This window comes from Pseudophryne corroboree, chromosome 2 (genome assembly GCF_028390025.1).
Source record: "Pseudophryne corroboree isolate aPseCor3 chromosome 2, aPseCor3.hap2, whole genome shotgun sequence".
Lineage (NCBI taxonomy): Eukaryota > Metazoa > Chordata > Amphibia > Anura > Myobatrachidae > Pseudophryne > Pseudophryne corroboree.
Window position 1 is genome coordinate 954,491,676 of NC_086445.1, and position 144,179 is coordinate 954,635,854.

At 45.0% G+C, this 144,179-nt stretch overlaps 1 protein-coding gene across 3 annotated transcripts; it reads right to left on the reverse strand.

Moving 5' to 3' along the window:
- Positions 1-22,875: 22,875 nt before the first annotated feature.
- Positions 22,876-84,175, reverse strand: LOC135050133 (integumentary mucin C.1-like). Of its 3 annotated transcripts, XM_063956311.1 has the most exons (12): positions 83,904-84,175; positions 83,366-83,515; positions 66,529-66,672; positions 65,988-66,134; positions 62,605-62,748; positions 48,576-48,719; positions 46,403-46,555; positions 32,584-32,727; positions 30,128-30,280; positions 24,758-24,901; positions 23,729-23,872; positions 22,876-23,180 (listed from the first exon to the last, which is right to left on the reverse strand). In XM_063956311.1, the coding sequence occupies exons 1-11, from the start codon at positions 84,097-84,099 to the stop codon at positions 23,739-23,741; spliced, it is 1,653 nt and encodes a 550-aa protein (XP_063812381.1). In that variant the 5' UTR covers positions 84,100-84,175; the 3' UTR covers positions 22,876-23,180; positions 23,729-23,738. The 3 variants fall into 3 exon arrangements, with proteins under 3 accessions (XP_063812381.1, XP_063812382.1, XP_063812383.1); XM_063956312.1 differs by lacking the exon at positions 62,605-62,748; XM_063956313.1 differs by lacking the exon at positions 46,403-46,555.
- Between the last annotated feature and the right edge of the window lie 60,004 nt (positions 84,176-144,179).

Genomic DNA, 144,179 nt, shown 5'->3' on the forward strand with positions numbered 1-144,179 from the left:
CAGCACGAGGTGGAAGTGGATCTTGATCTTTCCCTAATTTTGGAACCTCAACATTTTTGTTCTCCATATTTTATTAGGCACAACTAAAAGGCACCTCAGGTAAACAATGGAGATGGATGGATACTAGTATACTTATGGATGGACGAGCGACTGCCGACACAGAGGTAGCTACAGCCGTGGACTACCGTACTGTGTCTGCTGCTAATATAGACTGGATGATAATGAGATGAAATTAATATATATATATATATATATATATATAATATCACTAGTACTGCAGCCGGACAGGTATATATATTTATTATGTAATGACTGATGACGGACCTGCTGGACACTGTCAGCTCAGCAGCACCGCAGACTGCTACAGTAAGCTACTATAGTAGTATGTATCAAGAAGAAGAAAAAAAAAAAAAACCACGGGTAGGTGGTATACAATTATGGATGGACGAGCGACTGCCGACACAGAGGTAGCTACAGCCGTGGACTACCGTACTGTGTCTGCTGCTAATATAGACTGGATGATAATGAGATGAAATTAAAATATATATATATATATATATATATATATATATATATAATATCACTAGTACTGCAGCCGGACAGGTATATATATTTATTATGTAATGACTGATGACGGACCAGCTGGACACTGTCAGCTCAGCAGCACCGCAGACTGCTACAGTAAGCTACTATAGTAGTATGTATCAAGAAGAAAGAAAAGAAAAAAACCACGGGTAGGTGGTATACAATTATGGATGGACGAGCGACTGCCGACACAGAGGTAGCTACAGCCGTGGACTACCGTACTGTGTCTGCTGCTAATATAGACTGGATGATAATGAGATGAAATTAATATATATATATATATAATATCACTAGTACTGCAGCCGGACAGGTATATATATTTATTATGTAATGACTGATGACGGACCTGCTGGACACTGTCAGCTCAGCAGCACCGCAGACTGCTACAGTAAGCTACTATAGTAGTATGTATCAAGAAGAAAGAAAGAAAAAAAAAAAAACACGGGTAGGTGGTATACAATTATGGATGGACGAGCGATTGCAGACACAGAGGTAGCTACAGCCGTGGACTACCGTACTGTGTCTGCTGCTAATATAGACTGGATGATAATGAGATGAAATTAATATATATATATATATATATATATATATATATAATATCACTAGTACTGCAGCCGGACAGGTATATATATTTATTATGTAATGACTGATGACGGACCTGCTGGACACTGTCAGCTCAGCAGCACCGCAGACTGCTACAGTAAGCTACTATAGTAGTATGTATCAAGAAGAAAGAAAAAAAAAAAAACACGGGTAGGTGGTATACAATTATATATATATTATATATATATATATATATATATATATATATATATTAAACTGGTGGTGATTAATTAAACTGGTGGTCAGGTCACTGGTCACACTATCAGCAACTTGCAAGTAGTACTCCTAAGCAGACAATCACAATATATACTGGTGGTCAGTGTGGTCACAATGGCAGTGTGGCACTCTGGCAGCAAAAGTGTGCACTGTACGTTAAAATATGTACTCCTGCTCTCAGACTCTAACTGCTCCCCACTGTCTCCCCCACAAGTCAGATATACAGTCACACTATCACTTCAGCAAGTAGTAGTACTCCTTCTAATGCTCCCCAAAATTACTAAAGTAAATACTGTGTCTCTCTCTACTCTAGTCTCACTCTCTTCTCTATAAACGGAGAGGACGCCAGCCACGTCCTCTCCCTATCAATCTCAATGCACGTGTGAAAATGGCGGCGACGCGCGGCTCCTTATATAGAATCCGAGTCTCGCGATAGAATCCGAGCCTCGCGAGAATCCGACAGCGGGATGATGACGTTCGGGCGCGCTCGGGTTAACCGAGCATGGCGGGAAGATCCGAGTCGCTCGGACCCGTGTCAAAAAACCTGAAGTTCGGGCGGGTTCGGATTCCGAGGAACCGAACCCGCTCATCTCTAGTGTTTTATACATGTGTATGCATGCTTAACGGAATTTTGCACAGGTGATGCATACACAATTGGCAAAATTTATTTGATTGATTTTCCATATTTAAGGCGGCTCTAGGCATCTGTATATTGTGGGTGTTGATGTTGGAGAGAGTGTGTGTGCTGTTAGTGTTGAAGGTAAGTGTGTTTTTATATGTTTTCAAATTAAACATGTACTAGAAGTACTCATATTTCCTTTGACTAATATGTGCTATGTAATGTTTTATGTAGAGTGTTGGTGTTTCAAATTGCAGCTGTGTTTGCGCCGGTAAGCATGTGGTGTGGTAATGGTTGTTTGTGTTCGCACAGCATGTCTGTGCAACACATGTCTGTTTGTATGTGTGTTGTGAAAGGTTTTTTGGGTATTGTGCAAAGCAGTGCGTTTTTTTCATCTTCTATAACTTTTTTTGTTATGCATTTTTTTGTAGATGGTGGTTTGCGGTCGCACAGCGTGTTTAACAAATAATGTATGTTTCTTTGTTTGCTCTTAAAGGGTGCATTTGCTGTTTATAAAGATCATTTGTTGTGTTGACACCACATTTTTTAGTTACACTGGCAAGTGTGTTTTGTAGTGCTGTGTTGGTTTGTACATTTTTACCTAAGTGTGTTTCATTATATTTTTCCTGTGTTTGTGTGTACTTCTCAAGGATGCGTGTTATTTATTTTATTGATTTTGCCGAAGTAGGCTATTTATTTTTGCAAGCCTTTTGCTGTTTGCTACATTAGTTGTCTTCCGCTGATAAGAATATGCATGTTTTGCATGTTGGTTTGCTGTGTGCAGGCCAGGGAACAGGGGAAGACATAGGGGACACCCATATGGTGCCCTGAAGTTCGAGAGGCCCCGTGGATCAGGGACAATAAAAGGGGTCCGCAACATCTATTAATTTTTATACTGCTCACTATACTGCCAACTATCTAAATTAATTAACACGCAGACCACTCCAACCACCGCTCGCCCTCCCCCCTTAACTTACCCTGTCACTTGGTTTGGTCCCGGTCATGATGCTGATGCTGCGCTGTACGCCGGCCCCTTCCCTTTCTCCTTACTCCACCACTGCTGAGCTGAGGAGCAGCAGCCCTGAGCCAGCCCAACATGTCTGCCCACAGCCTCCCTCTAGCATGTGTCACAAGTCTGTGACAGGCTTTGTCTGAGGGGGCCTTTAGAAACAGCAGCAGCAGCCGACCACAGCCCCACCACTGTCACTCCAGAAACACCCTGGATGTGGATCCTGACACACTTCCCACTGTGATTGTCTGTTTAGACATTTTTTTTGTCGGATTCGGGTGTGTTTTGGATTCAAAAACAGCTTAAATCATAGAATTTGGGGGTAATTTTGATCCTATAGTATTATTAACCTCAATAACCACAATTTCCACTCATTTCCAGTCTATTCTGAACACCTCACACCTCACAATACTATTTTTAGTCCTAAAATTTGCACCAAGGTCGCTGGATGACTAAGCAAAGCGACCCAAGAGGGCGGCACAAACACCTGGCCCATCTAGGAGTGGCACTGCAGTGTCAGACAGGATGGCACTTCAAAAAATTGGCCCCAAACAGCACATGATGCAAAGAAAAGACAAAAAGAGGTGCACTGTGGTCGCTGGACGGCTAAGGTAAGCGACACAAACACCTCAATATCACAGGAATTATTAGTTCCAATCAATGGTATTATTGGTATTACATCACTGGAAGAAAATGACAAAATCACTGGAATTATTCATTCTAATCAGTGGTATTATTGGTCCAAATCACTGGAAGAAAATGTCAAAATCACTGGAATTATTCGTTCTAATCAATGATATTATTGGTCCAAATCACTGGCAGAAAAGGACAAAATCACTGGAATTATTCGTTCTAATCAATGGTATTATTGGTCCAAATCACTGGAAGAAAATGACAAAATCACTGGAATTATTCGTTCTAATCAATGGTATTATTGGTCCAAATCACTGGAAGAAAGTGACAAAATCACTGGAATTATTCGTTCTAATCAATGGTGTTATTGGTCCAAATCACTGGAAGAAAATGACAAAATCACTGGAATTATTCGTTCTAATCAATGGTGTTATTGGTCCAAATCACTGGAAGAAAATGACAAAATCACTGGAATTATTCGTTCTAATCAATGGTATTATTGGTCCAAATCACTGGAAGAAAATGACAAAATCACTGGAATTATTCGTTCTAATCAATGGTATTATTGGTCCAAATCACTGGAAGAAAAGGACAAAATCACTGGAATTATTCGTTCTAATCAATGGTATTATTGGTCCAAATCACTGGAAGAAGACTGACGTTTTTGGGATTATGGAGACAATGTTTTTGAATATAAATCCTAAAGCAGGTGGTGTATTAGAGCAAAAGAGTGCAAGAGACCAGCCATGCAGTTTCTGAAATATTATGACAAAATGTTACTGTATTTCATAAGCACTCATTCCTAACTCTGCTAAGTACTGTTTAGTATACTGTATCTGGCTTCCATGAGGTAGTTGTCCATTATTTCAGCTTCCATTGACCTTTTTGAAAGCGGTAGAAGTTATTGATTCTTTTTTTTATTTTCCCCTATTTTTAATTTTCTCCTGCATAGCCCAGTAAAATGTTGCAATGTTAAGTATTGACTTGTGCCTTCTGGGGGTCCACTTCTTCACCAAACCCAGCCAAATCTCATCCTGATTCCTAACCCTCTGTTTCACGTTCTCTATGTACCCCATCTGTGTCACCCATGTTAGTCTACCCCTCCCCTTTAGATTGTAAGCTCTCACGAGCAGGGCCCTCTTCCCTCATGTGCTTATATACTGTTGGTCACCAAAATGCTGCACTGTAATACTATATATACTGCTCACAAAAATGCCGCACAGATATGGAATGGATACTTGCAGTGACACAGAGCTGCAAGATACAGCAATGGCCTACTGTACAACTATATACTGTTAGTCACCAAAATGCTGCACTGTAATATTATATATACTGCTCACAAAAATGCTGCACAGATATGGAATGGATACTTGCAATGACACAGAGCTGCAAGATACAGCAATGGCCTACTGTACAACTATATAGTACTGTTAGTCACCAAAATGCTGCACTGTAATACTATATATACTGCTCACAAAAATGGCGCACAGATATGGAATGGATACTTGCAATGACACAGAGCTGCAAGATACAGCAATGGCCTACTGTACAACTATATACTGTTAGTCACCAAAATGCTGCACTGTAATACTATATATCAGGGGTGGCCAACCCACGGCTCTCGAGCCGCATGCGGCTCTTTCATCCGCATGCGGCTCTTTCATCCGCCGCATGCGGCTCAGCCGGGTCCTGGCCACCGCTGCCCTAGACCCCCCATCCCCCGTGCTCACTGCACTGCTGCTGTCACTCTGTGAGGGGAGGAGAGCGCAGCGTGCGCCTTTCCTGCCCCTCACTCTCCGGTGGCGGTCCGTGAGCCAATCAGAGCTCGCGGACCAGCAGGGACCGCGAGCTTTGATTGGCTCACGGACCGGCGCCTAATTGAAGAGACACTGCCGCCGGAGAGTGAGGGGCAGGAGATGCGCACGCTGCGCTCTCCTCCCCTCACAGACAGCAGCAGCGCGGTGAGCAGCACGGGGGAAGGGGGAACGGACGGTCATGTATATCTGACACTGGGGGCATTGCTGGTACTGTGGGGTCATGGATACCTGGCACTAGGGTCATAGTTAGCACTGGGGAGACATGTATATCTGGCACTATGGGGTCACTGGCATTGGGGGCATAGCTGGCACTGTGGGGACATATATATCTGGCTCTTGGGGGACATGTATATCTGGCACTGTGGGGAAATATATATCTGGCTCTTGGGGGACATGTATATCTGGCACTGGGGGGCATATCTGGCACTGTGTGGACATATATATCTGGCACTGGGGGCATAGCTGGCACTGGGGGGAAATGTATATCTGGCACTGGGGGCAGAGCTGGCACTGTGTGGGGACATATATATCTGGCACTGGGGGCAGAGCTGGCACTGGGTGGGGACATGTATATCTGGCACTGGGGGCAAAGCTGGCACTGTGCGGGGACATGTATATCTGGCACTGGGGGCAGAGTTGTGTGGGGACATGTATATCTGGCACTGGGGGCAGAGCTGGCACTGTGTGGGGACATGTCTATCTGGCACTGGGGGCAGAGCTGGCACTGTGTGGGGACATGTATATCTGGCATTGGGGGCAGAGCTGGCACTGGGGGAAAATGTATATCTGGCACTGGGGGGACATGTATATCTGGCACTGTGAGGCATATATGTATCTGGCACTGTGGGGACATATGTTTCTGGCAGTGTGGAGGCACCCGTTTTTTGACACTTTTATATATATGTGGCACTGTACTGGGACATTATATGTATTTGGCACTGTACAACATGACTAAAAACGGAGTTATACAAGGTCATACTCCTACAAATGTCATAACAAAAGGTGTGCGCACAAAATGGGGTGTGGCTTTGTGAAAACGAGGCCACACCCCCATGTTTGTGCGCGCGCCGAAGGCCTGTATGGTCCGGGCATTACCTGTTGAATGAACAGGTGTGGACTAATGAAGTACCACTATAGGTATAAATATCCTGTCTTAGCACAAGATAGATCACCTTTGAAAAAGCTGCAGGACCTGCAGCGAAACGCGTCAGTTGCTACCCCTATCACCGACTACGTGCTACATTACTAATGCCCGGACCATACTGGACTTCTACAACAAACTATCTGGTGAATAGACTCTATTCCAGGTTGATTTGAGATCTATCCCGCAAGAAAGGCTCCGCATTCTGGTGAGGACCTAGGACTACGGTACCAACCCTTAATTGAAGGATTTTCCAAAGGGACCTTTTTTCCTCCAGCGGCGCAAAAAGCGGTAAAGTAACTGGGACTGTGCTATCAGCTCCTAAAACCATCTATGTCCACACCAACTGTTGTCCAGTTATTATCAAAAGGAACGGACATTATAGATTGAAAAGCCCTGTCGGTGATTGTGTTGATTTTTATTACTATTTTTATCAGAGTATTTTTATTAAATGTTGCAAATCCCTTCATCCAATCCATCTTTGTTGTTAGTGTATACATTTTAGCGCTGCTACTTTCTTATGTTTTTATGTTCTATGGTTCACAGGACTGACTAATCCTGTGTTTAGCAGCAGCATTAGAACGGCGACCCGGTCTGCGCCCAAGCACCTACCTTGGTTATTTTTTTCTTGCAAGATACAGCAATGGTCTACTGTACAACTATATAGTACTGTTAGTCACCAAAATTCTGCACTGTAATACTATATATACTGCTCACAAAAATGCTGCACAGATATGGAATGGATACTTGCAGTGACATAGAGCTGCAAGATACAGCAATGGCCTACTGTACTGTACTACTATAATTATTATATACCGGTAGTCCCCAGTCCCCACAATGCAGTACACTGATCAGATATTTGCAGCACACTGAGCACAGATATGGAGCATTTTCAGGCAGAGAACGTAGATATTTTCAGTACACTGAGCACAGATCTTTGCAGCACATTGAGCACAGATTACGGAGCTTTTCAGGGAGAGAACGCTGCCACGTCCTCTCCGTTCAATCTCCAATGCACGATTGAAAATGGCGGCGACGCGCGACTCCTTATATAGAATACGAAATTCGCGAGAATCCGACAGCGGGATGATGACTTCCAGGCGCGTTCTGGTTAACTGAGCAGGGCGGGAAGATCCGAGGCTGCCTCGGAACCATGTAAAATAGGTGAAGTTCGGGGGGGTTCGGATCCCGAGGAAGCAGACCCGCTCATCTCTAATATATATATATATATATATATATATATATATATATATATATATATATATAAGCCGTCCCACCAGCTCAATACATGTAGAAATAGTAGAGATGAGTGGCTGGCACTTTTCGTGTTTTGGTTCTAATTTCACTTTCCTGTTTTGGTTTTGGCTTGGTTTTGCCAAAACCACCCTTTCGTGTTTTGGTTTTGGATCTGGATGATTTTTGAAAAAAACATAAAACAGCTAAAATCACAGAATTTGGGGGTAATTTTGTTCCTACGGTATTATTAACCTCAGTAACAATCATTTCCACTCATTTCCAGTCTATTCTGAACACCTCACAATATTGTTTTTAGGCCTAAAAGTTGTACCGAGGTGGCTGTATGACTAAGCTAAGCGACACAAGTGTGCAGCACAAACATCTGGCCCATCTAGGAGTGGCACAGCAGTTGCAGACAAGATGGTACTATTCAAAAACTAGTCCCCAAACAGCACATGATGCAAAGAAGAAAAAGGAGGTGCAATAAGGTAGTTGTATGACTAAGCCAAACGACACAAACAATTTGCCCATCTAGGCGTTGCACTGCAGTGGCAGACAGAACGGCAGATATAAAAAAGGCCCCAAACAGCACATGATGCAAAGAAGAAAAAGAATTGCGATGAGGTAGTTGTATGACTAAGCCTAGCGACACAAACAATTGGCCCATCTAGGCGTGGCACTGCAGTGGCAGACAGAAGGGCAGATATAAAAAAAGGCCCCAAAAGGCACATCATGCAAAGAAGAAAAAGAATTGTAATGAGGTAGTTGTATGACTAAACCAAGTGACACAAACAATTGGCCCATCTGGGCATGGCACTGCAGTGGCAGACAGGAGGGCAGATATAAAAAAGGCCCCAAACAGCACATGATGCAAAGAAGAAAAAAAGGTGCATCGAGGTTGCTGTATGACTAAACCAAGCGACACAAACAATTGGCCCATCTAGGCAAGGCACTGCAGTGGCAGACAGAAGGGCAGATATAAAAAAAAGGCCCCAAAAGGCACATCATGCAAAGAAGAAAAAGAATTGTAATGTAATGAGGAGGGCAGATATAAAAAAAGGCCCCTAACAGCACATGATGCAAAGAAGATAGAAAGGTGCACAAGGTTGCTGTATGACTAAGCTAAGCGACACAACCACCCGGCCCATCTAGTAGTGTCACGCAGTGGCTGAATGTTGAGAGTGGGCCGCAATTGTTCAGTCCACTGACAGCATCTCCAACATGCTCCAGTCACTTTTAAAAAAATCTGCAATTGGTGGATTTATACGGCAGTACCCCAGGACTAATACAGCAGTACCCCTGGATTCATACGGTAGTATCACACAGGATGGCACTTTTCAAAAACTAGGCCCCAAACAGCACCTCATGCAAAGATGTCAAAGAGGTGCAATGATGTAGCTGTATCACTAAGCCACTGGAATTATACATTCAAATCACTGGAATTAATTGGCAAGATCACTGGAATTATACGTCCAAATCACTGGAATTAATTGTCAAAATCACTGTAATTATACATCCAACTCACTAGAATTATTTGGCAAGATCACTGTAATTAATAATTATATGTACAAATCAATGGAAATAATTGGCACAATAACTGTAATTATACGTCCAAATCACTGGAATTAATCGGCAAAATCTCGGTATCGCCTGCCTAGTGAAGATGAATCTAGATGGGATTTGTTACCGTGGACACAATACCTCCATTAATTGTCTAAATCCCACTGCACTAATGGCGGATACCGGACGCACGTCTAACACCAACATTAGTGTCAAGGCCTCAGTTATTAGGACTTCGATCATTTTGTGAAGCTGAACCACTAGTCATGAACATAGGCCAGGGCCTCAGCCATTCCTTGCCACTCCGTGTCGTAAATGGCATATTAGCAATTTTACGTTTCTCCTAAGACCATTTCAATTTCTTTTTTCGGGGTCATTTTACTGAACTTTGGCTTTTTGGAATTTACATGCCCTCTATTATCACAATGGGCATCGGCCTTGGCAGACGATGTCGATGGCATTTCATCGTTTATGTCATGGCTAGTGTCAGCAGCTTCAGCACTAGGAGGAAGTGGTTCTTGATCTTTTCCTATTTTATCCTCCAAATGTTTGTTCTCCATTATTTTTGGGGAGTTATATAACACAATATGCGGCACAAGAGAGCGTACCCCTACACCTCACAGGGCAAACCCTGTAAAAAAAATTTGGATTAAATATTAATAACCCCTTTATTTGGAGTAAATAATATACCTCACAGGACAGCACCACTGAATTTATATGGCAGCACCACTGGACTGGATTTATACGGAATTACATGGATTTATATGGAATTATAAAGCAGGATAACTGGAATTATACGGCAGTATCATGGGAATTATACGGCAATATCACAGGAATTATACGCCAATATCACGGGAATTATACGCCTGTATTCCGAGAATTATACGGCAGTGTCACAGGAGTTATACGCCAGTATTCCTAGAATTATACGCCAATGTCACAGGAATTATATGCCAGTATTCCGAGAATTATACGGCAATGTCACAGGAATTATACGGCATTATCATAGGAATTATACGCCAGTATTCCGAAAATTATACGGCATTGTCACAGGAATTATACGGCAATATCATAGGAATTATACGCCAGTATTCCGAAAATTATACGGCATTGTCACAGGAATTATACGGCAATATCATAGGAATTATACGCCAGTATTCCGAAAATTATACGGCAATGTCACAGGAATTATACGGCAATATCATAGGAATTATACGCCAGTATTCCGAGAATTATACGGCAATGTCATAGGAATTATACGGCAATATCATAGGAATTATACGCCAGTATTCTGAGAATTATACGGCAATGTCATAGGAATTATACGCCAGTATTCTGCGAATTATACGGCAGTGTCACAGGAGTTATACGCCAGTATTCCTAGAATTATACGCCAATGTCACAGGAATTATACGCCAGTATCACGGGAATTATATGGCAGTAACACTGGATATATGGCAGCAGAGGACACTACCACTGTAACTGGTCACTGGACTGATGCTGCACAAGACACTACCCCTGGTCTGATGCAAGACAACACAGCAAAACTGCAAGGGACTTATACAGCAGCCAGCAGCACTGGGGACATATAGCAACAGAGGACACCAACACTGTGACTGGCTGGACTAATGCAGCACAATACACTGGAGTGGGCTGAGCAGCACAACACAGCACAAGACTTGCCACCCCACTTTCCCGCCTCCACACAGACACTGAGGATGGAGACACGTCCTCTCACTACACTCTCCGAGACTGTAGTGAAAATGGGCGCGACGTGCGGCTCCTTATATGAAATCCAAATCCTGCGAGAATCCGACAGCGGGATGATGTCGTTTTGCCTCGTTCAGGTTTCCGAGTCAGGCGGGAAAAAACCTAAGCCTGACTCGGAACCTGGCTCAGAGCATGCAGTTCGGTAGGGTTTGGTTCTCTGAGAACTGAACCCGCTCATCTCTAAGAAAAAGCACAAATGGATGGCGCACATGTGAGTATAATTAAAAGCTTTTATTGCATAAAAGTATTCAACTCACATACATCATAGTTTAAGATAACCGGCTTCACTCATAATCCTCCACATCAGAACTTCCAGACCGCGCATAACAGCATGACCGCAGTGTGCATGCGCGACATTGCCCGGCAACAGCGGTTGCTGGGTTACGTCGCGGCTTAAGAAGAAAGAGGTCGCAGGACGGACCGCAAAGAAGATTGACAGGAAGAGGGCGGTGAGGGCGGATCCGGACGGTTTGGAGCCATTTTCGGGGAGTGGTGAGTAAAATGCAGACGTGCCCAGGAGAACGGTGGGCGGAGGAGTGACATCAAAGCCGAGCCCATCATTGCAGGATCCAACGCACAGGGTAAGTAGGTATAGGCCTAGTCTTGTTTTGTGTAAATTTTTTTTTTAGCTTAGCAGGGCTGCACAAGCGATCGCAGCCCTGCTAAGCTAAAATACACTCCCCCATAGGCATGGGCTAGTTGATCGCAGCAGCAGCAAAAAGTTGCTGGCTGCGATCAACTCGGAATGACCACCAATGTTTGGCAAATATCACATACACAGTGTGTGTGTTGGGAGATTATTTATCATGTGCCTTTCTGGCCGTGCAAGGCATGCCTGGAGTTGTAGTCTCCCCACAGCACTGCTGTGATGTCATGGTGATGCGCACCCTCAGCAGTCAATCCCCATGCACTGGGAGGTCCCACCATGGTGCTCCCTGGGAGATGTCATCCGCGGCTTCCGCTCCTTATCACACTCCCCGGGAAGAAAAAAAGGTGTCAGTATTTACAACTCCCAGACTCCCCACAGCCTCTTGGCTGAGAGCTGTGCGTCGGCTGATGTGTGTTAACATGACGACCGGAAGCCAGCCAACAGCTGCGACTGAGACTGGGATGCGAGTGGCGGAGAAACGCCAGGGGGACCGTAGCGGAGTGTGCATGGAGGGCGGCCATTGTCCTCCATGCCTCCAGCAGTGGCACACGGCCTGACAGCTGATGAAGAGCGCAGCGTGGGTGTCTGGGCATCCGCCCGACCGGTGACATTTTTCCCCCTCCCTCTTCCTCTCCGATCCCGGATTGACAGAAGTTCCTCCGCTGGGCAGTGGCGGTGCTCAGTGATACAGTGTATCGTCCCGGGGTCACTGCTAATTGCCCCATTACCCCTGGAGTGGGTCTGTCATCAGGACACTGGCTGCTGCTAGGTGTAGCTCTTATAATTGGTCAGCGTGCGTTTTACCTAGACTGTCCTATCCAGATCTGTGACTCTATGACTCAGAGCTCCTAGCTACACCCAGCGTTAGCAAATGAGTCATAGAGTCACAGATCTGGACAAATATATAGCAGATATTATATGTATATTTGTATGTGGAGGGTGCTTAGGGGACGGGGCCCTACAGATACCATTGTACTGGACCCCAAGATTTCTGTTGCCGGCCCTGGCTGTGTGTGGTGTATATGTGTTTTTTCTTAGTGTGTTTGGCTATTAAGGTTTGTATTTTGGGGGTAATTCCAAGTTGATCGCAGCAGGAATTCTGTTAGCAACTGGGCAAAACCATGTGCACTGCAGGGGAGGCAGATATAACATGTGCAGAGAGAGTTAGATTTGGGTGTGGTTTGTTCAATCTGCAATCTAATTTGCAGTGTAAAAATAAAGCAGCCAGTATTACCCTGCACAGAAATAAAATAACCCACCCAAATCTAACTCTCTCTGCAAATGTTATATCTGCCACACCTGCAGTGCACATGGTTTTGCCCAACTGCTAAAAAATTTCCTGCTGCGATCAACTTGGAATTACCCCCTTTGTTTGTGTTTACTTCTCAAGGTTGCGTGTTATTTCTTTTGTTGATTTTGCTGTAGTAGGCTATTTAGTTTTGTAAGCCTTTTGATGTATGCTACATTAGTTGTCTTCCACTGGTAAGTATGTGCATGTTTTTTATGTTGGTTTGCGGTGTGTGGTGTTTACAGTATTTGTCTTTTCTTAGTGTATTTGGTTATTAATAATTATTATGGTTTTTATTTTGTTTGTGTTTTATTCTCAGTGGTGCGTGTTTTTTTGTTTTGCATTTTGGTGTCCGGATATGGCATGTTGTGTTAGTTTGTGCTGTAGTCTACATTTTCATTCTTTGCTGGTTAGTATATGAAGGTTGTTGTTTTTTTAATAAACATGTAATAAAAAATTTAACATACAGATGGGTCTTCTATTTTCTTGGCTTGCTGAGGCGTTAGTCGGGATCGGGCATAGGCAGCGTGCCTGGGCACAAGGAGGCACGCCTAGTCGTAGGGAGGCGCACAGATCGTTTGGCGTTACCTTTGAGTGTAATACCAGCGATCATCCACCAGATGTCGCTTTTTAAAATCACCAATGTGCATGCGTGTGATCTCCATTAAAATACAATACTGAAGTACAGTGTAAGAACTACTTTACTGGTGCGTCTCATTACGCTACATTATGCTACAGTATGTCATACAGTATATAACAGTATATACAGTACAGATGCAAATAGTACAGCATATACAGATGCAAACGAACATGTTACAGGTACGGTATGGTCTATTGATGTTAGGGATATGTGAGTATCCAAATCCCGTAGTATTAAGTATAATGGGGAGAGATAAAAGCTCCTCCCTAAGTTCCTGGATGCCAAAATCACTGTGCTTAGCGTCTCTGTACAGTATTTTCTATTTGAGTACTAAATAGCATGAACAGCTTGTAACATACTCTACTGTAATGGTCCTCAGTAAGGGGTATATTTACTAAGATTTGTATTTTTGCCGATTTCAGCCGGGATTAATCTCGGCTGACATCAGCAGTGTCAGAATGCAACTTTTTGAAACAAAACACGGTAATTTACTAAAGTACCATGTTTTGTAAATTCGAGTTCACCAATGTCGAAGTAATGCATATTGCCGGCAGTGTTTTACAGGAGAGAACAGTAAAACACTGCCAGACTTAACACAATGAAGACCGGCTGGGTCAGTGTGATCCATGCAGGGCTTCATTGTGTACAGTGTAGAAATAGTTAAAAATGGAAAAAAAATTGCGTGCGGTCCCTCCTCCTAAGCATAACCGGCCTCGGGCTCTTTGAGCCAGTCCTGCTTGTAAAATACAGGGGAAAAAATGCTTAGGGTTCCCCGTATTTATACAACCAGCACCGGGCTCCTGGGCCGGCCCTGGTTCCAAAAATATGGGGGAGAAAAGATGTAGGGGTCACCCGTATTTTTAAAACCAGCACCGGGCTCCACTAGCCAGAGAGATAATGCCACAGCCGGGGGACACTTTTATACTGGTCCCTGCGGCCGTGACATTACCCCCCTTCCCCCAACTAGTCACCCCTGGCTGGGGTACCCCGGATGAGTGGGGACCCCTTATATCAAGGGGTCCCACACTCCAGGCACCCAAGGGCCAGGAGTGAAGCCTGAGGCTGTCCCCCCCCCCCCCCATCCCTGGGCGGTAGATGGGGGGGCTTATAGCCTTTTTGTGTAAAAGAAAGAATATTGGAGGTAATTCAGAGTTGATCGCAGCAGCAAATTTGTTAGCAGTTGGCCAAAACCAAGGCCCTCATTCCGAGTTGTTTGCTTGTTGCCGAGTTTCGCTATATTGCGATTAGTCGCTTACTGCGCAAGGTTCGCAGAGCGCATGCGCTTAGTTATTTTACACAGTAGTTAGGTATTTTACTCACGGCATAACGCGGATTTTTCATCGTTCTGGTGATCGGAGTGTGATTGACAGGAAGTGGGTGTTTCTGGGCGGAAACTGGCCGTTTTATTGGTGTGTGCGGAAAAACGCTGCCGTTTCTGGGAAAAACGCGGGAGTGGCTGGAGAAACGGGGGAGTGTCTGGGCGAACGCTGGGTGTGTTTGTGACGTCAAACCAGGAACGAAACTGACTGAACTGCTCGCAGTGGCAGAGTAAATCCCGAGCTACTCAGAAACTGCAAAGAAATTTCTATTTGCAATTATGCAAAGCTTTCGTTCGCAATTCTGCAAAGCTAAGATTCACTCCCAGTAGGCGGCGGCTTAGCGTGTGCAAAGCTGCTAAAAGCAGCTAGCGAGCGAACAACTCGGAATGAGGGCCCATGTGCATTGCAGGTGTGGCAGATACAACATTTGCAGAGAGAGTTAGATGTGTGTGGGTTAATTGTTTCTGTGCAGGGTAAATACTGTCTGCTTTATTTTTACACTGCAATTTAGATTTCAGTTTGAACACGCCCCACCCAAATCTAACTCTCTCTGCAAATGTTATATCTGGCCCCCCTGCAGTGCACATGGTTTTGCCCAACTGCTAACAAATTTGCTTCTGCGATCAACTCTGAATTAGGCCCATTGTCTTTTGTTTTACAACTACAAGTCCCAGCAAGCCTCCTCTGCTTGCTGGTACTTGGAGAACCACAAGTACCAGCATGCAGGGAAATAACGGGCCTGCTGAAACCTGTAGTTCTACAACAAAAGCAATACCCAAATGAAAACGAGACACACACACCATGACAGTACAAATTTATTAAAACATACTTACCTACATCCCACACCGCCCAATCACGTTCTCTGCTGTAATGGCTACAGCAACAAGTGTTATCTTTCTAAGTATAATGAGGAGAGATAAAAGCACCTCCCTAAGTTCCTGGATGCCAAATCACCATCCTTAGTATTTATTATTACCAGTTATTTATATAGCACACACATATTCCACAGCGCTGTACATAGAACATTTGCCCATTTACATCAGTCCCTGCCACAGTGGAGCTTACAATCTATATTCCCTATCACATGTACACACAGACACATTCACGCTAGGGTTAATTTTTGTTGGGAGCCAACCAAACCTACCAGTATATTTTTTGGATTGTGGGAGGAAACCAGAGTACCCGGAGAAAACCCACGCAAGTACGGGGAGAATATACAAACTCCACACAGTTAGGGCCATGGTGGGAATCAAACACATGACCTCAGGGTTGTGAAACAGCAATGCTAACCATTACACCATCCGTACTGCCCTTAGTATCTCTGTACAGAATTTTTTATTTGAGTACTAAATAGCACAAACAGCTTGCAACATACTCTGCTGTAATGACTACAGAGGCAAGTGTTATCTTTATCAGTATAATGGGGACAGATAAAAGCTCATCCCTAAGTTCCTGGATGCCAAACCACAGTGCTTAACATTTCTGTACAGTATTTTCTATCTAGCCAGAAACCCTGCATCCCGTGCAAGCTGGGCAGACAACTGGAGGGGACCTGACATATGGTTGCTTGCCGTTTCCCTTTGCGGTATCACATAAACTAGTGGTTGGTCTGCTCCGAAAGCCAAGAGTCTCCTCTTTTGTATGGTACCAGTTCCGAGACTCCAGCACACCCAGAACCAGAGATATTAGGACGCAAAGTGGACCCATTTTCCATAGACTATAAAGGGCCCCGTAGCTAATCGTCTTCTCTTCCATACCAATCCGATTCTGAACCGATTGGGCCCTCAGAACTGGAGATATTAAGCTTTAATCCCATTTTAATTGAATTTAATTTAATAGCTCACATTAAACCGAACATCAATGGACCATTGCTTTAACACATTCGTTTGTGTATGTACACACAATTTTTATTTATTGATTGATTTATTGGGGTGTTTTTGGGTCTCGACAGACAATATTTTTTTTACAGCATTTCTGAACTCTGCTGGTAATCCCCACCTCACCCCTCCCCCTTTATGCTGTTAAGGGACTTGGACGCTCACATTCAAAACACAGTATTAAACCACCACCTCCCCCTAACCCCATTCCACTTCCCCCTTCCCCACTTGGAGCCTGTACAGTTCATACAGTAGACAGGGAGGGACAACAGGTTAGAATAAAATGTACAACACAATACTTTACTGTGTATGAAAATCAGATAGAGAACTGCAGTTGCTTTGACAGATGTACAAATGATACAGTAGCAGTGATCCCTTCTCATAAAGTACACCACAGATTCTCTAATGCCGACGATCTACAGTACTGTGTTGCTAGAACAGTTAGTTGCATCAGAATACACTAATTTATATGTATTGGTATGTCTACGGGTGCTCATTACCGCTGTGTATTTTAGAAAGTGGAATGAGTCACTCCTGCAGATTTCCCCTGATTTATGTCAAACCTGTGTTCTTCCTTCAATTGAATGTATTACAATGGAGTACAACGAAAAATAATAATAAAATTAATGTCAGGGAAAAAAAATAGATTGGCACTTTGAGATTCTCAGCATGGGAGCCAGAAGCATTCACCGCTAGCCCACATTGCTGCATGGAATATACACAAGTTCATGTGTAAAAGTAATGCAAGCAGCAATTCCTTCCCATCTGTGTTCATTTATGCCGTTAGGAGACTCCGACGCTCATATTTCAAAACACGGAATTTTTCACTGCTTCCCTCCTGCCAGCCTACACAGTTTATACAGTAGACAGGGAGGGAGGTCTCGTTACCATAAATGTGCCACACAATACTACAGTATTCTGTATATGAAAATCACAGAGAACTGCAGGTGCGTTGAAACTGTAGGTGTGTCAAAGGTACAGTAGCAGTGATCCCTTCTAATAAAGTACAACACAGATTCTCTATCACTGATGATCTACAGTACTGTGTTGCTCAAACAGTTAGTTGCATGAGAATACACTAATTTATATTTACAGGTGCTCATTACAGTTGTGTATTTTAGATAGCGGAATGAGTCGCTCCTGCAGATTTACCCTAATTTATGTGAAACCTGTGTGCACCCTTCCATTGAATGTATTACAATGGAATAGAAAGAAGAAAAAAAATTAGTCAATTTCAGGGGAAAAAAAAATAAAAAATAGATTGGCACCTTGGGACTAGAACCCAGGACTCTCAGCGTGGGACTTCACCGCTAGCCCATGTCACTGCATGTAAAATAAACAAGTTCATGTGTAAGAGTAATGCAAGCAGCAATTCCTTCCCATCAGTATTTGTTTATGACGTTAGGGGACTCGAACGATCATTTAGTGCACTGTACATACTTTAAAGTCGATGAGCTACATTATTCTTTTCACACATTAGTTGCATCTGCATACACAAGTGTTTTAACACATTTATTTGCGTCTGTATAAACTATTTTTTTTTTTAACTATCTCCGACTGGCCATTGGTCACCATCTGTGTGTACCGGATGCAGTATTGGACTGTATATTAACATTACAGTCATCACTGACCATTTGCCAGAGCTTGTACTGTAGATCAATCCCCCGCTATTCAAACTATAAAAGTACTGGATTAGTTGAGCATTAACCACCTAGTGGTGGAGATGTGTATTGCATGCTCAGTATCTAGTCGTGCCTCAATGTGCCTGTCCGTGATCTAACGCAGCAACCTACGCTATCACCTAGGTGTGACTAAACCTCCATCTAGGCATAGAAACAGCCATTCCATCTAGGCATAGAAACAGCCAAGATAACAGAGGACCCATCTGTATTAACTTTTTAATGGTCCTTCGCTCCTGTTGTGGAATATTTAGTGATGGAAATCAGCACACATGTAAATTGATTGTAGTGATTCAATTAGCTTATCAATATTTTTCAAACTTCAATTGTTTTAAAATGAACACTCTGAAAAATATTTGCAGTTGGCTACGGCAGTATACCTCTATGTTTTATATGGTCTACCCCAACATGCACCTCATCCTCGAAGGCAAAGGAAGTGTGCAAGGCCTAGGATCTTACAATCCCATGTCACCCTTTTTGGAATGCCAGATGAGGTGGTGCAGCGCTATAGGCTGTTCCTCATGTTATCCTAGAAACTCTCAATAATAGAGAGTGATCTGAGAGTAAAAATTGCAATCCTACCACTGACAATACATTGCTGCCTTACACTTTGCACCTCAGGGTCCCTCCAGCATATTGGAGTCCTGGAAGGCACCTCCTAGGGGTCACCTTCAAGGAACCTGAGGCACGTAATTGATGCGTTCCTTAAAAGAACTAAGCAGTTCATATAACTGCCAATGGATGTGGAGTCCCTAGGTGTGGTGAAGCAGCACTTGCTAGCCTCACACACATTATTGGGTTAGTGGATAATACACACATTCAACTTGTGGCTCCATCTCATAAAAAAAATAATATCTTTGGGAATAGAAAAATGTTCAAATTATTTGAAAGTGATGGTGGTTTGTGGCCCATCCCTCCAGATCCTTTTCTTACATACCCAGGAAGTGCCCATGATTCTCATGTGATTCGGCTATCAAAGATCTGGCACAAAATTATCCATGTTAGAAGTCAGTAGCAGATCTTGCCACGGGCAAGCAGGACTTTTGCCCGGGGTCCCGCACCATGGCAAGAGCCGCTATTGTGTCTCCCGCTGTGAAGGGAACTGACGCTATTCATCTAGTTTCCCGTCATGGAGAGGACCTTTGCTGTGCGCGATGATGTCATCACGCACTGCACTGCATTGTGGGACTGGCACAGACACTAGGGGTCATGATTGACCTCTAGTGTCTATGCTGTGCTATGGAGAGACATCATAACATCTCTCCCATAGATCCGAGGAGAGTAGCGGCGGCGGCCTGCAACAGCCGGGACTCAGGAGCGGGGATTGTAAGTATTCAATGTTTTTTTTATTACTAGGAGCACAAATGGGGGCACAACTCTACAGGGAGTGTAACTGACCACGCCCTTGTATGAAGGCAAGCCCCATTTTCCGCCCAACGCGCCACAAGGGCTAGAACCGGCCCTGTTGGAAATCTAAGACACAAGGATCTTCTGCGAGTTTGTGAGCCTTCATGTGTTAAAGGTAAAGTGTTTTTGTGTGTTAATTCGGTCATCACATAAAATTCTCATTTTGATTTATCAAGAGATAGTGGCTATCCTCTCATGACTCCTTACAGCACACCAACAGTAGGACCACAATCTGTCTTCAATCTGTGTCCCTCCAGCTGCCGTGGAACTACACATCCCAGCATTCCCTGCCACAATTTGCTATTAAGGCAGGATATCACTGAGGCAGGGCATGCTTGGATGTGTAGTTTAACAGCTGGAGGGACACCGGTTGAATACACATGTACTGCAACAGATTACATTAAAACATTTGATTGTTAGAAAACTGGGTCATAAACAGACAGGTAGGGAGGCCCTGCTCCCAAAATTTCAAAAATTATGGTACTGTATTCTGAATTAAAAACCATTGCTAGGAACTAATTCTAGCACTATCATAGAGGTCCAGAAACATTGCAAAGACATTGATGTCATTGTAATGAAATCTTAAGGATTTTGAAAGTCATGTGTGGTGTGGGATTTATAAGCCTGGTCTGAATAGCTTAATTTACATAGTATGAAGGCAAAGATGAAGCCTACAGGAGAGTCTTATGATGTGTGGGAGGCCATTACATAGGATGGTTAGTGGGCCAACAAACTCCTGCAATTGTGTTTGTAAACAACTGAGCTGTGAAGATGACAGATGCATAGTGTAGATGGGAGTTGGGTGTTTTTACTAGATAAGGGGAGAGCTCTATAGTAATGAAATATGTATGCTAATAGTTTGTAGGGGAGTACAATATCGGTTAAAAATCAGTAGCATATATGTGAAGACCAACAAGAAGAGATGATACGCACACAATGACATTGTGTTTGAGAACAGCTTTGCAGTGGCATTCTTTAGATTCTAGTGCTGAAGTTTTTCTGAATATGTAATTTTTATTTTTCAAATTCTTCCCCACTTATTACACAGACCCCAAGATAGAAGATTGAAACCAGGCCATCCAAATGCAACTTCTGGCCATACAGGCACACATTCTGTCCCCGCTGGACAATGTCCAGAATTTATTAGTTTAGATTTTGTTAAAATTCATTAGGTTGGTATTTTTTGTTGTTTCAAACAGTAAGCTCTCAAAATATAGCTATTGTGTGCTGTTTAGTAAACATTCTACATTTTATCTGTCTTTTTCTATGTCAATTTGCAGTGTCTGATCACTTAAATTGTTCAAAACCATTTCCAATCCTTAAGGCGATTGGTTCAATAAACTTCTTAAAACAAATACATTATGCGATTGTTTGCAAACTAGCAAATGTATGACAAGCTCCATGATGCAGGCAGATCAATTCGGAACTATGCGAATGCATCACTCATGTACGATGTTAAATAGTAAACCCCTCTTTTGTGCACTGCTGCACATTTTGTAAAAAGATGTTTTTTCCCCTCTCTTTTCACACACTTGCATACAAATGCATAGAACGATTATCAGATCTGAATTAGGCCCTTATTATCCTATTCACTTAACTGTTATAGGATCACACGTGCTCAATGAAGTGTTTGCAACTAAAAGGCCTTGTGGCACCTGAGTCAATATACCAGCAATTCTTTCATTGTGCAATGGTTTGTCTCATTTGTCAGCAGTTTAAGTTTTAGTATGCATTTTAATAAGGTCAGAGTTTTGCAAAACTCCGATGCATTTATGGCAGTGGTTCCCAAACTGAGTCACGGCACCCTAGAGTATTAGCATTTTTTTGCAGCACCCTTTAGGATAAATTTTTGTTTATTGCTAAAGGAAAAATAAAATATATAATGATTTTTATTATATATATATATATATATATAATATATATACACATACACACACACACACATTTATTGTTGTGAAGATAAGCGAGCTTGCTTTGGCGAGTGCTGAACTTTGTATATTTTTAAGTAGGTGGCAATAGGATACATGCACCACACCCTATGAGTGCAGACACTGCACCCTGCTTCTGGGGTGGCAAGTGCTGTGGTTTTATATTTGTTAGTATATTGAAGGGTTAATCTTTGGTTAACTCATTAACTGTGGCCACAAGCTTTGTTTATACACCCCTATGCAAACCCAATCATCTTAAACCTGAGTCAGCTGTTCTTTAGTAATTTATCAGCCAGTGTCAGGTGACTAGTGTACCTTATAAAGCCATGGAGTATTTGGCAGGTACACATTAAACCAAGTAGGCATATTTGCAGTTATATTGTGTGATACAGTTGCCAGGTTTTAATTTGAGACTCTGATAGTGTAGGACCTGCATGAAGGTGGGGTACCTTGGCGAGCGGTATGCAGGCTTCTGTGCATTGGCCAATTCACTAACTAAAACCCCCCATCATTTATTTATTGATGTTGTGAAGATAAGTGAGCTTGCTTTGGCGAGTGCTGTGCTGAACTGTATGTATGTATGTATGTATGTATGTATGTATGTATGTATGTATGTATGTATGTATTATTTTTTTTACAGTAAAGTAAATAGTGCCCGTCATCCCTAGCTGCAGTTGTGGTGGTGTACAGAGTTGCTCTTCTGATTGCCCACATGTTTTATGATTGGCAGCTACTAGCACTGGTTTTGCCTCATGTTGACCATACATAATTTAATTTGGTTCTAAACCACCAACTTGAGGCACCCCAGCAAGAGCCGCGGGGCACCCCAGAGTGCCTAGGCACACAGTTTGGGAACCACTGGTTTATGGTATGGAATAAATCACACAGAGCCAGAAGAGTGCATTAAGGACTTGTTTATATATTTGATTATACAAATGGGATTTGTGGGATGAAGTATGTTGGGAATCAATGTATTGATACAGGAAATCCACATATAGGACAACAAAACATTGATATTACAGTACATAATGCTGTAACTTCTAGAAACCACCACAATTTTATTCTAAATCTCAATAAGTAATAAGGACAGCTCTCTAGTTTATTAAAATCACATTTACAGATCAGAAAAAAACAAAAACACAGAATCAGGATGCTGTGTGTACGGAGACTCCGGTGATTGTTACGAGCCAGTTGTACTGAGAATCTGTAAGTAAAACACATCACAATATAGAGGCAGGTTTTACCCTCAGAAATTACACTGTCTAAGATGTTTGCAACTACAGGGCTACAGTAAACTCACACTGGGCTAAGCACTGGAGGAGGGGGGGGGGGGGGGCAATTCCAGGAAGTATGGCATTGACATGTTGTAAATATATAAGAAACATGTCTGTATAATGTTATACATACAGTACAGTCAGGTAAATGTAGACCCCTTTTTGCAAGGCATTTTCTAAATTGTATGAAAAATTTAGGTGATAATTCAATTCAGCACAAAGTTTGGCTGTTGCTAACTTTCAAACACACCTCAATGGTGTATAAAGGAAGATGAATGTTACAGCCAAATAGAGCCTTCACATGACTGTTGCACTTTGCGTTCTTGATTAGGCTAAATGGTGGAGTCAATCATGTGAATTAATTATATAATAATGTACAATTCTATTTTTAATAAAACTCAAATACACAAGAACTCGAACTCTATTCGCTTAAACAGATTGTGATTTTCTCCAATGGGTGACACATTATGTGCATTACCGTTCGTATTTTATCTATATCCGTAGAAGCACCAGATGGTCCCCGGAACACTGGAGTCGAAACAGCAGCCTCTGGATAGACAGTCCATGGAGCTAATGTTGGGATAGCCGCAGTCTTTCCTCAGCTCGTGGCTCACAGAGCATCCTGCACACAACAGGAAACACAGCAATGTCATCAGAGGGTACAGCACTACACACAGATGATCACAGTGTAAGAACCCTCCCTACCCAATAACACTGACCCCCCCGTGCTGTACCACTTCCAGCCAAAGGACCAACAGTCTTCTGACAATTTGTTACCCTGTGTCTCAGGTGCTGAACAAGTACTGTAAGTTCCACTGAGTAGAGCAAGAATTCAACAAAGGTTCAGGGTACAGGTGTATATGTTACTGTGAGAGTGAGTGGAGGTGTGCGAGTAGGAGTGTATGTGTGGGTGAGCATGAGTGCATGTGTGATTAAGTGTGATCTTGCCTGTGCACATAAGTAATGTATTAAACTGATAACATTCACATACCCACCATGAACAATTACAAGAACAGCTTTATGAAATGTCTGCAATGTATTTTCAATTTTATTGTCAGCAAGTCAGAGTTTGAACAAAACTTCTCTACACACTTATCAGCTGATTCTGAGTAATAAGCAATTCAGGCTGCATTGTGTCTGACTACAGAAGGAGATCTGCATCTACTGTATTTTCAGAGTCGCCCGCATCTATGTGACAGCACCGGCCCCTATACATCCACGTGTGACAGTAGCACCATCACTATTACCAGCCCTACTCTTGGTGCAAGTTATCAGTGTGAAGTCACCTGGATCTCCGTGTATGCTTAGCCTTGGATAGGTCACAATTCCGTCTCCCCATCCACAGCACACGTATCCCATGTGTGAGGGCTCCTGTACCCACCCAGTGTCACTCATTTAGGAGATCTGGCTCAGTCATGAATGACTCAGAAGCAGTAGTGTGTTTGCTCATTAGACATATATGGGCAGTACAAAATACAGCTGTCGCTGCTTGTACTATATACTCTACCTGTGTTTTTGGGGTAAAAACACCATTTAGCACCAGGAACACTTGAATCAAAGCAGCATCTTCTGGAATAGCATTCTTGAGTGCTTATCCCAGGAAATCCACAATCTTCACGCTCTTTGATGTCCACACTACATTGCTGTTTATCTGGATGGAGCAGAGCACACATCAGGACAATAGGAAATCTTACAATGCATGACAAGAAAGTTGGGAGATCTACTGCAGGTACTCTAACCCTTGACGGTGCCAAATACATCATTGCCAACACTGCAAACATGTCCCATATACACAGAACACACTGTTACCAGAGATCACCCTCTGGAAATCATCAGTTTACAAGTATGATTGAGTGGGCAGGGATTACTCTCCATGTCCACCCATTTGTGTGACATCAAAAGAAAGAGCATAACAGTTTAAATGGGCATACACTGTATAATTATCTGGCAGACAATCTGTCCAGTCTGGTTGGAATGAAAATCTGGTAATGTATCAACTATTTTTCTTGAACACTGGAAAAAAGGAGAAAAATTGTCAGACAAGATGGTTAAACCAAATATTTAACAAATTTGTTTTGTCCATTATCCAGTGTCTGGAATAAATATCTAATAATGTATAAGAGCAAATTCCAATCAACCATTTACTCCAAACCAGCCAGATTAGACAGATGGTCTGCCAGATAATTGTATAGTGTATACCTAGCTTTACTGATGGATCTATGTACCTGGAATGCTACTATCTTTAATACTAGTGCACATCATGACCGAAAGCTCCCATCACTTATTTACTGTATGTTACTACTTAGATGTGAGAGCGTCATGTATTATTAGGAGACAAAATAATGTCCATCACATACTGTACTATGTAATGCTTGTGGTTCCCAGTAAACAGATACAAAGCATTCTTAAAAAAAAATTTGGGATGTGCGATTTCAAATTTACTCGGTTCTTAACACCAAAATTAAGAGTTCAGTTTTATCCCAATTTTACTTAATGGCTATCCTAAACCCGTGACATCCGAGAACCAATAAGATACCATTTTTAGAGCCAGGAAAATTCAGGTAAATCCAAACCTGCACATCTCTTCTAAAAATAGTGATCAACATCCACTCCCAGTCTATTATTTTTATTGTGATTGTAGTTTACCACTATATGCTAGCTTAACTACCAATAATAACACGGACACAACTGCATTGGATTTAAAGGTCATTAATATTTATAAATTGGAATGTCCCTATTCATAAAGGGATGGCAAGGAAGGCACTACCTTAACCAGCTCCAGTCAATTAGAACTTATAACATGGCAGAGACTGAAATGCCCCATCTGTAAATATGCATAACCTGCACTGAGAGGTTCTCACCACCCTTTGCGGTGGCACAGTGCAGATGCTCTTGCAGTGAAGTGCCCATAGTCCTTCCCCCCCCCCCCACACACACACACAAGGGCAGGACACACCTGCCATCCTTCAAAAGGGTAAGTGCCCTGCAATGACCACTTAGGCCACACGTAACTGCTGGCCAGAAGCGCCTTTCCACCACCGCCAGGTTGTAAGAACCACCACATCCCATTGTAAGAAATGCAGCCTGCCACCCTGAATGAAAAGCAAGGATCCAACCTCGTAAAACTAATCCAAACAGGAAAAAAAGACTCCCTTAAGAAAAACTAAGCACTAACAATGGATGCCTAACCGAACCACTACCTATGGACAATACAAATTATGATACAGTAAAATGTATCTTCATCCTGGCCTTGTTTATGGCAGTAAAATCACCGAACCCCTCCAGACAAACCTAGGTATAATGTCTGACCACACCAGAAAAACCTCAGGCCAATGAAGATGTATTTTCCCCAAATCCACCTTGATCTTCAGTATAAGGAGAATGCCCTTAACTTGGCCAACATCATTACCACCAAGGTATACGATCAACACATCAGAATGCTGCTATTGCTGAAAAAGTAAATCTAATAAAGCCTGACCACTAACACCTAACCCCTAACCATCTAAAGTAAACCCCCCCCCCCTGACCACTAAACAACTCAGACTCTTCTAGCAAGGGGGTGATGCTCAGCCCATAAGACATTATGGTACACCACCCAAATCTGTTCAGAAGAATCGCTAGGGGCTGTAAAAAAGCACAACATAGCTGCAAGACACCACACCCACAAGTTTGTATACCAAACTTAAAAAAACAGAACTGTTAGTGAAGGAGAAAACTTAACCACCTGTGGACCTTAAGGTTGAGCCAATTTTAATAAGTCCCCACTCAGGAAAAATGAAACCTAACTTGAAATGCTTCCCATTCCTGCCATGCTGCTAAATGTCTGAAGGGTTGCAGGTGCCAAATCCACTGTGCCTGATCGATAATCTGGCAGACAATGCTAACAAGTCAATCTCAGGGTCTCCGTCCCGGAGCCAACTCGCGAAATCTCAACGTTAAAACGCAACAAGGCAGCCACAATGCTGTTGTCAACCCTGGGCATGTGCCTAGCAGTAAAATTAAAGCGCAGTCATTTCAAAACTAGGAACCTCAGCAGATACAAAGCATGTGGGGAAGAGGAGCACCGGTTAACCACCTGACCTACTCCCAAATTGTCACAACAGAAAACGATTGAGTGGTTAAACAAATTAGCAGCGCAACTCCACTGCTATAATTATTGGAAACAACTCCAACAAAAGCAAATGCGCTGTAAACCCCCAAGAGACCAGGCCACAACACACTACTCACCCTGAAAGTAAGCTCCATAACCCGTAGAACCTGCAGCATTGGTGAATAGCTGCAGGCAGGGCCGTAACTACGTGTGTGCCAAGTGGGCTTGGCACACAGCGCAGTTGCCCTGAGGGCGCACGGCCAGCGGCATGTAATGAGTCAAATTGACTCATTACATGCCGCCTCTGCTGTGTGCACCGTGCTGTGGAGGGAGAAGAGGACCAGCGCCGGGCAGCGGAGAAGGAGGAGGAGGGAGGGGGAGCAGGGAGCCGCAGCAGCGCTATGTCATTGGTAGTAAGCGCCACTGCAGTATCCCCCTCTCCTTCTGTATTGGCTGCCCGGCGCTGCTGTGGATGCGGTTCCTCTATCCCAGCATCCACAGTAGCACCGAGCAGCCAATACGGAAGGAGAGGGGGATGCTGCAGCGGCGCTTACTACCAATGACATAGCGCTGCTGCGGCTCCCTGCTCCCCCTCCCTCCTCCTCCTTCTCACCTCACTGCCTGCACCGAGGGAGCTGCACGAGGAGCCCGACTGCCAGCAGGGAGATGGTAAGTATCTCTCTCTCAGGGGGTCACCGTCTGCCGCAATGTGTAAAAAGGGGGATGGCTGCCGCAATGTGTAAAAAGGGGGGACTGGCTGTAAAAAGGGGGCCTGGCTGCCGCAATGTGTAAAAAGGGGGACGCGCTGCCGCAATGTGTAAAAAGGGGGACGCGCTGCCGCAATGTGTAAAAAGGGGGACGCGCTGCCGCAATGTGTAAAAAGGGGGACGCTGTCTGCTGTAATGTATAAAAGGGGCTCTACCTGGTGTAGTGGCGCTACTGTGCAGCGTAATTTGAATAATGTAGACTACTGTGCACCGTAGTATGAATTGCTATTTTGTGGCCACGCCCCTTCCCCGTGAAGCCACGCCCCTATATATTTTTCACGCGCCGTAGGCGCGCACTGCCCCTATCTTACATGAGGGGGGGCGCCACTGTCATTTCTTGCACACAGCGCTAAAATGCCTAGTTACGGCACTGGCTGCAGGTAGGAGCTAGAGACAGGCCTGAAGGGCCATAACAATTCCAAATTAAAATCCTCCAAGGAGGAAGACCAAAGTTCTCCGGTCATCCTTAATCTCCTGTGACAAGCGAATGGTGTGATGTGGCCCAGCAACTCCCACCGTGGCCCTCTTCAGTTTGAGGCAAAAACCCCTCCCCATTGGGACTGACATGCACAGTTCAAGGAGCCCAAGCAGCCCGACTGCCTTTACTCAAACACTCATCTATTTGACCCAAAAAGCTTACCAACCTCATCTGCGGGAATGCAGCAGCAACCCGCTGCTGTCTCCACCTCAATTCCTAGATAAGATACAATATGTAGGGCCCTTTGTCTTATCATGGGCAACTGGAATGCCTAAAGCCTGAAACAGTGCGCCTGTTGAGGACAGTAAATCCTGGCAAACCTTACTATCTCTTGAACCTATGAAAAGAAAATTGTCCAAATAGTGGACGATGCCTGCATGTCTGGAGCCCGCAAGGATACACCAATGTAAGAAAGTGCTAAACATCTCAAAATAGGCACAAGAGATAGAACAGCCCATGGGCAAACATTTGTCAATGTAGAAATACCCACCTAACTAAAAAATCATAACTGTAAAAGAATCAGAGTGATTTGGGAGGAGGCATAAAGCAGACTCACCATCTAACTTTGCCAAAAGAGCCCCCTAAACAAAACACTATCAACTCTAAGGCCTCAAACAACTGGTAATGGACCCTACAAAATTCCTCATGGATTGAGTCATTAACAGACCCACGTGTGGTTTAGACAGATGCTGGATTAAAAGGAATTTGCCTGGGACCTTCTTAGGCACCACCCCAAAAGGAGATCTGCACAAGCAAGGCAATTGTTTTCCATGTAAAAGGGCTGCTTGTGCGACCCAATTTTACTTTTCACCTCCACCTTCTGCCTATCCACATGAGGCAATTCCCTCACAGACCTTAAAATCCTGCGTGAAACAACTCGAACCGTGTCAGGAATGGGCAAATGGAAGCCAAAACCATCTTACAAAAATTTGGCATCCACCTGATTGGGATAACAGTGCAACCATTTTTTCCCTGTTGGTCACTTCCAGCCAAACCTCGACATCCTTGAAACACAAAAGGTAATATTGTATTACCATCTTGATTTCACCAAAATGTATCAATCTCTACAAACTTCATTTTTCAAGAACATCTTGTTAATCAAAAATATATATTTCATGACATTCTTATGCTCGTCTGGTCTGATCTCCAAATAACAAGCAGAAGAAACTAAAACATCTTAACCAATGGTGAAATCTCCAAAAGGCATTTTCACCTACCTCCCCTGCCTTCTCTAACCCCTTTCTCATTTCATCCGTAATGGCCAACATCAATGTATTTTCCTTACCTAATTTTTTCCTTCATCCTCTTCCTCAAACCCCTGGTTACCGCTGTGTTGGTACAATTAACCATCTCCAAAAATGGTGACTCAATGGGAACCGCTGCCTTTTTTTGGCTCCTTGACCCCACCAACCTTCTTTGCAACCCCACACGCAACTAACTTTGCTAACTTGTGCAGGTGCTTGGGGGAATCTGATCCATCGCTATTAACAGAGGAATCAGATAAGGAGCTAACCGAAGATGCAGCAGAAACTTCATGCTCACCAGATCCTGAAGGGCCGGCAGTTACAAACGTGTCAGTCAACTGTGCAGTTGCAGGAATGAAATCCACCCTTTCCACCGGAATAGTCTCCATGTCTTGTATCGAACCTTCGCTTGCTGGAGTAGGAGGCACCGGAGACGAGTCACTGGAACTAACTACAGAAACAAACAGGTATTAAATTACCAACCACTCCAGCAAGACCGCTAGAGAAAAAACAGGAGTAGGCTACAATGTTGCTCCAACTGAAACTGCCCCATGTGAAGTTGGAACCGGACTAAGTGATACTAAATGACCTCACACCATGCTGACCGGAGGGAGGCAAGAGGGTATAGGCCCACCCTGACTGAAGGTTGGAAACCACGGCTCCGGCGGTACATATCCGCCTTGCCAAGGGTACCCATAGGGCCCAGTCTACTGTGCTAGGGAATAAAACTGCTGCCAATATGGTATCTGGCTGAAATGAGATGCTCGCAAAGTATTTAGCATGAGCCCACCATCCCCAAGACAATAGGAGTGGCAAAAATTCTGAGCAAGCTGAGGACTAGACGGATTGCACTACTTGTGGGGTAGAAACTATAGAAGGCAACCCCTGGGTGACAACTCGAGCTAACAGCATCTGTAAATATTGGTGGCCCTTGCTGCTGCAAAAGCCTGCAAGCCTAGCGACCCCAGTGCTAAACTCCCACTTGACATAGCCCTAAGAGATGCAAAGACTGCTGGCTGCCCTGGCAGAGAAACATTAGCCAACATGGCATCCTGAGCAAGAATTGGCTGCAATGTATTGATATATGCAGCAGGTGGCTCCATAATCACATCTAATATAGAAGCAGCAGTCTGCTGTGCACCATGTGCTGGCATGCTGTCCCCTAACATGGCAGGTGCAGGGTCACCAGAAGTTAACCCTGTTATGGGGCCTGATATTGCCATCTCTCTGCTGCCCTGGGTTGACTCCTGGCTGCGAAGTCCTAATCCCTCCATGTCCTGAAATGCACCCTCGCCTCTGTATGCTCCAGGCGTGGGGCCTGTGACCTCTGCAAAAAGGACTGGGAGCTCAGCGCCTGCACCCCCACACTGCCGGTGCTAAATGCAGTTGGCAATGCCCAGTTCCCAGCATGTGCATCGCTGCTGCTGCCGCCGCCCCCGCCCCCCCCCCCCCAGCACTTGCGGCCTCCATGGTCCTCCTGCTGACTGCAGAACACACACAGCCATGCAGCGTGCTTGATGTAGCTGGAGTGGGAGGTGCTGATGGAGCAGGCTGGTCCTCAGTGGGCAGGCTGCCTCAGCAAGATACCGTGGGGCTGGAGCTTGTCTGCGAGGATGGGGCATAATGGAGGAAGGGCAACAATGCAGTAAGAAATGGGAAAAAGGGGAAAAAAAACCCAGTCTGAAAAATAGAGGGGGAGGGGGGAGGAGGAGAAAATGAATGGAAGGTGAAGAAGAAAGAATAGATGGAATAAATAAGGTATAGAGCAGAAAATAGGGAAGCTAGAAGAAAGTGTATGTGAGCAAGAGCTATGCAAGGTAAATGAGGAGAGATACAGATACTGTAGTACTCAGCCTTCCAAAATGAAGAGGAATATTAATATTTAAATTCCCTTTATATACCCTATCACTACCACCCTATACTCCCTTATAGGCTAAAACTAGCTCACCACAAAAAAACAGAACTTCACCTGCCTAGCAACCAACTGACCTAAACTTAACCCATCACAAAAATGTAAGACTCAGTTTCACGCCTGTGCAGCCCTCCCCTAATCTACTTGCATGTAATTAGAATTGCCTGTTTTGGAGAGCTGTCAATGAAGTATAGTTCATGGAGCGTACATAGCCAAGTGCTTATTTATCACAAGGCAATTTAGCTCCTTTGGACAAGTGATCATTTGGGTTCAGCCGTGTTAAAAATCACAAAGTATATATATTTTTTTTTTTTTTTAGGAACAGTTAATAGAACAGTTAAACTTTGAACAACCGATTGGAAATTTCCAATTAAACAATGGCATTTTCTTAAATACTGTCTGACCATGGCTAAGAATAAGGGATATGAGTAACTCAAAAGGGCCCCATACACTACAACGATATGTCTGAGGCTGAATTCAGAGGAGATTTCCCTTGAACTCTCCCGGGACTGGTTCCATATGATATGGTACATTTTGCATGCGATATATCATATGCGATCCCAGCCATGCCTGCGGGAATAGACATAGGAGTGCAGCACTAACAATCTAGGGGAGCCAATCCAACCCTCACAGGAACGCGCATCGGATCGGAAACACATCCAAAATGCCTGATTTTACACGATATATCGGCCCAAATGCCCTAAATTGGCTGAAATCGGGCATTATCGTTCTAGTGTATGGGGCCCTTTAGAGCTATGGGCCTAATTCATGTTTGTGCACCATCAAATCTATAATCAATAGCACTACATGGTCCAACTCTAGCACTGCATTCTATACTCTACCTGTGATTTTGGGGTAAAAACACCATTTGGCCCCAGGAACACTCGAATCAAAGCAGCAGCCTCTGGAATAGCATTCCTCAGTGCTTATACCAGGAAATCCGCAATCTTCACGCTCTTCGATATCCATACTACATTGCAGTTTATCTGGATGGAGCAGAGCACAAATCAGTACAACAGGAAATCTTACAATGCATGACAAGAAAGTTGGGAGCGCTACTGCAGGTACTCTAACCCTTGACAGTGCCAAATACATAATTGCCAACACTGCAAACATGTCCCATATACATAGAACACACCATTACCAGAGATCACCCTCTGGAAATTATCAGTTTGCAACTATGCATGAGTTGGCAGGGATTACTCTCTATGGGGTATATTCAATTAGAGTCGGAAACTGCCATCTTGTCGGAAAGACGGCAGTTTGACTAGAATAGGTCAATAGGGGTTCCGACCTATTCAATCCAGCCTAAATTTTTCCGACAAGTTGGGAAACCCAATTTATCGGAAAGCACGTGTATTGGCGGAATAGCATGCTTCTGACGGAAAGGGGACCAAATCCAACAGGTTTTAGCCCAGTCTCCGACAATGACACTGATTGGATCAGATTGGCACTGTCATGACCGTGCCAAACCTGTCAGATTTGGCCCAGCGTCCATGCAGCTGCTGTGTGTCAGGGCAGTTATTGATTTTTTTTTTTTCCTAAAGAGAGTCTTAAATAAGCCCTAACCTCACACCATCCGGCTTCCTTCCCCCTTGCCACCCTGTGTGATACATCCTGTGCAGCAGGATCCTGTGGGTCATGATACCCCCAGTGTCCATGTCAGCAGTCCCCGGGCAGCTCTCAGCAAGGCAGCTTCTGCTGCACAGGATGTATCACACAGGGCAGCAGGGGCGAAGGAAGCCGGATGGTGTGAGATATGTTAGGGCTTATTTAAGTCTTTCTAAAATCAATAACAGCCCTGACACAGCAGCTGCATGGACACCGGGCCACTTCTGACAGTCTGATTTGGCCACTCTGAAAAGGGCTCGTCAGATCCATTCTGACAAATGCATGTCAGAATGGATCAGACTTTAATTAAATATACCCCAGCACTGCAAGTATGGCGGTTCGGTGTACCATAAGAAATTACCAGCTGGCTTCACTCTGAGGGGAGGAGAGCGCAGCACCTCTCCTGCCCCTCAATTCTCTGATGCCCAGTCTCTCCAATGGTGGTTTGCTAACCAATAAGCTCATGGACCGGCAGCCACGGCTCCTGATTGGCTTCCGGTCCGCGAGCTCCGATTGGCTAACGAACTGGTGCCTCATTTCATATTGACCCCGCTGGTGTGTGAGAACGGGCATCAGAGAATTGAGGGACAGGAAAGGCACTGCGCTCTCCTTCCCTCACACAGAGGGAACAGCCAGCGGTAAGGGGTGGGGGTGAAATGAGCGCACAGTGTATCTGGCACTTTTGGGGTCATATGTCTATCTGGCCCCCCATATGTGCATCACACCCCTATTTTGATTGGCCATGCCCCATGTGGCATTTGACCATGGTAGATGCTAGAATCAAGTGGGCTAAGGGACCTTTTCCGTAAGGGGGTTAGAGTTACGACACAAGGGGGAGGAGCTATGCCAGCAGGATAGTTCCTCTAGTATCCACGCCACCAACTATTACATTTAGTAATCAGGTGGCGAGCGAAGCGAGCCACCGAGGGTACTTTTCGGGTACCCTGTTCACCCGTAGCTCCTCCCCCTGGTGAAGTGTCTCCTCCCCTAGATACGTCAGAAGGTCCCTTCTCCCACTCCAATATAGAACCAACCATTTGACCATGCCCATTTTATGGCACAGTACCTATAAGACATTTTTCTACTTGCACTACTGATATACCCCTATATGTCCAACCATTTGTGACATCATAAAATAAAGATCATAACTGACAGTTAAGATGGGCATACACTAAACAATTATCTGACAGACCATTTGTCCAGTCTGGATGGAATGAAAATCTGGTAATCAACTATTTTTCCTAAACACTGGAAAAATTGTCAGACAAGATGGTTAGACCAAATATTCAACTAATTTGTTTGAACTATTTGTGTCCATTTTCCAGTGTTTGAGTAAATAGTTGATTGTAATTTGCCGTAACAGATTATCAGATATTCGTTCCAGATTATACAGATGGTCTGCCAGATAGTTGAATAGTGTATACATTGGCGTTTCTATCATGAGTGCAATGTGTGCAGTGCACATGGGGCCCTGGATCCAGAGGGGCCCACACCACACACATAGCCCCCATATTTTAGTACTCGCCTCCCTGGAATCCAGCGTCTGGTGCTGCAGCTGCATCCATTGCACGAAAAAAAAAAGAGCACCAAAATGGCCGCCATGCATGCAGTTTGAATTGTGTCTGGAACATGGCAGGCACCATGTTTCTGGAGACCTGCGCTGTAGGCTCTGGCACAATGTCGGAGCCTACTGTACTGTGGAGAGGGGGCCCACCTGGAGTCTGCACACAAGCCCCCTTCTTGCTTAAGATGCCCCCCTGAGAGTATACCTAGCTTTACTGATGGATCTATGTACCTGGGATGCCTTACTACTAGTGCATCTCATGACTGAAGGCTCCCATCAGTTATTTATTGTAGGTTACTACTTAGGTGTGAGTAGTCATGTAGTATTATGAGATGCAATAATGTGTATCACATACTGTAGTGTGTAATGCTTGTGGTTCCCAGTAAACCGATACAAAGCATTCTTAAAAAATTAGAGATGCGCGGGTTTGAATTTACTCATTTCTTATTGCCAAAATTAATGAGTTCAGATTTCTCGATTTTTCTTAATGGCTATCCTAAACACATGACATTTGAGAGCCAATAAGATGCCATTTTTAGAGATGGGTAAATCCAAACCTGCACATCTACTAAATCAAAATCCACTCCCAATCTGTATTTACCCTGATGCATAATCATCTGTATGTAAAAGTTAGTGATTTTATTAAGGGGACTATTGCGATTGTACTTTACCACTATAAGATAGCTCATCAACTAATAATTACACGGACACAACTGCATTGGATTTAAAGGTTATTTATTAATTAGAATGACCCTATTCATAAAGGGATGGCAAGGAAGGTGCTACCTTAACCAGCTCCAGTCAATTAGATCTTCTAAAAAGGTGGCAACTGAAACTCCCCATCTATAAATAAGCATTTATAGATGGGGCTGTGCTGAGAGAGTCTCACCACCCTTTACTATGGCACAGTGTGGATGTTCTTGCAGTGAAGTGCCCATTGTCCCCCTGCAAAGGTCAGGACACATCTGCTGTCCTTCAAATGGGTAAGTGCCCCACAATGACCACCTATGCCACACGCAACTGCTGGCCAGTAGTGCCTTTCTGCCACTGCCAGGATCTAAGAACCACCACATCCCGTCCTAAGAAATGCAGCCTGCCACCCTGAATGAAAAGTAAGGATATAACTGCATAAAACTAATCCAAACAGGAATAGACTCCCTTAAGAAAAACACCAACCCCTAACAGTGAAAGGTAAACACCATTATTCCTGAAATAATGAGGTCTCTGTAGCACTAACAACGGATGCCTAACTGAAACTCCACCTACGGACAATACAGCAAAATGTATTTCTTCCTATCCTTGTCGATGGCAGTAAAATCACGTGAACCCTCCAGACAAACCTAGGTATGTCAGACCACACCAGAAGAATCTCAGGCCAATGAACATGTACTCCCAAATCTGCCTTGGATCTTTATAAGATCAGTGCCATTAACTTGGCCAACATCATTACCACCAAGGTGTACGATCCACACATCAAGACACACCCAATGTTGCTCTCGCTGAAGAAGTAAATCTAATAAATCCTGACCACTTAAGGCCACTAACCCCTAACCATATAACCCGCCCGGCCACCAAACAACTCAAATGCTCTTCTAGCAAGGGGGTGACAATCATCTCAAACACACATAAAAATGGCCCACCACCCAAATCTATTCAGAATAATCGGTTGGCGCTGTAAAGGAAAGCATAACCTAGTTGTCAGACACCACACCCACAAATTTGTAAACCAAAGTTAATAGAAAACAGAACTGTTAGTAACAACCCAAGTAAAGGAGAAAACTAAAACACCTCTCATGGACCTTCAGGTGCAGCCAAATGTCATTAGACCACCTCAGAGGAAAAATTAATCCCTTCACACCCCCAATTCTGGAATACTAGCCATTCAAAAATTGTCAAGTAAATTTTTTTTGGGTTGGCGCAAACAGAGCAACATTTAATTATCTAACTTTATACAGGACCTAAAGGACTTCCAATAATACCCCTTTTACACTCGCAGAAAAATTCCAGGATATTGCACATGAACGCGCATCATTCCGGGATTTGTGAGTGTGAATGGGTACAGGGACAATTTCCCAGGACGAGCATCCCGGGATTTCAACCCAGGTCTCGACCTGGGTTGAATTCGGGACCGTCCCGGGAAGCTGTGCAGTGTGACCGGGTATACCGGGTCAAGGCGACCCGGCACCTGTTCTCTGCATAAGAGGAGGCGGTGCTTGGAGAAGATCATCTCCAAGCACCGACTCCGCTAGAGTTAGCGGTGACGTCACCGACCCGGCAATATGCCGGGTCGGCCCGCTAATGTGAAAGGGTCATTCCCGGGAATGTGTCCCAGCAAATATACCGGGACATATTGCCAGGAATGACCTTTCACTGCAAATGTAAAAGGGGTATAACCCATTTCTTGAATGGCTGAAGTTGGAAGACAACTAGCCGCAAGTAGCTGCCCCAAAGCAGAAAGAGTGCATCCCATACTCCTCCTGGAGCCCTAATTTACTTAAACCATGCTTAAGCACTGCAGTGAACTGAAACCTAGTAAGAGGCAAGGAATCGCCGTGTAGCAGGAATTGGGCACCACCTAAAGGCCTTAAGGGTGTATAGATGTTGCCAGCCTAACCAGGCACAACTCAGCCTCTGCCTGAGCTTTTAAGAAAACCCAATGTCTGCGGCACAACTGACCGCTCTTGTACCAGGGTACAGTATCTTGCACATCCTTAACTGCTGTTTAAAAACAATGTCTTTTAACAGCAGACCCATATCCTCGGCCATTTATTGACCGCCAACAACTCTAAAAGTGCCAAAAAAAAAATGCAAAAAAAGGAAAAAGCTAATTCGAACAGGGATGCCTTAAATTTAGTATCAGTCACTGCAGCGAGAATTGCTAACAAATCATGCAATGGGCCTACACGAGTTAGCTGGGGTGATCTTTTTCTTAGCTCAGCCCCTAAGGGCTTTGGACAAAAAAAAAAAAAAACCCACACTTGGAGGGGCCATACTCATGCAACAACCGCTTGTGGAATGAAATACCCAAAGCCACTCATGGCCGCCTTGGATCTGCCCTTCTTGTAATGGCCCCAAATGACAGCCATCAAACAACTCTCCAACTTACCCATGCCTCCATTCCTAGCTCGAATTGCTTCCCATTCCTGCCATGCTGCTGAATATGTCTGAAGGGTTGCAGGCATAGGTTCCTATTTATATTTTTTCTAGCTGGTTCTCAGCGGGAGGCAGCAGTGACTAACGCTCATTATGCCACACACTAATGCCCATTACACAATATGCCACACTAATGCCCATTACGTGATACACCACACACTAATGCCAATTACATATGATACACAGTTATGACCCCGACCCCATTTTATGACCACACACACTGCCACTTACATTGCTAGAGGTCTCCTGGGCATTGCCTGAGGTTTCCTTTGTTGCCAGGGATCTCATGGCCACTGCCTTAGTAAAGTTAGGGAGGGTGGGTGTGGGCATCAGTTGTTACTGCTAGCCTATGGTTGTAGATGCCAAAGATTTCCATGACAAATCCACTATGCCTTATCGATAATCTGCCAGACAATCCCAGGATCCCCACCCCTGGAGCCAACTCGCAAAATCTCTCAAAATTGAAACATGAAAGTGCATCCACAATGCCATTGTCTACTCTGGGAACATGCCTAGCAGTGAAATATTAAAACAGGCATTTCAAAACCAGGAACCTCAGCAGATGCAAAGCTTGCCAAGTGCTGGTTTACTGCCTGAAACACTCCCAGATTGTCGCATCAGAAAATAAGTGGTTTGACACATTAGCAGCACACAACTCCACTGCTACAATTATCAAAAACTCCAACAACAAATTCACTGTAAACCCCCGAGAGACCCAAGACAGAGGCCAGGTCACAACACACCACTCGCCCTAAAAGAAAGCTCTAAAACCCATAGACCCTGCTGCATCGGTGAATAGCTGCAGGTGGAAGCTAGAGACAGGCCTGAAGGGCCATAACAATACCAACTTAAAACCCTCCAAGGAGGAAGACCAAGTTCTCAGGTCATCCTTAATCTCCCATGACAAGGGAATGCTGTGATGTGGCCCGGCCACTCCAGCCGTGGATCTCTCCAGTTTGCGGCCAACACATCTCCCCATCAGGTTGCCCCAACACGCAAAGTTCAAGGATCCCAAGAGGGATTGGCCCTGACGCATCCCAACTCTCCCTTTACTCAAACATTCATCTACTTAACCTAAAAGCTTCTGAACCTTGTCTGCGGAAATGCAGCAGCATACTGCTGCCATATCCACTTCAATCCCTGGGTAAGAAAGGCAACACGTAGGGCCCTCCATCTTATGTGCAACTGCTACACCTGAAACCGTGCACCCACTGAGGACAATACATCCTGGCAAAGGTTACCATCTTAGACCTATAAAAAAAAATAAAAAAAAATAAAAATATTCCAAATAGTGGGCGATGCCTGCGTGTACTGTGCAGGCATTGATACACTAATGTAAAAATAGGATTTTGGTACTTACCAGATAAATCCTTTTCTTTGAATCCATAGGGGGCACTGGAGTACTCTTGGGATATGGATGGTACCACTGGAACTAGGCAATGAACCGTTAAACTTTGACTATACCTCCCCTTCATATCCCAGAGTACCTCAGTGTTTTTTACTGAGCCGAACTGGAGCTATAGAGGTTGACAATGGAGAAATACATATAACAAAACTGGACAACAATAAAGTTGACACCAACAAAAAAATGACAACTAACAGTTGACACCAACCCGACAGAATTTCTAATTTGAAACAGTCGGTAAGAGTGTTACCATAATATTCCCTGCACTTACCACAACCAGGTAATAACTGCTCTGGGTGGGCGTCCAGTGCCCCCTATGGATTCAAAGAAAAGGATTTATCTGGTAAGTACCAAAATCATATTTTCTTTTTCATCCACTAGGGGTCACTGGAGTACTCTTGGGACGTACCAAAGTTTCCCCCCGTGGGCGGGAGAGCTATTTGGCACTTGTAACACTAAACGGCCAAAGCAAGATGCTGATGCCGCAAAAGTATCAAACTTATAAAAGCACACAAACGTGTGCACTGATGACCATGTAGCCGCCCGGCAAAGCTGTGTCGTAGAGGCTCCACGACCAGCTGCCCATGAAGTTCCAACAGAACGTGTGGAATGAGCTGTTACCGATGTAGGCGGCTGTAATCTAGCCTGAAGATAAGTCCGACGTATGGTCAGTTTTATCCATCTGGATAGGGTCTGCTTAGAGGCTGGCCAACCCCTCTTGGCAGCATCATAGAGAACAAACAACGTATCCGTCTTACGAAGTGTAGACGTTCGAGACAAACGCGTAAAACGCGTACCACATCCAGAGTTTCAGAATGTCCTAATAACACAGGAACTACTATTGGTTGGTTGATGTGAAAAGATGACACTACTTTTGGTAAGAAAGCGGGATTCGTCCGAAGTTCCTCTCTATCATCATGAAACACCAAATATGGTGGCTTGCATGACAAGGCACCCAAATCTGAAACTCGCCTTGCCGAAGCCAAGGCTAGAAGAAAAATTGTATTCCAAGTGAGAAATTTAATATCCACCTGTTGTAAGGGTTCAAAATGAAAAGACTGAAAGAAATCTAAAACCAGATTCAAGTCCCATGGCGCTGTAGGTGGAATGAATGGAGGCTGTACTCTGAGGACACCTTGCATAAAGGTGTGTACTGATGGCAAAAGAGCCAATCGTCTTTGAAAGTAAATTGACAAAGCAGATATCGGCACTTTTAGTGTGGATAAACGTAGACCTCCATCTAATCCCATCTGTAGAAATAACAAAAGACGGGATAACTTGAAAGATGAAGTTGGAAACTTCCTGGCTTCACACCAACCTATATAGGCACGCCAAATTCTATAATAATGAGCTGCCGTAACCGGCTTCCTAGCTCGTAACATGGTTGGAATGCCCTCTCTTTTTAAGAGGGCGGTCTCAACAGCCACCCCGTCAAACGCAGCCGTGCTAAATCAGGGTAAAGAAACGGACCCTGTTGTAACAGGTCCGGACGCAGTGGGAGCGGCCAATGATCGTCTGCGAGTAATCCGCGAAGATCCGAAAACCAAGCTCTCCGTGGCCAATGAGGCGCCACTAGTATGACTGTGACAAACTCTCTTTTGATCCGTTTTAGCAATAGAGGGAGCAGCGGAAACTGTGGAAACAGATATACTAGACTGTATGGCCACCTGACTGAGAGCATCCACCGCCACTGCCTCTGGATCTCTCGTTCTGGATACATACTGGGGCGTTTGATGATTGTGGCGAGATGCCATCAAGTCCACCTGTGGGTAACCCCTCCTCTGGACCAGCATGAGAAATAAGTCTGGATTTAATGCCCATTCTCCTGGATGAAAATCCCGACGACTGAGATAGTCCGCCTCCCAGTTGTCCACTCCCGGAATGAATACTGCCGACAATATGACCTGGTGGTATTCTGCCCAATTGAGGATTCGAGCTACTTCCCGCATTGCCATGCGGCTTCTCGTTCCGCCTGGTTTGTTGATGTATGCGACCGCCGTCGCATTGTCTGATTGCACCTGGACTGCCTGAGCCTGCAGCATGTGCACTGCCTGTCGTAACGCATTGTAAATTGCCCGGAGTTCCAGGACATTTATAGACAGCAATCTTTCGTGATCCGCCCAGAGCCCCTGGAGCTGAAGATTCTGAACTACAGCTCCAACCTCTGAGACTTGCGTCTGCCGTGAGTATTATCCAATTCCAGGTGCTGCACTGTTTTCCTGCGGTTAGATTCTGTACCCTGAGCCACCAGAGTAGAGACACTCCGGTCCTTGGAGACAACCTTACCCTGTGGTGAATCTGTAAGTGCGGGCCCGACCACTGTGCGAGCACATCCAGTTGAAAAGGACGCGAGTGAAACCTTCCGAACTGAAGTGCTTCGAAAGCCGCCACCATTGTGCCTAAGAGGCGAATGCACAAATGAACCGAGACTGTGCGTGGCTTGAGCACTAATTGTACCAGATGACGAATGACCTGTACTTTCTGTTCGGGTAGGTAGATCCTTTGGTCTACCGTATCGAGAATTATACCTAGGAATTGAAGTCATTGGGACGGAACTAGATGTGATTTCTTGAAGTTGACAATCCAACCGTGGTGAACCAGTACATTCATTGTATGTCAGCAATGCCTGTTGGAGGATTTGTTGAGACGGAGCTTTGATGAGAAGATCATCCAAGTATGGAACTATTATCACTCCTAGAGATCTGAGTTGAGCTATCATCACAGACATCACCTTGGTGAATACCCGAGGCGCTGACGAAAGGCCAAACGGTAGAGCCCGAAACTGGTAATGGTTCTGTCGTATTGCAAACCGCAAAAACCTTTGATGAGGAGGCCAAATCGGAATGTGTAAGTACGCATCCTTGAGATCCAGCGCAATCAAACTCCTGTGGCTCTAGACCTGCAATTACTGATCGTAGAGATTCCATTTTGAATCTGTAGTAAGTGACGTACTGGTTGGAATAATAACCCTGACCCTGTTGGTGCACAGGGACCGGAACCAAAACTGCTGCGTCCAGCAGAGACTGAATGGCAGTCTGCAGAATCGCCCTCTTGTCGTCCGACAGAGGCAGTCCTGTCCTGAAAAACCGCATTGGCGGGAGACAGTCGAACTCTATTTTGTAACCTGTTAAAACTAAATTGCGGATCCACCCTTCTGTGGACGTCTGAAGCCATGCCAACTGGAATGACTGAAGACGTGCTCCTAAAATAGGAGAACAGAGATGGGCTGGGTGACTTTAGTATCCTGACGAGTGGTATTGGCTCGTTGGAAACTACGTCCCCGACCTAGTCTATCTGGTGTGGCCATTCCCCTGCCATGCCCGCGAAAGGACTGAGGTGTAAAAGATTTGAACGCCGGTCCAGAATATCTTTTTCTAGGCACTGTTGGAGGAAATGGTAAGAAAACCGACTTCCCTCCCGTGGCCTCAGAAATCCATTTGTCCAATTCAGGACCGAATAACTTCTCGCCCTCACAATGTAATGCTTCTATTCCTTTTTTTGACCTCCGTCTCCGCTCGCCAAGAACGTAGCCAGAGCGCACGTCGTGCGGTGACTAGTGATGATAAAAGGCGAGAAGTGAGCTGACAGACGTCAGTAGAAGCTGTACATAAATAGTCAGCCGCTTCTCAGATTTGATCAGCGAGAAGTATAAGATGATCATCAGTTAAGGCAGATCTGAGTTCTGTTATCTATACCATTAGAGCTTTAGTTACCCAAATGCCACTCAACCCAGGTCTAAGCAGCACTCCTGCCGCTGTATACATGGACTTCAGCATAACCTCTATTTTACGGTCCGAAGGGTCCTTGAGTGTAGTTGAAGCTGGTACTGGTATGGTTAATTTCTTTGTAAGTTTAGACACAGATGAATCCACCAACGGCGGATTCTCCCATGTAGCGATCATAGAATCTGGAAACGGATAGCTAGACCTAAATCTGAGGTACAGAAAACCGTTTATCTGGATTCTTCCTTGTTTCTAGTAACATTTTATTAAGAGATTCTGACACAGGAAAACAAATTGGAATTCTCTGTCGTTTAGTAAAAATGACATCATTTGTCAGAGGCTCCTCAGTTTCTGTAAAATTCAGAGACTGACGCACTGCTCTGATGAGATCATCAATACCCGGCCTGTCAAAATCGTCACCATCTGACTGCTGGTCTACTTCGCCCTCCTCACCCACATCTTGTACAGTGAGGTCTGGTGAAGAATCATCAGACAGTAACATAGCAGAAACCGGTAGTTTATAAGAAAAATGAAACTTATCCCCTTTAGTCAAAGAGGATCTGGACCTTTGGTAAGGCTGAGACCCCTCAGGAAGTTCTAGCGGTCTTACCCTAGATTCAGATCTTGCCGCCTCTCGCTCCTGTCGAGAGGTGGCCAACTCTGATTGCACACCAGCTAAAACATCTGCTAATATAGCCCATGGCGGGTCCGGGGTAGAAACTGGATTTGGAACCGGAGCAGGAGTTGTATTTGTTTCGGAATTTACCACACATACTTTACATGTGGTAAATCAGTCAGGTAATACACCCTTACATACATTGCAGAAAAACGGCTTCTTAGACTTTGCTGGTGTCTTACTCATTATGTAAATAAAAAAAAAAAAAACACAATATAAATACAAAGACAAGAGAGAGAAAACCTGTGCGACTCAGTAAATAGTACTAAGGTGTCTATATATCTGGCCAAGTGTGCCAGTAATATGCCCGATCCCAAAATCCCCCTAACACCCCTGCGCCTTCAATGGTGGAGAGATGTATTACAGGAAAATCTGGAGAGAAACAGGAAAAACAGGAAGCATGGTTTAGTATGTCCCCATGCTCACAGAAAATCACAAAGTGCAAACATTTAACTTATGCAGCAGATTATACTTAAATGTATATATGCCATCCTGTTACTTGTCTATACAGCGCTGCTGGCTCTGTGTTAGACCATACACCCTGGATAAAGAAGTGTGCCTCCCTCTCTCCCCCGTGCTCCGTGTACCGCTACTCTGTATCCGGAGACAGCTCCAGAAGTGCCAGACGATATGCCGCATGGAGCCGTGGAGCGGCTATGCACCAGCGTGGCTGAGCGCGGTGGGAGAGGTGTTCACAGCGGCGCTGAAAGCGGCGGCGGGCAGCGCACGGCATAAAACACAGACACAGTAATCCCACACAGCGGGGCGGCAGCATGAGCTGACCGCCCCAAACACATACCTGGACCCTGTGGTGAGGGCAATGACGGGGCTTCTCTGCAAGCACTGTCAGCCTTCTACTGCAGGTGTCCTGCACGTGGAAATGAGGGAGCTCTTCTAGAGAGGTCCGACACCCACAGCTGCATCAGCAGCTTTCACTATCCCAAACCCTCGCCTTCTTGGAAGGGGGAAAGGGATGTTTTCAAAAATAATCAAAGAGAAAAATCAATAAATGTGGATCCACTTCCACAAGCCTAGTTGCTCTGTGAGCACCGAAAAAACACTAAGGTACTCTGGGATATGGAGGGGAGGTATAGTCAAAGTTTAACTGTTCAGTGCCTAGTTCCAGTGGAGCAGTCCATATCCCAAGAGTACTCCAGTGACCCCTAGAGGATGAAAAAGAAAAAAAAAAAAAAAGTATTAAACTTCTCAAAATAGAACAGCCCATGGGCAAACAAATGTCAATGTAGAAACAACTGTCTAACTGAAAACCCATGAACTTAAAAAGAATCAGGGTGAAGTGGGAGTAGGCAGAAAGCTGACTCAACATAACTTTGCCAAATGATCTCCCACACCAAAACCCTGTATCAACTCCAGGGCCTCAAACAACTGGTAACAGACCCTACAAAATTCCTCATGGTTGAGTCGTTAATGGAGCCCCCATGTGGGTAAGAGATGCTGGATTAAATGGAATTTGCCATGGACCTTATGCACCACCGCAAAAGGAGACATGCACAAGCCAGGCAATGGTTTACATGTAAAAGGACTGCTCATGCAACCCAATTTTACAGCCACCTTCTGCCTAACCACATGGGGTAATTCCCTTGCAGACCTTAAAATCCTGCACGAAACACCTTGAACTGTCAGGAATTGGCAAATGGAAGCTGAAACCATCTAACAAAAATTTGGCATCCACCCAATTAGGATACCGGTGCAACCATTTAGCCAATTACAACACAACTATGGGTGAAGGCACTTTACTTGGCACCTCTGCTATGCTCTGTCCCCCGGTTGCAGATTTGCAGCCCTTGGCAGGGTGACTGGCTCCGCAGATTCTACAGGAAAGTCGAAAACCATTCACATACCTGCTGCATTTAGAATCGTTAAAAGCAAAACACTTCCCTTTTACTGTGGACCCAGTATTTCTTTTCCCACCTGGAAAAGTCTTCTTGCCCTGACCATTAGATGGTTTTTTCCCTGGTTGGTCACTTCCAGCCAAACCTAGACGTCCTTGAAACCCAAAAGGTAGCAGATTACCATTTTGATTTCACCAAAATGTATCACTCTTCAAACACAACCTTTGTTTTTCAAAATAAAAAAAATAAATATTTCACAAAATTCATAAACTTGTCTGGCCTGGTTTCCAAATAGCAAGCTTTAGAAACCTTTCAACCAATGGTGAGAACTCCGAAAAGCATTTTCACCTACCTCCCCTGCATTCTTATCCATCTACAACCCCTTTCTCATTTCATACATATTGGCAAACACATCAACTTATTTTCCTTTCCTAATTTTTTTCCTTCGTCCTCTTCCCAACCCCCTAGTTACTGCTGTGTTAGTGCAGTGAACCATTTTAAAAAACAGTGGCTCAATAGGAACTGCTGCCTTTTTTATGGCTCCTTAACCCCGCCAACCCAATTCACAACCTCACACGCAAACTAAAATCACTAACTTTCGCAAGCACTTGGGGGAAACTGACCCATCGCTGCTAGCAGATGAAAATCAGATGATGCAGCAGAAACTTCATGCTCACCAGATCCTGAAGGGCTGGCAGTTCCGAACATGTCCGTCAACTGTGCAGTTGTCGAAATGGAATCCACCCCTCCTACCGGAATAGTCTCCATGTATGGTCTCGAACCTTCGCTTGCCACAGGCGGAAGCACCGTAGATGAGTCACTGGCACTAGCTTCAGAAACAAACAAGTATTAAATTACCAGCCACTCCAGCAAGCCCCTAGAAGAAACAAGAGTAGGCCACAGTGTTGCTCCAACTGAAACCGCCCCAGGTGAGGTTGGAAACTGGCCAAGTGATGGTAAATGACCTCGTAATGCACTGACCAGAGTGGGGTAACAGGGCATAGGCCCACCCTGACTGAAGGTCGGAAACCACGGCAGCCCGTACCTGCCCTGCCAAGAGTACCCATAGGGCCCCATCTGCTGTGCTAGGGAATGAAACTGCTGCCAATGTGGCATTTGGCCAAATTTAGACACATGCAAAGTAATTGGCGTGAGCCCATCATCCCCAAGACACTAGGTGTGGCAAAAATCCTGAGCAATCCCAGAGAACTAGATGGATTGCACTATGTTCGGGGATAGAAACTATGGAAGGCAACCCCTGGATGATAACTGGAGCTAACAGCATCTGTAAATATTGGTGGCCTATGCTGCTTGCTGTTGTGAAAGCCTGCAAGCCTAGCGACCCTGATGCTAAACTCCCACTCGACATGGCCCTAAAAGATGCAAAGGCTTATGGCTGCCCTGGCAGAGAAACTAACATGGCATCCTGAGCAGGAATTGCTGCAATGTATTGATATATGCCAAGCAGGTGGCACCATAATCCCATCTAACAGAACCAGCAGCCTGCTGTGCACCAGGTGTGGGCGTGCTGTCCCCTAACATGGCAGGTGCAGGGTCACCAGAAGTAAACCTTGTTATGGGGTCCGATATTGCAGTCCCACTGCAACCCTGGGTGCACTCCCCAGCCATGGGAGTCCTGGCTGTCCCCTTCGCAGCCTGGAATGTACCCTCACATCTGTATGCCCCAGGCATGGGTCCTGTGACCTCGGCACAGAGGCCTGGGAGCCCATTGCCTGCACCCACCACACTGGCAGTGCTAAAACGCAGCTGTGATGCCTTGTCACCAGCACGCGTCACTATCCCCCAGTGCTCATGACCTCTGTGGTGCTACTACTGACTGCAGGACTCCGCTATGCTTGATACAGCCAGAGCATGAGGCTCTGACGGAGCAGGCTGGTCCACCATGCCTCCCACCAGCACATTCCCCCAGCCAACCCTGTATCAACAGCAAACCGCTGAGGTCAGCTGGTTGACCACCTCAGCATGACGCCGCAGGGCTGGAGCTAGTCTGCGGGCATGATGGAGGGAGCATGAAAATGTGGTAAGTGAAAGAATGGGAAAGGGGGAGGGGGGTTAGAAGTAAGAAAAATAAAAGGGGGTGAATGAATGGAAGGTGAAGAAAGAATAGATGGAATAAATGAGGTTTAGAGCAGAAAAGAGGACAGCTAGAAGAAAGTGTATGTGAGCAAGAGCTATGCAAGGTAAATCAGGAGAGAAAGATAATTAGTACTCTACCTTCCAAAACAAGAGGATTAAATATTCAAATTCATTATATAAACGCCAACAAAAAAAAAAAAAAAACACACCCCTATACTCCCTGATAAGCTAAGTTTAGCCTACCACAAAAACAAACAACAATCTGCCTAGCAACCAACTGACCTAAAGAGTCATATTTTTGTGATGGGGTAAAGTTTAGTAATTTTGTGCCTATGCAGCCCTCCTCTAATCTACTTGCATGTAATTAGAATTGCCTATTTTGAAGAGCTTTGTCAGTAAAGTATAGTTCATGGAGCATACATGGCCTAGTGCTCACTTATCACAAGGCAATTTAGAGCCTTTGGTCAACTGATCATTTGGGTTCAGCTGTGTTAAAAATCAAAGTATATATATTTATTTATTTTTTTAGGAACAGTTAATCGAACAGTTCAACAAACTTTGAACAGCTGGTTACAGGAAATTTCATCTTAAACCGTGGCATTTTCTTGTATACTGTGTAACCATGGCTAAGAGTAAGAGATTCACAAGATAAACTCTTAGAGCTGTGGGCCTAATTCATGTTGGTGCACCATCAAATCTGTAACCCTTAGCACTACATGCTCCCACACTCCATAACTCCACTCTATACTCTACCTGTACTTTTGGGGTAAAAACACCATATAACCCCAGGAACATTTGCATTAAAGCAGCAGCCTCTGGAATAGCATTCCTTAGCACTTATCCCGGGAAAACCGCAATCTTCACGCTCTTGGATGTCCACGCTACATTGCAGTATATCTGGATAGAGCAGAGCACACAACATCAGGACAATAGGAAATAATACAGTGCATGGCTAGAAAGCTGTAGCTCTACTGCAATGACTAACCCTACACAGTGCCAAATACATAGGGCCCAACTAAGAACAGATTACAGCAGCAAATTTGTTAGCTAATGGGTAAAAGCATATGCACTGAAGGTGGGGCAGATATAACATGTGCAGAGAGAGTTAGATTTGGGTGGGGTGTGTTCAAACTGATTTCTAAATTGCAGTGTAAAAATAAAGCAGCCAGTATTTACCCTGCACAGAAATATAACCCACCCAAAGCCAACATTGCACATGTTAAATCTGCCCCCCTTCCTGCAGTTTTGCCTATTAGCTAACAAATTTGCTGCTGCAATCAGATATGAATTACCCCCATAATTGTTAACCTTGCAAACATGTCCAAGATACATAGAAAACACAGTTTGATGAATCTAACTTAAAGGATATATTTTCACATAGAAATAATTTTCCATATACCTTACCACAGAAAATAAGAAAAACACTAAGAATTGCACTCAATACTCAGATAAAGAGGAATTGTTGTGGAGTTGGGATGCAGTGAAGATGCCAGCTGTTTGGGATTCTGACAGCTGGCAATCCGTTTGTAGGTATAGCAGATAGTTTAGGCTTAGGTGTCACCCGTGGGGTTAGGCACCACTGTGGGAGGTTAGGTTTTAAGCACTGTGGGGGGGGAATGGTTAGGTATAGGCTGCATGGAAGGTGACATTTTAGGCACGACCAATGGGATGCTAGTGTCAGGCACTAAGTGGAAGGTTACGGTTAGGCTGTGGAAAAGGATGGTTAGTGTTAGGGTGTACAGGAGAGAGGGAACAGTCAGGATTTACATTATCAGGATGCCAGCAATGGTATTCTGACTAATAGCATTCCATCACCTGGGATATACTGAATACATGGAGTTAGTCAATTTAAATACATAAAATATAGGGACCATGGAAGGAAGAAAATTTCCAGAGACTTTACACCATACCAGTGCCCCCTGGAACTTCATATAAGTTAGGAACTATGCATGAGTGGGCAGTGCTTGCTCTCTACCTGCCCACCCATTTGTGCGACATCATACAAGAAAGAGAATAACGGACAGTTATCCTGGGCATACACTAAACAATTATCTGGCAGGCTATCTATCCAGTCTGGATGGTGGGAATGATAATCTGGTAATGTATAGGAGCAAATGTCAATTAACCATTTGCTCCCAAACACTGGAAAATGGAAAAAAATTATAGAATCAAACTGGATAAACCCAAATTTAAACAAATTTGTTAAACTTCCATTTGAGTGTTTTGGAGTAAGTGGTTGATTGGCCTCTACAGTATGAGAGTAAATGACAGATTTCCATTCCAACCAGCCAGTGTTGGACAGATGGTCTCCCAGATAATTATATAGTGCCTACCCAGCTTTACTGATGAAAGGCTTTATCACCTATGTACCTCATGACTGAAGTTTCCAAAAAAATGTTTGTTACTATTGAAGTTGGATACACTAATATTTTCTGTCCAATCTAGCTGTTTGGAACAAAAATCTGCTAATATCTGGGAGCAAATGACCCCAAATTACCCAGGAAATGCTTGAGTCAAAGCACAATTCCTTACATTCTGCAGCACTTATTGTGGGGTACCCACAATCCCTTCAGCTGTACAGTTCCACGTTATTGTTTGTCACTTGTGGTTGATGCAGTAAGGAAACCGCCAGAAGTTATAGCAGCTTATTGTTTCTTTAAAAAAAAAAAAAAATTATATAATATATATATATATATATATATATATATATATATATAGCAATTTAGCTAGATCACAGGGCAATTTAGCTCCTTTTGTCAACTAATCATTTGGGTTCAGCTGTGTTAAAAATTGGGATCCAGTCTGAAGATACACTGTCTAGGTTGACAATGTTTAGGTCGACCACCAGAGGTTGACAGGTCAAAAGGTCGACACGAGTTTCTTTTTTTTAACTTTCATACTTAACGATCCACGTGGACTACGATTGGAACAATAATCTGTGCCGAGCAAAGTGAAGGGGTTCCCGGTCACTCTACAAAGAAGACAACACCAAAAAACAAAAAAAAATTATGTTGACCTTTTGACCCGTCGACCTAGAAACCCTTTTGAACCCCCAACCTTGTTGACCTAAACATGGTCAACCTAGACACAGTTGATCTCATGATCCACACTGGTTAAAATCAAAAAGTATAATTTTTTTTGGAATTGTTAACCAAACAGTTGAACAAACTTTGAACAGCTGATAACAGGAAGTTTCAACTTAAACAATGGCATTTTCTTATATACTGTCTGGCCATGGCCAAGAAGGGATACACAAGCAAAACTTAGAGCTATGGTATTATCCATGTTTCTCCAGCAGGATCCACAGTTTATCCAAAGGATAACAATGGGATATGATGGAGCGACAGCAAATTGGCACCAGTCAAAAGCTTTCTGGCCTTCCAGGTTGCAACGGGCCCATCCATATATCCCCGCTTACTGACTCAGGCAAATCAGTTTGTTTGGTGCGGCAGGAGCCGGACCATGGTCAGAGGGCTGTTGTTTTTAGCAGCCCTAAGCTTTCTTATTTTACTTTTACGGTCTTACTAGTTTGAGTGATCTTTCTAGACAGCGTCTTAAACACTTAGAAAGTCGCTCCAACAACACTCCGCCAGGTCGTAACAATGCTTACCCACGAGTACAGTGCTGTTTCGGCGGGTGTCTGTCTGATATACTAGCAGGTGCAGCAGAGGTTACCAGGCTGTGGCCGGAGCATGGGGAGAAGGTATGGAATTGGTTCCACTTAACTAGATGGAATACGTACACAGCCACACTGTTTTGGGAGGAGACTACCAAACAGTAGCTGATGCAGGTGCACCAGCGCTAGGCCTTAGGGATCATAGGCTCCAGAAATAGCAGGAGGCCATGATCCCTAGGGTTGATGTCAGCAAAAGGGGGGGGGGGGGGGGGGAGGGAGTCAGATGCTCTCCTGGTCACCCCTCCCCCCGGTTCATGACCAGTTTCCTCAGAGTCTCCCGCCATGAACTGTTTCCTTGCTTCCGTCCTAGACACTGTGCATGAGGGGACCCAGATGCAGCATAGGTGGCTGTGTGACCGGTGCATCTGTGTTCACCGAGTGTCTGTGTTTACTACAGGTTCATGGGGCTGCAGTGTACACTAGTAGCGTCTGGATCCACTCAGCGTTCGCATTGATCGATCCTTGAAGTGAGGAGAGTCTACCTGTATCCCACCGAGTGGGGGCTGTACAGCACTAAATCTCTATCTACCCTATTGAGTACTAATAGTTCGATAAGTACCTATTGCCTACGAGTCTGTATATATTTACTGTTTTTCACATTGCATCTGAATAAGTTAGATCTGTTTAAACATGATCAGTAATATGTTCTGCTACATACTTAAACACGTGTTTGTAGTTGATGTGCTCATATTGCTAGTGTATAATATGTGACTGCTAGTGTGATTGCCGACTTTACTATAGGTTTGTCAGTTTTCTCTGATCCTCAATGCTGGTGCATGGGTAGGGTCAGATTGTATGTCACTTTTAGAAGGTTTAAAGTGATTAGTCACAAATTGTGTAGTACACTGTGAAAGTGCCGATTATTTATCAAGAGCGGTAAAGGTGAGGAAGGTACACTCACAGCAACACCACTCGTATCATGTTTGTCTTGGAAAACTGTATTACAGTATCCTCAGAAACTGGTTCAGGATGATTTGTGTGCAAATTGTTTTAGTTTTCTGCAAAATACAAGGCAGATCCCTGTACAACATCAGGTACAGATGGATCCACCTTGGGCTATGTTTGCACAGACCTTGTCCAGTATAGCTGAATGGATAATTCCTACAGCTTCTGTACCAGGAATGGGTTACACTATTATCCCTTACATGCATCTCCTTACCGACGGTATATAATTTCACCCAGCAGCTTCTCAAATGAAACAAATGGATAATCTGATGGTAAGTAAATCTTCACTTTCACAGGCTACACGAGGATTCATCAGAAGATGAAAGCTCAATTAATTCTACTTCGGCATACAAAGAGGAGGAAGGTCTCAGCTCAGTGGATATAGCAGAGTTAGAGCAATGAAAGACATTCTATCCTTAGAGGATTCAGCAGAGCCGGTGTTGAAAACCAAGGCACCTGTGTTTAAACTAGAGATGAGCGGATTCGGTTTTACTCGGTTTTACTCGGTTCTCAAAACCGAATCTTATTGGCTCACGGATGTCACGTGTTTTGGATAGCCAATAAGATTCGGTTTTGAGAACCGAGTAAAACCGAATCCGCTCATCTCTAGTTTAAACATCCCAAAACAGTTAATACTGAGTTTCCAGGGTCAGATCAGCTGACAGAAATCATGGAAGAGGCTTGGCCTACACCCAATAAATCATTTAGATGCCAATTATCCTCTTCCAGCTGGGGATAGTTTAAAAAGAGGTAGCTCCTATTGCCTTTGCCATCATTAAACGATGTCATGGATAGGAGGGTGGATGGGTTTCTAAAAACCATATTTTCCCTGTCCAGGGCAGTCATAAGGCCAGCCATGGTTTCAGCTTAGATGGCAAAGGCAGTGGCTGCATGTGCAGATACATTGGAGAGCGATGTTTTCAGTAGCTTCTAGAGAGCAGAAATACCATATAACTCATAAACAGGCTGCAATATTCTTGGAAGCAGCAGAATTAGATAGAGGTACTAACACCTCCAGGGCATCAGCTTTCAATAGCTGCTCGCAGAGCAGTTTGGTTACATACATTGAAAGCAGATTCAGAATCCAAGGTGGTTTTGGAATTTCTGCCTTTTTCTGGAAATTCTCTTTGGTAAAGATTCTTGACAGATATTCTGGAGTCAGAAGCAGACTCCAAAAAGGTCAAGCTTCCTTCAATATTACAAACCTAACTTTCTGGGTTTTCTGCCCTTCTGGTCTCAAGGAAAAAAAGTTAAAGGGAAAAAGCGACTGCAAGCCCCAATACAACAAGTCTGGTAAGACCTAAAAAAATAAAATCAATAAAAAATATTTGGGCTAACAGAGGGCCAGCTTCCAAATCAGAAGATAAGCCATCAGCCTGATGGTGCGGGTCTCCAACTGGGGAACAACTTCAGTTTGCACAGATCTGGCAGCAGTCTACAACAGATGCCTGGGTGCATGTAGTGGCATCGCTAGGCAATGCTTTTCCCTTCAAGAAGCATCCTCCTCAAAGGTTTTTCTGTACCAGCCTGTCTCTGGTAGAGACGAAGGCCAGGGCTTTGCAAGAAGCAGTTCAGAAATTGCTTCAGTCAGGAGTAATTATTCCAGTTCCCCCTGCACAACTAGGACAGAGTTTTTACTCCAACCTATTTCTGGTTCAGAAGCCAAATGGGTCATTTCGTCCCATTCTCAATCTCAAAATGCTGAACAAATACATTTGAGTACCTCTGTTTCACATGGAGCAGTTACGTTCCATAATCTTGGCCATGGAGCCAGGGGATTATATGGTATCCCTGTATATACAGGATGCTTACCTACATGTTCCTATAGCACTGTCACATCAATGTTCACTACCCTCCAACAGCATTTTCAGTTCCAGGCTCTACCCTTTGGGTTGACCACAGCCCCCAGAGTATTTACCAAGATTTTGGCGGTTATGGCAGCTTATCTCTACCAGCAGGGGATAAGATTTTTCACATCCCTCAACAATCTTTTAATCCTGGCACAGTCACAGGAATTGCGCCCATGTCATCTTCAGACATGTCTGCAGAAACATGGGTCGCTCATAAATTGGGCAAAATAGTCTGTAATTCAGTCACGACGGATGTCTCACTTGGGGGCTGTACTGGATTCAGGTCTGCAGAGTAATTTTACCTCGGAACAAGATATTCAAGGTTCAGTCAAGGATTCAGGACTTGCTACACAGTAAAACTGTATCCATTCACACAGCAATGCAAGTGATGGGCTTGATGGTGTCAACATTCAACATGGTGGAGTATGCACAATTCCACTCAAAACTTCTGCAGCGTCTAATTCTTGCCAAATGGAATGGATTACATCAGACTATAAACAGACTATGGTACTTTCGGTAAAAGGTCATTAGACTGGTGGCAACAGACATCCCATCTAGACAAGGGGAGACCCTTTTGGATATCCGATTGGGAGATTTGGACAAGAGACGCCAGTCTTCAGGGCTGGAGAGCAGTGTCTAGAAGATTGGGTTTCCAGGGGCAATGGACCAAAGAAGAAGGTTGCCTGCCAATAAATGTGTTGGAACGTCAGGCCATATACATGGCACCGATTGAGGCAAAGAACATTCTTCAAGGAAAACCAGTCCAGATCCGCTTGGACAACGCAACGGCAAGAGTGTACCTCAACCATCAGGGAGGAACTCTGCAACTTGCCTCCTTCATTGCTTTTTGGCTTACTGACGTGAACAGAACTTACCATCCAGCCTTGTCCACAGTATTCATTCCGGGAGTCCTAAACTGGGAAGCGAACTCTCAGTCGACACCATTTAAGCAAGCGAATGGGCTCTATACCCGGAGGTCTTCCAGACTCAAGTAAACAAATGGAGGTTGCCAGAGAGATCTCATGATGTCCCGTCTGAAAAACAAAGTGCCTGCATACAGGTCAAGAACCATGGATCCCAGAGCAATATTTGTGGATGCCTTGGCAGTAAGATGGGACTGTCATCTGGCTTATGCGTTTCCTCTGATCAACCCATTACCGAGGGTGGTGAGGAAAATAAAGCAAGGAAGGGGTGCAATGATAGTAATAGCTCCTGCTTGGCCCAGAAGGCATTGGTATACGGATCTGCAGAGAATGTCGATGGATGCTCCATTTCGGCGTCAGACCTACTGACGCAGGGTCATTGTTATCATAGACATCTGTACAGACTGTCTGATGGCGTGGCTCTTGAAACCTCTATCCTGAAGTCAAGAGTATTCTCACAGCAGGTAATTCAAACAATGCTCAGAGCAAGAGAGAAGAGTGTCTTTGTGAGGGCACTGGTATGAACCATGTAGATCCTTAAGGCACGGACTACGTCCCATGATGCATCTCCTGCAGAAAGGTCTGGCCCTAGGAAGGCTGGGACTACAATTTATTCATTAAGGTGGAATTTAGACACCACCTTAGGAAGATAACCAGATTTGGTTTTGAGACCTACATCTGAACGGGAAAAAAAAAACCCACACAAAAGGAGTGACATCATTTAATGTTGAAGGCAGAGGTAATGTAGATTCACACCAATTGAATTACATGCGTTTCTACTTTGGTAGCCACCTCCCTTTTTAAACCATCCCCAGCTGGAAGAGGATAATGGGAATTCCATTTCTTTGGATTTCCCAACTTCTTATTGGGTGTTACCCAAGCCTCTTGCATAATTTCCGTAGGCTGTTCTGACCCAGGAAATTCAGTCCTGACTGTTTTGGGACGTTTAAATAAAAAGGTGCCTCAGATTTTAACAAAGGCTCTGCTACCTCCTCTATGGATAGAATGGCTTTCATAGCACTAATTAACTTAGGTATGTCCACTGAACCAAGAACTTCATACTTGTCTCTGTATGTAGACCTGGATTGTGACGAGTCCTCAACTGAAACACGTGTAGACCATGAAGAGGTTGTTTCATGTCTATGTGATTTACTTTCCACCAGCCGTTCAGCCTGGTTTTGTTGAAAGGCTGCAGATTCCTGGACTGGTTGTGATAAACCCCAGGGGGAATGTTGCATGTAAGGTTTAATAGGGTAACCTATCCCTGGTTTATATAGGTTATAGGAGATGTCAATATCTGCTCAGCTGTACTGGATGTCTGTGCAAAAGTAGCCCATGAGGGTTCTGTGACTGCCTTTGATTATTTAGGAGGCTTTGATGAAAACTATAACAGTTTGCATGTAACACATTTTGAACCAGATCTTGAAAGGTTAACCCAGCTTTGCAAGACAAACATGAAATGAGTGTTGGTGCTGCTATGGAGAGTGTATCCTCTCCACCCTTACCTCTTAGGGATGATAAAAAAAAAAAAAAATCACACACATGTACAGTGTTAACTACAGAATTTGTGACTGAAACTTGTGAAAGTAACATACAATCCAATCCCTCCCTGCTTTGCACCAGCATTGATGATCGGAATACACAGAAACTGACAGAAATAGCAAAGTCATCAATCACACTAGCAACCAGTCACAGGTTATACTTTAATAAGCAATGTGCACATTCAACTACAGATACACTTCAAGTATATAGGAGAAACAAGCTACAAGAATCAGGGCTAGGAAGCACAATATGCACTTGGGTCAAAAACTGGTTAGATAATAGGAAGCAGCGCATTGTGGTTAATGGATCTTTTTAAACTTGGACTGAAGTGCTAAGTGGTGTGCCGCAAGGCTCAGTATTAGGACCGCTATTGTTCAATATTTTTATTAACGACCTAACAGAAGGTCTAGAGAGCATGGTGTCAATTTTTGCAGATGATACCAAACTGTGTAAGGCTATAAATACAGAGGAGGATGCAGAGTCTCTTCAGAACAACTTAGTTAAATTAGAAGCATGGGCAGCCAAATGGAGAACGCGCTTCAACACAGACAAGTGTAAGGTAATGCACTGTGGTAATAAGAACATAAATTACACCTACCTACTAAATGGGGTAAAATTAGGGGTTTCTGTACTGGAAAAGGACTTAGGTGTCCTCATAGATAGCAAGCTAAGCAGTAGTACCCAAAGTAGGACTGCAGCAAAGAAGGCTAATAAGATATTAGCATGCATAAAACGGGGTATTGATGCTAGGGACGAGAGTATTATACTCCCGTTATATAAATCACTAGTGAGGCCACACCTTGAATACGGTGTACAATTCTGGGCACCGTACTACAAAAAGGATATCCTGGAGCTTGAAAAGGTACAGAGGAGGGCAACCAAACTAATTAAGGGCATGGAGACGATGGAATACAAGGAAAGGCTTGAAAAACTAGGCATGTTTACATTGGAAAAGCGGAGACTAAGAGGAGATATGATCAACATCTACAAATATATAAGGGGACAATACACAGAGCTTGCGCGGGACCTGTTTTTGGTTAGATCAACACAGAGGACTCGTGGACACTCGCTCAGGTTAGAGGAGAGGAGATTCCGCACAATACGGCGTAAAGGCTTTTTCACGGTAAGGACAATACATGTTTGGAATTCCCTGCCCGAGGGAGTTGTAATGGCGGAATCTGTCAACACCTTTAAGAATGGGTTAGATAAATTTCTAATGGATAAGGATATCCAGGGGTATGGTGCATAGTCATGCATTATAGTTACTATAAATAGGGATAAAATGTAACGGCTGACAGCAGCATCAGTCAGAAATTTTAGTCAAATCATGCATAGGAGACCACAAATAGGTTGAACTCAATGGACAATTGTCTTTTTTCAACCTCAGATACTATGTTTTTATGTTACATTACTGTAATACATTGTATAGGACTCAATGTATTTAGTTGCACAGCGAAAGAAACAGCAGCAACGTTTAGACTCTTATGCATCAGGCACTTATCCAACTAAGTGTACTTAATGGTAGAGACTTAGTGCTGTATCATCCAGCTCAGGAGAGGGGGGATACAGGGAGACTTCACCCCGTTTCCAGGATTGATCAATACGTTAGTGAACACCGAGTAGATCCAGATGCTAATAGTGTACAAAAATGACCAGTGAACACAAACAAACCAGTCACAGCCAACTCAGTTGCAACTGGGTCCTTTTAGATACACTGCATTTCAGATGGAAGTGGGAAACTAGTCATGAACTGGGGTAGGTGCGCATCTTACTCCCCACATCAACCCCAGGGATTGCAGCCTCACATTAATCCCTGGGTCCTAGTGCTGGTGTACCAGAGGTGGCAGCCATATCAGAGACGGTTTGGTAGTCACCTTCCCAAGAACAGTGCAGCTGTGTCTGCTAAGCAGAACCAATGCCTTACCTTCTCCGTGTGCTCCAGCCACAGCCTGGTAATGTCCCCTGGACTTGCTCGTACACCCGACAGACCCACCAAGACAGCACTGTACACATGGGTAAGTGTTGTTGCGACCCAGCAACAACACTTACCCATGACTTGGAGGAAACTGGTCATGACCCAATGTTTTTCCTGTGAATAACCTGTGGACCCTGCTGGAGAAACTTATCAGTTGGCAACTATGCATGAGTAGACGGTACTTGTTCTCTATATGCCCACCCATTTGTGAGACATAAAGCATTCCTAACAATTAAGCTGGGAATACACTATTTATCTGGTAAACCATCTGTCCAATCTGTCTGGTTGGAATGAAAATCTGGTCATGTATCAACTACTTTTCCAAAACACTAATATGGAGACACATGGTCAGACAAGTTGGTTAAAACAAATAATCAACCAATTTTTATTTATTTATTTTACTAGTTTTGCCCGTTTTCCAGCGTTTGGGAGTAAATGGTTGATTGTCATTTGCGCTCATACATTACCAAATTTTTATTCCAACTAACCAGATTGGAAAGATAGCCTGCCAGATAGTTGTATAGTGTATACCTAGCTTTACTGATGGATCTATTTGCCTAAAAGGCATTACTACTAGTGCACCTCATGACTGAAGGATCCCATCACTTATTTATTGTAGGTTACTACTTAGAGGTGTGAGCATCATGTAGTATTATGAGACACAATGTTCATCACATTCTGTATCAATGTCTCTGGTTCCCAGTTAATAGATATGAAGCATTCTAAAAAAAAAAAAAAAGTGTAAAAAAAAAAAAATACAGATGTGCATGTTTGAATTTACTCACTGAGTTAACGCCAAAATTCATGCCAGTTCAGATTTATCCCAGTTTCTTATAGTGATGTGCACCGGAAATTTTTCGGGTTTTTGTTTTGCATTCGGACGCGTTTTTGCAAAACCTCCCTGAAAATTGTCGGATTCAGGTGTGTTTTGGATTCGGGTGTTTTTTCACAAAAAACACCCTCAAAAACAGCTTTAATCATAGAATTTGTGGGTCATTTTGATCCCATAATATTATTAACCTCAATAACCATAATTTACACTCATTTTCAGTCTATTCTGAACACCTCACAATATTATTTTTAGTCCTAAAATTTGCACGGAGGTCGCTGGATAGCTAAGCGACACAAGTGGCCGACACAAACACCTGGCCCATCTAGGAGGGGCAGTGCAGTGTCAGACAGGATGGCACTTCAAAAAAAATAGTCCCCAAACAGCACATGATGCAAAGAAAAAAAAGAGGCGCAATGAAGTAGCTGTGTGACTAAGCTAAGCGACACAAGTGGCCGACACAAACACCTGGCCCATCTAGGAGTGGCAGTGCAGTTTTCTAGTGAGAGGATGAGTGCTTCCATCCTCATGTGAAGCTGAACCACTAGCCATGAACATAGGCCAGGGCCCTCAGCCGTTCCTTGCCACTCCGTGTCGTAAATGGCATATTGGCAAGTTTACGCTTCTCAGACGCTTTTAATTTTGATTTTTGGGTCATTTTACTGAACTTTTGTTTTTTGGATTTTACAAGCTCTCTATGACATTGGGCATCGGCCTTGGCAGACGACGTTGATGGCCTTTCATAGTCTCGGCCATGACTAGTGGCAGCAGCTTCTGCACGAGGTGGAAGTGGATCTTGATCTTTCCCTATTTTACCCTCCACATTTTTGTTCTCCATTTTTTAATGTGTGGAATTATATGCCAGTATCAATAGCAATGGCCTACTACTATATATACTGCGCACAACTGAAATGCACCACAGGTATGGATGGATAGTATACTTGACGACACAGAGGTAGGTAGAGCAGTGGCCTTCCATACCGTACTGCTATATATACTGGTGGTCACTGGTCAGCAAAACTCTGCACTGCACTCCTATATAATACTGCTGGTCCCCAGTCCCCACAATAAAGCAGTGTGAGCACAGATATATGCAGCACACTGAGCACAGATATGGAGCGTTTTTCAGGCAGAGATCGTATAATACTGGTGGTCACTGATCAGCAAAACTCTGCACTGTACTGTACTCCTCCTATATAACACAGCTGCTCCCCAGTCCCCACAATTAAGCAATAAGCACAAATATTTGCATCAACATTAATAAACGGAGAGGACGCCAGCCACGACCTATCCCTAACATTTCCAATGCACGAGTGAAAATGGTGGCGACGCGCGGCTGCTTATATAGAATCAGAATCTCGCGAGAATCGGACAGCGGGATGATGACGTTCGGGTTAACCGAGGCATACGGGAGTATCAGAGTATGCCTCGGACCCGTGTAAAATGGGTGAAGTTCGGGGGGTTCGCTTTCCGAGGAACCGAACCCACTCATCACTAGTTTCTTATTATATATTCAAAACATGTGACATCTGTGAGCCAATAAGATGTCACTTTTCGAGCCAGTTAAAGTCAGGTAAATCCAAACCAGCAATTCTCTAATAAAAACAGTGATCAAAATCTGCTCTCAATCTGTATTTACCCTAATGCATAATTTGGGTATGTAAAAGTATGTGTGATTTCATTACTTTTTATGTAATTAGAATTGCCTGTTTTGAAGATGTTGCTCAGTGAAGCAGGGTCATAACTACATGTGTGCCAGGTGTGCCTGGCACATAGCGCAGTTGCCCTGAGGGCGCAACGGCCAGCGGCATGTAATTAGTCAAATTGACTCATTACATGCTGCCTCTGCTGTGTGCACCGTGCTGGTGAGGAGAGCAGCAGCGTTGGAGGCAGCGGAGGAGGGAGGAGGACTGGAGCCGCAGCAGTGCTATGTCATTGGTAGTGGTGCCGCTGCAGCAGTCCCCTCTCCTTCCGAATTGGCTGCCTGGTGCTGCTGTGAAGCGGTTCCTTCATCCCAGCAGCAGCAGGCAGCCAATATGAAAGGAGAAGGGACTGCTGCAGTGGCGCCTCTACCAATGACATGGCGCTGCTGCGGCTTCACACCCCCTCCCTCCTCCTCCCCTGCCTGCACTGAGGGAGCTGCCAGCATGAGGGGCCTGACTGCCGGCGGGGAGAGATGGTAAGTATCTCTCTCCATTTCTCTATCTAATCTGTCTGCCACAATGTGTAAAAAGGGGCTCTACCTGGTGTAGTGGCGCTACTGTGCAGCATCATTTGAATAATAGAGACTACTGTGCACTGTAGTATGAATTGGTATTATTTTGTGGCCACGCCCCTTCCCCATGAAGCCATGCCCCTATACATTTTTTGCACGGCGCGCACGGGGGGGGGGGGGGGTGCTAATACAGATTCTTGCACACAATGCTAATATGCCTAGTTACGGCACTGCAGTAAAGTATAGTTAATGGAGGATACATCGTCTAGTGCTTACTCATCCCAGGGAACGAACGAACAAAATTTAGGAATAGTTAATCAAACTGTTAAACAAACTTTGAACAGCTATTATCAGGAAATTTCAGCTTAAACAATTGCATTTTCTTATATACTGTCTGGCCATGGCTAAGAGTAAGGGATACACAAGCAAAACTCTTAGAGCTATGGGCTGGGGGCCTAATTCTGAGTTGATTGCAGCAGCAATTTGTTAGCAATTGGGCAAAACCATGTACACTGCAGGAGGGGCAGATATAACATGTGCAGAGAGAGTTAGATTTGGGTGGGGTGTGTTCAAACTGAAATCTAAATTGCAGTGTAAAAATAAAGCAGCCAGTATTTACCCTGCACAGAAACAAAAACCCACCCAAATCTAACTCTGCACATGTTACATTTGCCCCCCTGCAGTGCACATGATTTTGCCCAATTGCTAACAAACTTGCTGCTGCGATCAACTCAGAATTACCCCCCCTTATCCATGTTTGTGCTCTATCAAATCTGTAATCAGTAGCACTACATGCTCCCACTCTATCACCGCCCTCTATACTCTACCTGTGCTTTTGGGGTAAAAACACCATTTAACCCCGATAACACTTGAATTGAAGCAGCAGCCTCTGGAATAGCATTCCTTAACACTTATCCCGGGAAAACCACAATCTTCACGCTCTTTGATAGCCACACTGCATTGCCGTTTATCTGGATGGAGCAGAGCACACAACATGAGGACATAGGAAATATTACAATGCATAAGAAAGTTGGGAGTTCTACTGCAAGGACTAACCCTTGACAGCGCCAAATACATAATTGTCAACATTGCAAACATGTCCAAGATACATACACTGTGTAATGTTTGATGAATCAGACTTAAATTATATGTTTTCACATATAAACACTTCCATATATCTTACCACAGAGAATAAGAAAAACTAAGAATTGTACTCAATATTCAGAAAAAGAGGGATTGTTGTGAAGTTGGGATGCAGTGAAGCTGCCAGCTGACGGGATTCTGGCAGTCGAAATGCTGACAGCTGGCAATCATTTTTAGGTATAGCAGATGTGTTACGCTCTGTGGGAGGTTAGGTTTCAAGCACTATGGGGGAGAATAGTTAGGATTAGTCGGCGCGGAAGGTGACGTTAGGTTTAGGCAGCACTGATTGGATGTTAGGGTCAGGCTGTGGAAAGGGATGGTTAGTGTTGGGGTGTAGGGGAGAGATTGGGGAGGTGAGACTATTCCACTGTCAGCACTTGAACCATCAGGAAGCTGGCAATGGTATTCTGACTGCTGGCATACCATCAGCTGGGATATTACTAGTTATTTATATAGCGCACACATTCCGCAGCGCTTTACAGAGAATATTAGCTCATGCACATCAGTCCCTGCCCCAGTGGAGCTTACAACCTAGATTCCCTATCACATGTACACACAGACATTCACTAGGGTTCATTTTGTTAGGAGCCAATTAACATACCAGTATATTTTATGGATTGTGGGAGGAAACCTGAGAACCCAGAGGAAACCCACGCAAGTACGGGGAGAATATACAAACTCCACACAGTTAGGGCCATGGAAGGAATCATACCCATGACCTCAGTGCTGTGAGGCAGTAATGCTAACCATTACACCATCCGTACTGATACTGAATATATGGAGTTGGTCTTTTTTTGACACTAGGGACAATTTCCAGATACTTTTCTTTATAAAAGAGATTGCCCCCTGGAATGTCACATCAGTTGGCAACTATGCATGAGTGGGCGGTGCTTGCTCTCTATCTGCCCACCCATTTGTGTGACATTTGTACAAGAATGCATAACAGACAGTTATCCTGTGCACACACTTTACAATTATCTGGCAGGCTATCCATCCAATCTGGATGGTTGGAATGAAAATATGGCAATGTATAGGAGTAAATGTCAGTCAAACCTGGTAATTTATATGTGCTAATATCAATTAACAATTTGCTCCTGAACACAGGAAAATGCCAAAAATGGTCATTTAAACAAATGGGTTAAATTTTGGTTTTAACCAGAGTGACTATTGTGCATTTCCCAGTGTTTGGGAGTAAATAGTTGATTGTCATTTGCTCTCAGACTACAGGATTTCTATTCCAACCAGCCAGTGTTAGACAGATTGTCGGCCATATATACAGTAGTGCATACCAGAGCCATAACTAGACTTCGGTGCCCTGCGGCAGAGAGAATTAATAGCCTCCCCATTTTTCCAATGGGGACATAAGGTGCATGACAAGACTGATCCCAGAGAAAGCCCATGAGAATTTCTCTATGGTCTACTTTGCACTCAATGATCTGTTGTATTGGTGGAATGTCCTCCTTAAATGCATATACAGTCACATGGCTTGCTTGTGAAGGACTAAGGATATCTTCACCAATACACTGCTTTTCTAACCAAGTCCATGGAGTGGCACCCGTGTTTGTCCTGCACCGATTAGTGATATGCCATTTGCACAAGCAAGCCATGTGTGACTAATAATCAAAAATTATGTATACATACACTGTATACCTATACACACACACTTTACTAAACTGCCATACCCAGGATTCAAACCTATATCCTGTTGAATTCTAATCAAACCACCTACCCTTTGAGCTATTTGATCCTGCATAAAAATGTATTAACAGTATATGAAGCCATTGGCACTGTGTGTGTAAAAAAAAAAAAAACCCACCCCCCAGATCAGCATTGCAACTGAGCAGATCCATGCAGAGTGCAGCCACACACACTACATAGATCTGTTTAGCCACAATGCTGATTATTTTCATAAAGTACAAGGTGAGCTTTAACTAGAATTCTCTAGCTTAGAATTATCTGCCTTTCTAGGTAAGGGCAAATCGCTCAATAGACTGACTGCAATGCCACAGGCAATAGGTTTGAATCCTGGACAGTGTCACTGAATAACAAAGAAATCTTAAGTTGAATTCATGAATGTTGTATAGGTATTAGCGACAGAAGGGGTCAGGGTTGGAGACATGGGCGGTCAGGGGAATGCTAGGCTTCAAAAAATGGGGGAGGCTGAAAGTAAAAGTAATAACAGATAATTGTCAAGTGCCACCAACAGCGCCCCCTACCCTGCAGCACTATGTGCTGTGCACCCTCCGCACACCCCTAGTTACGGCTCTGGGCATACCCAGCTTTACTGATGGATCTATGTGCCTGGAAGGCTTTATTACCCATGTACATTATGACTGAAGATTCCAATAAATGATTATATGTTACTACAGGTTGAGTATCCCATATCCATATATTCCGAAATACGGAATATTCCGAAATACGGACTTTTTTGAGTGAGAGTGAGATAGTGAAACCTTTGTTTTTTGATGGCTCAATGTACACAAACTTTGTTTAATACATAAAGTTATTAAAAATATTGTATTAAATGACCTTTAGGCTTTGTGTATAAGGTGTATATGAAACCTAAATGAATTGTGTGAATGTAGACACACTTTGTTTAATGCACAAAGTTATAAAAAATATTGTCTAAAATGACCTTCAGGCTGTGTGTATAAGGTGTATATGTAACATAAATGCATTCTGTGCTTAGATTTAGGTCCCATCTCCTTGATATCTCTTTATGGTATGCAATTATTCCAAAATACGGAAAAATCCGATATCCAAAATACCTCTTGTCCCAAGCATTTTGGATAAGGGAGACTCAACCTGTATTAAAGTTGGATGCACTCTAATATTTTCTGTCCAATCTAGCCAAATGAAATGGATTTAACCAATTTATCTGAATGACCATTTTTGTATGTTTTCCAGTGTTTGGGAGCAAATGGTCAATTGTCATTTGCTGCCACATATTAACAGATTTGTTTCAACTAGAAAAGATTGGACAGATAAACTAAGTGTGGATCCAGTTTAAGAGGTGTGAGCATCATAACTTTAAGGACTTGTGAGTAACTATACAGCAGCTAAGTACCTTGTGACTTGGAGAAGAAACACCAGTTAACCCCGGGAATGCTGGAGTCGAAGCAACAATTCCTCTTCTTACATTCCGCAGCACTTATTGTGGGGTAGCCACAATCCCTTCTGCTGTATGGTTCCACGTTACATTGTTTATGACTTGCTGTTGATGCAGTAAGGAAATATCCAGACGTTACAGCAGCTTAATGTTTCTTTTTAATAAACTAGGGCAATTTTGCTAGATCACAGGGCAATTTAACTAGATCACAGGGCAATTTAGTTTCTTTGGTCAACTGTTTGGGTTCACCTGTGTTAAAATCAGTGTATCATTTTGTTTAGGAATAGCTAACAAAACAGTTGAACAAACTTTGAACAGCTGATAACAGGAAATTTCAACTTAGACAGTGGCATTTCCTTATATACTGTCTGGCCATGGCCAAGAATAAGGGATACACAAACAAAACTTAGAGCTATGGACCTTATCCATGTTTGTGACCCATCAAATCTAATCAATAGCACTACATGCTCCCACTCTACCATTGCCCTCTATACTCTACCTGTGCTTTTGGGGTAAAAACACCATTTTACTCCAGGAACACTTGAATTGAAGCAGCAGCCTCTGGAAAAGCATTCCTTAGCACTTATCCCAGGAAATCCACAATCTTCACGCTCTTGGATGTCCACGTTACATTGCCATTTATCTGGATGGAGCAGAGCACACATCAGGACACAGGAAATATTACAATGCATAACAAAGTTGGGAGTTCTACTGCAAGGACTAACCCTTGACAGTGCCAAATACATAATTGGCAACATTGCAAACATGTCCAAGATACATAGACAATGTGCAATGTTTGATGAATCAGACTTAAATTATATGTTTTCACATGTAAATACTTCCATATATCTTACCACAGAGAATAAGAAAAAAATACTAAGAATTGTACTCAATATTCAGAAAGAGTGATTGTTGTGCGGTTGGGATGCAGTGAAGATGCCTGCTGTCGGGATTCCAGCAGGTGGATTGCCGACAGTTGGCAATCCATTTTTAGGTATAGCAGATGGGTTAAGCTTAGATGTCAGCCATGGGGCTAGGGTTAGGCACCATTGTGGGAGGTTAGGTTTTAAGCACTATGGGGGGGATGGTTAGCATTAGGCTGCACGGAAGGTGACATTTGGTTTAGGCACCACCGATAGGATGTTATTGTCAGGCCCAAAGAGGGAAGGCTACGAAAAGGCATAGTTAATGTTAGGGTGTAGTGGAGAGAGGGAACAGTCTTAAATCCCCACTGTCAGCACTTGAACTACCAGGATGCTTGCAATAGTATTCTGGACTGCTGGCATTCCATCAGCTGGGATATACTGAGTAAATGGAGTTGGTCAATTTTTTGTTTTTAATTTTTAAAACTAGGGACAATTTCCAGATACTTTTCTTTATAACGGAGATTGCCCCCTGGAACTTCCCATCAGTTGGCAACTATGCATGAGTGGGTGGTGCTTGCTCTCTATCTGCCCACCCATTTGGGTGGGATCATAAAAGAAAGCATAACAGACAGTTATACTGGGCATACACTACACAATTATCTGGCAGGCTATCTGTCAAAGTCAGAAAAATATCCCTATACACGCTGCCATATTTGCACCTCACGCTGGTCCGCGCTGCGCATGCGTGCGCTTTCCCGTGATAGCGCATACCCGCTGATGCGTGCACCCGCTCGCATCGGTATGCGTATTTACGGTAAAGAGTATGTAGTCGTAGCGTGCGACCCAATCGTTACATATTTTCACAATTAATGTAGTTTGTAGACCATGATCCCTTTGATAGATTCTGAAAGTTTGGTTAATATGGAATGTCCCTGAACGGAGGAATCCCTCTTTGTATTGTGCTAAGGGCCTAACAGGAATCATACAGCAGTGTTTGGTACCCATCGGAAGAGTATTTAAATAGCAATATTCCGGTGTTGGTTTGGAGCGTATTAATCGCTCGTGCGGATAGTTATGGACATAAGAAGTTTATGTCCATTTCTATTATTTACTCATACTCAGGTATGCGGCGGGAAACCTAGTTTCCCACCCACCTGAGCCGTTTGAAATCGTCACAGCCCACCTGTATGAATCACCCTATGACCTTTTGTTATAGTGCGAAGCCGAATTCCTGCGTCCAATGGACAATGAGGTTGTAGGGACCATTAGATTGCATTGTGTGAGTAGCATAAAAGACGGGCCTGTGGCATCCAGCTTGCACTTCTCATCAAACGGTTCTCATTGCTGATAATCGGGAAGCTGGATGTCCAGGGGCGCATGCGATCATACCCTTTGTGCGTAAGTTTTTCTCCGTAATCATATTGTCTTACTGTGAGCCAATCTCTCTCTCTCCGTCTCTCTCTCTCTCTCCCTTCTCTTTCTCTCGTATCTCCCATTGACTAGTATTGTATTGTATTAGGTCAGCATAGTATTGTATTGTATTTCTTGTATAGTTATTCGGTTAGGAAGTCTCTGTTATATTGTAGTGTATCATTTGTACTGTGATTCTTTTTGCAAGTATAATAGTTATAATACAGATAATAGGCTTTGGACCCTAAACCAGTATCTGTGTATTTCCTATAGTTTTAAGTGTTCACTTGAGCGTCGGTGACGCTCAAGCAGCTTTGTAGTTAGTCAGGTTACACAAGGTTGCACTTACACCCTGTATTCACATTAAGGTATTCTGTGTATTTCATTGATAAAAGGTTTAGACAAAGGTATAGCGTTGTGAGCGTCTGCGCCGCTGGTGATCTCCTCGTGGTCTCGAGCGTCCGCTACGCCATAGCGAATCATTACTCTAATCATCACCAATAACTTGCTGTCCTGCGATCACTGGGCCGTGAGCGAACGTGACGCTTGAGCGTCTCGCCTACGGCTAAGCGATCGTTACGCAACTAGCGTACCCTTACGGTACTTCTTAAGTAAACAGCGTACTGTGTTCTTAGACTTCATTAAGGGTTGTTTATACGACAAAGGAATTTAACATTGTCAATTGGGGGACTCGTCCTGTCCTTCTCATATCTGCACTAGGTAGATCAGCAGACATTATCCCCCAGCAAAGGGTGGGAGGTTGTCTCGCAGTGCTGACGGGATAAGCGTCTGCTTCACTTAGATAAAGAGTGCTGAAGGAATCCGGGAACCGGAAGTAAGAACAAAACGCTTGTGTCTTTTAAAACTGTTTATTTTTCTTCTGTCTTGCGTATATACGCACGCATACATATATATATATCTGCATTTCTTTTCCATCTGTGTATTTCATAAATTTCGTATATCACTATTCCTGTTTGCCAATTTTTATAGTTGATAGAAAGTGCAAAAAAAAAGATTTGCTGTTATTTCATAATAGAGGTAATAGTTAAAAGTGTAGACAAACACACAGGTTTGCCTGGGAGATAAGGCAAAGCCAGTGGGGTACGCGGTAGATGATCAGGGATCATTTACATTGATAAAAGTATATTGTGTTACGGTGGATCTTTGTTTTGCGTACACGCGTCTCTAACAAAGACTAGCGTACGCAATCCAAAGGCCGACGCACGCAGCGTTCATTACGCAACGTAGCGTCCGGTTACGCCCACGTAGCTCAAGTAACGCAAAGGCGATAAGTAACGCACAGCGGTAGATAACGCGACGCGGTAAATAACGCAAATCTATTTTTGGAAAATTTGAAATTTAGTTTAACAGATCCTGCTCCTAATTGGTAACACAGCTGGGCTAAAGAAAATTTCTGCGCAGAAATAGATATAGAAACGAAAGTGTACATGTGTTGAGTGAGTGTTTTTTTATTACATAAGTTTATAAAACTTAGAGGTTGAACCAAAAAGAAATCGGGTAGGACATACGTGTAAGTGACATATACGGTGGCTAAGGAGGCATCCTTGGTTAAATAAAATATGAGCATTAGAGTATAGCGGATCACAAGGTAACAAGACCAGGAGGTCACAAGGTAACAAGACCAGGAGGTCACAAGGTAACAAGACCAGGAGGTCACAAGGTACAAGAAGGTCCGCTATAAAGGTACAAGAAGCACAACCCCGGGGGTTGGTGCTAAAACCCATATAGGCCATTGGAAGCTCTGGCTGAAGGAATTCACAGCCGCAATTTTCGATTCCATTGATCTCTCAGCACATAACAGGTAGTGCTTATGTACTGAACGATTGTACCGCACGTAATTGTGTGCAGTAGTTAGTAATCTGACCTAATACCATTAGAGTAAAGTGGTCACAAACGCTATTTGTACATTCTGACGTGATTTGTGTAATTTTTTATTTTTAAAGGGAAGTTCGCTGGTCACTCAGGAACTATCTAACAACCTCACCTTTACTGGAAAGAGTAAGTGTCCTGCGGGTAACCCTCATATGTTCCAGTAAATAAAGGTTCACAGGGGCCCTGAGTTGGGTACAGCAGCTCTGGATACAGTGATTGCAGTACTGGCCAACGTGGGCGAGAAGTGAGTGGGGTACTTGGTAAACCGCCACCGCCAGCCTGCCCAGGACATCTTGGTTTGTTTGTAAGGGTTCGCTGAAAACCTTGATATAAAGATCCAAGGAGGAATAAGCAACACCTGCAGATTATGGGGGCCAATTGTTCAGGTAGGGGGCGATCAACCTCGGTTCGGGTTGATTCAGAGAACCGACCAGTCGGGTCGGCAAGATACATCATGTGTGAAAAATACGGAAGTCACACAGAGGTTTTATGTGATGAATGGGAGAGAATGACTGTACAAGACAGGGAGAAATTCCCAAGAATAGGTAGCTTCAGTCCAGAAGTGTTACAAAATTTAAGGAGGAGGATATGTCTCATAAAATCAACAAAGACGAATTCAGCATCATGATTATTTACAGCTGTGGCAACAGGAAGGTGAGATACAGAGAGGTTTGGCTCTGGCGGCGGGATCTGGGGCAGTCAGGAAACTGATCGCCAGAGCCCCGCCACCACCATACATAGCAGGAGAGGAGTTGATTACGGAGAGAAACGCACTGGGTTGTAAAACACAAACACTTAGTAACCCTGTAAATGTTAATGATGTTAACCAAGTAACTCATGCAAGTATTAACCCGTGCAAGTTGTACCCCGTTTTGAACTTTCCTCAGGAGTGTGATCAAGAAGACGATCCAGCAACAATTTCAGCTCTCTCTCTAGCGGCCACCATAGCAGAGACCACAGTAGGCACAGCAACACCCACGAGATTAGCGAAGGCCCCTAGCGGAGGGATAGGTGAGGTCGTGTCAACGGGTAAGTACGGCACCATGCATTATACTGAAACAATTTCACCACAAGTTGTAGAATCTACACAGAATGAGGTTGTTAGAGTTAACCCTGTTAGAGTAATAGCAGTTCCCAATGGGAAAACAGATGTATCAGGAGCCACTCCCATAAGGAACATTGCCATGTACACTCCATTTTCCCGAATGGAATTAAGAACAATAGTGTCTGAATTTCCTGACCCCAGGAAAGACTTAGTTGCTAGCCAAAAATACATCAGGGATCTAGGTAACACTGTAGAACCCAACAACAAGGATTGGCAGATACTGCTAAGAGCTGGTTTACCTTCAAATGTCGACTCAGTTCAATTCTTAGCTGATTGTGGACTAGATAAAGATGTACCACTTTCAGATGTGTACAACAAAGATAACGTAAAAAGGATAAATTTACAGCTAAAGGAGTATTTCCCAGCCGTTGTTAAATGGAACAAAATATTCTCCATTAGACAAAAAGAGTCCGAAACGGCAACAGAATATTTTCATCGGGCACTATTAGAAATGGCAAAGTACACTGGAATAGAAGACATTAGGACCAACCCAAACCACCAAGAAGTAGCAGTATCTGTACTGATGGATGGTTTAAAGGAAACATTAAAGACTAGGGTTCAGACCACGCAACCATGTTGGCGAGGTCTGTCGGTGTCCACATTGAGAGAGGCTGCTATTGATCACGACAGAAACATCACTAGACACAGGGAGTCGCAAAGTGATAAGTTGATGGCAGTAAGTATACAGGCGCTGACCACAAGGCAGCCTGCGTATGTACCACCGAATCCTGTGGGTAAGTCAAGTGTAATAACATGTTTTTCTTGTAACAAACAGGGACACTATGCACGAGACTGTAGAGCAAAGAGTGTACAAAGATCTTTTCAACCCCCTAGACAACGACACGACACACGACATTGGGATCAGGGTCCACAGAGGCGGAGTTTTGAGCCACATACAGGGGAAACAAAAAGATACCCCCCGAACAGAGATTGGCATGCCTCTGGTAGTTCCCAGCTAACTCCCCCACAAGTAGTTGCTGCCAACGGGATTCAGGGAGGTCAGCATACCCAATAGGGGTGTGGCCATACCTGTAATCTGCAGCCAGTGAAATTGATTGCCAGTCTTGGAAGTGAACCAGAGATTGCAATCAATGTAGCTGGTAAAACCTTAAACTTTCTTGTAGACACAGGGGCGGCCAAGTCAGTGATAAATTCGACAGTGGGCATGAGAACCACTGGTAGGACAGTTCCAGCCATGGGAGTAACCGGAGTAGTCCAGCACTACCCTGTTAGCAAACCAGCCGAGATTACAATAGGGCCTTTGCATACCAAGCATTAATTTTTGCTAGCTGCATCGGCACCAACCAATCTCCTGGGAAGAGACTTACTATGTAAAATGGGTTGCGTCATTTATTGTACTCCTGAAGGTGTATTCTTGGACATTCCTGAGAATCACGCTCAGGAAGTACGAGACATGTTAGACTCCCCATCAAAATTAATGTCACATCCCATTATGACAAATAGGAATCCATCCCAAATAGAAGAGATGACATCTCAGATACCAGAGTCACTTTGGACAAAAGATGGACAGGACACTGGATTAATGGCAAACGTAGCTCCAGTAGTTGTACAAGTAAAAGATGGTAGGATAGCTCCAAAAATCCCACAGTATCCTCTGAAGCCAGAGGTGGAGTTAGGAGTTTTCCCAGTAATAGAGCGCTTGCTACAACAGGGCATTCTAGTAAGAACGTCCAGCACAGCAAATAGTCCCATCTTCCCTGTTAAAAAGAGTGGGGGGAGGGGTTACAGGCTAGTGCAGGATCTAAGGGGGATTAACAAAATAGTTGAGAGTCAGTTCCCCGTAGTGCCAAATCCAGCTGTCATCCTAATGCAAATTCCTCCCACTGCCAAATTTTTCACTGTTATTGACCTCTGCTCCGCATTCTTTTCGGTACCTCTGCACCCTGACAGCCAATATTTGTTTGCATTCACATACAGAGGAGTCCAATACACGTGGACTCGGTTACCCCAAGGTTTCATAGACAGTCCAAGTATATTTTCTCAGGCTTTGCATGATTGTTTACAGTCTTTCCAACCGGAGGGTGGATCAGTATTGATACAGTATGTAGATGATTTACTACTGTGTTCAGATTCGCTGGAAACTTCCCTGAAGGATACGAAACAGCTCCTGTTTCATCTTTCAGACACAGGACATAAGGTTTCCAAAGACAAGTTGCAATTATGCCAACCTAAGGTAAAATATTTGGGACACTGTCTAACACAAGGACTGAGACACCTGACCGCTGATAGAATCCAAGCCATTAGAGACATGACACTGCCACAAACCCAGCAACAGATCAGGACGTTTTTAGGAATGTGTGGGTATTGCCGTAATTGGATCCCAGGGTTTTCCATATTGGCGTTACCTTTGCAGGAAATGGTCTCCTCAAACAAACCTGATAGGATCTCGCATACAGACGAATCCGAAACAGCATTTGAGAGACTCAAACAGTGCCTAACGCAGGCGCCAGCACTAGGTATGCCAGACTATGGGAAACCCTTTGAACTATACGGAACAGAAAGTGCTGGTTGCGCAGCAGGTGTACTAACCCAAAAACACGGTGATGCCAGCAGGCCAGTTGCATACTACAGCGCTCAGCTAGACACGGTAGCGCGATCCCTCCCCACATGCTTGCGTAGCGTTGCGGCGATAGCATTGCTAGTGACAAAAAGCGAAGATGTCGTGCTAGGCCACAACCTCACAATCCATACACCACATGCAGTATCTGCCTTATTGAATTCTGCCCAAACCAGACACGTCTCATCAGCAAGGTTTACAAGATGGGAATTGGCATTAATGGCCCCAGTAAACATCACCATAAGGAGATGCAGCGCATTAAATCCTGCGACATTTCTCCCAGGTGTGCCTGGTCAGACACAAAGGGTGGAAGGTGAGAGTGATGGGGAAGGAGGATTTAATACAAAGGAAGATGCACATGATTGTATGGAATATTTGACCCAAAATTTTACCGCAAGGCCTGACATCAGTGACAATCCACTGGAAGATGCAGAACTCACGTTCTACACTGACGGTAGTTGTCATAGACAGTCAGACTCGGGAGACTTGTGTACTGGATACGCAGTCGTAGATGACCAAGACACCATAGAAGCGGAACCGCTAGGTCCACCTCACTCAGCCCAGGTTGCTGAACTGGTCGCCCTAACCAGAGCATGTGAATTGGCTAAGGGTAAGTCAGCCAATATCTACACCGATTCTAGATACGCCTTCGGGGTAGTACATGATTTCGGAGCCCTATGGCGCCTCAGAAATTTCATGACGGCAGCTGGTACACCGATAGCGCATGCAGCTTATATAAAAAGGCTTCTAACAGCGATACAGGAACCCGACAGAGTGGCTGTTATCAAATGTAAAGCACATACATATAGTCAAGACCCAGTGTCACTTGGTAACAGCCGAGCAGACGAAGCAGCTAAGCTTGCAGCTGCTACCCCCATACAGACAGACCACACAACTGATGGTATTTAATACCATCAACACACAGAAGTTGTGTGAGATGCAGAATTTGTGTTCCACACAGGAAAGAGCAGTCTGGAAGGCAAAGGGATATGGCCAGGAGTCCTCAGGGCTCTGGACGGATGGACATGGTAAACCAGTGGCCCCCAGAGCATATCTTCCATGTCTGGCTGAGGCAGCTCATGGGTTGACTCATCTAGGCAGGGAGGGAATGTGCAAATTGGTAAGAGCATACTGGTGCGCCCCAGGATTCTCCTCTCATGCGGGTAAAAGAGCAATGTCATGCCTTACCTGTCTGAGAAAGAATATTGGAAAAGCAATACCTACAGAACCATCCCATATCCCACCTGCCGGCGGCCCTTTCCAGGTAATACAAATTGACTTCATTCAATTACCCCCATGTCGAAATTTGAAATATGTACTTGTTTGTATAGATGTTTTCTCGAATTGGGTCGAAGCATTTCCAGCAGCTACAAATACCGCTATGTTTACAACTAAGAAAATTGTGCAGGAATTTGTATGTAGATATGGTATCCCTAGAATCATTGAAAGTGATAGGGGTACCCATTTTACCGGTGATGTCTTTCAAGGAATGTGTAAATTAATGGGTATTGATAGCAAGCTGCACACTCCATACCGTCCGCAGGCGAGTGCGAAGGTCGAAAGAGTGAACAGCACTATTAAAAATAAATTGAGTAAAGTAATGGCAGAGACAGGATTGACGTGGCCAGAAGCTTTACCCATTGTTTTGTATAGCATCAGAACCACTCCCAGGTCCCCTCTTAACCTGTCCCCTTTTGAAATTCTGTTTGGTCGACAACCGCATGTCATGATTAACCCTCAGGATGATTTGAAATGTAACAATGAAGTAACTGTAAAATACTTGATTAACATGAGTAAGCAGTTGAGGAATCAAAATGATAATCTGAAGTTGGTGATTCCTGATTTACCAGATAGTAATTGTCATGACATTGAACCTGGGGATTATGTAATGATACGAAATTTTCTACGTTCAGGTGGTCTTATTGATAGATGGGAAGGACCATACCAGGTCTTATTGACTAGCACCACAGCATTGAAGGTTGCTGAGAGAGAGACTTGGGTCCATTCATCCCACTGCAAAAAGGTTGCTGATCCAGAGAGGTCCCGTGATAAGGAACAGACGGTAGAGGTTGTATCACTGGAGTGTCTGTTCCAGGGGGACTGAGGCGGCACCTGAGCCTTGAAGACCGAAAGCAGTTGTTGACTCCCTTCCCCCTTTTATTGTTTTTCTCCACTTCCCATCCCCTCTCCCTTAAAATTTCTTTTTCCCCCTTCTCATTCTTCTCTATTTTCTCCTCGAAGATGGACTTGCCCCAAGAGACTGTGATCCGGATTTTGATGTTAACCATGATGTTGACCAGAGCAGTCTGTGCCGGCGAGAGTACCATAGAGGTCGAGAGAGGTTCTGGAATGGGTTCAGATTATGATGATGGAGGCGTAGTTTTCCAAGATCAACCAAACCAACAAGCAAAGGCGAGTATCAGAAAACGATCCGATAGAAGAAATTGTGATGGATTGTTAGCTGAAGAAAACTGTATCTGTAGGCTCTGTGACAATTTGATTGAGGATGGGTGCATAAAGAAATGCCAATCCAGTTTTAATATCCATATAGACCGGCATCCATTGAGTGACTATCACTCCTTAGTGGGTAACGTATTAAACCAAACAGATTGTTGGGTATGCTCTCAAGTACCTCAGGGTCATAGCAAATCAGGGCTAGTACCATTTCCTTTAACGTTAGGGGAGGTACTTGAGCTAAGTGGTGGGAGACCGGTGGACCGGAGGTTTAACATCTCCAGCCCTCCTAGTTTGAAGCTCCACCAATACCATGTGGATAGGTCCCTCATATGTTTTAACATCTCCAATCCCAGAAAACCGGGAAATTGGGAAGTGTCATGGAGCAACCACACCATGACCTTTTCACACAGAGCAGATAGAATGCCTACAGATACAGAGCTTGTACGCCACATAGCCAGTAGAGGAAAATCTTTCCGGTATAGATACACCCTAGGAAATAGAATTACTAGAGTTGGAGACGTATCACCAGGATACTGTGCACATATCGTACAGTCTGATACGTGCATTAAGCAGATGGAAGAATTAGGGTCAGGAGATTTCACATGGAAGGTTTGTAATATGGTAATGTCCTTCTCCGTCCCATATGTTCTCCCCGATGATGCATATTTCATATGCGGGAGAAAGGCGTACAAGTGGCTTGCCCCAAACTCTGAAGGATTGTGTTATATTGGAAAGGTATTGCCTGAAGTGATGACTGTTACACATGACAAAATGAAGGACATACACCGTGGTGCCCAAGCTCCTTATACTCACACTCATTACGAGCACCGAGTTAAAAGACACCTGTCAGAAAGGTTGGAGCATCCGGCCTCTGACCTGATCCATGAATCCACCGGGATTCAGGTTCTGGTGGCGTTAGATTTCACTCGTACCGCTCGAGGAGTGATGAATTATAGATACATCTCTGCGCTTGCAAATTTGTTAGATAATATCACTGAAATGTATGATGACACGTTTAGATACACTGGAAAAGAACTTCAAGCTTATAAAACAGAACTAGTTCAGCATAGGATGGTTCTTAATTATCTTACAGCAGTAACAGGCGGATATTGTGTTACATTGGCAACACAGTACGGCATAAAGTGTTGCACGTATATCACAAATAGCACCGAGGATCCGGTAGAGGTCATAGACCAAAAGATGGACGATATTCTCCAATTAAAATGGGAATTTCGCCGAAAACACAATCTCACCCTTGCCGCTGTAGGTAATGAGCTGACTAGTTGGGTGTCATGGTTGAACCCGCGAAATTGGTTCTCCGGTTTAGGAGACTGGGCTCAAGGAGTCATAATGGATGTTGGAAAGTTTCTCCTATGTATTTTAGGTGTTGTTATATCTATTGGATTGATATTTAGATGCGGGCAGGCTTTAATGAGGTGCAAACAAAGTACAAAAGTGATGAGCTTGAGGAGTGAGGAAACTGTAATTAACCTGGATTTGATTTATGACCCAATGATAGAAACCAGGATGTGATGAAAAATGCGATTATACGGTCCTTTTCTTTCACCTGTTTTTCTGCTTTCTTCCAAGATACAAAGACCCCCTTGGACGAGGAAGTTGACGAGACGCTATACAGACAACAGACAAGCACCAAAGATGAAGTTTTGATAACCTATGATATGGACACTTGATGAACTTTGCCATGGATCCCCAGTTTCCCTAGTATTTTTAAACTCACGCTAGCCCAACATTTTTGTAAATCTGATGGCACTGACAAAGCTATTTGCTCATGCCCAAGGAGCAATACAGCGCAAAGAAGACGACTCTCAACAGATACCGAACAAAACTTCAACGACAGATGTACATTTACCTGACATAGAATATCATTGCATTTTCCATAAGTGTTCTTCATCCTCATCTCTACAACCCTCAGGTAATAACACACATAGTATAGGGAATACAGGCACAGATATCAGCAATCACATACTTCCCCCATTCATGTATCATCAACTAAAATGTGCATCCCCATTTTGTTACAACTGAAAGCCGAAATGAGCTCGGTAAAGTTTGACAGCCCATCCACAGACCTGTACCACGGGATAAGAACGAATTCAAATGTATACTTCGCAATACCTCGAAGCTTGATTTACCACACGTACGGCACGATGATACATGACCCTCCAAACATGGACTCATACACACATGCTTCTGCTTTCTCACTAGGTCATACCCTCTTCACACCTACTCCTCTCTTCTTCCTTACCCAACCATGGAAATGAATTAACCCCTGACTTATATTTTTCTCCCTTTTTTGTTTTGAAGATGGCAGTTATTATTGACTGCCAAAGGGTGGACTGTCAAAGTAAGAAAAATATCCCTATACACGCTGCCATATTTGCACCTCACGCTGGTCCGCGCTGCGCATGCGTGCGCTTTCCCGTGATAGCGCATACCCGCTGATGCGTGCACCCGCTCGCATCGGTATGCGTATTTACGGTAAAGAGTATGTAGTCGTAGCGTGCGACCCAATCGTTACATATTTTCACAATTAATGTAGTTTGTAGACCATGATCCCTTTGATAGATTCTGAAAGTTTGGTTAATATGGAATGTCCCTGAACGGAGGAATCCCTCTTTGTATTGTGCTAAGGGCCTAACAGGAATCATACAGCAGTGTTTGGTACCCATCGGAAGAGTATTTAAATAGCAATATTCCGGTGTTGGTTTGGAGCGTATTAATCGCTCGTGCGGATAGTTATGGACATAAGAAGTTTATGTCCATTTCTATTATTTACTCATACTCAGGTATGCGGCGGGAAACCTAGTTTCCCACCCACCTGAGCCGTTTGAAATCGTCACAGCCCACCTGTATGAATCACCCTATGACCTTTTGTTATAGTGCGAAGCCGAATTCCTGCGTCCAATGGACAATGAGGTTGTAGGGACCATTAGATTGCATTGTGTGAGTAGCATAAAAGATGGGCCTGTGGCATCCAGCTTGCACTTCTCATCAAACGGTTCTCATTGCTGATAATCGGGAAGCTGGATGTCCAGGGGCGCATGCGATCATACCCTTTGTGCGTAAGTTTTTCTCCGTAATCATATTGTCTTACTGTGAGCCAATCTCTCTCTCTCCGTCTCTCTCTCTCTCTCTCTCTCCCTTCTCTTTCTCTCGTATCTCCCATTGACTAGTATTGTATTGTATTAGGTCAGCATAGTATTGTATTGTATTTCTTGTATAGTTATTCGGTTAGGAAGTCTCTGTTATATTGTAGTGTATCATTTGTACTGTGATTCTTTTTGCAAGTATAATAGTTATAATACAGATAATAGGCTTTGGACCCTAAACCAGTATCTGTGTATTTCCTATAGTTTTAAGTGTTCACTTGAGCGTCGGTGACGCTCAAGCAGCTTTGTAGTTAGTCAGGTTACACAAGGTTGCACTTACACCCTGTATTCACATTAAGGTATTCTGTGTATTTCATTGATAAAAGGTTTAGACAAAGGTATAGCGTTGTGAGCGTCTGCGCCGCTGGTGATCTCCTCGTGGTCTCGAGCGTCCGCTACGCCATAGCGAATCATTACTCTAATCATCACCAATAACTTGCTGTCCTGTGATCACTGGGCCGTGAGCGAACGTGACGCTTGAGCGTCTCGCCTACGGCTAAGCGATCGTTACGCAACTAGCGTACCCTTACGGTACTTCTTAAGTAAACAGCGTACTGTGTTCTTAGACTTCATTAAGGGTTGTTTATACGACAAAGGAATTTAACATTGTCAATCCAGTCTGGATGGTGGGAATGAAAATCTGGTAATGTAAACGAGCAAATGTCAATTAACCATTTGCTCCCAAACACTGGAAAAGTGGTTATTTACACAAATTTGTTACGTTTTGGATATAAGTGACCATTTTTGTCCATTTTCTAGTCTTTGAAAGTAAATCATTGATAGTCATTTGCTCACATAGATAAGTGGATTTCCATTCCAACCAGTGTTGGAGAGATGGTCTGCCAGATTATACAGTGCATATCAGAGCCATAACTAGACTTTTTGTTTCCTGTGGCAGAGAGAATTATCGCACCCCCCCCCCCCCCCCATTTTTCCAATATGGACAAAAGGCGCATGCCTCGTGGGGAATGGGCATAACCAGATTGATCTCAGAGAAAACACGAGATATGAAGATATATCTAGTATACTTTGTACACGATAGATACATGCTTTATTAAATAACACATTTCAATAAACTGCCATACCCAGGATTCAAACCTATAACCTGTTGAATTCTAATCACCTTACCCATTGAGCTTTTTGATCCTGCATAAAAATTATGAACATTATATGAAGCTATTAGTACTTTGCCAAAAAAAAAAAAAAAACTATGGCCCTCATTCCGAGTTGATCGGTCGCAATGCGAATGTAGCAGAGTTACACACGCTAAGCCGCCGCCTACTGGGAGTGTATCTTAGCTTCTTAAAAGTGCGACCGAAGTAATCGCAATATTGCGATCACAAACCTCGTAGCAGTTTTGGAGTAGCTTCAGACTTACTCTGCCTGTGCGATCAGTTCAGTGCTTGTCGTTCCTGGTTGACGTCACAAACACACCCAGCGTTCGCCCAGGCACTCCCACCGTTTCTCCGGCCACTCCTGCGTTTTTTCCGGAAACGGTAGCGTTTTCATCCACACGCCCCTAAAACGCCGTGCTTCCGCCCAGTAACACCCATTTCCTGTCAATCACATTACGATCGCCGGAGCGATGAAAAAGCAGTGAGTAAAATTACTTTCTTCATAGCAAAGTTACTTGGCGCAGTCGCAGTGCGAACATTGCGCATGCGTACTAAGCGGATTTTCATTGCGATGCGATGAAAAATACCGAGCGAACAACTCGGAATGAGGGCCAATAAGCATTGCTATTCAGCAGATCCATGCAGTGTGCAGCCACCTATCCAATCTCCTGCAGCCACAATGTAGATTTTATCACAAAGTACAAGGTGAGCTCCAAATGGAATTCTCTAGCTTAAAATAATACCTTTCTATGCAAGGGGGGGGGGGGGTGCGCGGAGGGTCCCAGCAATTGGCAGACACAGCATCTGCAGGGAGATACACCATTGCCAGCAGCAGACAGTCAGAATGACAGATCAGGGTGAATATATAAGAGATATGGAGGTGACCATGGTATATGGCTGGCCAAGGGACGCTAACTCATGTACCCCTATACCGCTGAGGTTGGCCACCAAGGACAGACCTGTCCCCTTTACACATGTAATAACCTCTTCTGCTGCCCTCTCTGCATCTCCAATTGCCCATCGCTTCCCTTTGCTAACAGTCCACATAGTTTCCCCATCTCATGATCTGCCTCCTCACCACCACTTTCATCTCTACGAAACATGCGCATATCATACAAGATCCCATCATGCACACGTAGGTCTGAGAGACACCAGAGAAAGGTTGGATGAGATGTACAGGCACCAGTGACACCGCAGAGTTCATAGTGACTGCGGTGGAGAGGAGCCGCAGCAGGACAATACACCAGACCTGGGAGCAAGGACCTGCGCCAGTCAGGAGGAGAAGAACTATTAAACAGGAGGTTAGCGCATCCTGCCCTAAATACACCAGACTCGTCAAGTCACTGTTGCCAGAGTCTCAAACAATGACTCTGAACCTCTAAGCACACTATTTGACTGTCCACACCCTGCTGTGCCCATTACCCATCTCCTCCACCACCCTCAACACTAACCCACACATCATTCACCCACATGAGGCACCCACCCACCCCACACTGCAGCAACACCCTCACACCTGCCCCTCCACCAAACACTCCACCCTCTTCAACCCCATCAACAGAACCACTCCTGCCACCACTTCCACAACACAGTCACACTCACTACCCAAATCCCCTGCCCCATCCAACAAAAACCCACAACTCCTCCTTAACCCCTACCCCGGCTGCAACACCAACTCAACCAACCCAACAACCACAGCTCACACATAACCACCCCTCCACCACCCTTGGTACCCCCACACCTCTGCGTCTCCCTCACACCCACCATTCCCCCCTCCCCCCCCCCCACCAACCACAGCACCTACTAGGTAATTCATTGTGCTCTGCATGCACTGTTCACTCCATCACAAGGGCCTACGCACCCAAGGGCGTGCAAGGTTTAATGGGACGTAGCCACTTGCGATGGTGTGAAGAGTGCCCATAGGGCAAGATGATCACCTAGTAACTGATAATTGTCAAGTGCCACCAACAGTGCCCACTACCCTGCAGCACTATTTGCTGTGCCATCTCTGCATACACCTGGTTACGGCCCTGCGCCATACCCAGCTTTACCAATGGATCTATGTCCCTGGAAGGCTTTATTACCCATGTACATTATGACTGAAGATTCCAACAAATTATTTATTATGTTACTATTAAAGTTGGATGCATTCTAATATTTTCTGTCCAATCTAGCTGTTTGGAACAAAAATCTACTAATATCTGGGAGTAAATGACAACTATTTGCTCCAAAAGTAGAATAAAAATAAAAATTACAATAAAGGTAGTTTGGATAAATTAGCCAAATGAAATGGATTTAACCAATTTATCTAAATGACCATTTTTGGATGTTTTCCAGTGTTTGGGAGCAAATGGTCAATCATTTGCTGCCACATATTACCAGAAATTTGTTTCAAGTAGAAAAAAAATTGGCCAGATAATCAAAGTGTGGATCCAGTTTAAAGGGCTGTATTCACAGCCCGATTTGGGGAGCGATGTGCTGAGCGTGCTCATTTCACCCAGCAGGTGAAATGAGCGACCTGCTAGATTGAACCTGCATGCAGGCAAATCTAGCACCAGCAAAAGCGATGCACGGGGCCACGCATCGCTATCTCTGTAGGGGTACACACGGAGTGATCACTGCTTTAAATCTAAGCAAACTAGTCAGATTGCTTAGATTTTAAGCAGCGATCGCTCTGTGGAGTACCCCCTTAAGAGATGAGAGTCATACAACTATAACGACTTATGAGTAACTACAGCAGCTCCGTACCTTGTGACTTTGAGAAGAAACACCAGTTAACTCCAGGAATGCTGGAGTCAAAGCAACAACTCCTCTTCTTACATTCAGAAGCACTTATTGTGGGGTAGCCGCAATCCCTTCTGCTGTATGGTTCCACGTTACATTGTTTCTTGTCACTTGCTGTTGATACAGTAAGGAAACATCCAGAAATTACAGCATCTTAATTTCTTTTTATAATACGGGGCAATTTACTGTAGCTAGATCACAGGGCAATTTAGCTCCTTTGGTCAACTGATCATTTGGGTTCAGCTGGGTTAAAACAAAGTATAATTTTTTTTAGGAACAGTTAATCAGACAGTTGAGCAAACTGAACAACAGCTGATAACAGGAAATTTCTACTTAAACAATGGCATTTTCTTATATACTGTCTGGCCATGGCCAAGAATAAGTTATACACAAGATAAACTCTTAGAGCTACTGTATGGACCTTATCCATGTTTGTGCTCCATCAAATCTTTAAACAATAGCACTACATGCTCCCAATCTACCACTGCCCTCTATACTCTACCTGTGCTTTTGGGGTAAAAACACCATTTAACCCCTGGAACACCTGAATTAAAGCAGCAGCCTCTGGAATAACATTCCATAGCACTTATCCCGGGAAAACCACAATCTTCACGCTCTTTGATGTCCACACTACATTGCTGTTCACTTGGATGGAGCAGAGCGCACAACACCAGGACATAGGAAATACTACAATGCATTATGAGAAAGCTGTGAGCACTACTGCACGGCCTTTGACAGGGCCAAATACATAGAGCCTAATTCAGAGGTGACCGCAGCAGCAAATTTATTAGCTAATGGGAAAAACCATGTACACGGCAGGGGGTGTATATAATATATGCAGAGAGCGTTAGATATGGGCGGGGTGTGTTCAAATGGAAATCTAAACTGCAGTGTAAAAATATAACAGCCAGTATTTACCATGATCAGAAACAATAAAACCCACCCAAATCTCTCTACAAATGTTATATCTCCCCCCCCCCCCGAATCGCACATGGTTTTGCCCATTACCTAACACATTTGCTGCATCTAGAAGTTATAGCAGCTCAATGTTTCTTTTTACAGAAGGCTCAGCAACTTGAATTACTTTAGTGAAATACTGTAATCATAACAGTTACAGGGATAAGTCCACATATTGTAGGTAGATTTATTGTTAGTGGTTAAATGCCAAAATTAAACCCTAAGGCATAGTTTCCAAATGCTGTCATTGCAGTCCAGGTTTTAAGGATATCATGCTTGAGCACAGGTGACTTAATTAGTACTTCGATCAATGTGAATTAACCATCTGGACTCAACCATGGTTATCCTTAAAACCTGGAGGTCTATTTACTAAAGTTACATTTTGGATGATTTCAGACTGATTTAAGATCGATCTTAATCGACGTTGGGCTTCCAGGTAGAAAAAAACACACACAATTACTAACATTTAAAAATTTATATTAAAAAAATCATCTATACGTAAATGTTTGTTTTAACCTTGGGAGCCCAACATCGATTAAGATCTTGATCTGAAATTAACCAACATTGACCAAAATCAACCTTTAGTAAATATACCCCGTGCACTGTAATGAAACTTTACCCTAAGAGGCTGATTCTGAGTTTGGAGCAAACAAATAAGCTACTAACTTTGTATATGGAACAAACCATGTTGCACTGCATGGGGGGTCATTCAGGTGCGGACGCAAAGTGACGGTTGTACGCATATCGATCCATGATTTCACACTGCACATGTATATAAGACATAGGGTCTAATTCAGTTTGGATCGTAATACGCGTTCCAACCGCAAAAACTACGAAGAAGATGCAGTCGTATACGCAGGGTCCATCCTGTGCGTGTACCTACATTTTCTCCGGGGACCCCGCAGAAAATGCGAATGCCTCTGCCTGTCAATCAGTAGGGGGCATAGCTTCGCAGGTATGTCATGATCATGAGCCATGTCTCCCATTTCTGTCATTATAGTTGCTCTGTGAGCTGCTGGCTATGCCCCAGCCCCTCTGTCTCCCGTGAATAGACAATGGGGCTTATTCAGACCTGATCGCTGCAGTTCATTTTCGCCCAGTGGGCAATCAGGTCTGAACTGCGCATGCGTATGCGCCATTATGCGTAGGTGCGACGTTCCACAGCAACGTGGAGCGACGGGCATCGACGGATGGTGCAACAAATCCGATCGCACCGGAGATCGCAAGAAGATTGAAAGATTGTGTATGCTCCCTCTGATTGTATACAATGTCAGATATCTTTTGTTCTACACTTGAGAGCAGAAGATAGCTGACAAGCCTGCATGCTCCGGGATGTGGGTGGATGCGGTCACAGTACAGTGTGTATGTACTGACGATATATCATATGTGATGTCGCATCTGCCAGACATTGAACAGTGTGTACCCAGCCTTAGGCACTAATTCTGGGTGGACAGAAAAGCAAAAAGGAGCAAGTAAGTTTGAGTCTTGGCAAAACCATGCTGCACTGCAGGTGGGGCAGATGTAACGTGCAGAGAGATTTAGATTTGGGAGGGGGAATGTCCTAGCATAACTGTAAATTGCAGTGTAATACTGTAATTCAGCTGTGCAGCATTTGTGGCTAAATGTAAAAGCAGCCAGTATTTACCCTGCATGCAAAACAATAAATATATTTGCACATACCTCCCAACTGTCACAATGTTTGCGGGACAGTCGATTTTTTTGGGAATGTCCAGCTAACCCAAACAAAACCCCCCCAAAGGGGGGGGGGGAGTTGTAAGGCTCCCTGTAACTTGTTGTTCTGCAAAAGTGCACATTGGGGGTAATTCACATTAGATCGCTAGGGTGTGTTTTTTTCATCCCTGCGATCAGGTAGTCGCTGCCTACAGGGGAAGGGGGAAGCTTGTGTATTTTCCATAATCAGGTCCTCAGTCTTTTGTCTGTAGCTAGTTCCAACTGGTAGATCACAAATCCAATGCACAACAAATAACATTGGGGGTCATTCTGACCCGATCGCAGCGTGCTTTCATTCGCACAGCTGCGACCGAGTCACTACTGTGCATGTGCAGGGGCCGCAATGCGCACGCGTGTCATTGCCCAGAAACGGCCATTGCCGGGCAATGACGCTGACAGCAGAAAAGCGGTCGCAGCGGCGATCGCAAGAAGATTGACCGCAGGAAGGTGTTCAGGGGCGTCAACTGAGCGTTGGAGACCATTTTCATGGAGTGGTAAGAAAAAAACAGGCATGTCCAGGCAAACGGAGGGCGAATGTCTAACGTCAAAGCTGAGCCCATCATCGCTGGATCCGTCACACAGGGTAAGTATGTCCAGGGCTGGTCTTGTTTTGCAGGAAACTTTTTTAGCATAGCAGGGCTGCACAAGCGATCGCAGCCCTGCTATGCTAAAATATACTCCCCCATAGGCGGAGATTAGTTGATCGCACCAGCAGCAAAAAGTTGCTTGGTGCGATCAACTCGGAATGAGGGCCATTGTTGCTACTCCTGATAAAACTGCTGTTGACAGCTACATGAAATAGAGGCGAGGTTGGCCAGATAGAAGACTCAACGTGCTTGTTCCCCTGAAGATGGAGGTGCAATAGTCAAGTAAGTAACAGATGTAGCCAGAAAAAGGGGGGAGGGACGAAGGGCAAACTGTACCCCGGGCCCCTATCTGTCAGCCCCCCCCCCGGCTGGAGTGCAATGACATAACTAGCTATCCCTCTTGTGCAGCAGCAGAACCAGGCAGCTGGAACACGAGGACAGTATGCAGTGCAGACAGAGACACAGGAGTATCAGGGTTTTTTTTTACATCTGTTTATTGGTTTTTCTGGGAAAATGACATAGAACATAATATAACAGTCCTACTCTACTATAAACAATAGACATAAGCATGGTGTTTGAGGGACACAATGACAACTTTATAATAATAAAATTAAAGGCAAGGCAACCGTAGACAAGACAGACACACGGGGCGGGAGGGGGGGGGGGTGAAGTGTATCAATTAGATAAACAAGCATGTAACAGCACAGGAGGTGCACATGACAGTAACACAGTTGTGAAGGATCAATGCATATGGAAAAGGCATGTTATTATACAATGAGGAAGGAAAAGCGAAGGTCAAAGTACAGTGTCAGAAATTAACTCAAGGGTATTTAACCCCAGCAGGAGACCATAGAGTATACATATGCATATATCTATACAGGAATTATTCTGTAAGGAGACCAAGCGTGGTCGCCCTACCCCAATCATGTGAACCCAGGTATTGATGAATTAAGGAGCGGGATTCTTCATTCAGTGCTTCAATGAAGAGATTCCCATTTACTGTGAAATGAGCGCATAGTAAACAAATCTTCTAAAAGGAGGGATCTAATGTCAAAATAGAGGTTCTGTAACAGTTTCTGCTTTAGTTCCTGGATGGAGGGGGCTGATTTTCCCATCCAATGAATTAGTATTCATTTCTTCGCTAAGGTTAAGGCTAAAATCAGAAAGAGAACTATGCGAGAAGATTTCCCCTGGAGAGGCCAGTCTTCAAAATTAAAGAGTAGGCAGGCAAAGGGGTCAAGCGATAGCTGGAAACCAATGACTGACTTTATATATAGCAAGGTTTTGTTCCAGAATCTATGTATCTTGGAGCATTCCCAGGAATAGTGAAAAAATTTGGCATTAGAAATTCCACATTTTACACAACATCCCGTTTCTCCCACCACCATATATTTCCTTTGTGCAGGGGCCATGTAGGACCTATAAAGAAATTTAAAGTGAACCTCTTGAAGATAGGAAGATTTGAAATAAGAAAAAGAGGCTGTATATATCTTTAATGATCTCTCTGAATTTTCCGAGAGAGTAGGAATATCTATTTTCCAGGCTTTGAAAATGTTTTCGGCATACTAATTTTAAAGTCTATCAAATGTATGTAAATATGTTTCACTCTGTAGGGCTTAGCTATATTAGCTTGAAGGGTGGTGAGAATTGGATTAGGAGAGGACAAAGAATGGGAGGCTACTGGAAGGGATTGGGTGTAATGCCTGAGTTGTAAGTAGAAATAGAAATGGCTATTGGGCAGAGAGTATGTTTGTTGGAGAGATTGAAAAGTCGGGAAGTGGCCACCTGGATCAAAGACCTTGTGCACAAGAAGCAACACTTTCTCCTTCCAGAGTTGGTAGCATGGGTTGTAAAGGGAGGGCGAGAAGTCAGGATTACCCCATATCATGAGATAAGGGGAATACCTGAAATCTTTTTTAAACTTTTTATGGATGCTAATCCAGCAGAAATAGGTGTCTCGAAAGAGAAAGAGAATATTGGTAAATACCTCTCTGGGGATAGCTGAGGCTTTAAGATGTAATAGGGCTGCCGGGGAAAAGGGGTGGAAGACCGCCAAGTCTAGGGAATTGTCAGAATATGTGGACATAGATAGTAGCCAATCACTGGCGTATCTGAAGAATACTCCTAGAGTCTAAGCCTTAAAATCTGGGACTCCGAGCCCTCCTTGGGATCTGGGAAGGATCAGTTTAGAATAGGCTATCCGTGGGCGCTTCCCTTTCCATAGAAAATGAGAGAGAAGGGATTTTATGGTCAAGATGTCTCTATTGTACAAGGCGATGGGCAACATCTGTATGAGATAGAATCATTTGGGGAAAACAATCGATTTGATTGCAGCTGACCTACCCAACAGTGAGAGGGACAAGGGGTTCCATGAGGAGAGGAGCATGTCTATTTTACGAATCATGGGTGTGAAGTTTAGTGAGTACAAAGCATCAGTCCTACCAGGAATGAGTACACCTATTTAATAAAAGATGTTGAGAGTTTAAATTCGAAAAGACAGAGGAGGAAGAAAGGTCAAAAGAATAGGAGCCTATAAGTAGAAGTACTGACTTGTCTACATTGACTTTATATCCGGAGATCCTCCCAAAAGATGACACCAGATCCATGATCCTTGGAAGAGAGTGCAGAGGATCAGTCACAAAAAGCAACATGTCATCTGCGAATAATGATAACTTGATCTCCTGGTAGGAGATCCGGACCCCTTTAAAGTCATGAGAGCGGCGAAGGGCAATGGTTAAGGGTTCTATGGCCATGGCAAACAGAAGGGGGGAAAGGGGACATCCCTGCCTAGTTCCCCTGAATATAGTAAAAGAGTCCGACATATGGCCATTACAAAGGATTTGGGAGGAGGGGTTAGTGTAGAGTTTGAATACAGGAGATATAGAAAGAAGGGAGACCAAAGCGAGACATACATGAATATAAATGGGGCCACTGTACTAGATCAAAGGCCTTCTCCGCATCTAATGAAACTAACACACCTGGGGGGGTAATCCCCTGAGAATTTTGGAGATGTTGGATCACAGAAATCACCTTTCGTACATTAAGGACCGAGTGTCTGCCCCGGATGAATCCAGTCTGGTCAGGATGTATGATGGATGGAAGGACCTCCTGGAGCAGGTCAGATTGTATCTTCGCTAGTATCTTATAGTCAGAATTGAGGAGAGAAATAGGCCTGTATGAGACTGGCTTTGGTAAATCTCTGTCAGGTTTAGGAATGACTTTAATATACGCAGAATTAAAATACAGAGGGGCATTTCCCAATTTAAGGATATGATTAAAGGTGGCTACTAAGGTGTCCACGATCTCCAAACGTAGGGCCTTGTAAAAACTACCACTGGACCCATCTGGCCCATGGGCCTTACTTGGTTTTAATGATTTAATAACGCGTGAAACCTCCCCAGGTGTGATAGGGGCGTACAAGACCTCCTGCTGCTCAGCCGAAATAGTAGGAATCGTCAGGGAAGGCCATACCATGGTCTGGTCAGAGGAGGAAGAGAGAGAGGGAGTATGAGATGAATCAGGAGGAGATATCAAATCAGAATAGAAAGTTTTCATAGTGTCTGCTATCTGTTTATTTGAGGAAGTTAAGGATCCGTCAGATTGACGGAGGGGGTGGACTTCCGCAGCAAGGTTAGAGCTTTTAAGATATTGGAAAGGAGTTTACCTTTTTTATTTCAGAATCGGTGGTAGCAATAATTTATATGGTATAAGTATTTGTTGCCTCTCTTGTTGAGGAATTCAGTGAAATGGGTGTTGGCTAAAATGTAGGCCGATTTGGTTGTTGGGTTAGGGTTGTGTTGGAAGGAGGAGAAGGTTGCGGTGAGGGTGCATTGCAAGGAAAGGTACGAGCCCGCATATGCCTTATTCAATTGGGACATATAAGAAATGATATTACCGCGGAGGACTGACTTGGCGGTTTGACAATATAGGGGAGGGTCAGATATAGCACTAGTATTGTTATCAGCTGCAAAGCTTTTCCAGCTATTAGACAGCAAGGATTTAAATTCCAGAGAGGAAAGAAGGTGAGAGGGGAAACGCCAGGGAGTTTGGGAGGGTTGATCATCTGATGTGTCCATCTCAAACCATAGTAGGGCATGATCGGAGATGGTGATCGGTTCAATTTCCACTGAGGTTATTCTTGTGAACAAGGTCGCGGATGCCATAAGGTGGTCTATTCTAGAAGAGGTGCCATAGGCAGCTGAGAGACATGTATATTCACGTGAGGTAGGGTTATTGGATCTCCATATATCCACTAAGGACAACTGGGAGGTGAACTGTGAAATACCCAGCCTAGGCAAGCTTTTGGTGGGTCGATGGGGGTTAGGGGGGAGGATTTATCTAAGGAGGAATCAGAGATAAGATTAAAGTCTCCACAAATTATAAGAGGCTCGTCAATGTACGGAATTAATTTAGCAATAAGTGTAAGGAAGAAGTCCTTTGAATAAACATTGGGGGCATATATGTTACAAAGAGTGTAGACTTGGGAATGTAGAGTCAATCTAGTGATAGTGTACCTGCCATCTGGGTCAGAGAACGAGTGAAGTAAGGTGTAGGGGATGTTTCGCTTAATAAGTATGGCCACTCCACGGTCTTTAGAGTTAAAAGATGCCTTTCTAAAAGGGCCCCCTGCCACACCACAGATCGGATCTCTCTTCAATCCGATCTGCGGTGCTGCGCTCACGAGCCCCGGCTCCCCGCTGCCCTGTCCCTCCTCCTCCTTCAGTTCAGCGTGCGGCGCGCCAATGACTGAGCCGCAGGCTTGCTGAGCCGGACAGCAATTGGACAGCTGAGCCGTCGCTCAGCTGCGCTGACAACAGCTCTAAGAAGAGTGCTCTAACAGCTGTAGTCAGGGCAGCTGAGCGACGGCTCAGCTGTCCAATTGCTGTCCGGCTCAGCAAGCCTGCAGCTCAGTCATTGGCGCGCCGTACGCTGAACTGAAGGAGGAGTGATTCTTAGCAATGTGGATATATTTTTTTAGTCCATCTGGGCCCCCTGCTCTTTGGTGCCCCAGGCCTCCCGGGGCCTTAATCCGGCTCTGGGAAGGGGGGTGCCGCTCACTTCACACAGCGGTGAAGTGAGCGACCCGCTAGATTGAGCCTGCATGCAGGCTCAATCTAGCACTGGCGATAGCGATGCGCGCTATCGCTGGAGGGGCATACACATGACAGATCTGTGCTTAAAATCTAAGCAATCTAGTCAGATTGCTTAGATTTTAAACACGAATCTCTCCGTGTGTACCCCCCTTTAAGGGGGGTACTCACAGAGCGATCGCTGCTTAAAATCTAAGCAATCTGACTAGATTGCTTAGATTTTAAGCAGGATCCCTCCGTGTGTAGCCCCTACAGCGATAGCGATGCACAGCCCCGCGCATCGCTATTGCTGGTGCCAGATTGTCCTGTCGTGCAGGCCAATCTAGCAGGCCGCTCATTTCACCCTCCAGTTGAAATGAGCGCCCCCGCCTCCCCGCACGCTCAGCACACATCTCTCCCACATCGGCCAGTGAGTACTGGCCTTAACTCTATACAGACAATTTGCAGTATAATAAAAATAACTTGCTTATCAGTAGATCATTTCTATTATACTTTTTTGTCATAATTAAAACAGAAGTTTATTTATCTTCATAAAGGGAATTCTAGCATTCATGTGCATTGCTGTTGCCTGGGATCCTTTTTCTATAGAGTTTGATTGTGGTCATTCCCTCAGTATTCCTGTCTGTCTAGTCCGTGCCCCACTATAGATGCTGCACTCTCTGCACTCTCTGTTACTGACATCTGTCCTTACTCTAATCTCTGTACCTTTGACCTCAGTTGTTATTTCTCTTAAGATGCTTCCACCAATCACTTTTTTTTTGTTTCCTGGCTACAATTATCCTCTATACAGGGCTATTTCTAGACAAAAGTGCCTCTTCCCCCCATAGACATTGTAAAATGTAAACAGTAGCGCGTGCCCTAAGGGTGTGTGTGTCCTCTCTATAATGGGAGTGGCCTAAAATACAATTGGCATGGCCTTGCAGGAAAAGACTACCTTACACCCCAGTCTTTGACCCTGCACCCCCTAATATTAGCCACCACATGAAAAACAAAATTCCACCATGCTATGCCCTGCACAGTAATGCCCCCTGCACCATATTATGCCCCACACTGTATTGCCTCTTGCACCATATTAGGTCTCACACAGTAATTCCCCTTGCACCATATTATGCCCCACACTGTATTGCCTCTTGCACCATATTAGGTCTCACACAGTAATGACCCTTGCACCATATTATGCCCCACACTGTATTGCCTCTTGCACCATATTAGGTCTCACACAGTAATGACCCTTGCACCATATTATGCCCCACATAGTAATGCCCTTTGTTCCATATGCTCCACACAGTAATACCCCTTGCACCATATTATAACCCACACTTACACCCTGCCATGTTACTTTAATATATGACTCACATAATCATGCCCCTGCTTATTGTCAAGGGGTTTCATGCTGCCGCCACCTTCCTCTTGCTACAGCAGTGATTTGCATGCACCCCCTCCCCACCCGCTGCATGGCAGTGGCCCTGCAGTCTCGACACTTCTGGGAACCACTGTTTGCTTCTACCTTTAGTTAATGTCCCTCCCAAAATGGCTGCCACCTCCTCTACAGAGCCGACGCCACCATTAGGCATCTTTAGGCAGCTGCCTATGGGCGCTGGCCACCATGCAAGGGGACGCGGTGCACTAATTGGGGTTCCCCGTCACTCTACGAAGAAAACGACACCCAAAAAAGTTAAATCGACCTTTTGACCTGTCGACATTGCACATGTCGACCTAATGACCCTGTCGACCTGTACACCCTGTCGACATAGTGCATGTCGACCATTAGTGGTCAACCCAATGCATGTCGACCTAATGTGTGTCGACCCAACGACCCATACCCGTTCCTTTTACCCTGTTCTGAATGACCGGAAGTTCGTACTTGGCGTTCATTGGTGTTTGGTGGTGGGGATTGCTTATAAATTGGTGTTTTTCTTATGTGTTGTGCTTGAAAAAAGCTCAATAAAGAGCTGAAATGTCGCTCTAAGCCACAGTCTCCATGTTTCTTTTCTACAATACACCATGACAGCCACCTATGCAGGGCCGTAACTAGGTGTGTGCGGAGGGGGCACCGCACACAGTGCAGGCGTCCTGAGGACGGAACTGGCTATATAAACAGCACCTTCCCAACCTCTATCTGAGCCCCAGTGCCTCTCACCCGCTGGTTCCCTCTCCTGCTCCCAGCCTGCTGCTACAGAGTTATGCGTGCTATATGCCCCAGTGTGTGCGCTACCCAGCTAACTCTGGGTCCCACTGGTATAGTGCACGCTGCCGACACCCGGCCACCCTGTGCTCCCGGCCAGCTACGCCCTGCACTCTGACGCCACTCTGTCCAGCCCGCAGTCCTGGATTCCACCACCCCCTGCTGTCACCCTGTACATGGCCTGTGGCCGCATGGCAGCTTTACTGGTTGCTCCTACTTGCACTGCAAATGCCGCGTAAGTCAGCTGCGGGACCCGCTCCAACTCCACCACACATGCCATGCAAGCTGTGAGCCTGTGACTGTGAGAGCACCAAGGTGCAGGTCTGTCACGCTGAAATGGGGGTTATTTTAGATTGCAGGGTTTTTTCTGTGGTGCTCCCCCTCTCAGTCCCTTTCTCTCCCCCACCCCCATCTCTCTCCCCACCTCACTCTCTACCCTCAACATCTCACGCGCTCCCCATGTTTCACTTTGCAACATGTCTCTCGCTCTCCGCTTCTCTCCTCTCTCGCTGTCCCCCTCCTCTTGTCTCTCTCGCGCTCCTCCGCCTCTCTCGCTCTACCCCGCCTCTTCTGTTACTCTCTCTCCCCCGTGTCCCTTCTATTGCTCTCTCCCCCACGTCTCTTCTTTCGCTCTACCCCACATCTCTTCTCTCGCTCTCACTGTCTTTCCTACGCATCTCTTTCTCCTCCATGTCTTGTCTCTCGCTCTCTCCCCATGTCTCGTCTCTTGCTGTCTTCCCAATGCATCTCTTTCTGCTCCATGTCTCGTCTCTCGCTCTCTCCCCCACATCTTGTCTCTCGCTGTCTTCCCTACGCATTTTCATCTTCATGTCTCGTCTCTCGCTCTCTCCCCCAAGTCTCATCTCTCACTGTCTTCCCTATGCATCTCTTTGTCCTCCATGTCTCGTTTCTCGCTCTCTCCCCCACGTCTCGTCTCTTGCTGTCTTCCCTACGAATCTTTCTCCTCCATGTCTCATCTCTCGCTCTCTCTCCCCCGCGTCTCATCTCCTGCTGTCTTCCCTATGAATCTCTTTCTCCTCCATGTCTCGTCTGTTGCTCTCTCCCCCATGTCTCATCTCTTGCTGTCTTCCCTACACATCTTTCTCCTCCATATCTTGTCTCTCGCTTTCTCCCCCACGTCTTATTTCTCGCTGTCTTCCCTTGAATTGGTATTATTTTGTGATCATGCTCCTTCCCCATGAAGCCACTTCTCTACATTTTTGGCGCGCGCCTGCGGTGCACACTGCCCGTATTTTATATATGGAGGGGCACCGATGCTATTCCTTGCACACAGCACTAAAATGCATATAGATGAGACAGATTACATCAGGTACATACTGTTTGGGCTGAATTCAATAGTTTTTTGGGGCGGCCGCCACTAGAGGGTGCCCAACGGCAGCAATTCAATTGTTCTGCCGTTCAGCTACATGGCGGCCAAGGAGGACACATTAAATGTGTCCAAACCCGGCACTTTGGGAGTCCAAGGCAGGAGTTTAGATGGATTTAGTTTTACACGGCTAAACCCTGTCTGTTCGGGCGCAACATGCGCGATGTGCATGGGCACCCAAACAACAATTGAATAGTGAAAATTGTTTGGGCATCTAAACAGTCCTGTTTAGATGGGATTTTTAGACGCCCAAAACAATTGAATTCCCCCCTATGTGTATAGATTGTGTACCTGTATGTAGATGGGACTGTATATATCATGTACCTCTATGTGAGCATTGTACCTTAGGTAGGGCCAGCACCGTTTGGCTAGTGTGTACGGGCGCTGGTATTTGATGGGCAGTGCTGATTGGAACCAACAAATGAAGGCTGTAACAAGATGTGTGCTGAACTTGTGGGGCGCTCGCTCCATGGTCACCCATGTTGGATCTGCCGGGATAGGGCGGGTGCTGCATGTCCGGGGCCTATCCCTTCTTTCCCGCCATCCCCCATCCTGTGTCGCTCGCTCCCCTTCCCTTGACCTGATGACTGGGAATAAGATCCGCTTCCTCCGCCGGTATCACAAGCCGCGCAGGGAACTGCTTGAGTCCGAGGAGGAGGCCAGGACTGGGGATGGCACCTTCACCCGGGGTGGCAAGAGCTTTGTCAAACACCAGCTTACCTGTCCCACCTCCCAGCTGGCTCTGAAGGCAGTGGCAACAGGGAGTCCAAGCCTGGCAGTCTCTACCCCGTGCACAAGTTTTTTTTAAAGGGCAATATCTGTTGGCAGTCCACCCTCATCCAGAGCTGCAGCAATAGCAAAGGAGGACAACCACGGTCAGTGCCTCATACCTCTACAGGCTGCCATTCATGTAATCGGTAGGGGATTTGCAGCAGCTGCGCGTCTCTAGTGCCTGAGAGGTGTCAGCTGGCTGTAGTGGCCAAAATAGCATGCCAAACTATTAATGTGTGAATATACAGTGTATATATACTGTATGTGTGTGTATATATATATATATATATTTATATTATAAGGGTAACTTATAAGACGCCAATTTAGCACTTTTTCACCGATGGGGCTGGGTATTGGTGGGGAGGGAGGGGAGGTGTAGCTGAAGATTTGCCTAGGGTGCTGAGAAATCTTGCACTGGCCCTGCTCCTCTAGCATCCTTCAAAATAGTTTTCTCTGTGGCAGTGACCATTTTGGGCTGGCCACAGAGAAGCATGCTGCTTCGCTGCCTCCCATCATGAAAGTAATCCCATATCTCATATGCCAGGTCCACTTTTGAGGTAGAAAAAAATGAAATGTGTGTGTATATTAGTGATGTGCACCGGACATTTTTCGGGTTTTGTGTTTTGGTTTTGGATTCGGTTCCGCGGCCGTGTTTTGGATTCGGACGCGTTTTGCCAAAACCTCCCTGAAATTTTTTTGTCGGATTCGGGGGTGTTTTGGATTCGATTGTTTTTTTACAAAAAACCCTCAAAAACAGCTTAAATCATAGAATTTGGGGGTCATTTTGATCCCACAGTATTATTAACCTCAATAACCATAATTTCCACTCATTTCCAGTCTATTCTGAACACCTCACACCTCACAATATTATTTTTAGTCCTAAAATTTGCACCAAGGTTGCTGGATGACTAAGCTAAGCGACCCAAGTGGCCGACACAAACACCTGGCCCATCTAGGAGTGGCACTGCAGTGTCAGACAGGATGGCAGATTAATTTTTTTTCCCCAAGCAGCACATGATGCAAAGAAAAAAAGAGGTGCAATGAGGTAGCTGTGTGACTAAGCTAAGCGACCCAAGTGGCCGACACAAACACCTGGCCCATCTAGGAGTGGCACTGCAGTGTCAGACAGGATGGCAGATTAAAAAAATAGTCCCCAAACAGCACATGATGCAAAGAAAAAAAGAGGTGCAATGAGGTAGCTGTGTGACTAAGCTAAGCGACCCAAGTGGCCGACACAAACACCTGACCCATCTAGGAGTGGCACTGCAGTGTCAGACAGGATGGCAGATTAATTTTTTTTCCCCAAGCAGCACATGATGCAAAGAAAAAAAGAGGTGCAATGAGGTAGCTGTGTGACTAAGCTAAGCGACCCAAGTGGCCGACACAAACACCTGGCCCATCTAGGAGTGGCACTGCAGTGTCAGACAGGATGGCAGATTAAAAAAATAGTCCCCAAACAGCACATGATGCAAAGAAAAAAAGAGGTGCAATGAGGTAGCTGTGTGACTAAGCTAAGCGACCCAAGTGGCCGACACAAACGCCTGGCCCATCTAGGAGTGGCACTGAAGTGTCAGACAGGATGGCAGATTAAAAAAATAGTCCCCAAACAGCACATGATGCAAAGAAAAAAAGAGGCGCAATGAGGTAGCTGTGTGACTAAGCTAAGCGACCCAAGTGGCCGACACAAACACCTGGCCCATTTAGGAGTGGCACTGCAGTGTCAGACAGGATGGCAGATTAAAAAAATAGTCCCCAAACAGCACATGATGCAAAGAAAAAAAGAGGCGCAATGAGGTAGCTGTGTGACTAAGCTAAGCGACCCAAGTGGCCGACACAAACACCTGGCCCATCTAGGAGTGGCACTGCAGTGTCAGGCAGGATGGCACTGCAAAACAATAGTCCCCAAACAGCACATGATGCAAAGAAAAATGAAAGAAAAAAGAGGAGCAAGATGGATTTGTCCTTGGGCCCTCCCACCCACCCTTATGTTGTATAAACAGGACATGCACACTTTAACGAACCCATCATTTCAGCGACAGGGTCTGCCACACAACTGTGACTGAAAAGACTGGTTGGTTTGGCCCCCCACCAAAAAAGAAGCAATCAATCTCTCCTTGCACAAACTGGCTCTACAGAGGCAAGATGTCCACCTCCTCCTCATCGTCCGATTCCTCACCCTTTTCACTGTGTACATCCCCCTCCTCACAGATTATTAATTCATCCCCACTGGAATCCACCATCTCAGGTCCCTGTGTACTTTCTGGAGGCAATTGCTGGTGAATGTCTCCACGGAGGAATTGATTATAATTCATTTTGATGAACATCATCTTCTCCACATTTTCTGGAAGTAACCTCGTACGCCGATTTCTGACAAGGTGAGCGGCTGCACTAAACACTCTTTCGGAGTACACACTGGAGGGGGGGCAACTTAGGTAAAATAAAGCCAGTTTCTGCAAGGGCCTCCAAATTGCCTCTTTTTCCTGCCAGTATACGTACGGACTGTCTGACGTGCCTACTTGGATGCGGTCACTCATATAATCCTCCACCATTCTTTCAATGGTGACAGAATCATATGCAGTGACAGTAGACAACATGTCAGTAATCGTTGGCAGGTCCTTCAGTCCGGACCAGATGTCAGCACTCGCTCCAGACTTCCCTGCATCACCGCCAGCGGGTGGGCTCGGAATTCTTAGCCTTTTCCTCGCACCCCCAGTTGCGGGAGAATGTGAAGGAGGAGCTGTTGACGGGTCACATTCCGCTTGACTTGACAATTTTCTCACCAGCAGGTCTTTGAACCTCTGCAGACTTGTGTCTGCCGGAAAGAGAGATACAACGTAGGTTTTAAATCTAGGATCGAGCACGGTGGCCAAAATGTAGTGCTCTGATATCAACAGATTGACCACCCGTGAATCCTGGTTAAGCGAATTAAGGGCTCCATCCACAAGTCCCACATGCCTAGCGGAATCGCTCTGTTTTAGCTCCTCCTTCAATGTTCCCAGCTTCTTCTGCAAAAGCCTGATGAGGGGAATGACCTGACTCAGGCTGGCAGTGTCTGAACTGACTTCACGTGTGGCAAGTTCAAAGGGTTGCAGAACCTTGCAAAACGTTGAAATCATTCTCCACTGCGCTTGAGTCAGGTGCATTCCCCCTCCTTTGCCTATATCGTAGGCAGATGTATAGGCTTGAATGGCCTTTTGCTGCTCCTCCATCCTCTGAAGCATATAGAGGGTTGAATTCCACCTCGTTACCACCTCTTGCTTCAGATGATGGCAGGGCAGGTTCAGGACTGTTTGCTGGTGCTCCAGTCTTCGGCACGCGGTGGCTGAATGCCGAAAGTGGCCCGCAATTCTTCGGGCCACCGACAGCATCTCTTGCAGGCCCCTGTCGTTTTTTAAATAATTCTGCACCACCAAATTCAATGTATGTGCAAAACATGGGACGTGCTGGAATTTGCCCAGATGTAATGCACGCACAATATTGGTGGCGTTGTCCGATGTCACAAATCCCCAGGAGAGTCCAATTGGGGTAAGCCATTCTGCGATGATGTTCCTCAGTTTCCGTAAGAGGTTGTCAGCTGTGTGCCTCTTATGGAAAGTGGTGATACAAAGCGTAGCCTTCCTAGGAACGAGTTGGCATTTGCGAGATGCTGCTACTGGTGCCGCCGCTGTTGTTCTTGCTGTGGGAGGCAATACATCTACCCAGTGGGCTGTTACAGTCATATAGTCCTGAGTCTGCCCTTCTCCACCTTTCCACATGTCCATGGTTAAGTGGACATTGGGTACAACTGCATTTTTTAGGACACTGGTGACTCTTTTTCTGACGTCTGTGTACATTTTCGGTATCGCCTGCCTAGAGAAATGGAACCTAGATGGTATTTGGTACCGGGGACACAGTACCTCAATCAAGTCTCTAGTTGCCTGTGAATTAACGGTGAATACCGGACACACGTTTCTCACCACCCAGGCTGCCAAGGCCTGAGTTATCCGCTTTGCAGCAGGATGACTGCTGTGATATTTCATCTTCCTCGCAAAGGACTGTTGGACAGTCAATTGCTTACTGGAAGTAGTACAAGTGGTCTTCCGACTTCCCCTCTGGGATGACGATCGACTCCCAGCAGCAACAACAGCAGTGCCAGCAGCAGTAGGCGTTACACTCAAGGATGCATCGGAAGAATCCCAGGCGGGAGAGGACTCGTCAGACTTGACAGTGACATGGCCTGCATGACTATTGGCTTTCCTGTGTAAGGAGGAAATTGTGACACTGAGGGAGTTGGTGGTGTGGTTTGCAGTAGCATGGTTACAAGAGGAAGGGATTTAGTGGTCAGTGGACTGCTTCCGCTGTCATCCAAAGTTTTTGAACTTGTCACTGACTTCTGATGAATGCGGTCCAGGTGACTGTCAAAGTCAGAAAAATATCTCTATGCACACTACCATATTTGCACCTCACACAGGTCCGTGCTGCGCGGGCGTACGCTCTCCCGTACGTGCGCATACTCACAGTCGCGGGCACCCGCAGGCGCACGGTATGCGTATTTACGGTAGAGTTTATGTGATCGTAGCGTGCGACTCAATCATTACATATTTTCACTATATAATGTATTTTGTAGATCATGGTCCCTTTGATAGATTCTGAAAGTTTAGTTAACATAGCATGTTCCTGAACAGAGAGATCCCTCTTTGTATTGTACGAAGGGTCTAACAGGGGTCATACAGTGGTGTTTGGTACCCATCGGAAGAGTATTTAAATAGCAATATTCCGGTGTTGGTTTGGAGCGGATTAATCGCTCGTGCGAATAGTTATGGACATAAGAAGTTTATGTCCATTTACTATTATTTGTTCTTATTTAGTCATGCGGCGGGAAACCCAGTATCCCACCCACCTGAACAGTTGGAAGCAGTCACAGCCCACCTGTATGAATCAACCTATGACCTTTTGTTATAATGCGAAGCCGAATTCCTGTGTCCAATGAACAATGAGATTGTAGGGACCATTGGATTGTATTGTGTGTGGGGCATAAATAGGCAGGCCGACCATATCCAGTTCACTCTCTCTTCAACGGTTCTCATTGCTGATAATCGGGAGCTGGATATCGAGGCGCATGCGATCGTTTCCCCTTGTGCGTAAGTGTTTCTCCGCAACTATATTGATCTTCTTGTTATTGTGGGCCAATTTCTCTCTCTCTCTCTCTCTCTTCTCCTCTTTCTCTCTTATTTTCCCTTAAATAGTAATTGTATTGTATTTCCTGTGTAGTTATCTGGTTAGGTAGTCTATGTTATATTGTAGTGTATGATTTGTATTTGTATTAATTCTTTTGCAAGTATATCATTCATAATATATATATTAGGCGTTGGACCCTGAGCACGGTATCTGTGTATTTCTTATAGTGTTAAGTATTCTCAGAGCGTCGGTGACGCTAGAACAGCTTTAAAGGTAATAAGGTTATACTGTGTTGCATTTACACTCTATCATTACACTAAGGTTTTACAGCATATTACATTGTTTATGGTTTAGATTTATAGGTTTAACATTGTTAGCGTCAGCGCCGCTGGTGATCTCCTCGTGGTCCCGAGCGTCCGCTACGCTATAGCGAATCATTACGTTAGTCAGCAGCCAATAGCGTGCCTGCCTGTGATCTCTTGGCCGTGAGCGAACGTGACGCTTGAGCGTCTCGACTACGGCTAAGCGATTGTTACGCAACGAGCGTACCCTTACGGTACTTCATACGTAGATAGCGTACAGTGTTCTTAGACCTCATAAAGGGTATTATATACGATAAATATTCAGCTTTATCAATTGCGGGCTCGTCCTGTCCTTCACATATCTGCACTAGGTAATTTCAGCAGACATTATCCAGCAGCAAAGGGCGGGAGATCATATTCCTCGTAGTGCTGTTTGGATAAGCGTCTGCTTCTCTTAGTAAAGGGTGCTGAAGCAATCCGGGAACCGGAGGTAAGAACAACACGCTAGTCTCTTTTAAAACTGTTTATTTCTGTCTTGCGTACACACGCACGCATATCTGCATTTCTTTTCATTCGTGTATTTTCATATATCACTCTCCTGTTTGCTATTGTATAATTGATAAACGTGCTAAGAGAGATTTGCCGCTATTTCATAGTTTAAGAGTAAAAAGGTAATATAGTTAAAGTATAGACAAACACACAGCTGTGCCTGAGAGACAAGGCGAAGTCGGTGTGGTGCGCGGTAGATGATAAAGGATCATCTACATTGATAAACGTATAAATTGTGTTACGGTGGATCTTTGCTTTGCGTACACGTGTCTCTAACAAAGGACTGAGACTTGCGTACGCAACCCAAGGGCCGACGCACGCAGCGTATATTACGCAACGGAGCGTACGGGTACGCCCACGTAACTCAAATCACAAGTGTTAATTTTTTTTCAACGCGATAATTAGCGCAACGCGGTAAATAACGCAAGGCGATAAATCACGCAAATCTATTTTAACATTTGAAATTTAAATTAACAGATCCTTCTCCTAATTGGTAACACATCTGGTCTAAAGAAAATTTCTGCGCAGAAATAGAAATAGAAACAAAAGTGTATATGTGGTGAGTGAGTGTTTGTTTTTACAATTTTTGAGGTTGAACCACAAGAAAAGTCGAGTTCTCGTGAGGTACATACGTGTAAGTGACGTACATGGTGGCTAGGGAGGCATCCCTGGTTAAAACATACAATTTGAGCATTAGAGTGTAGCAGACCAGGAGGTCATACTGTAACAGACCAGGAGGTCATAGCAGACCAGCAGGTTCAGGTACAGCAGACAAGGAAGTCCGCTATACAGTCCACAGGCACAACACCTAAAAGGGTTGGTGCAACACCCATATAGGCCATACAAGCTCTGGCTGAAGGAATTCGCAGCCGTAATTTTCGATTCCACTGGTCGCTCCGTACATAAGATTAGTTGCTTATGTGCTGAACGATTGTACCGCACGTAATTGTGTGCATTAGTAAACCTGACCGGTACTATTTGTGTACGAAGGTCATAAACGCTATTTGTACATTCTAACGTGATTTGTGTAATTTTTTTTATTTTAAGGGAGGTTCGCTGCTCACTCAGGAACTATCCAACAACCAATAGTTACTGGAAAGAGTAAGTGTTCTTCGGATCACCCTCACAGGTTCCAGTAAATAGAGGTTCAGGTCGCAGGGGCCCTGGGTCGAGTACGCCAGCACTATATCAGTGTGATCAGGTCGTATTGGTGGCGTGGGCGAGTGAGTGGGGTACTCGGTAAACCGCCACCGTCAGCCTATTTTGAACATTTTGGTTTGCGTAAGGGTTGGCTGAATAAAGCAACACCTTCGAACTATGGGGGCCACTTGTTCAGGTAGGGGGCGATCAACCTCGGTTCGGGTTGATTCAGTGAACCGACCAGTCGGGTCGGCAAGGTACGTAATGTGTGAGAAATACGGAAGTCACACAGAAGCTTTATGTGATGAATGGGAGAGAATGACGGTACATGACGGGGAGAAATTCCCAAGAGTAGGTAGCTTCAGCACAGAAGTGTTAACGAATTTAAGGAGAAGGATATGTCTCATTAAATCAGCCAAGAGACGAATCAAGCATTATGATTATTTACAGTTGTGGCAACAGGAGGGTGACATACAGAGAGGATTGGCTCAGGCGGCGGGATCTGGCTCGATCAGAAAACTGATAGCCACGGCCCCACCGCCACCATATATATCGGGAGAAAAATTGGTTGCGGAGAATGACGCACTAAGGTGTAACACACAAACACTTAGCAACTGTGTAAATGTTAAAGATAATGTTAACCAATTAACCAATGCAAGTATTAACCCGTGCAAGTTGTACCCCGTTTTGAACTTTCCTCAGGAGTGTGATCAAGAGGACGAATCGGCAACAATTTCAGCGCTCTCTCTAGCAGCCACCATAGCAGAGACCACAGTAGGCACAGCTCCACCCCCGAGATTAGTAACAAAGGCCCCTAGCGGAGGGATAGGTGAGGTCGTATCAACGGGTAAGTACGGCACCATACACTATGCTGAAACTATTTCACCACAGCCTGTAGAATCTACACAGAATGAGGTTGTTAGAGTTAATCCTGTTAAGGTAATAGTAGTTCCAAATGGGAAAACAGACACTTCAGGAGTCACTCCTGTTAGGAACATTGCCATGTACAGCCCATTTTCCCGAATGGAATTAAGGACCATAGTGTCTGAATTCCCTGACCCTAGAAAAGACTTAGTTGCCAGCCAAAAATACATCAGAGACCTAGGTAACACTGTAGAGCCCAACAATAAAGACTGGCAGATATTGCTGAGAGCATGTTTACCCTCCAATGTCGACGCAGCTCAATTTTTAGCTGACTGTGGATTAGATCAGGATGTACCTCTTACAGAAGTATACAACAAAGACAATGTAAAAAGAATAAGTTTACAGTTAAAGGAGTATTTCCCAGCCGTAGTTAAATGGAACAAAATATTCTCCATTAAACAGAAGGAGTCAGAAACAGCTGCAGAGTATTTTCACAGAGCATTATCAGAAATGGCAAAATACACAGGCATAGAGGACATTAAAACAAACATAAACCATCGAGAAGTAGCAGTATCGGTACTGATGGATGGTTTAAAAGAGTCATTGAAGACTAGGGTACAGACCACACAACCATGTTGGCGAGGTCTGTCTGTGGCTACTTTGAGAGAGGCTGCTATTGATCACGATAGGAACATCACCAGACACAGGGAACAACAAGGTGATAAGTTAATGGCAGTAAGTATACAGGCCCTGACCACAAGGCAGCCTTTGTTTATATCACCAAACCCTGTGGGTAAGTCAAATGTGGTTACTTGTTATTCTTGTCATAAACAGGGACACATGGCACGAGATTGTAGAGTGAAGAATTCACGAAACTCATACCAACCCCCTAGACAACGACACGACATTGGGATCAGGGTCCGCAGAAACGGAGTTATGAGCCACATACAGGGGAAACAAAAAGATATCCCCCGAACAGAGACTGGCAAGCCTCTGGTAGCTCCCAATTAACTCCATCACAAGTAGTTGCTGCCAGCGGGATTCAGGGAGGTCACCATACCCAATAGGGGTGTGGCCATACCTGTAATCTGCAGCCAGTAAAATTGATTGCAAGCCTTGGAAGTGAACCAGAAATTGCAATCAATGTAGCTGGTAAATCATTAAACTTTCTTGTAGACACAGGGGCGGCCAAATCAGTGATAAATTCGACAGTGGGCATGAGAACCACTGGTAAGACAATTCCAGCCATAGGGGTAACGGGAGTAGTCCAGCACTACCCTGTTAGCAAACCAGCCGAGATTACAATAGGGCCTTTACATACCAAGCATTCCTTTTTGCTGGCTGCATCGGCACCGACTAATCTCCTGGGAAGAGACTTACTGTGTAAAATGGGGTGCGTCATTTATTGTACTCCTGAAGGTGTATTCTTGGACATACCTGAGAATCACGCTCAGGAAGTGCGAGACATGTTAGACTCCCCGTCAAAATTAATGTCACATACCATTATGACAAATAGGACTCCCTCCCAAGTAGAAGAAATGACATCTCAGATACCAGAGTCACTTTGGACTAAAGATGGACAGGACACTGGATTAATGGCAAACGTAGCTCAGGTAGTTGTACAAGTAAAAGATGGTAGGATAGCTCCAAAAATCCCACAGTACCCTCTGAAGCCAGAGGTGGAGTTAGGAGTGTATCCCGTAATAGAGCGCTTGCTACAACAGGGCATACTGGTAAGAACGTCCAGCACTGCCAATAGTCCCATCTTCCCTGTTAAAAAGAGTGGGGGGAGGGGTTACCGGCTAGTGCAGGATCTAAGGGGGATTAACAAAATAGTTGAGAGTCAGTTCCCCGTAGTGCCAAATCCAGCTGTCATCCTAATGCAAATCCCTCCCACTGCGAAATTTTTCACTGTTATTGACCTCTGCTCCGCTTTCTTTTCGGTACCTCTGCACCCTGACAGTCAATATTTGTTTGCATTTACATACAGAGGAGTCCAATTCACATGGACTCGATTACCACAAGGATTCATAGATAGCCCAAGTATATTTTCTCAGGCTTTGCATGATTGTTTACAGTCTTTCCAACCAGTGAGTGGATCAGTATTAATACAGTACGTGGATGATCTACTACTGTGTTCTGATTCATTGGAAGCATCCCTGAAGGATACGAAACAGCTCCTGTTTCATCTTTCAGACACAGGACACAAGGTTTCCAAAGACAAGTTACAATTATGCCAAACTAAGGTAAAATATTTGGGACACTGTCTAACACAAGGACTGAGACACCTGACCGCTGATAGAATTCAAGCAATTAGAGACATGACTCTGCCACAAACCCAGCAACAGATCAGAACATTTTTAGGAATGTGTGGGTATTGCCGTAACTGGATCCCAGGGTTTTCCATTCTAGCGTTACCCTTGCAGGAGATGGTCTCCTCAAACAAACCTGATCGGATTTCGCATACAGACGAGTCTGAGACAGCATTTGAGAGACTTAAACAGTGCCTAACGCAGGCACCAGCATTGGGTATGCCAGACTATGGGAAACCCTTTGAACTATACGGAACAGAAAGTGCTGGTTGCGCGGCAGGCGTACTAACCCAAAAGCACGGTGATGCCAGCAGGCCGGTAGCATATTACAGCGCTCAGCTAGATACGGTAGAGCGATCCCTCCCCACATGCTTGCGAAGCGTTGCTGCGATAGCATTGCTAGTAACGAAAAGCGAAGACGTCGTGCTAGGTCACAACCTCACAATTCATACACCACATGCAGTGTCAGCCTTGTTAAATTCTGCCCAAACCAGACACGTCTCATCAGCGCGGTTTACAAGATGGGAATTGGCACTAATGGCCCCCGTAAACATCACCATAAGGAGATGCAGTGCATTAAATCCTGCAACATATCTCCCAGGTGTGCCTGGACAGGCACAAAGGGTGGAGGATGAGAGTGGTGGGGAAGGAGAATTTAATACAAAGGAAGACACACATGATTGTATGGAATATTTGACCCAAAATTTTACCGCAAGGCCTGACATCAGTGACAACCCACTGGAAGATGTAGAACTTACGTTCTACACGGACGGTAGTTGTCATAGACAGTCAGACTCGGGAGACTTGTGTACTGGATACGCAGTCGTAGATGACCAAGGCACCATAGAAGCGGAACCGCTAGGCCCACCTCACTCAGCCCAGGTTGCTGAACTGGTCGCCCTAACCAGAGCATGTGAATTGGCTAAGGGCAAATCAGCCAATATCTACACCGATTCTAGATACGCATTCGGGGTAGTCCATGATTTCGGAGCCCTATGGCGCCTCAGAAATTTCATGACGGCAGCTGGTACACCGGTAGCGCATGCAGCTCACATAAAAAGGCTTCTAACAGCGATACAGGAACCCGACAGAGTGGCTGTTATCAAATGTAAAGCACACACATATAGCCAAGACCCAGTATCACTTGGTAACAGCCGAGCAGACGATGCTGCTAAATTAGCAGCTGCTACCCCCAGACAGACAGACACCACACAACTGATGGTATTTAATACCATCAACACACAGAAGTTGTGTGAGATGCAAAATTTGTGTTCCACACAGGAAAAGGCAGTCTGGAAGGCAAAAGGATATGGCCAGGAGTCCTCAGGACTCTGGACGGATGGACACGGTAAACCAGTGGCCCCCAAGGCATACCTTCCATGTTTAGCTGAGGCAGCTCACGGGCTGACTCATCTGGGCAAGGAAGGGATGTGCAAGTTGGTAAGAGCATATTGGTGTGCCCCAGGATTTTCATCTCATGCGAGTAAAAGGGCAATGTCATGCCTTACCTGTCTGAGAAAGAACATCGGAAAGGCAATACCTACAGAACCATCTCATATCCCACCTGCCGGCGGCCCTTTCCAGGTAATACAGATTGACTTTATTCAATTACCCCCTTGTCGAAATTTGAAATATGTACTTGTTTGTATAGATGTTTTCTCAAATTGGGTCGAAGCATTTCCAGCGGCCACAAATACCGCTATGTTTACTGCTAAGAAAATTGTGCAGGAATTTGTATGTAGATATGGTATCCCTAGAATTATCGAAAGTGATAGGGGTACCCATTTTACAGGTGATGTCTTTCAAGGAATGTGTAAATTGATGGGAATTGATAGCAAGCTGCACACTCCATACCGTCCACAGGCGAGTGCGAAAGTGGAAAGAGTGAACAGCACTATTAAAAATAAACTGAGTAAAGTGATGGCAGAGACAGGATTGACATGGCCAGAAGCTTTACCCATTGTACTGTACAGCATCAGAACCACTCCCAGGTCCCCTCTTAATCTGTCTCCCTTTGAAATCTTGTTTGGTCGACAACCGCATGTTATGATTAACCCTCAGGATGATTTGAAGTGTAACAATGAAGTGACTGTAAAATACTTGATTAACATGAGTAAACAGTTGAGGAATCAAAATGATAATCTGAAGTTAGTGATTCCTGATTTACCAGATAGTAATTGTCATGACATTGAACCTGGGGATTATGTAATGATACAGAATTTTCTACGCTCAGGTTGCCTTATTGACAGATGGGAAGGACCATACCAGGTCTTATTGACTAGCACTACAGCATTGAAGGTTGCTGAGAGAGAGACTTGGGTTCATTCGTCCCACTGTAAAAAGGTTGCTGATCCAGAGAGGCCCCGTGATAAGGAACAGACGGTAGAGGTTGTATCACTGGAGTGTCTGTTCCAGGAGGATTGAGGCGGCACCTGAGCATTGAAAATCACAAGACCAAAAGCAGTTGTCGATCCCCTGTTCCCTTTTATTGTTTTTCTCCAACTTCCCATCCCCTCTCCCTCAAATTATTTTTTCCCCCTTCTCATTCTTCTCCGTTTCCTCCTACAAGATGGACTTGCCCCAAGAGACTGTGATCCGGATTTTCCTGTTGACCATGATGTTGACCAGAGCAGTCTGTTCCGGCGAGAGTACCATGGAGGTCGAGAGAGGTTCTGGAATGGGTTCTGATGATAAAGATGAAGGCGTAGTTTTCCAAGAACAACTTAACCAACAAGTAAAGGCGAGTATCAGAAAACGATCCGATAGCATTGACCATAGAAGGAATTGTGAAGGATTGTTAGCTGAAGAAAACTGTATCTGTCGGCTCTGTAACAATGTCATTGAGGATGGGTGCATAAAGAAATGCCAATCCAGTTTTAATATCCATATGGACCGGCATCCATTGAGTGACTATCACTCCTTAGTGGGTAGTGTGTTAAATAAAACAGATTGTTGGGTATGCTCTCAAGTACCTCAAGGTCATAGCAAATCAGGGCTAGTACCATTTCCTTTAACGTTAGGGGAGGTACTTGAGTTAAGTGGTGGGAGACCGGTGGACAGGAGGTTTAATATCTCCAGCCCTCCTAGTTTGAAGCTCCGCCAATACCATGTGGATAGGTCCCTATTATGTTTTAACATCTCCAATCCCCGAAAGCCGGGAAATTGGGAAGTGTCATGGAGTAATCAAACCATGACCTTTTCGCATAGAGCAGATAGAATGCCTACAGATACAGAGCTTATACGCCACCTAGCCAGTAGAGGAAAATCTTTCCGGTATAGGTATACCTTAGGAAATAGGATTACGAGAGTTGGAGAGGTATCACCAGGATACTGTGCACATATCGTACAACCTGATACGTGTACTAAGCAGATGGAAGAATTAGGGTTAGGAGATTTCACATGGAAGGTGTGTAATATGGTTATGTCCTACTCCGTCCCATATGTTCTCCCCGATGATGCATATTTCATATGCGGGAGAAAGGCGTATAAGTGGCTTGCCCCAAACTCTGAAGGATTGTGTTATATTGGAAAAGTACTGCCTGAAGTAATGACTGTATCACATGACAAAATGAAAGACATACACCGTGTTGCCCAAACTCCTTATACTCACACCCATTACGAGCACGTAGTTAAACGGCACCTGATAGAAAGAACAGAGCATCCGGCCTCTGACATGATCCATGAATCCACCGGGATTCAGTTTCTAATCGCGTTAGACATCACTCGCACCGCTAGAGGAGTGTTGAATTATAAATACATATCTGCGCTCGCCAATTTGTTAGATAATATCACTGAAATGTATGATGACACATTTAGGTATACTGGAAGAGAACTTCAGGCTTATAAAACAGAACTGGTACAGCATAGAATGGTTCTTAATTACCTCACAGCAGTGACAGGCGGATATTGTGTCACACTGGCAACACAATACGGCGTGAAATGTTGCACATATATTACGAATAGCACCGAGGACCCGGTCGAGGTCATAGACCAAAAGATGGACGATATTCTCCAACTGAAGTGGGAATTTTGCAGGAGACACAATCTCACTCTTGCTGCTGTAGGTAATGAGCTGACTGGTTGGGTGTCATGGTTGAACCCGCGAAATTGGTTCTCTGGTTTAGGAGACTGGGCTCAAGGAGTCATAATGGATGTTGGGAAGTTTCTCCTATGTATCTTAGGTGTTATCATAACGATTGGTTTGATATTTAGATGCGGTCAGGCTTTAATGAGGTGCAATCGTCGTACTAGGGTAATGAGTTTGAGGAGTGAGGAAACTGTAATTCCAATGGACTTGATTTATGACCCAAATGTAGAAACAATGATGTGATGAAAATGCGATTTCTACGGTCCGTTTCTTTCACCTGTTTTTCCGTTTCCTCCAAGGTAAAAAGACCCACTTGGACGAGGAATTTGATGAGCCGATATACAGACAACAGAGGGATTAAAGAACAAGTTTTGACAACCTGATACACAGATTTTTGATGAACTATGCCATGGATCCCCAGTTTCCCTAGAAATTTTAAAATTACGCTAGCCCAACACTTTTGTAAATCTATGGACATTGACAGCTTTTGCTCGCACCTTATGGGCAAAAGCACAAAGAAGACTGCATTCAACAGACACCAAACAAGACCTCAATCGACGAATGTACATTTACCTGACATAGAATACCACCGCATTTACCGTAATTATGTCTTTTCTTCATTTCTACAACCCTCAGGTAATGACACACATAGTCGATAGGGAATACAGGCACAGATATCAGCAATCACATATCTTCCCCATTCATGTATCATCAACTAAAATGTGCTCCCCCATTTTGTTACAACCAAAGCCGAAAATAGCTCGGTAAAGTTTGACAGCCCATCCACAGACCCGTACCACGGGATAAGAAGGAATTCAAATGTATACTTCGCAATACCTCGAAGCTTGATTTAAAACACGTACGGCACGATGATACATGACCCCCAAGCACGGATTCATACACACATGCTTCTGCTATCTCACTAGGTCATACCCTTTTCCTACCTTCTCCTCTCCTCCCCTACCCAACCATGTAAATGTATTAACCCCTGACATATATTTTTCTCTTTTTTGAAATGTTTTAGAAGGTGGCAGTTATTGTTGACTGCCAAAGGGTGGACTGTCAAAGTCAGAAAAATATCTCTATGCACACTACCATATTTGCACCTCACACAGGTCCGTGCTGCGCGGGCGTACGCTCTCCCGTACGTGCGCATACTCACAGTCGCGGGCACCCGCAGGTGCACGGTATGCGTATTTACGGTAGAGTTTATGTGATCGTAGCGTGCGACTCAATCATTACATATTTTCACTATATAATGTATTTTGTAGATCATGGTCCCTTTGATAGATTCTGAAAGTTTAGTTAACATAGCATGTTCCTGAACAGAGAGATCCCTCTTTGTATTGTACGAAGGGTCTAACAGGGGTCATACAGTGGTGTTTGGTACCCATCGGAAGAGTATTTAAATAGCAATATTCCGGTGTTGGTTTGGAGCGGATTAATCGCTCGTGCGAATAGTTATGGACATAAGAAGTTTATGTCCATTTACTATTATTTGTTCTTATTTAGTCATGCGGCGGGAAACCCAGTATCCCACCCACCTGAACAGTTGGAAGCAGTCACAGCCCACCTGTATGAATCAACCTATGACCTTTTGTTATAATGCGAAGCCGAATTCCTGTGTCCAATGAACAATGAGATTGTAGGGACCATTGGATTGTATTGTGTGTGGGGCATAAATAGGCAGGCCGACCATATCCAGTTCACTCTCTCTTCAACGGTTCTCATTGCTGATAATCGGGAGCTGGATATCGAGGCGCATGCGATCGTTTCCCCTTGTGCGTAAGTGTTTCTCCGCAACTATATTGATCTTCTTGTTATTGTGGGCCAATTTCTCTCTCTCTCTCTCTTCTCCTCTTTCTCTCTTATTTTCCCTTAAATAGTAATTGTATTGTATTTCCTGTGTAGTTATCTGGTTAGGTAGTCTATGTTATATTGTAGTGTATGATTTGTATTTGTATTAATTCTTTTGCAAGTATATCATTCATAATATATATATTAGGCGTTGGACCCTGAGCACGGTATCTGTGTATTTCTTATAGTGTTAAGTATTCTCAGAGCGTCGGTGACGCTAGAACAGCTTTAAAGGTAATAAGGTTATACTGTGTTGCATTTACACTCTATCATTACACTAAGGTTTTACAGCATATTACATTGTTTATGGTTTAGATTTATAGGTTTAACATTGTTAGCGTCAGCGCCGCTGGTGATCTCCTCGTGGTCCCGAGCGTCCGCTACGCTATAGCGAATCATTACGTTAGTCAGCAGCCAATAGCGTGCCTGCCTGTGATCTCTTGGCCGTGAGCGAACGTGACGCTTGAGCGTCTCGATGTCACAATCCTGACTGTAGGTTTTATATTTGGTGACTTACCCCTGCCATCTGTACTGGATCCTGTGTCTTTTCACTCACGGAGTTAAACAGCTTGTCAGTTTTCCTGAGTTCTCTGCCTGAGAGGTAATAGTTAATTAGCTCCACCTGTGGTGATCTCCTGTGTGAGGCTGAATTCAGTAATCTGAAGTTCAGGCTTCAGTGTTCTCTCGGCCTGCTAGGCCTCGCTGCACTTCACAGCCTCCTCTAGAGTAGTCACATGACAGTGACTTCACCTGACCCAGAGTTGTCCAATCCTCTGCCAGCCTGAGACTCTCTACATCACCTAATCCTGCCCACCAATCATCAGGGACCAGGAAGTATAAATCAGGAGGCTGAGTTGGAATCTGGGCCAGTTCCTCATGTCACATACAGCCTTGTGTGAGTCTTATGCTGAGCTCCCTTAAGGTAACCTTTGTACCTAAGTTCCTGTGGGAACTCTGTTCCCTTGTTACCGTTTGGTTTACTTGTGTGTTGCCATTTGATTTCATCATTTTTCCCTGAGTCTCAATGTAAAGGCACAGCTGCAATGTTTCGTCTTAAAGGCACAGTACTGAATTCTGTGTTCTCCACTGAAAACCACAGAAGTCGTGTTTTAGTTTTACTACTGTTGTAGTTGGGATCTCCAGAGCTCAGTACCTCGTGCCTCAGCATCTCCGTGCTTCCAGCACCTCGTGCCTCAGCATTTCCGTGCTTCCAGCACCTCGTGCCTCAGCATCTCCGTGCCTCAGTACCTCCGTGCTTCCAGCACCTCCGTGCCTCAGTACCTCCGTGCTTCCAGCACCTCCGTGACTCAGTACATCAGTGCCTCAGTACCTCCGCACCTCAGTACCTCCGTGCCTCAGTACCTCCATGCTTCCAGCACCTCCGTGCCTCAGTACCTCCGTGCCTCAGCATCTCCGTGCCTCAGTACCTCCGTTCTTCCAGCACCTCCGTGCCTCAGTACCTCCGTGCTTCCAGCACCTCCGTGCCTCAGTACCTCCGTGCCTCAGTACCTCCGTGCCTCAGTACCTCCGTGCCTCAGTACCTCCATGCTTCCAGCACCTCCGTGCCTCAGTACCTCCGTGCCTCAGCATCTCCGTGCCTCAGTACCTCCGTTCTTCCAGCACCTCCGTGCCTCAGTACCTCCGTGCTTCCAGCACCTCCGTGCCTCAGTACCTCCGTGCTTCCAGCACCTCCGTGCCTCAGTACCTCCGTGCTTCCAGCACCTCCGTGCCTCAGTACCTCCGTGCTTCCAGCACCTCCGTGCCTCAGTACCTCCGTGCCTCAGCACCTCCGTGCCTTAGTACCTCCGTGCCTCCACGCATCCCAGTGCCTCTACGCACCTCAGTGTTCCCAAGCACCTCAGTGTCCCCAAGCACCTCAGTGTCCCCAAGCACCTCAGTGTCCTCAAGCACCTCAGTATCCTCAAGTACCTCAGTATCCTCAAGCACCTCAGTGTCCTCAAGCACCTCAGTGTCCTCAAGCACCTCAGTGTCCTCAAGCACCTCAGTGTCCTCAAGCACCTCAGTGTCTCCAAGCACCTCAGTGTCTCCAAGCACCCCGTGCCCTTTAGCACAGTTGAACCTGGTATTCTTCACTGATTCATCAGCGCCTTTCCAGTTCTGTCTTTCAGGAGACCTTCAGCGCCCCCACGTGCTTCCTGTCTGCCGACCTAATCCTGTATGAGGAGAGCCTAGATTCGGCCATCTCTGCCGCGGTTCCTCTTCCCAGTCATCGGAAGAATACTCGAGTCCACAACATTTCCAAACCAGGTCAGTGGTAGTATTCACATAATCCTCCAGTCGCCCGCACAGACTTCACTACACCGGGTTCACAAAAACCTCAGTCATGACAGTAGGAACTGGCCACATGGACCCGGCCGAAAGTGTTTGTCTGACGCATGACCTCCTAAGCAATATTGCAGGACGCTTGGGAGGTCTGGAGTCGACTCAGCATCGATTGGCACAGTGTCTGCAGCGGAATTCGTCCTCCAGAGATTCTATGACCTTCTGCTCTAAGACTCCTGACCAACTGCAGATTTTCTACCAGATGTTACTACAGTTACAAGAACTTTTGCCTAGTATTCTCTCTGTGATGCCTGATCTCCTCAGGAATACTACCAACGTTGTTGATCCTGTTTTGTCCCATTCAGTTAATAGAGTCTCTTCCTCTGCGCAAGGGAAAGTTTTTCATCAGAGCTATCCATGGCCCAAGCTCTCTGAAGCTGAACGTCCGCGGCGTAAGGAGCTACATCTCTGTCTTTACTGTGGAAATTCTGGTCATTTTGTTAAAGACTGTATTCTTCGCAAGCCAGGTAATAGTGACAAATCTCAGTATCATAGTGCTCATGTCTACAAGTCATCCACAGTATCCGATCCATCTGCTGCTGACGGGGGTATCAAGAAGGCTACTCTTCTGAGAGAGACTCAAATTTATGACTGGGGTCCGGTGGTTAAAAGACCTTATCCCAAGTTGGGTGTCCAGAGAAGAATGTTCAAGCCATTTACAGTCACAGAGGAGTCCGTGTCCACAGCCCCAGGAGGGGCGTCTTCAGAGCGTCCAGCCCCAGGAGGGGCGTCTTCAGAGCGTCCAGCCCCAGGAGAGGCGTCTTCAGAGCGTCCAGCCCCAGGAGGGGCGTCTTCAGAGCGTCCAGCCCCAGTGAGGGGTTCAGAGCGCCCAGCCCCAGAGAGTCTACAGGGTGCTGCCCAGCCAGAGATTCTACAGAGTGCTGCCCAGCCAGAGATTCTACAGAGTGCTGCCCAGCCAGAGATTCTACAGAGTGCTGCCCAGCCAGAGATTCTACAGAGTGCTGCCCAGCCAGAGATTCTACAGAGTGCTGCCCAGCCAGAGATTCTACAGAGTGCTGCCCAGCCAGAGATTCTACAGAGTGCTGCCCAGCCAGAGAGTCTACAGAGTGCTGCCCAGCCAGAGAGTCTACAGAGTGCTGCCCAGCCAGAGAGTCTACAGAGTGCTGCCCAGCCAGAGAGTCTACAGAGTGCTGCCCAGCCCCGTGAAGAGGGGGCTCTTGCCTCAGCCCAGCCCCGTGAAGAGGGGGCTCTTGCCTCAGCCCAGCCCCGTGAAGAGGGGGCTCTTGCCTCAGCCCAGCCCCGTGAAGAGGGGGCTCTTGCCTCAGCCCAGCCCCGTGAAGTGGGGGCTCTTGCCTCAGCCCAGCCCCGTGAAGTGGGGGCTCTTGCCTCAGCCCAGCCCCGTGAAGTGGGGGCTCTTGCCTCAGCCCAGCCCTGTGAAGAAAGGGCTCAGCCCGTCCCGGTTCCAGCCGGTCCAGCAATACTCCAGGCCCAGCCTGGTCAGTCCGCCCCGGTTCCAGCCGGTCCAGCAATACTCCAGGCCCAGCCTGGTCAGTCCGTCCCGGTTCCAGCCGGTCCAGCAATACTCCAGGCTCCGCCTGGTCAGTCCGTCCCGGTTCCAGCCGGTCCATCAATACTCCAGGCTCCGCCTAGTCAGTCCGTCCCGGTTCCAGCCGGTCCAGCAATACTCCAGGCCCAGCTTGGCCAGTCCGTTCCGTTTCCAGCCGGTCCATCAATACTCCAGGCTCCGCCTGGTCAGTCCGTCCCGGTTCCAGCCGGTCCAGCAATACTCCAGGACCAGCCTGGTCCGTCTCCTTTGGCTCCAGCCAATCCAAGTATCCTCGGATCCAATCCAGTCCTACTCGTCCAGCCAAAGCTTTCTTCAGTTTCATCCTCTAAGCTTTCGTCTGATGGTTTTCCACCTATTTACTTTGATGGAGATTTATTGCAATATGCCGCTCTGGTTGAACAATTTCTCTCTCGGATGGAGTCTGATCCTTCAGGTGCAGTAACTCTTTCCAACGTTACTCGATATCTGTTCCTGGCATTCAGAGGAAGAGCTTTGGAGTGGGCCAACATGCTCTTTGAGAGTAATGATCCTGTGTTCCATGACTTACAGACTTTCAGTAACGCTGTAGTTAAAGAATTTAGTCCTAAACCTTTGGAATCTGCATCAACGAAGGTCCTAAATTCTTCTGTATGAATTTCTCAAGTTCCTCTAAGATTCAAGATGGGTGTCCGGAGTCCACCCTTGAAGAGGGGGATACTGTCACAATCCTGACTGTAGGTTTTATAGTTGGTGACTTACCCCTGCCATCTGTCCTGGATCCTGTGTCTTTTCACTCACGGAGTTAAACAGCTTGTCAGTTTTCCTGAGTTCTCTGCCTGAGAGGTAATAGTTAATTAGCTCCACCTGTGGTGATCTCCTGTGTGAGGCTGAATTCAGTAATCTGAAGTGCAGGCTTCAGTGTTCTCTCGGCCTGCTAGGCCTCGCTGCACTTCACAGCCTCCTCTAGAGTAGTCACATGACAGTGACTTCACCTGACCCAGAGTTGTCCAATCCTCTGCCAGCCTGAGACTCTCTACATCACCTAATCCTGCCCACCAATCATCAGGGACCAGGAAGTATAAATCAGGAGGCTGAGTTGGAATCTGGGCCAGTTCCTCATGTCACATACAGCCTTGTGTGAGTCTTATGCTGAGCTCCCTTAAGGTAACCTTTGTACCTAAGTTCCTGTGGGAACTCTGTTCCCTTGTTACCGTTTGGTTTACTTGTGTGTTGCCATTTGATTTCATCATTTTTCCCTGAGTCTCAATGTAAAGGCACAGCTGCAATGTTTCGTCTTAAAGGCACAGTACTGAATTCCGTGTTCTCCACTGAAAACCACAGAAGTCGTGTTTCAGTTTTACTACTGTTGTAGTTGGGATCTCCAGAGCTCAGTACCTCGTGCCTCAGCATCTCCGTGCTTCCAGCACCTCGTGCCTCAGCATTTCCGTGCTTCCAGCACCTCGTGCCTCAGCATCTCCGTGCCTCAGTACCTCCGTGCTTCCAGCACCTCCGTGCCTCAGTACCTCCGTGCTTCCAGCACCTCCGTGACTCAGTACCTCAGTGCCTCAGTACCTCCGTGCCTCAGTACCTCCATGCTTCCAGCACCTCCGTGCCTCAGTACCTCCGTGCCTCAGCATCTCCGTGCCTCAGTACCTCCGTTCTTCCAGCACCTCCGTGCCTCAGTACCTCCGTGCCTCAGTACCTCCGTGCTTCCAGCACCTCCGTGCCTCAGTACCTCCGTGCCTCAGTACCTCCGTGCCTCAGTACCTCCGTGCCTCAGTACCTCCATGCTTCCAGCACCTCCGTGCCTCAGTACCTCCGTGCCTCAGCATCTCCGTGCCTCAGTACCTCCGTTCTTCCAGCACCTCCGTGCCTCAGTACCTCCGTGCTTCCAGCACCTCCGTGCCTCAGTACCTCCGTGCTTCCAGCACCTCCGTGCCTCAGTACCTCCGTGCTTCCAGCACCTCCGTGCCTCAGTACCTCCGTGCTTCCAGCACCTCCGTGCCTCAGTACCTCCGTGCCTCAGCACCTCCGTGCCTTAGTACCTCCGTGCCTCCACGCATCCCAGTGCCTCTACGCACCTCAGTGTTCCCAAGCACCTCAGTGTCCCCAAGCACCTCAGTGTCCCCAAGCACCTCAGTGTCCCCAAGCACCTCAGTATCCTCAAGCACCTCAGTATCCTCAAGCACCTCAGTGTCCTCAAGCACCTCAGTGTCCTCAAGCACCTCAGTGTCTCCAAGCACCTCAGTGTCTCCAAGCACCCCGTGCCCTTTAGCACAGTTGAACCTGGTATTCTTCACTGATTCATCAGCGCCTTTCCAGTTCTGTCTTTCAGGAGACCTTCAGCGCCCCCACGTGCTTCCTGTCTGCCGACCTAATCCTGTATGAGGAGAGCCTAGATTCGGCCATCTCTGCCGCGGTTCCTCTTCCCAGTCATCGGAAGAATACTCGAGTCCACAACATTTCCAAACCAGGTCAGTGGTAGTATTCACATAATCCTCCAGTCGCCCGCACAGACTTCACTACACCGGGTTCACAAAAACCTCAGTCATGACACTCGACTACGGCTAAGCGATTGTTACGCAACGAGCGTACCCTTACGGTACTTCATACGTAGATAGCGTACAGTGTTCTTAGACCTCATAAAGGGTATTATATACGATAAATATTCAGCTTTATCATGACGTATAAGGGAGGATGTTCCTAGGTGGTTAACATCCTTACCCCTACTTATTACAGCTTGACAAAGGCAACACACGGCTTGACACCAGTTGTCCGCATTTCTGTTGAAATAATTCCACACCGAAGATGTGATTTTTTTTTTGTATTTTGACCAGGCATGTCAATGGCCATATTCGTCCCACGGACAGCAGGTGTCTCCCCGGGTGCCTGACTTAAACAAACCACCTCACCATCAGAATCCTCCTTGTCAATTTCCTCCCCAGCGCCAGCAACACCCATATCCTCATCCTGGTGTACTTCAACAGTGACATCTTCAATTTGACTATCAGGAACTGGACTGCGGGGTGCTCCTTCTAGCAATTGCAGGGGACGTGCAAATGGTGGAAGGTGCAACCTCTTCCCGTCCAGTGTTGGGAAGATCAGGCATCGCAACCGACACAATTGGACTCTCCTTGGGGATTTGTGATTTAGAAGAACGCACAGTTCTTTGCTGTGCTTTTGCCATGTTAACTCTTTTAAGTTTTCTAGCAGGAGGATGACTGCTTCCATCCTCAGGTGAAGCTGAACCACTAGCCTTGAACATAGGCCAGGGCCTCAGCCGTTCCTTGCCACTCCGTGTCGAAAATGGCACATTGGCAAGTTTACGCTTCTCCTCAGACGATTTTGATTTAGATTTTTGGGTCATTTTACTGAGCTTTATTTTTTGGGATTTTACATGCTCTCTACTATGACATTGTGCATCGGCCTTGGCAGACGACGTTGATGGCATTTCATCGTCTCGGCCATGACTAGTGGCAGCAGCTTCAGCACGAGGTGGAAGTGGATCTTGATCTTTCCCTATTTTACCCTCCACATTTTTGTTCTCCATTTTTTAATGTGTGGAATTATATGCCAGTAATAGATCAACTTATAATACTGGTGGTCACTGGTCAGCAAAACTCTGCACTGTACTCCTCCTATATAATAATCTGGTGGTCCCCAGTCCCCACAATAAAGCAGTGTGAGCACAGATATATGCAGCACACTGAGCACAGATATGGAGCGTTTTTCAGGCAGAGAACATATAATACTGGTGGTCACTGGTCAGCAAAACTCTGCACTGTACTCCTCCTGTATAATATACTGGTGGTCCCCAGTCCCCACAATAAAGCAGTGTGAGCACAGATATATGCAGCACACTGAGCACAGATATGGAGCGTTTTTCAGGCATTGAACGTATAATACTGGTGGTCACTGGTCAGCAAAACTCTGCACTGTACTCCTCTTATATAATATACTGGTGGTCCCCAGTCCCCACAATAAAGCAGTGTGAGCACAGATATATGCAGCACACTGAGCACAGATATGGAGCGTTTTTCAGGCAGAGAACGTATAATACTGGTGGTCACTGGTCAGCAAAACTCTGCACTGTACTCCTCCTATATAATATAATGGTGGTCCCCAGTCCCCACAATAAAGCAGTGTGAGCACAGATATATGCAGCACACTGAGCACAGATATGGAGCGTTTTTCAGGCAGAGAACGTATAATACTGGTGGTCACTGGTCAGCAAAACTCTGCACTGTGCTCCTCCTATATAATACTGGTGGTCCCCAGTCCCCACAATAAAGCAGTGTGAGCACAGATATATGCAGCACACTGAGCACAGATATGGAGTGTTTTTCAGGCAGAGAACGTATAATACTGGTGGTCACTGGTCAGCAAAACTCTGCACTGTACTCCTCCTATATAATATACTGCTGGTCCCCAGAATAAAGATATTTGCAGCCCCCTGAAACAAAGTGAGAGGACGCCAGCCACGTCCTCTCACTATCATTTCCAATGCACGAGTGAAAAATGGCGGCGACGCGCGGCTCCTTATATAGAATCCGAATCTCGTGAGAATCCGACAGCGGGATGATGACGTTCGGGCGCGCTCGGGTTAACCGAGCAAGGCGGGAGGATCTGAGTCGCTTAGACCCGTGAAAAAAAAGGTAAAGTTCGGGCGGGTTCGGATTCCGAGTATCCGAACCCGCTCATCACTAGTGTATATATGTATATACAGGTTGAGTATCCCATATCCAAATATCCAAAATACGGAATATTCCGAAATACAGACTTTTTTGAGTGAGAGTGGGATAGTGAAACTTTTGTTTTTTGATGTCTCAATGTACACAAACTTTGTTTAATACACAAAGTTATTAAAAATATTGTATTAAATGACCTTCAGGCTGTGTTATAAGGTGTATAAGAAACATAAATGAATTGTGTGAATGTACACACTTTGTTTAATGCACAAAGTTATAAAAAATATCGGCTAAAATGACCTTCAGGCTGTGTGTATAAGGTGTATATGAAACATAAATACATTCTGTGCTTAGATTTAGGTCCCATCACCATGATATCTCATTATGGTATGCAATTATTCCAAAATACGGAAAAATCCCATATCCAAAATACCTCTGGTCCCAAGCATTTTGGATAAGGGATACTCAACCTGTATATAGTGGCAAAAAGGGTAGTTTGCTACAGACTGTAAAGGGAGATACTAATGCTTCCTCTGAGGGTCTTCAGGCTTATGCTGCAGGCAGGGATAATCCTTTACATTTGTCTGCACACACAATATAGCTTCACAGATGGACCAGATGGATGTGATTGTTCAGTTATTTGTGCTTGGAAGGAGGCATAAGTAGGTGGTCTTGTGTTGGGGGTGGAGCGATACTGAGTTAGTTGGCCAGTGGCTAGACAGGTGACAACAGTATCTAGTCAGTGTCAAGGTGACATGAATTATTTTGCTGGTGTGATGGCTGGAACCAGAGACTTATGTCGACTGTAACATACTGACATCTCAATACACGGCAGTGCACTGGTTTAGTAAGACCTGTGTGAGCATCATTGATTACTGGAAATAACTGGGAGTTTCCCATGAGGCAGTTGTAGGACAGGTAGCTATATTAGTACTATGAAGGAAATTGAAGACTGCTATGAAAAAATAGGAGGATTTTAGACTACATTAATTGTAAAACTACAGGTGTTATTTACTATCTACTGTGCCCTGGTTTTAAATGGTAAATAGAATGCCGAAAAAAAAAATTAAGGAGAAGAAATATAAGGGGTAATTCAGAGTTGATCGCAGCAGCAAATTTGTTAGCAGTTGGCCAAAACCATGTGCACTGCAGGGGGGGGGGGGGGGGGGGCAGATATAACAAGTACTGAGAGTTAGATTTGGGTGGGGTGTGTTCAAAGTGAAATCTATATTGCAGTGTAAAAATAAAGCAGCCAGGCTTTACCCTGCACAGAAACAAAATAACCCACCAAAATCTAACTCTCTCTGCACATGTTACATCTGCCCCCCCTGCAGAGCACATGATTTTGCCCAACTGCTACCAAATTTGCTGCTGCGATCAACTCTGAATTACCCCCATATACAAAATGCAGATTTGGACCAACAACAATTAAAAAATCTCACTAGTGTAGTGAGATACTTTTTGAAAGCAAACCAAGGAAATCCAGATGGCCTAAGGGCCTGTGGCCTGGAAAAGATACACCTTGGAATTAGGGAAAATTAAAAAAGTGGATATTCCTTATGGATTGCGCTGCTCTTAAACGTGTGAATGAACACAATGAATTATCATCCTTTCTGAAGATACTGTAGATTTAAACCTCTTGAACATGGAATCCACTGGCTCAACTTTCCTGATCGTCATAATCAGATTAAAGATTGTGTCTTCTGTGACATCATATATTACGGATAAATGACATCAGATATATTGAACCCATCATTTATTTATTTATTAAATAAAATTTTTATTTTACACCATGAGACAATATAGTTTGACCATAAGACATATTGAGCATGATCTCCTAAAATATATTGATCTACCTTTTTGATCACCCTTCATCTACACATGCCTAGGTACTGGGAAAACACTTGGTGAAGCTTTTCAATATAATCCGGAAACCTTAAAGCCCTATTGAATAGATATATGTCTTGAGAAATAAGCTTTAACCGATACTTATTTATCAAACTATATTTTTAATAAACATAAATAGATATAAATTAATTTTCCCTTTTTTACTGTTTATTTGTATTTTTATCATATAATAAGTTTTCATAAAATAGATTTGTATACGCTTTCACTTAATTTCACATCGGCACTCTCACGATCACTATTATTCTTTAATAAGCGCTACATCTTATTTCATTACCACTAAATATATAGAGTTGTATTTCCATACTTAATATTTAATGTATTGGGTTAGTCAATCCACTCACATCTATAAACACTTCTATTACTTTTTATATTACATGATATCACAAATATTCTCCCTTTTTTGTTTGCGTCGTAAATCTTTATTAATACTGTGGTACAAACCAATATTTAATTATGGGACCGCAATGTAACATGTAACAAGCCATGACAATCCTAATAATTTACATTTTGATAGTTGTAGTGGAGAAGAGGTCATATACATTTATGCCCAATAGGTTATATGCACAGAATTATAAGGGTGGTAGTAATAAATAATTTTTCGGAATATTCTATATATTTACTAGTATTATTAATTGATAGTTATTACTTTATATAATAAAGGATGGATATTGATTCTCCAAGACTTAAAATCTTCAACTGGATCATACCGGATAGAGGCTTATAAGGCTGTATACTTAATTAATATGATATATATTAAAAAGTCCTTTCTTATATTTAGAATAGATTATACTTATCTGTATATTTTTGAGGTTTGTTTTTTTTAAATCCTTGATTATTTAGGATGGACCTGGAGTAAAAAGGTAAGAATATTCCCACTGGAATTATTATGAACTATGGGGGTAATTCTAAGTTGATCGCAGCAGCAAGTTTGTTAGCAATTGGGCAAAACCATGTGCACTGCAGGGGGGCAGATATAACATTTGCAGAGAGAGTTAGTTAGATTTGGGTGGGTTATTTCGTTTCTGTGCAGGGTAAATATACTGGCTGCTTTATTTTTACACTCCAATTTAGATTTCAGTTTGAACACACCCCACCCAAATCTAACTCTCTCTGCACATGTTATATCTGTCCCCCCTGCAGGGCACATGGTTTTGCCCAACTGCTAACAAATTTGCTGCTGCGATCAACTCAGAATTAGGCCCTATATCCAGATGTATACATGATTATCAAGATATCTTTTCTAAATTCTTTTCTTACATTTAGACCATATTTATCTATATATTTTTGAGCTTTAAAAAAATCATTGGTTATTTATTGGGCAGTATGGATGGTGTAATGGTTAGCATAACTGCCTCACAGCACTGAGGTCATGGGTTCAATTCCCACAATGGCCCTAACTGTGTGGAGTTTGTATATTCTCCCCGTACTTGCGTGGGTTTCTTCCGGGTACTCCGGTCTCCTCCCACAATCCAAAAATATACTGGTATGTTAATTGGCTTCTGACAAAATTAACCCTAGCATGAATGTGTGTGCATGTGGTAGGGAATATAGATTGTAAGCACCACTGGGGCAGGGACTGATGTGAATGGTGAGATACTCTTTGTAAAGTGCTGCAGAATATGGGTGCGCTATATGAATAACTGGTAAATAATAATTATTATTTAGGATGGATCTGGATTAAAATAAGAATATCTCTATTATAATCGCTTTGTACTCTATCATGTTATATACATAATTACTTAGAAACTGAATAAAAATAATTTTGTATGGGATAGTGCCTCAATCAATCAGAAGGGAAAGGATGGGATTCAAACCAGCAGAAGCAGATACTGTACTCTGGATAGTGTCTTGAAAAAGCCTTGGTGAAATGGCCATCGGCTCTCCGATGGCTGCTGTATATATTACTTTTTAAACTGTGCTGTTTTCACAACCTCATATAATTCCCATTGGGAGAATATTGGTACATTTAGATGCTATAGAAAGGTCTTTGCAAGATTAGCATTGTGATCCAGGACCGTAACTAGGTGTGTGAAGTGTGATCCACACATAGCACTGCAGGATAGGTGGCGCTGTTGGCAGCATTTTTCAATTACGAATTATCTATTTACTTTCACTTGCAGCTTCCCCCCTTCTTGAAACCCAGCATCTCCTGACCACTCCTGTCTCCTACCCCCACCCCTTTTGTAGCTAATACCTACACAGCATTCATGGACTTGACAGCTCTTTGTTGTTTAGTCACACAGTCCTTTATTACATTTCAGGATGCTGACGTGCCTGGGATTCAAATCCGTTTCTTATGACATTGCAGTCGGTCACTCCATTCATTGAGCTATCTGCCCTTGCATGCATAGAAAGCCAGAGAATTATGGTGCTGTTGTTTTTTTATGGGGTACAGCTAGCTTCATATTCTAAGAAATCTCCTAGTTTTATTGGGATCAAGTAGCTCAGTGGGTGGGGTGTTTGGCTGCGATGTAGCAGGTTGCGGATTTGTGTCCTGGATATTGCAGTATATTGAAATGTGTGGGGTACTGTAACTGAATAGCGGCAAGCTTTCAGGTTGAGTGAATCAATGTGGTATAAAGAAGATTTGTGTCCAAATCCATTTTCTTGCAGTGTTCTATAACTGTGTGTATGTATATATATATATATATATACTAGGTGATTCATTGCGCCCTATGGGCGCTCTACACACCGTCGTAAGGGGCTATGCCCCCTTAATCCTTGCACACCCTTGTGGCGTGCAATATTTTTATTATATGGAGCATTACCTCCAATCATAATTGTGTGAGTGGTTAAATATTGTACAGACAACGGGCGTGCAATGGTTAAGGGGTCGAAGCCCCTTGCAATGGCGTGAACAGTCCACACAGGGCCTGATGAATCACCTAATAGGTGCTTTGGTTGAGGAAGTGGCGGGTGCGGGGAAGACGCGGATGGGATCCGGGGATGCCGGGGGAGGGGTGGTTGCAGTGGTGCTGCAGGTGGGGGAGGGGCTGGTGCGGTGGTGCCGCAGGTGGGGGTCCGGAGCCACCGCGGGTGGGGGAGGAGCAGTTGCGGGGGTGCCCGTGGTGGGAGGGGCGAATGCGGTGGTGCGGGGGGAGGGGTGGGTGCGAGCTTGCTGCGGGTGGGGGAGGGGCTCTGGAGCTACCGTGGGTGCTGGAGGGGGTTTGTGGGGGTGCCGCGGATGGGGCCCGGAGTTACTGCGAGTGGGGGAGGGGTGGGTAATGCTTCTCCTGTCAGCAGCTAAGCTGCTGTCCTCCCTTTGGCAGTGGCTCTCCCGGAGACTCGCACAGCGCCCAAGCAGTCAGTCACTATTTTTAGCGCCGGTGTCCCAACACGCCGCATTACAGGGAAGAATATGCACTCAATAAAGTACAGCTACCAGCAGCCCTAAGGGCCAGAATGCTTCGGCGCTAAGGGCTGCTGGGAGTTGTAGTTTATTTAGTGCGTCTACTTCCCTGTAATGTGACGCATTTTGACCAGGCATGTCAATGGCCATATTCGTCCCACGGACAGCAGGTGTCTCCCCGGGTGCCTGACTTAAACAAACCACCTCACCATCAGAATCCTCCTTGTCAATTTCCTCCCCAGCGCCAGCAACACCCATATCCTCATCCTGGTGTACTTCAACAGTGACATCTTCAATTTGACTATCAGGAACTGGACTGCGGGGTGCTCCTTCTAGCAATTGCAGGGGACGTGCAAATGGTGGAAGGTGCAACCTCTTCCCGTCCAGTGTTGGGAAGATCAGGCATCGCAACCGACACAATTGGACTCTCCTTGGGGATTTGTGATTTAGAAGAACGCACAGTTCTTTGCTGTGCTTTTGCCATGTTAACTCTTTTAAGTTTTCTAGCAGGAGGATGACTGCTTCCATCCTCAGGTGAAGCTGAACCACTAGCCTTGAACATAGGCCAGGGCCTCAGCCGTTCCTTGCCACTCCGTGTCGAAAATGGCACATTGGCAAGTTTACGCTTCTCCTCAGACGATTTTGATTTAGATTTTTGGGTCATTTTACTGAGCTTTATTTTTTGGGATTTTACATGCTCTCTACTATGACATTGTGCATCGGCCTTGGCAGACGACGTTGATGGCATTTCATCGTCTCGGCCATGACTAGTGGCAGCAGCTTCAGCACGAGGTGGAAGTGGATCTTGATCTTTCCCTATTTTACCCTCCACATTTTTGTTCTCCATTTTTTAATGTGTGGAATTATATGCCAGTAATAGATCAACTTATAATACTGGTGGTCACTGGTCAGCAAAACTCTGCACTGTACTCCTCCTATATAATAATCTGGTGGTCCCCAGTCCCCACAATAAAGCAGTGTGAGCACAGATATATGCAGCACACTGAGCACAGATATGGAGCGTTTTTCAGGCAGAGAACATATAATACTGGTGGTCACTGGTCAGCAAAACTCTGCACTGTACTCCTCCTGTATAATATACTGGTGGTCCCCAGTCCCCACAATAAAGCAGTGTGAGCACAGATATATGCAGCACACTGAGCACAGATATGGAGCGTTTTTCAGGCATTGAACGTATAATACTGGTGGTCACTGGTCAGCAAAACTCTGCACTGTACTCCTCTTATATAATATACTGGTGGTCCCCAGTCCCCACAATAAAGCAGTGTGAGCACAGATATATGCAGCACACTGAGCACAGATATGGAGCGTTTTTCAGGCAGAGAACGTATAATACTGGTGGTCACTGGTCAGCAAAACTCTGCACTGTACTCCTCCTATATAATATAATGGTGGTCCCCAGTCCCCACAATAAAGCAGTGTGAGCACAGATATATGCAGCACACTGAGCACAGATATGGAGCGTTTTTCAGGCAGAGAACGTATAATACTGGTGGTCACTGGTCAGCAAAACTCTGCACTGTGCTCCTCCTATATAATACTGGTGGTCCCCAGTCCCCACAATAAAGCAGTGTGAGCACAGATATATGCAGCACACTGAGCACAGATATGGAGTGTTTTTCAGGCAGAGAACGTATAATACTGGTGGTCACTGGTCAGCAAAACTCTGCACTGTACTCCTCCTATATAATATACTGCTGGTCCCCAGAATAAAGATATTTGCAGCCCCCTGAAACAAAGTGAGAGGACGCCAGCCACGTCCTCTCACTATCATTTCCAATGCACGAGTGAAAAATGGCGGCGACGCGCGGCTCCTTATATAGAATCCGAATCTCGTGAGAATCCGACAGCGGGATGATGACGTTCGGGCGCGCTCGGGTTAACCGAGCAAGGCGGGAGGATCTGAGTCGCTTAGACCCGTGAAAAAAAAGGTAAAGTTCGGGCGGGTTCGGATTCCGAGTATCCGAACCCGCTCATCACTAGTGTATATATGTATATACAGGTTGAGTATCCCATATCCAAATATCCAAAATACGGAATATTCCGAAATACAGACTTTTTTGAGTGAGAGTGGGATAGTGAAACTTTTGTTTTTTGATGTCTCAATGTACACAAACTTTGTTTAATACACAAAGTTATTAAAAATATTGTATTAAATGACCTTCAGGCTGTGTTATAAGGTGTATAAGAAACATAAATGAATTGTGTGAATGTACACACTTTGTTTAATGCACAAAGTTATAAAAAATATCGGCTAAAATGACCTTCAGGCTGTGTGTATAAGGTGTATATGAAACATAAATACATTCTGTGCTTAGATTTAGGTCCCATCACCATGATATCTCATTATGGTATGCAATTATTCCAAAATACGGAAAAATCCCATATCCAAAATACCTCTGGTCCCAAGCATTTTGGATAAGGGATACTCAACCTGTATATAGTGGCAAAAAGGGTAGTTTGCTACAGACTGTAAAGGGAGATACTAATGCTTCCTCTGAGGGTCTTCAGGCTTATGCTGCAGGCAGGGATAATCCTTTACATTTGTCTGCACACACAATATAGCTTCACAGATGGACCAGATGGATGTGATTGTTCAGTTATTTGTGCTTGGAAGGAGGCATAAGTAGGTGGTCTTGTGTTGGGGGTGGAGCGATACTGAGTTAGTTGGCCAGTGGCTAGACAGGTGACAACAGTATCTAGTCAGTGTCAAGGTGACATGAATTATTTTGCTGGTGTGATGGCTGGAACCAGAGACTTATGTCGACTGTAACATACTGACATCTCAATACACGGCAGTGCACTGGTTTAGTAAGACCTGTGTGAGCATCATTGATTACTGGAAATAACTGGGAGTTTCCCATGAGGCAGTTGTAGGACAGGTAGCTATATTAGTACTATGAAGGAAATTGAAGACTGCTATGAAAAAATAGGAGGATTTTAGACTACATTAATTGTAAAACTACAGGTGTTATTTACTATCTACTGTGCCCTGGTTTTAAATGGTAAATAGAATGCCGAAAAAAAAAATTAAGGAGAAGAAATATAAGGGGTAATTCAGAGTTGATCGCAGCAGCAAATTTGTTAGCAGTTGGCCAAAACCATGTGCACTGCAGGGGGGGGGGGGGGGGGGGGCAGATATAACAAGTACTGAGAGTTAGATTTGGGTGGGGTGTGTTCAAAGTGAAATCTATATTGCAGTGTAAAAATAAAGCAGCCAGGCTTTACCCTGCACAGAAACAAAATAACCCACCAAAATCTAACTCTCTCTGCACATGTTACATCTGCCCCCCCTGCAGAGCACATGATTTTGCCCAACTGCTACCAAATTTGCTGCTGCGATCAACTCTGAATTACCCCCATATACAAAATGCAGATTTGGACCAACAACAATTAAAAAATCTCACTAGTGTAGTGAGATACTTTTTGAAAGCAAACCAAGGAAATCCAGATGGCCTAAGGGCCTGTGGCCTGGAAAAGATACACCTTGGAATTAGGGAAAATTAAAAAAGTGGATATTCCTTATGGATTGCGCTGCTCTTAAACGTGTGAATGAACACAATGAATTATCATCCTTTCTGAAGATACTGTAGATTTAAACCTCTTGAACATGGAATCCACTGGCTCAACTTTCCTGATCGTCATAATCAGATTAAAGATTGTGTCTTCTGTGACATCATATATTACGGATAAATGACATCAGATATATTGAACCCATCATTTATTTATTTATTAAATAAAATTTTTATTTTACACCATGAGACAATATAGTTTGACCATAAGACATATTGAGCATGATCTCCTAAAATATATTGATCTACCTTTTTGATCACCCTTCATCTACACATGCCTAGGTACTGGGAAAACACTTGGTGAAGCTTTTCAATATAATCCGGAAACCTTAAAGCCCTATTGAATAGATATATGTCTTGAGAAATAAGCTTTAACCGATACTTATTTATCAAACTATATTTTTAATAAACATAAATAGATATAAATTAATTTTCCCTTTTTTACTGTTTATTTGTATTTTTATCATATAATAAGTTTTCATAAAATAGATTTGTATACGCTTTCACTTAATTTCACATCGGCACTCTCACGATCACTATTATTCTTTAATAAGCGCTACATCTTATTTCATTACCACTAAATATATAGAGTTGTATTTCCATACTTAATATTTAATGTATTGGGTTAGTCAATCCACTCACATCTATAAACACTTCTATTACTTTTTATATTACATGATATCACAAATATTCTCCCTTTTTTGTTTGCGTCGTAAATCTTTATTAATACTGTGGTACAAACCAATATTTAATTATGGGACCGCAATGTAACATGTAACAAGCCATGACAATCCTAATAATTTACATTTTGATAGTTGTAGTGGAGAAGAGGTCATATACATTTATGCCCAATAGGTTATATGCACAGAATTATAAGGGTGGTAGTAATAAATAATTTTTCGGAATATTCTATATATTTACTAGTATTATTAATTGATAGTTATTACTTTATATAATAAAGGATGGATATTGATTCTCCAAGACTTAAAATCTTCAACTGGATCATACCGGATAGAGGCTTATAAGGCTGTATACTTAATTAATATGATATATATTAAAAAGTCCTTTCTTATATTTAGAATAGATTATACTTATCTGTATATTTTTGAGGTTTGTTTTTTTTAAATCCTTGATTATTTAGGATGGACCTGGAGTAAAAAGGTAAGAATATTCCCACTGGAATTATTATGAACTATGGGGGTAATTCTAAGTTGATCGCAGCAGCAAGTTTGTTAGCAATTGGGCAAAACCATGTGCACTGCAGGGGGGCAGATATAACATTTGCAGAGAGAGTTAGTTAGATTTGGGTGGGTTATTTCGTTTCTGTGCAGGGTAAATATACTGGCTGCTTTATTTTTACACTCCAATTTAGATTTCAGTTTGAACACACCCCACCCAAATCTAACTCTCTCTGCACATGTTATATCTGTCCCCCCTGCAGGGCACATGGTTTTGCCCAACTGCTAACAAATTTGCTGCTGCGATCAACTCAGAATTAGGCCCTATATCCAGATGTATACATGATTATCAAGATATCTTTTCTAAATTCTTTTCTTACATTTAGACCATATTTATCTATATATTTTTGAGCTTTAAAAAAATCATTGGTTATTTATTGGGCAGTATGGATGGTGTAATGGTTAGCATAACTGCCTCACAGCACTGAGGTCATGGGTTCAATTCCCACAATGGCCCTAACTGTGTGGAGTTTGTATATTCTCCCCGTACTTGCGTGGGTTTCTTCCGGGTACTCCGGTCTCCTCCCACAATCCAAAAATATACTGGTATGTTAATTGGCTTCTGACAAAATTAACCCTAGCATGAATGTGTGTGCATGTGGTAGGGAATATAGATTGTAAGCACCACTGGGGCAGGGACTGATGTGAATGGTGAGATACTCTTTGTAAAGTGCTGCAGAATATGGGTGCGCTATATGAATAACTGGTAAATAATAATTATTATTTAGGATGGATCTGGATTAAAATAAGAATATCTCTATTATAATCGCTTTGTACTCTATCATGTTATATACATAATTACTTAGAAACTGAATAAAAATAATTTTGTATGGGATAGTGCCTCAATCAATCAGAAGGGAAAGGATGGGATTCAAACCAGCAGAAGCAGATACTGTACTCTGGATAGTGTCTTGAAAAAGCCTTGGTGAAATGGCCATCGGCTCTCCGATGGCTGCTGTATATATTACTTTTTAAACTGTGCTGTTTTCACAACCTCATATAATTCCCATTGGGAGAATATTGGTACATTTAGATGCTATAGAAAGGTCTTTGCAAGATTAGCATTGTGATCCAGGACCGTAACTAGGTGTGTGAAGTGTGATCCACACATAGCACTGCAGGATAGGTGGCGCTGTTGGCAGCATTTTTCAATTACGAATTATCTATTTACTTTCACTTGCAGCTTCCCCCCTTCTTGAAACCCAGCATCTCCTGACCACTCCTGTCTCCTACCCCCACCCCTTTTGTAGCTAATACCTACACAGCATTCATGGACTTGACAGCTCTTTGTTGTTTAGTCACACAGTCCTTTATTACATTTCAGGATGCTGACGTGCCTGGGATTCAAATCCGTTTCTTATGACATTGCAGTCGGTCACTCCATTCATTGAGCTATCTGCCCTTGCATGCATAGAAAGCCAGAGAATTATGGTGCTGTTGTTTTTTTATGGGGTACAGCTAGCTTCATATTCTAAGAAATCTCCTAGTTTTATTGGGATCAAGTAGCTCAGTGGGTGGGGTGTTTGGCTGCGATGTAGCAGGTTGCGGATTTGTGTCCTGGATATTGCAGTATATTGAAATGTGTGGGGTACTGTAACTGAATAGCGGCAAGCTTTCAGGTTGAGTGAATCAATGTGGTATAAAGAAGATTTGTGTCCAAATCCATTTTCTTGCAGTGTTCTATAACTGTGTGTATGTATATATATATATATATATACTAGGTGATTCATTGCGCCCTATGGGCGCTCTACACACCGTCGTAAGGGGCTATGCCCCCTTAATCCTTGCACACCCTTGTGGCGTGCAATATTTTTATTATATGGAGTATTACCTCCAATCATAATTGTGTGAGTGGTTAAATATTGTACAGACAACGGGCGTGCAATGGTTAAGGGGTCGAAGCCCCTTGCAATGGCGTGAACAGTCCACACAGGGCCTGATGAATCACCTAATAGGTGCTTTGGTTGAGGAAGTGGCGGGTGCGGGGAAGACGCGGATGGGATCCGGGGATGCCGGGGGAGGGGTGGTTGCAGTGGTGCTGCAGGTGGGGGAGGGGCTGGTGCGGTGGTGCCGCAGGTGGGGGTCCGGAGCCACCGCGGGTGGGGGAGGAGCAGTTGCGGGGGTGCCCGTGGTGGGAGGGGCGAATGCGGTGGTGCGGGGGGAGGGGTGGGTGCGAGCTTGCTGCGGGTGGGGGAGGGGCTCTGGAGCTACCGTGGGTGCTGGAGGGGGTTTGTGGGGGTGCCGCGGATGGGGCCCGGAGTTACTGCGAGTGGGGGAGGGGTGGGTAATGCTTCTCCTGTCAGCAGCTAAGCTGCTGTCCTCCCTTTGGCAGTGGCTCTCCCGGAGACTCGCACAGCGCCCAAGCAGTCAGTCACTATTTTTAGCGCCGGTGTCCCAACACGCCGCATTACAGGGAAGAATATGCACTCAATAAAGTACAGCTACCAGCAGCCCTAAGGGCCAGAATGCTTCGGCGCTAAGGGCTGCTGGGAGTTGTAGTTTATTTAGTGCGTCTACTTCCCTGTAATGTGACGCATTGGGACACCGGTGCTAACAATAGTGACTGGCTGGCAGAACTGAATGACTGGCTGAATCAATGTAAAAGGTGAGAGTGCTGTGAAGTCAGTGAAACTGCACACAGGCCCGGCGCTAGCCGCTCAGGAAAGGGATGCAGTGCAGGGAGGCACCAGGAAGGAGAGGCGTTCTCCCTGCTCTGCATCCCTGTGCTGAGCTGCTGCTGCTATCCCTGCTGCTGCCGGCTGCTGTCACACATGCAGCGGTGCCAGCAGCACAAAACCTTCTTTCCCCCTCGGCGCCGGAAGCACTAAGCCTCCTCTCTCCCTCCGCTCCCCTGTGTGACATTCAGTGGCCGGGCGGGAGCCAAAGGGGGCGGAGCTAGATGGGAATAAGGGGCAGTGCTAGACGGGACCATGCTGCAGCAGGAGGATGAGCTGCTACAGCTTCGGCCAGCCAGACTTCATTAGGTAAGTGTCTGGAAAGAGAGTGTCTGTGTATACTGTATATATGTGTGTAATGTATGTACAGTATGTATGTGTGTGTGTTTGTATATATATATATATATATATGTGTGTCTGGTGTGTGTGTATGTGTGTGTATGTGTGACTGCGGCATAATGTGTGTAAGCGTCACTGGTACAGTAGGCGTTACGTGTTTAAACGGCACTGGTACAGGGGGCATTACGTGTGTAGGCGGCACTGGTACAGGGGGCATTACGTGTGTAAGCGGCACTAGTAGAGGGGGCGTTACGTGTGTAAGCGGCACTGCTACAGGGGGTGTTACGTGTGTAAGCGGCACTGGTACAGGGGGGTGTTACATGTGTAAGTGGCACTGGTACAGGGGTCGTTATGTGTGTAAGCATCACTGGTACAGGGGGCGTTACGTGTGTAAGCATCACTGGTACAGGGGGGAGTTACATGTGTAAGCGGCACTGGTACAGGGGGCGCTACGTGTCTAAGCGGCACAGATACAGGGGCGTTACGTGTCTAAGCGTCACTGGTACAGAGGGCGTTACGTGTCTAAGCGGCACTGGTACAGAGGACGTTACGTGTGTAAGCATCACTGGTACAGGGGGCGTTACATGTGTAAGCGTCACTGGTACAGGGGGTGTTACGTGTGTAAGCGTCACTGGTACAGGGGGCGTTTCGTGTGTAAGCGTCACTGCTACAGGGGATGTTACTTGTGTATGGTCACTGGTACAGAGGGCGTTACATGTGTAAGCGTCACTGGTACAGGGGGTGTTACGTGTGTAAGCGTCACTGGTACAGGGGGCGTTTCGTGTGTAAGCGTCACTGCTACAGGGGATGTTACTTGTGTATGGTCACTGGTACAGAGGGCGTTACATGTGTAAGCGTCACTGGTACAGGGGGTGTTACGTGTGTAAGCGTCACTGGTACAGGGGGCGTTTCGTGTGTAAGCGTCACTGCTACAGGGGATGTTACTTGTGTATGGTCACTGGTACAGAGGGCGTTACATGTGTAAGCGTCACTGGTACAGGGGGTGTTACGTGTGTAAGCGTCACTGGTACAGGGGGCGTTTCGTGTGTAAGCGTCACTGCTACAGGGGATGTTACTTGTGTATGGTCACTGGTACAGGGGGTCGTTACATGTGTAAGCGTCACTGGTACAGGGGGTCGTTACATGTGTAAGCGTCACTGGTACAGGGGGGCGTTACATGTGTAAGCGTCACTGGTACAGGGAGGCGTTACATCTGTAAGCGTCTCTACTATGGGGGGTATTATGTGCGGTGTACCCTTGTAAAGTATGCGAGGGTGCAAATTTATAGTTTGCAGGGGGACGCCGAACACCCTAGCACTGTCCCAGACTGCACACCCACTGCACTGCACTGCACAGCACTGTCACATTTTACATTGATTCAGCGTCCAGACGTTACCCTCCATGATATCACCCACTCTATCCGTTACATTAGCCATCTCGGGGCTTCTAGGCCGGCAGCCCAGGTGCTGTGCTGCGGAGTCAGGGCCTCTGGGGATCTGGGCGCGACTGTGGCTGCGAGGCACTTCTGTGACATCACGCGCAGAGGAGGCTCCGGGGCTCAGAGAGTATGCGACGCAGGGAGGGCTATGAAAGACTTCCGCTGCGCCGCTTTCATACACATCTATGCAGGTGGCTGCAGCAGCTTTTGTTCCACCTGCACTGTGGCTAGGTAGTGGGGAGTGTTGATGCCGGAGGGGGCAGGCAGACTGGCAGCAGAACATAGGATGCTGTAGTAAAAGGATTTGTTTTTTCCCCCAGAGACTTGCTGCAGATGCAGTGGCATACCCTCCAGCTGCACCTTTTTAGCAGGTATAGTCCCTTTTTTTATGGTCTGTACCGATTTCTGTCTCTCCAAGCTTCCATTGAAAGTATAGGAAAGGGGGCGTGGGCACGTGGCTTTACCCGTGGCCATGTCCCCTTTTCGAATTTATATACATTTTTATGTGTAAATTGTTGGAGGGTATGTTGCTGCAGATGCAGTGGGCCTATTTTGGGGTGTGGGGCTGGAGCTGCAGCTCCATCAGTACCATTGCTAATCCTGCCCTGTGAAAACACAGCAGGCAAAGGGCAGAGCCTCCCATTAGATGTAACCTGTGTGGGAGGGAGTTTCTCGCCCAGTCAGCTGTGGGCTGGGTGTGATAGACCTGCTGCTAACCCAATGAGAGCTCCTAGCCAGCGTTATACACACAGGCACAAAGTCATAGAGCTGGGCTATTATATAGGAGATATATATATACAATGTATATATATATATATATATATATATATTTGGAATGGGGCATCATAGCATGGGCTTTCTCTGGGTTTCATTTTGTTAAGCCCTTCCCCAGACTTGCCTACCCTCCCGCATTTAGCGGGAGGCTCCCGTTTTTTGCCTAAGTCCCCCGCTGCCCCGCAAATAGATCTGCAGCTCCCGGATTTCCACTACACTCTCCGGCCCCCATTTCCGGACTGCCTATGCACAGGGAGGCTGGTTACCTGCTGCCTCTGCCAATGTTCTCCCGTGGTACATGTTCTCTGCTGCTGAAATAGCTCTCCTCCTCCTTCTCTGTCTCACTGGCTGGCAGCCCCTCACTAGCAGGTGACGTCAGGTATAAAGGAGGATTGAGAAGTGTCAGCTGGTGTACCAGCCCGCATCTCCGGGACCTGGTGTAACTGTAAACAGGGTCGGGTTGCAAAGCCACGCCCCCTCACAACACGGCCACGCCCCCTTTTGCAGGAATAGCTGCTTCTGCACTGTGTGTCACGGAGGTGACTCCTCTGCTTAGGTGTCTGGCTGGAACACTACTCAAAAGCTGGTAATTATGTGTGACAGCAGGGTTTCCCAGTAATCTGGAGAGAGGGGCAAGGTCCTGTATGAAAATGTGTCCAGGAACAGAGTGATGGCTGCAGGGCCATTTCTACTGGCACACCCTGCACAGATAACATCCATGTCCGAGTCCCATCCATAGTACTCCGTTTGCTGGGCGGCGTTTTGCAAAATTACGCTTCTGTGTCCTGATGTCACCTTAGTACCCTGCGGAGTTATTAGGGGACGCCGCAAAGGAGTGGGCAGGCGCCATCTGAGCAAAGCAGCAGTAAGGGCATCGGGAAATGTGTGCTCTGCCCTCCCCTCATCCTGTACTGCGGGACTCTACCTTGCATAATGTATATACTGTGCTCTGGATGGCGTAGTGTGTACAACGTGCTCTACCTGGCGTAGTGTGTACAACGTGCTCTGCCTGGCGTAGTGTGTACAATGTGCTCTGCCTGGCGTAGTGTGTACAACGTGCTCTGCCTGGCGTAGTGTGTACAACGTGCTCTGCATGGCGTAGTGTGTACAACAAGCTCTGCCTGGCGTAGTGTGTACAACGTGCTCTGCCTGGCGTAGTGTGTACAACATGCTCTGCCTGGCGTAGTGTGTACAACGTGCTCTACCTGGCGTAGCGTGTACAACGTGCTCTGCCTGGCGTAGTGTGTACAACGTGCTATGCCTGGCGTAGTGTGTACAACGTGCTCTGCCTGGCGTAGTGTTTACAACGTGCTCTACCTGGCGTAGTGTGTACAATGTGCTCTACCTGGCGTAATGTGTATACTGTTCTCTGCCTGGTGTAATGTGTATAATGTGTTCTACTAATTGTATATCCTACTAATTGGATGCAATTTGATGCAATGTACTAATGTGAACCCTCAAATTTTATATTTAAAAAAACTTTAAAAGGGACAGGCAGTTAAACTTTAAAGGGACAGGCAGACCTGCTCTTGTCACATATCCAGTGGGAAATAACACAACACTCTCCAATCCCGTAAATCATGGACACAAAGTTTTTATTTTTTTACTATGGCAACTCTCGCCTTTATTTGTTAAAAGCCATTACTTCCAGGACTACTAAGGTTAAACGTAGCCAGCAGAACTATTTAACCTGCCGCGGTATAGCTAATGAGGCCCTCTGCATAGGAAACAAGAGCCCTGGGAGGAGGTTGGCACTGGCAATCACAGCACAGGAAGAGGCAGTGGGCGGAATGTACCAATCATATGCGGTACATCCCGCCACTTACCACGGTGTTATTAATCGCATATGTACTAACATACGTGATTAGTAACACAAAGTGCAGCTCTCCTGCCGGTCCCTGGACTTATGGGATTATGACCCGGGACTCCATCTGCTCTTGCATAGAGTGACGTAACGGCCGTGGGGGATGCTGGGAGGGATCTGATCTTCTCCCTCTGACAGCACTGATGTGGAAAGAAGCCCATAGGCTTCTATAGGATAATGCCAGGTATAGCTGATGTTACCCTCCGCGTCGGAAACCCGGCGTCTGGGTCGTAGGACATACAAGAAATGCTGTAAAAACCTGTAAAGGGGTTTTTACCACATTTTCCCGTTAGTACATCCCACCCAATAAATGAGAAAACTAAACTGTTATGGTTTACCCAAGAATCTTCACAGTTAGAAACTTTCATCCCCATACTGTAATTTTATCTCACACAGAATGTGCCTGTAAGCCCTATCCATCATAATGATTGGCAGCCAGGTGTCCTGGCAGAAGCAGGAAAACTCGGCTTCTCCACCCACCAGAGACAGCATTTAATACATAACATAAACCTGCTCTGGTGGTATGTTGCTCTTTATACTATAGTTTTCACCTACCGCTCAGGACACACCACTGAGTGGCAACAGACACGCCCATAGGTGGAGCTAGACACGCCCCTTGGGTGAAACATGACACGCCTTCTCAATGACACGATTTGTGCGGCGTATTCTGCTAACACCTGCAATCTCCCTGAAAGCAGTTTTCAAAAGTAGGCAAGTATGCCTTTCCCTGAGAGACATGTGCCTTATGTCCCTATTGGAAATATGGGGGGGAGGGGGAGGCACCAATTCTCTTTCTGGCACAGGGCACCAAAAAGTCTACTTACGGCTCTGATGTATCTATCACTAAAAGGAATCCAATAACTATAGATTGTGAGCATGCAAGCAGGGCCTTCCTACCTCTATGTCTGTTTTTGACCAGTTTTCTTCTATTACTACTACTATTTCTATTACTATTGTTCTAATTGTAAAGCGCAACGGAATATGCTGCGCTATATAAGAAACTGTTAATAATAATACGTGGAAAATTAGCAGTATGAGTGGATGAGCAATTTGAAGACCACCTTTGCTCATCCCTTAAAAGATCACTATAATATTTACTATCACTCATTAAGGGAATTATTAGATTAATTGATTAATAACAATGCTGCATAGTAGGATTCAACCTCTATAATTATGGCAGAGGGAACAGCTGAATGCCAATACAGTGATAAATACTTGTGACATTGTATAATGAGGAGATACGCATTACTTGTGGAAGTGAAATATCTGATCTCACCAAATAAAAGATACACTTAAAGCAATGAGAAAGCTCTGATAAGAGGACTGATTGCTAACGCTCTGCATTACCAGTGGCATTACTACTGTCCCCGCAGCCCTCGCGGTGGCTTGGAGGTGCAGGGCTGCGGGGGGCGCCGCCACTAATTTAGCGCAGAGCAGATTGACAAGCGGATGAGCCGTCCGCATGTCAATCTGCTGTCTCCCTTCTTTCCGTAGCCGCTGCTGTAAGGAGGGACACGGAGGGCACAGCGCGCGCCTCTCCTGTGTCCCTCCTGTGTCTCCGGCGTGTCTATTGAATTAAATGCCTGGTCATGAGCTCTGATTGGCTCACGAACCGGCACTTCATTTAACAAACATGCCGGAGACGCAGGAGGGACACAGGAGAGGCGCACGCTGTGCCCTCTGTGTTCCTCCTTCACAAAAGAGCAGGGAGCAGGGGGAGCTGTACCTGGCACTGGGGGAGCATACGTGGCACTGGGGGGAAGGGGGGAGCATATTTGGTACTTGGGGGGGGGCATATGTGGCACTGAAGGGACATATGTGACACTGGGGGGTATATGTGTACCTGGCACTTGGGGGGGCATGTTTGGCATTGGGGGCATGTGTGTACCTGGCACTGTGGGGGAATATCTGGCACTGAGGGCATATGTGGCACTGGGAGCACTGCCCTAGCAACAAGCATTACCCCCTAGAAACGAGCATGACACCCAGTGCATGAAACCCCTGGCAATGAGCATCACACCCAGTGCATGAAACCCCTGGCAACGAGCATGACACCCTGAGCATGAAAACCCCTGGCACTGTGCATGGAACCAAGAGCATGAAACCCCTGGCAACGAGCATGACACCCTGAGCATGAAAACCCCTGGCACCGTGCATGGAACCAAGAGCATGAAACCCCTGGCAACGAGCAGGTAATTTAAAAGTAATTAGAAACCTTACTGTAGGACTTAATGTGTAATGGGCATTGCGGTGTGTGGCATAATGTATCACGCACATTGCGGTGTGTGTCATAATGTGTCACAGCCAGGCATTACGGTGTGTGGCGTACTATATCACGGGCATTGTGGTATGTGGTATAATGTCTCAGGGTCATTGCAGTGTGTGGCATAATGTATCACGGACATTGCGGTGTGTGTTTTCTTTCCTGTGGTGGACAACGTCTGGGCGTGCAGGTTGTAAAACTGGGGTATAAGGTAGTCTTTTCCTGCAATGACACGCCCCTTTATGTGAAGTCACGCCTATTTAAACAAAGCCACACCCCTTATTCACAACTATTGCCAGTTATGGGGGGGGGGGGGGGGCGTCGGAGAATTTTTGGGCTTGGGAGAGAAAAAATTCTAGTTACACCACTGTGCATTACAAAACATGTTATATACATTTCTGACAAGGATAGTTAGCCCATATATACTAATAAATAACTAATATCTAGACAGTGAGAAAAAGCAACAGCCAGAGGTCTTTTATAAGAATCTAATACACCTTTAATACACCTTTATCTTTCACTTTTCTCACACTGTATTTTAAAACATCACCATTTCTTGCGACATACTGTACGTACACCTGTTTGGGAAAGCTACAATACTGAGAATCATGGCACCAGGGCATTATCACATCACAGCGAGAGTGCCGGGTATCCGCAAGACAAAATATATACAGTATGACGGTGTCACGGTTGTTGGTACTTGTGGAACCAGATTAGGTCTAGTAGTAAATTGGCTGGAGACCCGAGGATGGAATAGTGTGGGCTTGATATATGACCTGCTCATACAGGTATGGTAGGTTCAGCTAAAGTCTATGGCTGGCCACAGGTATTTGTACAACTATATACAATTGATAGCTGGAAGCTAGGATTGAACCAGCAGTTCAGGATAGCAGGATGGGATACAGGCTTGAAGATATACTGGAGACTGTATTGACCAGCGGTGCAGGTTTGCAGGTATACTGGAGATAGGATAACCAGCGGTGCAGGCTTGCAGATATCCTGGAGATGAGAAATCTAGCAATGCAGGTTTGCAGATATCCTGGAGATTAGATCACCAGCGGTGCAGGTTTGCAGATATCCTGAAGATGAGATCACCAGCGATGCAGTTTAGCAGATATCCTGGAGATAGGAGTCAGGAAGTGCTGAGGTTGGTAATGCACTGTCTCTCTAAGCAGGAGATTGCAGGAGCTCTCTACAAGCTTGAGGACAACAAAGCACTGACAGCTTCTCAGTGCTTGGAGCTGGAATATATACCCCTTGCTCTCTGGTGATAGGCTGACGGGATCACATGTCAGGAAAACACTACCTGGTTGGAGAGTTCTCTGCAGAGTCAGCTGATCAGGAATTAACATGCAGTACTCCAGGCTAGGCTTCAGAGTGGACTGAAGCCTAGCAGGCTGGGAAGGAGCTGAAGCCTATCTATCCTGAATTGGATGCTGTAACTGACAGCGCTGGATGTGAATGGCAGACAGCGTTTTGGTTTGCGTAGCAGGTAGGTCAAAGTGCAACAGGGAAGCACTGTAAACCTCCGTTTTGTGACAGTACCCCCTACTTTAGGCTGGTGCATTACTGAGACCGAATGGACTTACCAAATACTCATAATGCCCATCACGAGTGTTAAATGCGGTCTTCCATTCGTCGCCGGCATGTATACAAATTCAATTATATGCCCCTCTTAGATCCAGTTTTGAAAAAATTGTAGCTCCTTTAACCCGATCGAAAAATTCAGTAATTAAGGGTAGCGGTTCTTGACTGTAATGTAATTTAAACCCTTTAATTGATACAGAGGCAGAGTCCTCCAGCCTTCTTTTTGACAAAGAAGAAACCTGCTCCTGCAGGTGAAGATGAGGGACATATGAAGCCTTTCTCAAGGTTCTCCTTGATATACTCGGACATGGCAGCTGTTTCGGGAATGGACAAAGGATAAGTTCTTCTTCTGGGTGGAGGTTTGCCAGGTATAAGTTCAACGGGAGTACTATTTTCTATGCGGTGGTAATTTGTCTTCTACTCCCTTACTAAAGACATCAGCAAACCGGTGGTATTTCTAAGGGAGATTATAAGGAATAGGAACCTCCACCTGATGAGTTGGAATGACCTTGACAAAGTTCAGTCCAATTGAGGATTATGCTGCTGGAGCCAAGGAAGTCCAAGAACAAGAGGATGAGTTTTTCTGGTGATAACTAAAAATGAGAAAGCCTCAGAATGTAACACCCACACCTGGACGGTTAAATTTCAAGTCTCTTGGAGAATAGTCCCATGGGGTATAGGACTACCATCTACTGCCATGAGAGTGATGGCTTAAGATACAGTAGCTTCCTAGTAGGTATCTGATATTTACACAACAGGTCAGCCGAAATTACATTTTCTGCAGCGCCAGAATCTAGTAGCACAGGAAAAGTTTCAGAACCAGTGGGAAGCTGCACAGAAATAGAGAAAATGGAATCCTTCTTGCTTGGAGAGTTTTTTACGCTTTCTAGCTTCAACCCTACTCCGGAGACTAGGAACGCCCATTCTTCGGACGCTTGGAACAGGTTGTCAGTTGGTGGTCACTTTCTTCACAGCACATACAGACATTCATCTGATGACTACATTGTTTCTCTTTTGCAGACAACTTAGAGTGATTTATCTGCATAGGCTCAACATCTGAAGAAGGAGAAGGAAGGCGAGGAGGTGGACGCGGCTTAACTCGGTCACGACAACATTTTTCATGAATCCTTTCTCTCAGGTGAAGATCAGTTTTATTACATAAAGACATAAGATCTTTGAGAATAGAAGGCATATCTCTAGAAGCTAGCTCATCTTTGAGTCTTTTTCAGAGAGGCCATGCCAGAAAGCCATGGTCAATGCTTCCTCATTCCATTGGAATTCAGATGCCAGAGTTTGAAAGTCAATTATGTACTGTCTGACTGTCCTAGAGCCTTGGAAGATTTTCATGACATCAATGGAAGTGGACGTTGAGCATCCAGGCTCATCAAAGATTCCACGAAAAGACTGTAGAAACCTTGAGTAGTCACTGAGAATGGGATCGGATCTCTCCCACAAAGGAGATTCCCTCCTGTCCTGAAAGGCCCTTGAGTAGGTAACGATGAATGCCACCTTAGACTTGAAGGAGGGAACATTTTCAGGAAGAAGTGTGAAATGCACATCACAGAGATTTAGAAATCCCCTATAGAGCTTTGGATTTCCATTGAATTTCTCTGGCGTAGGGAGGCAGATGGCCTTGGAAGATTCAGTAGAACCTTGGTATAATGCACAGGCAGTAGATTGCGATGAGGGTGTAGCCAAAGATGTTTGAAACCAATCATGCAGTGCAGCGAGGTCCTGTAAGCCTTTCACCATCTGTCATTGCATTGTTTCCAGAACCTACAGGTGTGCCACTATAGCTTGCAGCACATCGGCACTTAAACCATCGCTGCCTGCCAGATCAATTTGGTCAGTGCTTACTGTCATGGTTGTTGGTACTTGTGGAACCGGACGAGGTCTAGTAGCTAGTTAGCTGGAGACCCGAGGAAGGAATAGTGTGCTCATACAGGCGTGGCAGGTTTGGCTAAAGTCTATGGCTGGCCCAAGGTGTTTATACAACTATGGGAAACTAGAACACTGGGGATACCAGTGCAAAGATAGTTGAGTGAGACTTGTGGTAGAAATTGATATATGGAAGCTAGGATTGAACCAGCAGTTCAGGATAGCTGGATAGCTGGAAGCTGGGATTGAACCAGCAGTACAGGATAGCTGGAAGCTGGGACTAAACCAGCAGTACAGGATAGCTGGAACCTGGGATTTAACCAACAGTACAGGATAGCTGGATAGGATAACTCAGTGA

Bases quoted from the DNA above. Each gene is read 5' to 3' on its own strand.
- LOC135050133 (XM_063956311.1), bottom strand. From the start codon at position 84,099: ATGCATTGTAGTATTTCCTATGTCCTGGTGTTGTGCGCTCTGCTCCAT. The intron at 66,135-66,528 runs GTAGAGTATAGA...CTGCATCAACAG, and splicing joins TTTTTACCCCAAAAGCACAG to CAAGTCATAAACAATGTAAC. The intron at 48,720-62,604 runs GTAGAGTATAGA...TGCTCTATCCAG, and splicing joins TTTTTACCCCAAAAGCACAG to ATATACTGCAATGTAGCGTG.